The sequence below is a fragment of the Monodon monoceros genome, unplaced genomic scaffold, assembly GCF_005190385.1.
Source record: "Monodon monoceros isolate NGI ecotype Baffin Bay Population unplaced genomic scaffold, NGI_Narwhal_1 Super_Scaffold_18, whole genome shotgun sequence".
In the NCBI taxonomy this organism is placed as follows: domain Eukaryota; kingdom Metazoa; phylum Chordata; class Mammalia; order Artiodactyla; family Monodontidae; genus Monodon; species Monodon monoceros.
The window spans coordinates 56,327,348-56,462,193 of NW_021703774.1; the positions used below are offsets into that span (position 1 = coordinate 56,327,348).

At 38.4% G+C, this 134,846-nt stretch overlaps 2 protein-coding genes across 7 annotated transcripts; both read right to left on the minus strand.

The window, feature by feature from the left end:
- Positions 1-906: 906 nt before the first annotated feature.
- FMO2 (flavin containing dimethylaniline monoxygenase 2) lies at positions 907-59,646 on the minus strand. Its single transcript, XM_029229676.1, is given in 9 exon segments — positions 907-924; positions 926-1,259; positions 2,011-2,083; positions 4,183-4,538; positions 6,152-6,351; positions 10,414-10,556; positions 19,526-19,688; positions 21,708-21,896; positions 59,509-59,646. Coding segments are annotated over 9 exon segments (1,608 nt in total). The 5' UTR covers positions 59,641-59,646.
- A 17,992-nt stretch (positions 59,647-77,638) lies between these two features.
- Positions 77,639-100,440, minus strand: FMO3 (flavin containing dimethylaniline monoxygenase 3). Of its 6 annotated transcripts, none has more exons than XM_029228475.1 (10): positions 100,320-100,440; positions 98,847-98,984; positions 92,568-92,740; positions 89,619-89,807; positions 88,450-88,612; positions 88,057-88,199; positions 87,084-87,283; positions 82,477-82,832; positions 80,193-80,265; positions 77,639-79,492 (listed from the first exon to the last, which is right to left on the minus strand). In XM_029228475.1, exons 4-10 carry the CDS (start codon positions 89,742-89,744, stop codon positions 79,150-79,152), a joined length of 1,404 nt encoding a protein of 467 aa, XP_029084308.1. In that variant the 5' UTR covers positions 89,745-89,807; positions 92,568-92,740; positions 98,847-98,984; positions 100,320-100,440; the 3' UTR covers positions 77,639-79,149. The 6 variants fall into 6 exon arrangements, with proteins under 6 accessions (XP_029084308.1, XP_029084309.1, XP_029084307.1 ...); XM_029228476.1 differs by lacking the exon at positions 100,320-100,440 and adding an exon at positions 99,955-100,044; XM_029228474.1 differs by lacking the exon at positions 100,320-100,440 and adding an exon at positions 99,955-100,044 and having other exon boundaries at positions 98,847-99,080.
- Positions 100,441-134,846: the final 34,406 nt, after the last annotated feature.

Genomic DNA, 134,846 nt, shown 5'->3' on the forward strand with positions numbered 1-134,846 from the left:
ATTATGGGGCAAGTCTTCATTTCTAAAGTCAAGCAAACCTGAGCTCCAATTCCAGCTCCATTTCAAGATCAGCTCTCTGGTCCAGGGCATGTTACCTAACTCTCTGAGTCTCAGTTTCATCATCTGTAAAATGGGTATAAGAGCTGCACCCATCTCACAGAATTGTCATGAGAATTAAATGAAATAATACATGTAATGTGCAAATTGTCTGGTCTATGATAAGTACTCTATATATTATAAATACATATATCTATCTCCTATGGCATGTTCATTTTTATTTTCACAGCAGTGTTTCTGTCAAAATATAAGACAAATATAAGAAATGTGGCTACTTGCTCAGCTTTCGATGTGAGGCCCTAAAAGTCTGTCTGAGCATTGCCATGTTCTAAGTCTATCCTCTCATTTTTTTCTCCAGTATTTTTGAGTGAGTCTCCATGAAGCAAATGGCACATGACCTAACATCTGAGAACTTTGTTACCATATAGAGTTTGGCTAAGAAGACTATCAAAAACAACACACAGGAATTTTAATATTTTCCCACACTTAAAATTTTCCAGTGATTTAAACCATGGGTGCTTTTCGTTCTGTGTAATTCTACTATTTTCCCACATGACTCTTCTTTACCAGGGCTTGGCAGCACTGTTTAGCCAGTGTTATTTTATTGTCTTTTTTTGAGAGTCTAGTGAACTTGAGGGAAGGGTAGAAATGGCAAAGAAATTTCATGACACAATTTCAGTTTTACACATAGACCTAAGTCTGCTAACTCTCCACAGTTACCTCTCTCACTCTGTTTTCTTCAACTCTAAAATTTAGACTTTAGATTTAATATTTTTTCTTAGTCTTTTTTTTTTTTTCTCTTTAAGAGGTACTGAGTGACATGAAAGCCAAAAGCATTATGCTGACATATTAGAACCACTGAAGTTGGGGAAAAAAAGGCCACCACAACAGCAAGAAGCCCCAGGATTTTCAACAGGAAGGAAACTGGGAAATTAGATGAAGTTTTTAGAGCCCGTGTCTTTAAAGGCTTCAATATCCTTTGTTTCTGGGTGAAGATGGCACTCCTGGTTCCATTCCATTGCCCAGGTCCAACCAGGCGATACTGATAGGAGTTGCAGGGCCCAAGATAAAATTTCACAGTCAGGTTAGGCTCTTTTAGCAAGAGAGAGAGGAGGTCTGGCTTTGCACCTATCTCTAAGGCGAGCTCGTCCAAGTAGTCGATGTAACTGGTGTGCAGTATCTGGTTGTTGCTCTCTCCAAACCTTAATGAAGAAAGAATAAAGGACAGATTCACAAAATGTTCTAAGTTATATAAGAACATTAGGTATTCATTAGCTATTGAAAGAACGAAGTAATGAATGAATGAATAAATGAGTTTTGAATAACTCTCCAAGTCTCCTGGCAAGTAAAACTAGTCAGGATTGCTGCAAAGATTCACAAGATAACACAGATGAAAGCATAGCTCAGTGTTTTGCCCAGAAGAGACACAATATTTGCTTGTTAAATTATTAAAGTACCTTGCACTCTGACTAGCATATAGTAGATGAATTAGAATTTGAATGTGAGATAACCTCTACACTATAAGGCCCCCAAGTCTACTTTCCAATGTACTTGATCTCTATTGAACTCCATTCCACTTCATCACAAAATGTAAATCCTTGACCTTCACTTCACACCAACTCCTTTCTAATTTGCTTTGATGGGAGTTCCTCCAGCTAACTTTCCAGAGATACTTAGGCTACTGTCACCACCACTGCCCCCATCCCACTTCCTCTTTACCACAGAGTGTGAGAGGATACAGAATCTAACATGGGCAATATATAAAACAAATAAATTTAGGTCAAGGATAAATGTTCTTGTTTGGTGAAATTACTATTTTTAAGTAGTTGGATCTTAAAGTAGTATGTATAAGAATTTGCTTTTTTAGAAGCAGCTAGGTGGTTCTTGTGAGTAGTTAGATCACTATACTTGGAGAAACACTGTTCTATGTAAAGAATTTAAAAAAATTCTTACAAGTCAATTCTTTTTTTATTCCTCTTGATAATGTCTGCCATCATAGTTCTCTCCGAGGGCAAAGTACACAAGCCTAGAGAATAAAAGGTTGGTTGAGTAGTGGGTTTGATTCAATTTCATTGCTTTATCTAGATGATTGATTCCTACAATCAACTGATTCCTACAATCAGTTGATTCCTACAATTAAATTTTGGCCATTTACCCATGAGATATCGGTCAGCGCTGCTATGTTGTTGAACTCCAGGGTGCACCACCCGCATTGAGTTCTATGTAATGTTGCCCAGGGATCACCAGGCTACAGTGTGGACTCTGGGGTGGGAGTGGGGGGTTAGAGAAGAAGGTGGAGAGGGAAGGTGAGCCTGAGAAGTTGGGAAGCCGTGCCAGATGGCTTGAGCTCCATTCTGAAAGTGGTGGGAAGCCATGGGGGACAAGATGAGATTCGCCTTTTGGAAAGATTCTTTGAGGTGCTGAATTTTGGGAAATGGGCTCCCGGCAGGTCAGTTTAAAGGCAGCAAGACAAGTTAAGAGGCTGTTCAAGAAAACCAGGTGAGGGAAGGGGTGGCACAAACTGAGGTAGGGCAGTGGAGAGAGAGAAAGATTGATGTCAGTTATCACTGTGTGCTTGTGATTCCGTCCCCTGTCACAGGTGTCCCTGGAACTTCAGACATGCTGAAGAATGGTGAGCTTCCCTGGATATGGCTAGTCATCAGACATCTCAGATTCAATGAGTCCAAAACTGAGCTCATCACTGAAGTCCTACTGCTCAGACTTGCATCCTCTACCACACGCTCCCTCTAGCCCCAGCACTGCTCCCCACCCAGTTTCCACCACCTGAGGTCTGCCTTGATCAAGTCACCCTTGATTCTTTTCTTTTCCTAGAACTTTTCTACATGGAGCAAAGCATTACGTCCCGCTGGTTTGATTCTTAACTAGCTCTCTTCTCCACTTTGTCTCTTTGCCTGGCTGAGGTTGTATCACATTTTAGTATAGACGATTACAGTAGCCTTCTCACTGGTCTTTGAGACTCTATTCCTTTCGCCTTTCAAATCTGTCTTTCACACTAATGTTGAAATAATCTATCAAAAGTGAAAATCTGATAATGTCTGGTCCTTGCTAAACCTTTCATTGGGTCTTCTGGCAGAAGAGCTTTCTTAAATGGAGACACTAGGTCCTCAGGCCAGGGTCCCTAAGAGTCCCTCAGATGGTTTTTATGTGTAGCTAAATTTGGGAAGAGCTGATACACATTTTATATTCAAGCTCCTTAGCATGTCTTAAAAGGTTCCTGTGTCTTGGTCCCTTCCTCTCTAAGAATAATCTCTCACCCCTCTCTGCCTCACACCTCATGTTCTAGGAATGTCAAGTATCTTGTAATAATTCCTCATCTGCATCACACCTCTGTGCTGATTCCCTTTTCTGCACCTGGGAAACCCAGTTATCTAGGGAGTTTTCCTTGACCACATGCCCTTCCTTTATCCAAACTCTGCTGTCGCTAAGCACCCTTTCTCTTTTTCCAGACACTCCATGCAGTCCTCTGACAAAGCACATGTCTTATTATCTTAAAATGACCCATTTAGATTTCTCTGTATCCTACCAAGTTCCAGCACAGGGCTAAGTATTCAATAAGATTTTGTTGAGCTGAATTGAGCCCTGGATCAGGGAGATAGTAACAGCCTTCTGAGAAGTACAAAGTGCTACACAATGCTCAGAGAGAAATATTTTAATAATTTTATAGCTTTGTAGGGATCTGTGAGGTTGAGCTGCTTAGGTATTAAGAGTTAATTTGGAGTTAAGTATGGAGTAGGCCCTAGGTCTCTTGATTTGCACATATTCTGAGGAATTTATAAACATATTATAGGTAAAACTAGGAGTCATAGATGTCTTCCTTCCTTCTGTTCTCTCATTAGTCCAAGAAAAAATAATATTTACTTAACATTATGCCAACTGAAATTCTCTGAATTTTCTAATATTTTAAAGGAATGATTGCAGATATTTATTATTATCATATCCCAGTATTGGTTATTTTGTGAATTTTCTAACTTTTTAGGATGTCAGTTTTGTGAGAGCAGCCAAGGTTGGCAACCTTCTTGTTGGCAACCTCCTTTTCTAAACTTGTTATTTAGCAAAATCCACCAGGTGTGAAACACTCAGCCATTCACTTGCCCACTCACTTACCTTTGAAAACTCTTGTTACCCAACGAGCTTGAAGTTCAACAGTTGGGAAAATTGAACCTAGAGGCTGGATAAGACCAATGCATGCAAGGGTTGACTTCTCCAGGTGAGGAGGGAACATGTATTTGTACAGCAAGACCATATTATTCTCTACTTTAACAAGTGGATCTTCAAGGAAGGGAAAAGAGAAAGTATATCCTATTGCAAAGACAATGATGTCAATGTCCTCCTCCACTGTTCCATCCTCAAAGATGGCAGAAGTTTCTGTGAGCTCTTTCACTCTTGATTTCACCTTGATGGCTCCATAGAGTATATGACTTGGAAGATCATCACTTAGTATTGGCTATTTCATAAGGTATCTGAAACATGCAGAAGAAAACACTCAGAAAGAGTATTTCTTTTCTTTTTTCTTAATTTTTTATTTATTTTATTTTAATTTTAATTTTTGGCTGTGTTGGGTCTCCGTTGCTGTGCGCAGGCCTTCTCTAGTTGCGGTGAGCCGGGGCTTCTCTTCGTTGCAGTGTGTGGGCTTCTCATTGTTGTGGCTTCTCTTGTTGCAGAGCACGGGCTCTAGGCGCGCAGGCTTCAGTAGTTGTGGCACGTGGGCTCAGTAGTTGTGGCTTGCGGGCTCTAGAGCTCAGGCTCAGTAGTTGTGGCGCATGGGCTGAGTTGCTCCGCGGCATGTGGGATCTTCCCGGGCCAGGGCTTGAATCCGTGTCCCTTGCATTGGCAGGCAGATTCTTAACCACTGTGCCACCAGGGAAGCCCCAGAAAGAGTATTTAATGAGGGGTTTTGAACTCTCTTGATATGTTATGGGCTTGGGGAATAAAGAGGTTTTTCAAATATCCATAAAACTTTCTAACTTGACTAGTTGGGCTACCCCAAGCCTTACTCTCTGACTTTATTCTCATGTCACATATCTCTTCCCTCAACAAATAAGCAAAACATGTAGATGATGTGGGCAAAACACATTTCAAAAAAGGAGGCATTCCTAAGGGCTTAGACAAAATGCCAATGCCTGTGGTCAATTCCTGAGCATTCCAGTTGTTATTATCCCATTGATAATTTCTGTTGTTTTATGTTATCTACCTTTAATTATCTTGATGTTCCATTTAATTTCTATCTGATCATAAGTAAGTAAGGAAAACTTAGTTAAATTCCCATTAGTTTTGAAACTTATTAAGGGATTAGTGTGAAAATTAATGCATAGAATCAAGTTTGGGGATATTTCTTGATCCCAAATATACGTGGAGTCTCTGTATGTATGTGATAGCGTGAATAGTGGAGCAAAGTCTGGCTGTATTTCTGGAATTTCCTTTTTTGTAGATTTGAGAACCATTTTGTTAAAAAAATAAGGATACATGGTACATGTATCAGATCTCAGAAGATAGCAGCCACGTTGCATTTGTTGAAAGATTGCAAACCTTTTCTGTTTTTTTTTTTTTTTTTAAGGGAAGGAGCCTGTTATCAAATAAAGAAAAATAAACATCCATATTTTTTGCTTGTGTTTATAAGATCAGTGATGTATAACAGATTAACAGGCAGTGAGTATGTTCTCGAAAGCTACCCACAGGAAGAACCCTTGTGGTGTACAGAGTTAGCAAAGTATGAATTAACAGATGTAGAATTTGGATCAGTTTTCCCACCCACCCTCTGAAAGGACGGTCACAATCTCTTAAAACAGCCTTTTCCAATGTTGGACAGCTCTGGGTATTAGGAAGTCCTTCCCATGACCCTAGTTCTACTTTCTGGAGCAGCTCATAATATTTATACTTCATCTTCTTAAATATTTACTTTTTAAAAGGCATACAGAACAAATTTGGAATTCAAAATCCAGGAGCTACATGATACCCATATTGTTAGGTTGTAGTTTGAACTACCATGTTAGCAATTTAGCTCTTTGCAAAAAGAAACCCCTCTGACATCCTTGATTACCAATGAGTATACCATAAAAAAGCAAAGTAACTCTACTTGTTTTGAGGCATAAGTCCATAATTTTCATGGTTGAATCACCGATTCATCTGTTGTTCCATCACCCATTTTACAACTCTTCGTGGCAGGACATTTCGGAGCATGGAGCTAAAACGGGTGTGGAACACCATGTCCCAGGGATAGCCATCTTCAGAGATACGGCACATGACCCAGGAACCGTGTCTGGTGCTGATAAACACCTGGTGAGCAAAAAAGGATGCAGTTCAAACTAGGGCATCATCTCTTTTGGGAGGAACCCACTGTGTAGATAATACATCACACGTATGGCCCCAGAATTTGCTGAAATGCTTTGTTTTAAAGATGATTGACCTCAAAGTGAAGTGCCTTCCAGTTTTCACTGCTCTGGGGCAGCTTTATCATACATGTGGGAACCAGTAGTACTTATGCTGATAGAGGAAGACTACCATAGTCTTGAGAACTTCATGGAAATATGAGAAAATCTTTGGGCTAAACCAATCATAAAACCCACAAATTTTTGCCATGTTTGAAGTTGTGGTTCAATGCTCCTTCCCTCCTCTTACCTTTTCCATCCACCACAAGTTGTTTTTATAGGGAAGGTATACAATTATAATCCTAGGAAATGTATGATTACAGCCTAATGTCTAGATAGGCACAAATATATGGATCTGTATATCCCCAGAGAGGGAATAACAAGGGAAATCAGCTTCTTCCCATACTTGAAAGAACATTGTTATATATTTTAAAAGTTAAAAATTCTGCACTTATACTGTGATTTCCATTCTCTTCAAGTGCACTTCTGAATCCCCTCTCATATGTACTCTTTTTTTAAAAAAATGTAGCATTATTTTATTAACTACTGCATAAATTCTAAAAGCATATATGTTATGATTCCTTCCATCAGTTTCTAGATCTTGATTGAGTTACCAGATTTTTAACTTTGAATTTATTTTAAAAATTCAGAGTTTAAAAATCTAACATTTACTATTCATAGATACTACTTTACATGGAAGTTAATATAGGAGGTAATCAGTTATACATATATATATATATATATATATATATTCTTTTTCAGATTCTTTTTCCATATAGGTTATTACAGAGTATTGAGTGGAGTTAGTTCCCTGTGCTATACAGTAGTTCCTTGTTGATTACCTATTTTATATATACTAGTGTGTATATGTCAGATGTATTCTTTACCTTGTATACTTATATTTCCCTAGTTTTCAAGGTGTGCATTTATATCTCTTTTCAAATATATACTTTACTTTGTTTACTGTTACTCCGCCATTGACCAAATGCATATTTGACTTGCGTCTTAAAATTTTATATGCCAGTACTTTTACATGCCAGAACTCTATGAGTTCTGCTGTACAAGGCTGTCCTTGATAAACACATAAGATTCACTTACAAGGAAACTGATTCACTTAGGAGTTTAAGATCATGGATTCTAGATCTAGGACTCTGGATCCAGACTGCCTGGGTTTGACTCTCAGCCCCACTACTTACAAGCTGTGTTGCCTTGGGTGAGTTACTTCAACCTCTCTGTGCCTCCATTTCTCTCTCTCTTTAAAATAGTACCTGCTTCATAGAATTATTGTGCAAATTAAATGAGATAATATATGTAAAGTACTGAAAATATTGCCTGGCAAGTGATAAGTACTGATAGGTATTGTTATTTTGTAAAGTTAGCCTGGAGGAGAGGAGTTTCATACAGTGCCACATATCTGGAGTGAGCCAGAATTTGGAGACAAGTTTTGCTGGGGCCTCAACTCCTTAGCTTGTGAAGTAGCACTTACATAAAATGGTATAATGGTGTTGAATTGTTGGTCTGTGAGTGGTAATACCCTTATATCCTGATTTTCTCCTGCCGTTTCCCTTTTGTTGACTTGGCACTACTTTGGTTAGGTATTAGATAATATACTTCAAATATTTCCATGAATATCTCTTTCCATTACTTATTGTCTGCCCTTCTTCCTTAGGATCAATCCATGTTTCATACTGAAAGCTCTGCCTATTTTATTTATCCTCTTTCTGCTGTCACCATCTTTACAGCAGGGAGTCTAATCTGGCTAGCTGTACTAGCTGCAACAGTGTGATATGTCTTAGGATTTAGGATCAGGCTTCTTTCCCTGAGATGCATACTTCAGGCCAAGGGTCAGAGATCTGGTTTTTGGTGAGAAAGTGTGTGGATGGCTCAGCACCATCCCATAGTATTTTGAGTGGTGCTTTTGGACTGTGGTAGAGCATGCCATATACTTGTGAACATGAACCTCCTTTAACAGAAGCAGGGCACACTCAGGACTAAGGTGAGTTTAGGCTATAATTTTAAGCTTTGCAGATGCACCTGGTTCTATCCCTTACATACATAGCTCCTATGTATCTCTTCTCACAGAAGGGTTGAGAGTGCATTGCTCTGTGTAAGACATTTTATCATAACTATCAATTATGTTATTAATCCAATAAATATTGAAGAGACATCCTATTTAAAGATTAATGAGGTGAAAGGCACACAAATATAGCAAAGGTGGTTTCTTAATATTGAATCTGGCATGACTGACAGGCTTTTACATGGCAAGGCCCATATAAGGAAATAGACTCTTGCAATCTAAGATTTGATATCTTTGGATCATCTGTTCTAAGTCCAAATCACTGACCTGTAACATGTAGTGGTCTAGTACGGAGCTTTCCTTGGTTGACAGCTAAGTCAGCTCCTTTTATCATACTCTCTTCCTCAAGCTTGGCAGGCATTCCCAACAGGAAAGAGACTGGACCTTTTGCCTCCCTACCTGAGTTGGCTCTTCTAAGACTTTACAGTTACTGCCTCCTCACTTGTTCTTCACACTGAGGTCTTTTTTTTTTTTTTTTAACATCTTTATTGGAGTATAATTGCTTTACAATGTTGCGTTAGTTTCTGCTGTATAACAAAGTGAATCAGCTATACATATATCCCTGTATCTTCTCCCTCTTGTGTCTCCCTCTCACCCTCCCTAACCCACCACTCTAGGTGGTCACAAAGCACTGAGCTGATCTCCCTGTGCTATGCAGCTGCTTCCCACTAGCTATCTGTTTCATATTTGGTAGTGTATATATGTCCATGCCACTCTCTCACTTTGTCCCAGCTTACCCTTCCCACTCCCCGTGTCCTCAAGTCCATTCTCTACGTCTGCATCTTTATTCCTGTCTCCTGCCCCTAGGTTCTTCAGAACCACTTTTTTTTTTTTTTTAGATTCTATATATATGTGTTAGCATACGGTATTTGTTTTTCTCTTTCTGACTTACTTCACTCTGTATGACAACTCTAGGTCCAGCCACCTCACGCTGAGGTCTTAAAAGCTTTGAAAAGTGAAAAGTGGTTTCTTTTCACATAAAAGGTGAGGACCTCCTGGGTCTAGTAAATCTCTTTCTGGTGTTAGTGACCTGCTTATCCCCAGGGTGGTAATTCTGACAGGTCCCAGTGGAACCCCTTCATCAACCTGCTGGGGAGGCACTATGTTCTTTTATCACATTTGCTACTGGGCATCTTGAGCCCTGACAGTGTGAGTCTCAGGACTGGACAGTTTTGCTGGTTGTAGACATGGCTACTGCAACTCCTGTGTAGCCAGAAGATGCTGGGCTACATCAGAGTGATAGGGCCCTGTTGAGAGGGGATGCTTTGGGGAGAGGAACCTTAGCTATTTTCCCATCTTTGCCTAGCTCTGTCCTTGTAAAAGGGTTTTATTTTCTGCTATTCCCAACCGCCTCTGTCAGCATTATCTGTACCTTGTAATGTTTGACTCTGGAAGCTAAGCTGTGTCATTCCTGAGCAGGTGCAAAGATAACAGTGGTTGGAAGGGCTCAGGGAGCACCTAAATATCTGTGATTATGGTTGGGAGTCTGTCTGTTTAATCTTTCCTTTAATGATTCTTGGAAGCTAAGGATTATTTACATTTCAAATAGAATTCAAATATGCACTAAATTTCTAAAAGGCACTCCTCCAAAGATGAACAGGTCAACTCATAAAGCCCCCTGGGTAGAAACAAGGCCTCCTGTGCTGAAAGTCATCTGATCCAAACTTAAGTGAGGGAACCATAGCCCACAGAAGTAAAATGACTGCCTCTAGGTTATAAGGCTGATTAGTGGCAAAGGTGGGAGATAAACTCTGGCTTCTTGATTTCCAGATTTTCTATGATACCACACTGGGCAACCAAACAACAAATCAGTTTAATGAGTAATGGAGCCTTAGTTACATGGCTGGGATTTTCCTCTCCTCCACCGTACAAGGTAATCAGGGAACATCTTACCTGAGCAGCCTTCTTACTCAACTCAACTGCAATATCTGAGGCTGAGTTTCCTATTCCAATCACCAAAATGAGTTTTCTTTCAAATCCCTCTGGGTGCTTGTATTGGTGGCTATAGAAATACTGGCCTTTGAACTTCTGAATACCTTTAGGGGGAAGAAAAGAGAAATCCATGAACTATGTCAAGTTAAGTTCAATAAAACTGCACCATCAGCTTTTCCTTTCTGGGGAAAATCATTTGTTTTGTCTCTTCCCCTCTTAGGTATGTTACAGTATCAAGGCCAACTGGCAAACTCAAAGTATGAACCACATAAGAAATGTTAGGTGAAGCATATGGTACAGGACCAAAAGAGTTGATTTCAGAGGCTGCAGCTTAGATATTTATTAGAGAACAAACAATTTTTTTTTATTTTAGCAGCAAAGACATCTTTATAGTTTGTTTCTTTTTATCTTTATTAGAGTATAATTGCTTTACAATGGTGTGTTAGTTTCTGCTTTATAACAAAGTGAATCAGTTATACATATACATATGTTCCCATATCTCTTCACTCTTGCGTCTCCCTCCCTCCCACCCTCCCTATCCCACCCCTCCAGGCGGTCACAAAGCACCGAGCTGATCTCCCTGTGCTATGCGGCTGCTTCCCACGTGCTATCTACCTTACATTTGGTAGTGTATATATGTCCATGCCTCTCTCTCACTTTGTCACAGCTTACCCTTCCACCTCCCCATAGCCTCAAGTCCATTCTCTAGTAGGTCTGTGTCTTTATTTCTGTCTTACCCCTAGGTTCATCATGACTTTTTTTTTCTTAAATTCCATATATACGTGTTAGCATACAGTATTTGTCTTACTCTTTCTGACTTACTTCACTCTGTATGACAGACTCTAGGTCCATCCACCTCATTACAAATAGCTCAATTTTGTTTCTTTTTATGGCTGAGTAATATTCCATTGTATGTATGTGCCACATCTTCTTTATCCATTCATCTGATGATGGACACTTAGGTTGTTTCCATCTCCAGGCTATTGTAAATAGAGCTGCAATGAACATTTTGGTACATGACTGTTTTTGAATTATGGTTTTCTCAGGGTATATGCCAAGTAGTGGGATTGCTGGGTCATATGGTAGTTCTATTTGTAGTTTTTTAACGAACCTCCATACTGTTCTCCATAGTGGCTGTACCAATTTACATTCCCACCAGCAGTGCAAGAGTGTTCCCTTTTCTCCACACCCTCTCCAGCAATTATTGTTTCTAGATTTTTTGATGATGGCCATTCTGACTGGTGTGGGATGATATCTCGTTGTAGTTTTGATTTGCATTTCTCTAATGATTAATGATGTTGAGCATTCTTTCATGTGTTTGTTGGCAGTGTGTATATCTTCTTTGAAGAAATGTCTATTTAGGTCTTCTGCGCATTTTTGGATTGGGTTGTTTGTTTTTTTGTTATTGAGCTGCATGAGCTGCTTATAAATTTTGGAGATTAATCCTTTGTCAGTTGCTTCATTTGCAAATATTTTCTCCCATTCTGGGGTTGTCTTTTGGTCTTGTTTACGGTTTCCTTTGCTGTGCAAAAGCTTTGAAGTTTCATTAGGTCCCATTTGTTTATTATTTTTTTATTTCCATTTCTCTAGGAGGTGGGTCAAAAAGGATCTTGCTGTGATTTATGTCATAGAGTGTTCTGCATATGTTTTCCTCTAAGAGTTTGATAGTTTCTGGCCTTACATTTAGGTCTTTAATCCATTTTGAGCTTATTTTTGTGTATGGTGTTAGGGAGTGATCTAATCTCATACTTTTACATGTACCTGTCCAGTTTTCCCAGCACGACTTATTGAAGAGGCTGTCCTTTCTCCACTGTACATTCCTGCCTCCTTTATCAAAGATAAGGTGACCATATGTGCGTGGGTTTATCTCTGGGCTTTCTATCCTGTTCCATTGATGTATCTTTCTGTTTTTGTGCCAGTATCATTTTGTCTTGATTACTGTAGCTTTGTAGTATAGTCTGAAGTCAGGTGGCCTGATTCCTCCAGCTCCATTTTTCGTTCTCAAGATTGCTTTGGCTATTCGGGGTCTTTTGTGTTTCCATACAAATTGTGAAATTTTTTGTTCTAGTTCTGTGAAAAATGCCAGTGGTAGTTTGATAGGGATTGCATTGAATCTGTAGATGGCTTTGGGTAGTAGAGTCATTTTCACAATGTTGATTCTTCCAATCCAAGAACATGGTATATCTCTCCATCTATTTGTATCATCTTTAATTTCTTTCATCAGTGTCTTATAATTTTCTGCATACAGGTCTTTTGTCTCCTTAGGTAGGTTTATTCCTAGATATTTTATTCTTTTTGTTGCAATGGTAAATGGGAGTGTTTGCTTGAATTCACTTTCAGATTTTTCATCATTAGTGTATAGGAATGCCAGAGATTTCTGTGCATTAATTTTGTATCCTGCTACTTTACCAAATTCATTTATTAGCTCTAGTAGTTTTCTGGTGGCATCTTTAGGATTCTCTCTGTATAGTATCATGTCATCTGCAAACAGTGACAGCTTTACTTCTTCTTTTCCGATTTGGATTCCTTTTATTTCCTTTTCTTCTCTGATTGCTGTGGCTAAAACTTCCAAAACTATGTTGAATAAGAGTGGTGAGAGTGGGCAACCTTGTCTTGTTCCTGATCTTACTGGAAATGCTTTCAGTTTTTCATCATTGAGGACGATGTTGGCTGTGGGTTTGTCATATATGGCCTTTATTATGTTGAGGAAAGTTCCCTCTATGCCTACCTTCTGCAAGGTTTTTATCATAAATGGGTGTTGAATTTTGTCGAATGCTTTCTCTGCATCTATTGAAATGATCATATGGTTTTTCTCCTTCAATTTGTTAATATGGTGTATCACATGGATTGATTTGCGTATATTGAAGAATCCTTGCATTCCTGAAATAAACCCCACTTGATCATGGTGTATGATCCTTTCAATGTGCTGTTGGATTCTGTTTGCTAGTATTTTGTTGAGGATTTTTGCAGCTATGTTCATCAGTAATATTGGCCTGTAGTTTTCTTTCTTTGTGACATCCTTGTCTGGTTTTGGTATCAAGGTGATGGTGGCCTCGTAGAATGAGTTTGGGAGTGTTCCTCCCTCTGCTATATTTTGGAAGAGTTTGAGAAGGATATGTGTTAGCTCTTCTCTAAATGTTTGATAGAATTCACCTGTGAAGCCATCTGGTCCTGGGCTTTTGTTTGTTGGAAGATTTTTAATCAGAGTTTCAATTTCAGTGCTTGTGATTGGTCTGTTCATATTTTCTATTTCTTCCTGATTCAGTCTTGGCAGGTTGTGCATTTCTAAGAATGTGTCCATTTCTTCCAGGATGTCCATTTTATTGGCATAGAGTTGCTTGTAGTAATCTCTCATGATCTTTTGTATTTCTGCAGTGTCAGTTGTTACTTCCCCTTTTTCATTTCTAATTCTATTGATTTGAGTCTTCTCCCTTTTTTTCTTGATGAGTCTGGCTAATGGTTTATCAATTTTTTTATCTTCTCAAAGAACCATCTTTTAGTTTTATTGATCTTTGCTATCGTTTTCTTCATTTCTTTTTCATTTATTTGTGATCTGATTTTTATGATTTCTTTCCTTCTGCTAACTTCGGGGTTTTTTTGTTCTTCTTTCTCTAATTGCTTGAGGTGGAAGGTTAGGTTATTTATTGGAGATGTTTCCTGTTTCTTAAGGTAGGGTTGTATTGCTATAAACTTCCCTCTTAGAACTGCTTTTGCTGCATCCCATAGGTTTTAGGTCCTCGTGTTTTCATTGTCATTTGTTTGTAGGTATTTTTTGATTTCCTCTTTGCTTTCTTCAGTGATCACTTCGTTATTAAGTGGTGTATTGTTTAGCCTCCATGTGTTTGTATTTTTTACAGATTTTTTTCCTGTAATTGATATCTAGTCTCATAGCGTTGTGGTCAGAAAAGATACTTGATACAATTTCAATTTTCTTAAATTTACCAAGGCTTGATTTGTGACCCAAGATATGATCCTGGAGAATGTTCCATGAGCACTTGAGAAGGAAGTGTATTCTGTTGTTTTTGGATGGAATGTCCTATAAATATCAATTAAGTCCATCTTGTTTAATGTATCATTTAAAGCTTGTGTTTCCTTATTTATTTTCATTTTGGATGATCTGTCCATTGGTGAAAGTGGGGTGTTATAGTCCCCTACTATGAATGTGTTACTGTCAATTTCCCCTTTTATGGCTGTTAGTATTTGCTTTATGTATTGAGGTGCTCCTATGTTGGGTGCATAAATATTTACAATTGTTATGTCTTCTTCTTGGATCGATCCCTTGATCATTATGTAGTGTCCTTCTTTGTCTCTTCTAATAGTCTTTATTTTAAAGTTTATTTTGTCTGATATGAGAATTGCTATTTCAGCTTTCTTTTGATTTCCATTTGCATGGGATATCTTTTTCCATCCCCTCACTTTCAGTCTGTATGTGTCTCTAGGTCTGAAGTAGGTCTCTTGTAGACAGCAAATATATGGGTCTTGTTTTTGTATCCATTCAGCCCATCTGTGTCTTTTGGTGGGAGCATTTAGTCCATTTACATTTAAGGTAATTATCGATATGTACGTTCCTATTCCCATTTTCTCAATTGTTTTGTGTTTGTTATTGTAGGTGTTTTCCTTCTCTTGTGTTTCTTGCCTAGAGAAGTTCCTTTAGCATTTGTTGTAAAGCTGATTTGGTGGTGCTGAACTCTCTCAGCTTTTGCTTGTCTGTAAAGGTTTTAATTTCTCCATCAAATCTGAATGAAGTCCTTGCTGGGTAGGGTAGTCTTTGTGGCAGGTTTTTCTCCTTCATCACTTTAAATATGTCCTGCCAGTCCTTTCTGTCTTGCAGGGTTTCTGCTGAAAGATCAGCTTTTAGCCTTATGGGGAATCCCTTGTGTGTTATTTGTTGTTTTTCTTTTGTTGCTTTTAATATGTTTTCTTTGTGTTTAATTTTTGACAGTTTGATTAATATGTGTCTTGGCGTATTTCTCCTTGAATTTATCTGTATGGGACTCTCTGTGCTTCCTGGACTTGATTAACTGTTTCCTTTCCCATATTAGGGAAGTTTTCAACTATAATCTCTTCAAATATTTTCTCAGTCCCTTTCTTTTTCTCTTTTTCTTCTGGAACCCCTATAATTTGAATGTTGGTGCATTTAATGTTGTTCCAGAGGTCTCTGAGACTGTCCTCAGTTCTTTTCATTCTTTTTTTTTATTCTGCTCTGCAGTAGTTATTTCCACTATTTTATCTTCCAGGTCACTTATCCGTTCTTCTGCCTCAGTTATTCTGCTATTGATCCCTTCCAGAGTATTTTTAATTTCATTTATTGTGTTGTTCATTGTTGCTTGTTTCATCTTTAGTTCTTCTATGTCCTTATTAAATGTTTCTTGCATTTTGTCTATTCTATTTCCAAGATTTTGGATCATCTTTACTATCATTATTCTGAATTCTTTTTCAGGTAGACTGCCTATTTCCTCTTCATTTGTTAGGTCTGGTGGGTTTTTATCTTGCTCCTTCATCTGCTGTGTGTTTTTCTGTCTTCTCATTTTGCTTATCTTACTGTGTTTGGGGTCTGCTTTTTGCAGGCTGCAGGTTCGTAGTTCCCGTTGTTTTTGGTGTCTGTCCCCAGTTGCTAAGGTTGGTTCAGTGGGTTGTGTAGGCTTCCTGGTGGAGGGGACTAGTGCCTGTGTTCTGGTGGATGAGGCTGGATCTTGTCTTTCTGGTGGGCAGGTCCACATCTGGTGGTGTGTTTTGGGGTGTCTGTAGACATATTATGATTTTGGGCAGCCTCTCTGCTAATGGGTGGGGTTGTGTTCCTGTCTTGCTAGTTGTTTGGCACAGGGTGTCCAGCACTGTAGCTTGCTGGTCGTTGAGTGAAGCTGGGTGCTGGTGTTGAGATGGAGATCTCTGGGAGATTTTCGCCGTTTGATATTATGTGGAACTGGGAGGTCTCTTGTGGACCAGTGTCCTGAAGTTGGCTCTCCCACCTCGGAGGCACAGCACTGACTCCTGGCTGCAGCACCAAGAGCCTTTCATCCACACGACTCAGAATAAAAGGCAGAAAAAAAAGTAGAAAGAAAGAATTAGTAGAAGTAGAAAGAAAGAAAGAGAAAGAAAGAAAGAAAGAAAGGAAGAAGGAAGGAAAGAAAGGAGGGAGGGAGGGGGGAAGGAAGGAAGGAGGGAAGGAAGGAAGAAAAGAAAGAAGATAAGGTAAAATAAAATAAAGTAAGATAAAATATAATAAAGTTATTAAAATAAAAAATAATTATTATAAAAAAAAAACCAAAACGGATAGAACCGTAGGACCAATGGTGGAAGCAAAGCTATACAGACAAAATCTCACACAGAAGCATACACATACACACTCACAAAAAGAGGAAAAGGGGAAAAAATCATAAATCTTGCTCTCAAAGTCCACCTCCTCAATTTGGGATGATTCGTTGTCTATTCATGTATTCCACAGATGCAGGGTACATCAAGTTGGTTGTGGAGCCTTAATCCGCTGCTTCTGAGGCTGCTGGGAGAGATTTCCCTTTCTCTTGTTTATTCGCACAGCTCCCCGGGTTCAGCTTTGGATTTGGCCCCGCCTCTGCGTGTAAGTCTCCAGAGGGCGTCTGTTCTTCGCTCAGACAGGACTGGGTTAAAGGAGCAGCTGCTTCGGGGACTCTGGCTCACTCAGGCCGGTGGGGGGGGGGGGGGGGGGGGGGACGGGGGGCGGGGGGGGCCTGCGGCAGCAGAGGCCGACGTGACGTTGCAGCAGCCTGAGGCGCGCCGTGCGTCCTCCCGGGGAAGTTGTCCCTGGATCCCGGGAACCGGGCAGTGGCGGGCTGCACAGGCTCCCCGGAAGTGGGCTGTGGATAGTGACCTGTGCTTGCACACAGGCTTCTTCGTGGCGGCAGCAGCAGCCTTAGCGTCTCATGCCCGTCTCTGGGGTCCGCGCTTTTAGCCGTGGCTCACGCCTGTCTCTGGAGCTCCTTTAAGCAGCGCTCTTAGTCCCCTCTCCTCGTGCACCAGGAAACAAAGAGGGAAGAAAAAGTCTCTTGCCTCTTCGGCAGATCCAGACTTTTCTCCGGACTCCCTCCCGGCTATCCGTGGCGCACTAGCCCTCTGCAGGCTGTGTTCACGCCGCCAATCCCGGTCCTCTCCCGGCGCTCCGACCGAAGCCCGAGCCTCGGCTCCCAGCCCCGCCCGCCCCGGTGAGTGAGCAGACAAGCCTCTCGGTCTGGTGAGTGCCGCTCAGCACCAATCCTCTGTGCGGGAATTTCCCCGCTTTTCCCTCCGCACCCCTGTTGCTGTGCTCTCCTCCGCGGCTCCGAAGCCTTCCCCCCTCCGCCACCCGCAGTCTCCAACCGTGAAGGGGCTTCCTAGTGTGTGGAAACCGTTCATCCTCCATAGCTCCCTCCCAGACGTGCAGGTCCTGTCCCTATTCTTTTGTCTCTGTTTATTCTTTTCTCTTTTGCCCTACCCAGGTACGTGGGGGGGTTTCTTGCCTTTTGGGAGGTCTGAGGTCTTTTGCCAGCGTTCAGTAGGTATCCTGTAGGAGTTGTTCCACGTGTAGATGTATTTCTGGTGTATCTGTGGAGAGGAAGGTGATCTCCGCGGCTTACTCCTCCACCATCTTCCCCTCGTCCCAAAACAATTGGTTTTGATGAATAGAGCAGAGTCAGGTGTTGGTTTCCAGCTACCCATTATCCTATTTTGGACTGTACAATGATATTTTATTATCACATAGCATATATTCTTTTTTTTTTTTTTGCGGTATGCGGGCCTCTCACTGTTGTGGCCTCTCCCGTTGCGGAGCACAGGCTCCGGACGCGCAGGCTCAGCGGCCATGGCTCATGGGCCCAGCTGCTCCGCGGCATGTGGAATCTTCCCGGACCGGGGCACGAACCTGTGTCCCCTGCATCGGCAGGCGGACTCTCAACCACTGCCCCACCAGGGAAGCCCTAGCACATATTCTTTTAAATGTTTCTTAAGCATATTATGAAGTACTATTATCGCAGTTGTGTAATAATTAGCATAACATTCATCATTCTTATTTTGCAAAAGCAAACAAAAACCAAAATAAGCTAAAAACAAGGCACATTATAAGGTGAAGGATAGTTTCCACCTTGCAGTAAATCAGCAACTTACTGGACAAGCCCTTTTGAAGATAAGCATCTCTTTGTCTTTTCCCAGGAAACATGACTTTGTTAAAGTATTTGTGTTTGATGGTGGGTTGCTTGAAAGAGCCTTTAGATCATTAGTTCTCAAAGTGTGGTCCCTTGGCCAGCAGTTTCAGCATCACCTGGGAACTTGTTAGAGAGGCAAATTCTCAGCCTCATACTAGACCTAAAGAGTTGGAAATGCTAGGGGTGGAAACTAGCAAGTTGTGGTTTTAAAAGCCCTCCAGGTGATTCTGATTGAGATTTCCACTGCGTTAGGTCAGTAAGCCTCAATCCCAGCTGAATATTGAAATCACCTGAGTAGCCCTTAATTGACTGAGGCCTACCCTAGACCAATTGAATCTTTGAAGGTCATTAGAACTTTAAAAGCTCCTCAGATGGTTTGAATAATGTGGGGTTTGGACTGAATCACCGTATCAGATGTTTTCGTGAAGGCAGTGGGAAGGAGATATGCTCTCTGAGGGAAGGGCCTGGGAGGTACCATCTTCCCCTGTGCTCCCTGAAACATCACTGTCCTGTAGCAGCACTTATTTCCAGAAACTCTCCCCAGTAACCCTGGCTGTGGGCATGGCTCTGCAGAAGTCTCCAAAGATGTAGCAAAGTCACAGGTGTTTGGCAGGATAGAAAAAGGACAAGGTAAGCACATGGCTGAAAGGACCTCTCCAACAGAGAACCAATTTGGGTGAGAATTCTCTGAAATACTGAGTAATATTTAGTGACTTTGAGGGAGGCTGGCTGATAATGAAGACCCAAAGAGCTCAACAGAATCAGAGATGGTGTTTGGAGTCTCTCATCTTTCTAGTTTTATCCTGATCTTAATATTATCCCGAGTTGCAGTAGCTAGGTAATTTTGCCTGACAATCCAACCTGAATATAAAGTACCTGGACACCTACTCTGAAAAGCTGGGGATCTCCACAGGCCTCACCTGGAAATGACTCCAGTGGGAGGTGAGGGAGTGTGTGATGACCACTGCAGACCATGACTGCATCAAAGACAGCACTTTGCTCCTTGCCGTTGCTCTCGGTAACAACCACCCATTGGCCAGTGGTTGAGAAATCCGGGCGTTTTTTCACACTGAGGACGGTTGTCTTGAACCGAACACAGAGAAGGCATCATTGAGAATTACTCTGGCATAACAGGGGCCTTGTCCAGTGCCCTGGGAGTGGAGATGGGTAGAGTGCAATGTCTGATTCCATTTAGGTCCCGTCTGAATCCATTTCAAGCCACTTAAGGCAAAGACTGCTAAGTGCGCCCTGCTGCTTTTTCCTTGGCAGGTGCAGCCAAGGATGTGCTTTGTGCGAGAAGCCTGACTCAGCAGTGGTTACCAGTGTTAAGGACTGAATAAGGACTTGAGAGAGACCCAGAAAAAGCAAGACAATGTCTGGGCAAGATACAAAATACATGTTCATCATTCAGGTGATTACACAATCAGTATTTATCAAGAAGCTTTAAAAGTGTTGACCTCCGTGTAGACTGTCTATTAGAGAAGATATTCCATGTGAAGCAGTTTGCATAGCGCCTGGCACAGTGACATCACTCCATGAATGGTAAGTTCATATTTATTATTTTTAAAACATCATGCTAGCAATACACTTCATGATCTCATTTGGATGAAATAATTTATCAGTTCATGATTTTTTAGAATGCCGTTTTGCTCTCTGGAGGTTTATGAATTTCTAAAAGTGTACATAAATGTGTGTCTGCTGTATTTAAGAAGCAGTGTCAAAGGAAACAAAGCTTTTCACACTTCTAGAGGAATGGCATGCTTCTCTTGTTGGCAAGTGTTTGAGTCCCTTATACATGCATTTCAAATTTTCATATATTTTTCAAAATGCTGGGTTGGCAATGTTTGAAGCTGTTCCAATTTAAAAATGTATATGGAATATTAGTATAAAGCTTATGAAAAGGCTATAAAATGTCTGGGCATTTTCAGTTGAAAGATTCAGATTTGAAGTTCCGGGTAGTATATTCTCTAAAGTACTGTGGATTCTTGCTATTTAAAATGTGGTTTGAGGACCAACCTTCAGTATCACTGAGGAAGTTACTAGAAATGTGACTGACCTGAGCCAGTTCACCCCTCCTCAGGCAAACTGGTAGTTTTCCCCTCCTGGGAGGTCACCATATTAATACAGAACTCAGTGAGGACACCTCCTTTTATAGTTTGAGTTAGTTCCATCATCTTATGGCTGTAGTAACTCAGAGGCCAATAAACAGAAGTGAGTTTTCCTAAGCCCTCTCCAACCTCCAGAAAACAACCTCAGTAAAATCATAAACAAGAGAAATGGAAACTGGGAAAAACTACATTAGATAGAATGTGATATTTTAATGGTATTTACATATATTGATGTCTGTCAAATCAACGATTACAAATTAATATACTACAAATCTGGAACAAAACTAAAGTTACTGAGAAAATGAGCTGTGTTAAAAAAACTAAGTTCCACTAACAGTTATTTATTCAAGGCTATAATTTAAATTTTATTTCCTAGGCACAGTTACTAGTTTTCAGAGTGTAGGTTACTGATAAAAATTCAGGATGTTTAATGAGAATATTGTTTTTTTATCTCATTGATTATTTGTTTTCAAGGAAACACAGGAAAGGTAGTTATAATTGTATTTCAAAATGGTCTGGTTATTCTTTTGTTGCTAAAGAATGCATCAAAAAATTAGCCAAAATGGTTTCTACAGGCTTCTGAGATGAATGGAGAGCTGTGAGTTTATTTAGTACATTTTTCTAAGAAATTTCATTTTTATGGAGACGGTAAGAAAATGAAATAACAATGTGGTATTTTTTTTCATATATCCTTTCAAAGGAAATGAGGCTAGGAATCCTCAGTGGTTATAGGTATTAAATGCAGTTTCACCGTCAATGTAATCATTCAAGTCATTAATTTTAACAGATTTTTTTCTTCTGTTAATGTATATAATCTATAATATCAGGGGTAATGACACTACTTTTTGGGTTTTCTACTGTGCTGTTGTTTTTCAGAAAATAATTGAATTAGAATGTTTTGTTTTATTCCCAATTTCTTTCATTATCAGAGTAACTTCTCTATTTAAATGTGAGCTAATGTAGAGAAAACCATTCTTTCCCCAAAATACAATACCTGGAACTGAATATATTTTAGTAGATCAAACTTTTTGACAAAAATCCTGAAGTATTCCAGGAGCTTAGAATTGTGCAGGAAGTTTGGAAAATCTTCAGGCATTGGAAGGTCACTGAAACAGGACATTTCTTTGCTGGTGTTGGTGATGACAGATTGATAGATACTCGCTAGGCCATCTTCAGTATTTTCCTATTGAAATAAAAGAGCGATAATCTTGTATTAAAAAAAAAAATCCCTTGGTTTCCTACTCTTCTTCCAAATCTAACCCCTGCGTGACATGAACCTCTTTCATTGCTGTAGTGTGACTGAAATGTCTGCCTGATGAGGTGCAGCATATGTGCTTCATCATCCTATGTGATATGACCTGGCTGGGGCCTTCCAGTGTTGCTCACTGGAGGGGCTATTGCCGTTGGTGGGATCGGGAGTGGGGGCAGTCCTCCTTCTGACACATTGCAGGATATTTAGCATCCCAGATCTCTACCTGTTTAATGTCAATCATTGTGACAACCAGCCCTCTTCTGAAATTCCCCCTGGGGAGGCCGTACCCATCCTCCACCTCATTAGGAACCAATACACCTTGGGACACTGGTCAGAGACTACAATGGAGAATTTCAATTAAAATGAGTACTTTTGGGGGCAGGAAGTTTTTGCATCTTAATTTGAATCCTCCCCCGCCTTTATTTTATGCTTTATGTGAATCAACCTTCCTCAAGTGACACAGGTAAGTAGTATTAATGCCAGTCAAATCTTAAACTTGATTCTAAATGTTATCGAGTATGCTTTGGTAAATCAGGAGGCAGCACATGCCATGGTTGAGTTTATAATTCCCTCTGCAAAAGTGCTCTGTGTAATGATTTAATGTTAAATCATACAAGAGCCAAGTAGGGTGATTCAGTGTCTGTGAAATCAGCATGTTATCAAAGAAAGTTTTATAAGAAATCTACATAATGTCGCCCAAGAACTCCTCAATAGATGCTTCTGCATTTGCAGAGACTAAGCATAATCCAGGCACACAGTAGTTGCTGTTATGACTCAGTACTGGGGTAGGGTATAAAGAAATGTAAAGGCTGTAGGAACTCATAAATTAATTGAAATAAGTTCCTTAATCTTATATAAATGGCATTATGGCCTCTTTCACAGAATAGTAAGTAAAGGAAAGTAAATATTCAACTCTAATCCCACCACTGCAATAAATCAGTTGTATATGTTGCTTTCTCATCCTTATTCACAGAAAATCATTACTTTCCTGCCAAATCTTTAGATCAAGACTCCTTACATTTTTGCAACACTTGAAAGAGGCAGCCTGGACTAGCAGAAGGAGCCTGGTCTTTGAAGTTAGACACAGGTTTGAGTTCATCTCTTTCAGACTGTGTGAGCCTGGACCCGTCAGTACCCCTGAGCTTCAGTCCTCTCATCTGTAAACTAGGGAGGTGCTAGGTGCTCAAGAGTATTGTTTATTGTTACTGAGGAAGCGGTACGCTTCAGCAGAGCTGTCAGTTACACCTCACGGTTCACTACAGTAGAAGAAAGGCAACCAGGCAGCTGCTCTGACACCAAAGGAAGTGATACAAGTACACTCACTATCAAATCTGAGTTTTCTGATATTTCCTTTGCCAGAGGCTGTACTCAGTTTCAAAGAGTTAAAAAAGATTAAACTGTGGAATCTTGCTTCTGTTATCAGCAAAGCTCTTTATATGTATTGGGCTTCACTGTGTCCAAATTTCAGAGATTATCCGTACTAACATGAGTTACCACAGCTAAGATGATGCTTACTCTCAGATCATGCCATTTAAGAGCAATAAAAAGTCCAAGTTTGTAAAGATCCTTCCTCATACATTTCACACTCTCTCTTTCTTCCTCATTCATTCATCCATTCATTCCCTCGTGTCTACCGTAGGCCAGGAGTCAGATGCCTTTTTTCCATGAGCAAGGTGTTTAACCTTCCTAGTCCAGAATCAAGGCTTAGATGATAACTTTGTTACAGTTTTAAGTGGCTTGGTAAAAATTAGATTAGGGTACGCCAGCTTTCTGGGTGATTAATTTGGTGTGGTGTTATTATTAACTGTATGTACATATTCGAAGGCAAAGGGAGTTTGTATTCGAATCTGAAGTGCTTTCTGTCTCATATACAAGGATACAGTGATCTGAACTCTGGATGAATAAATCATGGTATTTTTATTTTCAAACACTAGCTTCAAATTGCATAATACAGTTGTCCCTTAATATTCACAGGGGATTAGTTCCAGGACCCCTTGTGGATACCCACATCCATGGATGCTCAAGTCCATTATATAAAATGGTGTAGTACTTGCACCTATGCAAGTTATGTAAGGCAGAATCCTCATTTTCTCCTGTAAAATGGGGTTCTTCAGTTGTTCCAACATTAAACAATCATTATGAGGCTTTGATGAGATTAAAGTGTTTAGCACAATGCCTGACTCTAAATAACTGTTCCATCCATGTTTGCCTCTATTGCCATTATTACCGGTCACTAGAGTTAGTCTTACTAAACCCGTCATAGTTTTAAAACAGCTAAACTAAGATCGACTGTTACACTAGAGCCAACATGTTAGTTTTTTCAAGTGCTTTAAATTGGCTTTAAAATGTGGTTGGCTCCTCTATCAGGTCAATCTTAAAGGGATTTCGAGTGAAGAGAACTGGTTTGATGTCTCAGCCCCTACGGTAATTTCAGAGCCAGGGCAAGGCTTTCCTTTGGGGATTTTACTTGTGTAATTTGACACAATTGATGATGACATCACAATTCTTCTTCTGAAGATCAAGTAATAATCTTTATCATTGGGTTGATTGGTATACAGCTGTGAAAAAAAAAAAAGCTTTGTGCTCATGTGTGCTTCTTCCTGTGTTGGCTGAAGTAGATGTCTATATGTTTAGACAAATCTGGGTAAAATTGAGTTTGCCCAGGGTTATAAAGGGAAGATGATTCTTATTAATAAACAAATGTATATCAACTATATCTCCTGTTCAGGCCCTGAGCTTGGAGTTAGGGGTAAGATGTAACCAGGACACACAGCTTCTATCTTTATGGAGCTTACTGTTATATTGAATTAAAATCAATTTGGACTTTGAAGATGGAAAGTGGAGACAGAATAAGATGAGAGGCTTTGCTCAACCAAGTCAAGGACAGGAGACAGTTTTCAAAACAAATAAATTTAACTCACATATTTACTTAAAATACAAGCACTGCCTAAAAATGATAGTTAAGCACAAATACAGATAAATAGCCTGAATTTCCTAGCAAATAGAATTTGCTACAATTTGCTTGTTTGAGATAAATGGTCATATGATAAGCATTTTCTTAATATAAATTTTTCTGAAGGTCAGAAGACTATATAGCAAAACCAAGTTAGTTCAGACAGTACTGATTTGGAATTTATGGTCTTTTGATTATAGGCTGGACTGAAGTTTATCTTTGACTGTATAAAAATAAAAAGCTGTAAAAACTAAATTAAGTTTAAGAAAGACTATAAGGCTAATATTTAATCTACTAGAGGGAGCAACTTACAAAGCAAAAATATATTCACTTATTATAAATGTAAATACAAAATCTTATAAACTAGTCTTTTTCATTATGAAACATAATTATATTGACCTCTACCAATCAGTAGTTTGTTCTCATGGCTAGTTACTCTAACCAGTTTGGAAATAAAATTTATTTCTTTGAAAATATTCTGTCATTCCATATTTTCACTCTTGCAGGTGGACTTTATAGCTCTCTGCTGCATTGTTTGTAATAAGTGTAACTGAAACTCTTTTTACTTCCTTGTCCTACAGTTAGAGGCAAAATTGTCATTCCCACATGCTAGTCCATGGACTAGTTGCATTAGAAGAATTCAGGGGAGATTTGAAAAATATAAAGTGTGAGTAGGTCTGGTTTGGGCCCAGGCATCTGTATTTTACAAGTGCTGCCCAGCTGATTCTTATGCACAATGAACATTGGGAAACACCATCTTCATTAGAGTGTCACTGCATTCTGCCATCTCTCCATTAGGCTGGTACTTCCCTGATCTCTGGCCTTGATCACTGACAGAGCCCCCTTATTAAACTCCCTGACTCAGATATTGTCCACTTTCTTCACTGACTTCAGGGTAAACAGTACACTCGTTGGCATGGGACACAAGGTCCTCACAATGAGACCCTGGCTATTCTCTCCAGCCTCATCAGTTATCACTCAGCCACTTTCATCCTTCTTTCCAGCCACATCACACGACTTTCTATTCTGTAAGTGTATCAGGTTTCACAAGCTTCCATACCTTTGCACATACCATTTGCTCTGCCTAGAACACTTTCTCCATATTCATGTACCTGATCTCTGAACATTGTCAAGACAAGTAAAAGCATCACATCCTTTAGGAAGCTTGCCCTATTCTCTGCTGAGTGAGATTCCGTGCTTTCCATAACATTTAGTGTATCAGCCCTTATACATTTGCACTCTGTAAATTTGCTTTAGTTCCACCCCACCAGCCCCCCACCGACACCCCACTGAAAAATGAGCCCATTGATGGCAGGGATGGTGCATTTGGGCCTTTTTAGTACCTAGTACATGCCTGGTGCGTAGTATGCAATCAGGTAATATGTTTGTTGAATGAGTGAAAGAAGTAATGTTAACTGGAAGCTTTTTTCCCTCATTGCAAACAGGACTTAATGATACTAAAATGGACGTTTAATAGTGTAATGGGAATAAGTAAATGGTTTTGCTGATAGTATGCCATAAACTTTGTTTTGTTTTATGCATGAAAATGTTATGATTTTGCTAATATTATGCTATAAACTTTATTGTGTTCATGCAAACATTACATCTTTAAAAATACTAGGGAAAACTAACCAAAGTATATCTTAAACAGCTGGAGAAGAGGCTTAAGAACCATGGTATTTTATACTTGATTGTCTGGAGAGTTACAAATATCTAACATGTTAAATTTAGTTCTGTTAAATGGGTAGCAGTGTACAAAAACTTATATTGAATTATGCTGTGATAGATTCTTTGGATAAATTTATCTAAGGGAACTTCTGAAAGTAAAACAAGGGTAAGGTGGTTATCTTTTCCGGGAAGGAAATGGCTCTTTGTTCTAAGCTAGTTCTATATGATGTTAAACTGAGCATGCCATTTGAAACAGAAGAAAGGCTGTGAGGCATAGAAAAAAATAGATGAACTATATGTTAAGTCAGTGTGGAAATGGCACCATATGGGAAATTCTATTTGGTGATATCCCACGTGCCTGCTTCACAGTCTTATCTTTCTATTATCAACATTTAAGTCAATGACTTTGATGGAGACAAATACAGGTGATCAAATTTGTATATACCCAAAGCATGGAGGCATAGAAACTTGACACAGGATTGAAACTTCAAATAAACGCTTAAAATAAAGTATAGTTGATTTGCAATATTATATTACTTTCTGGTGTACAACATAGTGATTGAATATTTTTATAGATTATACTCCATTTAAAGTTATTACAAAATAATGGCTATGTTTCCCTGTGCTGTACAGTATATCCTGTTGCTTATTTATTTTATACATGATAGTTTGTGTCTCTTAGTCCCATACCCGTATCCTGTCCTTCCCTGCTTCCTCTCCCCACTGGTAACAACTAGTTTGTTCTCTACATCTGTGAGTCTGTTTCTGTTTTGTTATATACATTTGTCTGTTTTATTTTTCAGAATCCACATATAAGTGATAACAGAGTATTTGTCTTTCTCTGATTTATTTCACTAAGCATAATACTACCCACGTCCATCCAGGTTGTTGCAAATGCCAGAATTTCATTCTTTTTAATGGCCAAATAGTATTCCATTATATATATATACCGCATCTTTATCCATTCATCTCTTGATGGGCACTTTGGTTGCTTCCATATTTTGGCTATTGTAAATAATGCTGCTATAGACATTGGGGTGCATGTATCTTTTAGAATTAGTGGTTTTGGTTTTTTTGAATATATACCCAGGAGTGTAATTGCTCAATCATATGGTAGTTTTATTTTTAATTTTTTGAGGAACCTCCATACTGTTTTCCACAGTGGCTGTACTAGTATACATTCCCACCAGCACTATACAAGGGTTCCCCTTTTTCCGCATCCTTGCCAACATTTGTTATTTGTGTTCTTTTTGATAATAGCCATTCTGACTGGTGTGAGGTAATATCTCACTGTGGTTTTAATTTGCACTTCTCTGTAGATGAGCAATGTTAAGCATCTTTTCATGTGCCTGTTGACCATCTGTGTGTCTCCTTTGGAAAAATATTTATTCAGGTCTTCTGCCCATTTTTTAATTGGGTTTTATTGAGTTGTATGAGCTGTTTATATATTTTGGATATTAACCCCTTATCAGTCATATCATTTGCAAGTATTTTCTCCCATTCAGTAGGTGTCTTTTTGTTTTGTTGATGGTTTCCTTTGCTGTGCAAAAGCTTTTACATTTTATTAGGTCCCATTTGTTTATTTTTGCTTTTGTTTCTTTTGCTTTAGGGGGCAGATCCAAAAAAAATATTGCTGTGATTCATGTCAAAGAGTGTTCTGCCTTATGTTCTTTTTCTAGGACTTTTATGGTTTCAGGTCTTACATCCATTTTGAGTTTATTTTTGTATATGGTGTAGGGAAGTTCTAATATTCTTTTACATAGCAAACTTGACAGAAGATTGAAACTTCAAATAACACTCTTTGACTAAAGATAAAACCAACTAAATAATGTTTAACATGCACAAATGTGAATTCCTACAAATAGGATTAAAGAATTAGTTTCACAAAGATAGTGACCCAAGTCATCAATGATTCAAATGAAAAACACCAAGGGGTTTTAAATGATCCCAAGCTTAGTATAAATCATTAGAATTATGTGAGACAAAGCGTGATGGTAAACCAACATAAGTTTAATCTCACTATTTTGGCTGGTTCTAAGACCTACCATCTACCACTTATTAGTCACTATAGGCAAACCACTTACCTTTGGCTTTCTCACTTTCAGTTGGAATTAATAATAACTAATGTAGGAGAGTATTGTGAGTATAGAATGAGATAATTCATATGAAAATAATTATATAAATGATAGCTTTAATTTTGTGGATTCTGAAAAAGCTGGTGCAACAGTAAACTGTTTTAGTAGAGGTGTAGCATTCAAACCAAGGGAAGCATAAGCTATAGTGGGAATGTGTCAAACGAATTGATTATAAAGTTTTTGAGAGCAGTGATTATGTCTGATTCACTCTCCATTGTCTAAAGCACTGCTAAACACTCTTTGGTTCTGAAAAAAGTATATGTTGTGGAGATAAACTGGCTTGGAACATTGGATCTTGGGGGAGTCACATTTTAAGACAGAAAGTGATATTTTAGATTGAATCTAGAGGAAGGAAACCAAGATGAAGAGACGTTTAGAGACTATTACACGAGGAGTAATTAAAATAATTGAATATATGTAGCTGGGATAAAGACATATTTATATCCAAATGTAAAAAGGAAAGAAAAAACAATGTATATCGGTAAGTTCTGTATGAGCATAGGTATCAGGAGCAGTAAAGGAGGCAGAGCAGGTTAGAGGCTGAAGGAAGAACATGCTTTCCTCTCTCAATACCTCAGTAAGGTTATTAATTGTGAGGGCTCAGGAATCCTACAGACCTTCACTTTTATTCTTTTTCCACTACCTATGTTCCCTTGTGCAAGTTGTTTATCCCAAACGTTAGTTTTGTCTTCATATGTAAGTGAGGATAATCATAACACCTATGTCCTAGGAGTATTGTGAAGAAAACTGAGATGAAGCATGGCAAGTGCTTCCCATTGCTGGAGAAAGTGCTAAAATATATGTTAATTACCCACCCTTCCCATGTTCCAAAGCGGCCACTAGGGGGTGCCAGAGAACTGGTAACCACTAGTTTGTTCTCTAAATCTGTGAGTCTTATTTCTTTTTTGTTATATCCACTAGTTTGTTTTGTTTTTTAGATTCCATGTATAAGTGATACAATACAGTATTTGTTTTTCTCTCTCTGACTAATTTCACTTAGCACAATACTCGCCAAGTCCATCCATATTTCTGCAAATGGCAAAATTTCATTCTATTTTTATGGCTGAATAGTATTCCATTGTATACATATACCACTTCTTTTTTATCCATTCATCTGTTGGTGGATACTTAGGTTGCTTCCATATCTTGGCAATTGTAAATAATGCTGCTATGAACATCGGGGTGCATGTATCTTTATTGAATTAGTGTTTTTGATTTTTTTCAGATAAATACCCGGGAATGGAATTGCTGGGTTATATGGTAGTTCTAGTTTTAGTTTCTTGAGAAACATTCCTACTGTTTTTCATAGTGGCTGCACCAATTTACATTCCCACTAACAGTGTACGAGGGTTCCCTTTTCTCCACATCCTCGCTAACATTTGTTATTTGTGCGTGTGTGTGCGTGTGTGTCTGTGTCTGTGTGTGTTTAATGATAAACATTCTGACAGATGTCTGTATCCTTCCCCAGGTTAGGGTAGTTTTCAGCCATTATTTCTTATTTATTTATATTATTATTTTTTAATATTAGGTTTTTTTTAACATCTTTATTGGAGTATAATTGCTTTACAATGGCGTGTTAGTTTCTGCTTTATAACAAAGTGAAACAGCTATACATATACATGTATCCCCTTATCTCTTCCCTCTTGCATCTCTCCCCTACCCTCCTTATCCCACCCCTCTAGGTGGACACAAAGCACCTAGCTAATCTCCCTGTGCTATGTGGCTGCTTCCCACTAGCTATCTATTTTATATTTGGTAGTGTATATATGTCCATGCCACTCTCTCACTTCATCCCAGCTTACTGTTCCTCCTCCCCCTGTCCTCAAGTCCATTCTCTGCGTCTGGGTCTTTATTCCTGTCTCCTGCCCCTAGGTTCTTCAGAAGAATTTTTTTCTTTTTTTTTTTCTTAGATTCCATATATATGTGTTAGCATATGGTATTTGTTTTTCTCTTTCTGACTTACTTCACTCTGTATGACAGTCTCTAGGTCTATCCACCTCACTAGAAATAACTCAATTTCATTTCTTTTTATGGCTGAGTAATATTCCATTGAATATATGTGCCACATCTTCTTTATGCATTCATCTGTCGATGGACACTTAGGTTGCTTCAGTGTCCTGGCTATTGTAAATAGAGCTGCAGTGAACATTGTGCTACATGACGCTTTTTGAATTATGGTTTTCTCAGGGAATATGCCCAGTAGTGGGATTGCTGGGTCATATGGTAGTTCTATTTTTAGTTTTTTAAGGAACCTCCATACTGTTCTCCATAGCGGCTGAATCAATTTACATTTCCACCAACAGTGCAAGAGGGTTCCCTTTTCTACTCACCCTCTCCAGCATGTATTGTTTGTAGATTTTTTGCTAATGGCCATTCTGACTGGTGTGAGGTGATAACTCATTGTAGTTCTGATTTGCATTTCTCTAATAATTAGTGATGTTGAGCATCCTTTCCTGTGTTTGTTGCCATCTGTATATCTTCTTTGGAGAAATGTCTATTTAGGTCTTCTGTGCATTTTTGGATTGGGTTGTTTATTTTTTTGATATTGAGCTGCATGAGCTGCTTGTATATTTTGGAGATTAATCCTTTGTCAGTTGCTTCATTTGCAAATATTTTCTCCCATTCTGAGGGTTGTCTTTTGGTCTTGTTTATGGTTTCCTTTGCTGTGCAAAAGCTTTGAAGTTTCATTAGGTCCCATTTGTTTATTTTTGTTTTTATTTCCATTTCTCTAGGAGGTGGGTCAAAAAGGATCTTGCTGTGATTTATGTCATGGAGTGTTCTTCCTATGTTTTCCTCTAACAGTTTTATAGTGTCTGGATTTCCATTTAGGTCTTTAATCCATTTTGAGCTTATTTTTGTGTATGGTGTTAGGGAGTGTTCTAATTTCATTCTTTTATGTGTAGCTGTCCAGTTTTCCCAGCACCACTTATTGAAGAGGCTGTCTTTTCTCCATTGTATATTCTTGCCTCCTTTATGAAAGGTAAGGTGACCATATGTGTGTGGGCTTATCTCTGGGTTTTCTAACTTGTTCCATTGATCTTTCTGTTTTTGTGCCAGTACCATACTGCCTTGACTACTGTAGCTTTGTAGTATAGTCTGAAGTCAGGGAGCCTCATGCCTCCAGCTCCGTTTTTCTTTCTCAAGACTTCTTTGGCTATTCAGGATCTTTGGTGTTTCCATACAAATTGTGAAATTTTTTATTCTAGTTCTGTGAAAAATACCATTGGTAGTTTGATAGGGATTGCATTGAATCTGTAGATTGTTTTGGGTACTATAGTCATTTTCACAATGCTGATTCTTCCAACCCAAGAACATGGTATATCTCTCCATCTGTTTGTATCATCTTTAATTTCTTTCATCAGTGTCTTATAATTTTCTGCATACAGGTCTTTTTGTCTCCCTAGGTAGGTATATTCCTAGGTATTTTATTCTTTTTGTTGCAATGGTAAATGGGAGTGTTTCCTTAATTTCTCTTGCAGATTTTTCATCATTAGTGTATAGGAATGCAAGAGATTCCTGTGCATTAATTTTGTATGCTGCTACTTTACCAAATTCATTGATTAGGTCTTGTAGTTTTCTGGTAGCATCTTTAGGTTTCTCTATGTATAGTATCATGTCATCTGAAAACAGTGACACTTTTACTTCTTTTCTAATTTAGATTCTTTTTACTTCTTTTTCTTCTCTGATTGCTGTGGCTAAAACTTCCAAAACTATGCTGAATAAGAGAGGTAAGAGTGGGCAACCTTGTCTTCTTCCTGATCTTAGTGGAAATGGTTTCAGTTTTTCACCATTGAGACCGATGTTGGCTGTGGGCTTGTCATATATGGCCTTTATTATGTTGAGGAAACATCCCTCTATGCATACTTTCTGGAGGGTTTTTATCATAAATGGGTGTTGAATTTTGTCGAAAGCTGTATCTATTGAGATGATCATATGGTTTTTCTCCTTCAGTTTGTTAATATGGTTTATCACATTGATTGATTTTTGTGTGTTGAAGAATCCTTGCATTCTTGGGATAAACCCCAGTTGATCATTGTTTATGATCCTTTTAATGCGTTGTTGGATTCTGTTTGCTAGTATTTTGTTAAGGATTTTTGCATGTATGTTCATCAGTGATATTGGCCTGTAGTTTTCTTTTTTTGTGACATCTTTGTCTGGTTTTGGTATCAGGGTGATGGTGGCCTTGTAGAATGAGTTTGGAAGTGTTCCTACCTCTGCTATATTTGGAAGAGTTTGAAAAGAATAGGTGTTAGCTCTTCTCTAAATGTTTCATTGAATTTGCCTGTGAAACCTTCTGGTCCTGGGCTTTTGTTTGTTGGAAGATTTTTAATCTCAGTCTGAATTTCAGTGCTTGTGATTGGTCTGTTTATACTTTCTATTTCTTCCTCATTCAGTCTGGGAAGGTTGTGCATTTCTAAGAAATTGTCCATTTCTTCCAGGTTGTCCATTTTATTGGCATATAGTTGCTTGTAGTAATCTCTCATGATCCTTTGTATTTCTGCAGTATCAGTTGTTAGTTCTTTTTCATTTCTAATTGTATTGATTTGAATCTTCTCCCTTTTTTTCCTGATGAGTCTGGGTAATGGTTTATCAATTTTGTTTATCTTCTCAAAGAACCAGCTTTTAGTTTTATTGATCTTTGCCATCGTTTCCTTCATTTCTTTTTTGTTTATTTTTGATCTGATCTTTATGATTTCTTTCCTTCTGCTAACTTCGGGGTTTTTTTGTTCTTCTTTCTCTAATTGCTTTAGGTGTAAGGTTAGGTTGTTTATTGGAGACAGTTCTTGTTTCTTGAGGTTGGATTGTACTGCTATAAACTTCTCTCCTGGAACTGCTTTTGCTGCCTCCCATGGGTTTTGGATAATCATGTTTTCATTGTCATTTGTTTGTAGGTATTTTTTTTTATTTCATCTTTGATTTCTTCAGTGATCCCTTGGTAATTTAACAGTGTATTGTTTAGCCTCCATGTGTTTGTATTTTTTTTACAGATTTTTCCTGTAACTGATATCTAGTCTCATAGCGTTGTGGTCAGAAAAGATAGTTGATATGATTTCAAATTTCAGATTTACCAAGGCTTGATTTATGACCCAAGATATGATCTGTCTTGGAGAATATTCCATGAACACTTGAGAAGGAAGTGTATTCTGTTGTTTTTGGATGGAATATCCTATAAATATCAATTAAGTCCATTTTGTTTAATGTATCATTTAAAGCTTTTGTTTCCTTATTTATTTTCATTTTGGATGATCTGTCCATTGGTGAATATTGGGTGTTAAAGTCCCCTACTGTGATTGTGTTACTGTCGTTTTCCCCTTTTAAGGCTGTTAGCATTTACCTTATGTATTGAGGTGCTCCTATGTTGGGTGCATAAATATTTACAATTGTTATATCTTCTTCTTGGATTGATCCCTTGATCATTATGTAGTGTCCTTCTTTGTCTCTTGTAATAGTCTTTAAAGTCTATTTTGTCTGATATGAGAATTGCTACTCCAGCTTTCTTTTGATTTCCATTTACATGGAATATCTTTTATCCATCTCCTCCCTTTCAGTCTGTAAGTGTCTCTAGGTCTGAAGTGGGTCTGTTGTAGACAGCATATATATGGGTCTTGTTTTTGTATTCATTTAACAAGCCTGTGTCTTTTGGTTGGAGCATTTAATCCAGTCACCTTTAAGGGAATTATCCATATGTATTTCCTATTACCATTTTCTTAATTGTTTTGGATTTGTTTTTGTAGGTTGTTTTCTTCTCTTGTGTTTCCCACTTAGAGAAATTCCTTTACTATCTTTGGTAGAGCTGGTTTGGTGGTGCTGAATTCACTTAGCTTTTGCTTGTTTGTAAAACTTTGATTTCTCTGTGAAGTCTGAATGAGATCCTTGCCAGGTAGAATAATCTTTGTTGTAGGTTCGTCTCTTTCATCACTTTTAATATATTGTGCCATTCCCTTCTGGCTTGTAGAGTTTCTGCTGAGAAATCAGCTGTTAACCTTATGGGAGTTCCATTGTATGTTATTTGTTGTTTTTCCCTTGTTGCTTTCAGTAATTTTTCTTTGTCTTTAATTTTTGTCAATTTGATTACTATGTGACTTGGCGTGTTTCTCCTTGGGTTTATCCTGCCTGGGAGTCTCTGCACTTCCTGGACTTGGGTGGTTATTTCCTTTCCCATGTTAGGGAAGTTTTTGACTATAATCTCTTCAAATATTTTCTCTGGTCGTTCCTTTCTCTCTTCTCTTTCTGGGACCGGTATAATGCGTATGTTGGTGCGTTTAATGTTGTCCCAGAGGTCTCTTAGGCTGTCTTCTTTTCTTTTCATTCTTTTCTCTTTATTCTGTTCTGCAGTGGTGAATTCCACCATTCTGTCTTCCAGGTCACTGATCTGTTCTTCTGCCTCAGTTATTCTGCTATTGATTCCTCCTAGTGTAGTTTTCATTTCAGTTATTGTATTGTTCATCTCTGTTAGTTTGTTCTTTAAGTCTTCTAGGTTCTTTAATTCTTCTAGGTCTTTGTTAAACATCTCTTGCATCTTCTCAATCTTTGCATCCATTCTTTTCCTGAGGTCCTGGATCATCTTCACTATCATTACTCTGAGTTCTTTTTCTGGAAGGTTGCCAATCTCCACTTCATTTATTTGTCTTTTGGGAGTTTTATCTTGTTCCTTCATCTGGTACACAGTCTTCTGCCTTTTCATTTTGTCTATCTTTCTGTGAATGTGGTTTTCGTTTCACTGGCTGCAGGATGGTAGTTCTTGTTTCTGCTATCTGCCCTCTGTTAAGCTGTCTAAGAGGCTTGTGCAAGCTTCCTGATGGGAGGGACTGGTGGTGGATTGACCTGGGTGTTGCTCTGGTGGGCAGAGCTCAGTAAAACTTTAATCCAGTTGTCTGCTGATGGTTGGGGCTGAGTTCCCTACTTGTTGGTTGTTTGCCTGAGGAGACCCAGCACTGGAGCCTACAGGTTCTTTGGTGGGACTAATGGCAGACTCTGGCAAGGCTCTCGCCAAGGAGAACTTCCCAGAACTTCTGCTGCCAGTGTCCTTGTCCCCACTATGAGCCACAGCCACCCTCCACCTCTGCAGGAGACCCTCCAACACTAGCAGGTAGGTCTGGTTCAGTCTCCTGTGGGGTCACTGCTCCTTCCCCCTGGGTCCTGGCGCACACACTAGTTTGTGCGTGTCCCCTCCAAGAGTGGAGTCTCTGTTTCCCGTAGTCCTGTCAAACTCCTGCAATCAAGTCTCACTAGCCTTCAAAGTCTGATTCTCTGGGAATACCTCTTTCCGTTGCTGGACCCCCAGGTTGGGAAGCCTGATGTGGGGGCTCAGAACCTTCACTCCAGTGGGTGGACTTCTGTGGTATAAGTCTTCTCCAGTTTGTGAGTCATCCACCCAGCAGTTATGGGATTTGATTTTATTGTGATTGTGCCTCTCCTACCATCTCATAGTGGCTTCACCTTTGTCTTTGGATGTGAGGTATTTTTTTGGTTAGTTCCAGTGTCTTCCTATTGATGATTGTTCAGCAGTTCAAGGGGGTATTTTTAAAGAGATAATGAATATGTGTATTTATGTAGTAAATATTTATTGAGCACATAGTATTTGCCAAATATTGCACATACTTGAACTACTGCACAAATTGTTGCCCAGTCAAAGTCTTTCAGGAACATACTTTCAAAAATAAATAATCATTTAAAACTAGCACATTAGTCATGAGGACATGATAGCTTCCAATGTATTTAAGATATTTTGTACTCTGTAATAGTTTAAGTTTTCTCTTACAATTTTGTTTATAGTATTAACTGTTCATGAAACTTCCCTTTCATAGATTAAATAAAGGGGTACTTTAGCCACATCATTATTGAAATTATCACATCTTCTGAATTATTGAAATAAATCCTGGATTATTACAGTGGGCTTCTAACCAGTCTTCTTGTTTCTACCCTTGCCCACTTACAATACATTCTCCACCCTGAAGCCAGATAAATTTCTTATATTGTTAATTTAATTTATGCTACTTCTCTGCTTAAAACCTCATTTGGTTTCCCATTTAAAAAATTTTTGAGTCTTAGTGTATGTTATAAATATTTTAGACCAGTTACATTTTGTTGTGTGTAACAAATGTACGAAACAAAAAATTGCAATATATATGAATGAAATGATGAATGTAATCAACACCGAACTCTGTCACAGCCAGTATTTTAAAAAATGCACAAACCTGTTAGTCAGAAAGAGATGTGGAGAAAATCCCCCAATTTTAGAACAAAATCCATAATCATAATCTTGGCTCTAAACTCCCGACAAAGCAAAGTCACTACCATTTTTCTTCTTTCTATACTATTCCTCTAGTTGTAGGATGCTTCTTTGTGTCTTCTTTAAGCTTTCAAGGCTGGCCTTGATTTTTCTGTGACTGGACAAACACTTATGACACATGGGAAAAAGCAGAAATGTAGTTGATATGGATAATTCTCAACATTTTCAAACGAGCATCCTTTGTTGACTGAGGTGATTGGAGAAGCCAGAGAGAATGGAATTGTTGTAATAAGAAAGGAGTGGAAGATTAGTGGGGAGAAGATAGAGGAGGCAGTTCATTTGGAACTGGAGGATGGAGCAGCAGTAGGGAGAAAGGGTTGAGAAGATTGTGGGGATGACATGATATCAAAGAGAAACTTTGAGAGAAATCAGAGATGTCTGATAAGGAGTTTTTCAATTAAGTTTTGCCTTATGGTGTCAGATGTATCCTTTGTCTTCCCACAGAAATATATGAATTGTTTGCTAACATTTCATAGAATTTGATTTATTTAAGGGAATAGTGAAAACAAGAACAGGTTGCCAACAGGATTAATTTATTTAAGGACAATGTACTCCACAATCCAATTTGTGTGTGTGTAGAGGGAGGAGTGCAGGAAGAATGTGGATATGTTGGGTTTTACCTTTTCTGTTCCCAGGGATGGCTCTATTTTCAGGACCTGATGACTTACTAGCTATAAATAGCAAAGGAGAGAGAGACAATAAAGATTATTTGTAAGATTTTGAGCCTTGTAGACCATCATATATTAGGAACAAGAGTCTTCCTGGTGTAGCCTATTTGGAATCAGTTTTAGAAGTGGTGCTAGGATGTCTAAGAGGTAGCAGAATATCTGGGCCTGAGCAATAGCTAGAGTGAGGGTTAAAGATAGACTTGGAGGTATAAGACCAGAGTTGGGAGAAAACTCACAGAAGAATGAGCATGTGAACACTCTAAGGTTGGAGTTAGGAGACAGCCCTTCTCTCAGGACTTGATTCAGGAGTGGTGGGAAGGCTCTGGTCAGCTAAGTGCCTCTCTATCTGCTGATTGATGCTTGAAGTCCCACTCTTGGGTCTTTATCCATTTCATTCAGAGGAAGCCTTTGATACTTCTGTTTGCTTCCCGCAGCATAAGCATAGCACCTTACCAAGTAGTTGCTAAATTGATAAAATTCAGATACCCTGGGGTTAGTGTTTCTAGGTGAAATACAAATAGTGCATAGGCTGCCCTTACAGTAAAACATTATTTGTTGTTTACCTGAAATTTAAAATTAACTGGGTGTTCTGTATTTTTATTTGCTAAATCTGGCAACCTTCTCTGGAAGGGCTCAACAATGTTAGCAGATGGTCAGTCATTGAAAACTGAGTGTAAGTTAATTTGTCAGATTTCTTTTTTTTAACTGAAAGAAGACTTTTTATGAGGAGAGGTAAGTCTAAGAACCAACTGGGGGCAAAAGAAGGGTCAGGACAATGGCCTGCAGGAACAGCCACTATGGAGAAAGAATAAATAACAAAAGAGCAGGAGCTATCCAAGGGGGCAGTGGTGGAGATGCGTGTGGGGTCATGGAGGGTAGCAAGGGGAACAGCATGAACTGAGGCAAAGGCGTGAGAGTTATTATGGCATGAGTTTAGGAAATATGACCAGTCCAATATCACCAGAGTATAACAAGGGAAGCAGGGAGAAGTAAGAACAAGGTAGACTAGGGCCAGATAATGGATCTTGTATGTTATCAACCTTGGATATTATCCAAAATGTGATGGGAAACTTTGGAAGGGTTTTGAGGATGGGCTTGCCATGCCATACTTGTTGCAGTGTGGAGGATGGATTGGAGTACCAGGGCATTATCAACACCTATTGTTTTTCAGCTCTCACCATTTGTCTGGATGATTTATTATGAAGCATCATTTATATCAGTTACCTGGAGACTTTAACAATGTCATTTTTCTTACCTCTCTCTTATTTACAGGGCAAAGTATATTGCTATTGGCCTGGGATCCTCTGACCCCAGAGTATTTATCCATAGGCTGGGCATTGTGAGTTTGTCCCCAGTCTTGCCTAACCTTTTGTTAACCCATCTATGACTGTTTACTTCAATGAAGTGCATTCCAATAGTGAGTACAAAATTCACTAATTACAGCCCTCTCAGGTAGAATTACAATAAACATTGTTATATAATGGATAAAACTCAGTCATCTGAACACAGGGAATGGTAATATGACACACAAGAGAAAGCAGTGTCACTGAGAAAGCAGGAAGATTAATTTGCAGTTGAGGCTGGAATTCATATATACAGAATCTTTCATTTCCTCTTGTCTTCATGAGGTTAACCAGACATCTTGTAGGTGCTTTCTAGGCTAAATGATACCTCTTAAAAATTTTATAAAAGCCATATACGAACATATTCTCATTGAAAACACATACATATATACATGTGCACTTACATAAATGAGAAAATATTGCATGTATTATTTTGTTACTAGCTTTTTTCATTAAGCAATATGTTTTGCAGAGAGTTCCATGTCAGTTGATTTCATATGTTTTACAGTACATTATTTTACACTGTGGTGGGTATTTGAGTGGTTTCTAGTTTTTCATGATTATAAACAAAGCTGAATTGAATGTCCTTGTTCATCCATCTTTGGGCATTTATACAAACGTTTGTATAGGACAGATTATGGGAAGTCCTGCCTTTTTCAATATTCAATTAAGTTATTAAAACCATAGTTTGGAATGAATTCAGTGCTTCATTTTTGGTTGTTAAGCAAGTAGAACATGACTCCTGCATTTGAATCTGGCACTTACAGACTTATCACAGGGCTAGTATCCACCACTGTGAGTGAATAGTGGTCACACTGGATATATGCCAGAGGCAGTCAGTGATCTGAAGTCTGCTCCAGAGGGTAACAAATGAACTATATGTCTAAATAGGTGTGAAAGAGGAGACTGGGTATTGTGGAGAAAACACAAACATCTATCGAGGGTTGAATTAGGAGATCTATAAAATCCTTTTGAACTTTAAAATGGTGATTATATGAAGACAATATCCATTGTTTCAAGGAAGGCAAGAAAGAGATCTTAAACTGGAAGTCCCTGAAAACTGTGCTCACTCAAGTTTTATCTGACCTGTCCAAGGCTTAAAAATCTTAATAAAAAAGTTGCTAAACATTAAAAATCCAGAAAATAACAGATATAGATATCAATACAAAGCTTTCTAAAAGTTTTAGAAAATCTGGTTGTGCTGGGCCTGCATTTTTTCCTCTTCAGTTTATTGGAATTTGGAATTATTGAGAAGGATCAGTGTTAACTCATTATATTTATTTATCTATTTGCCATGCCATACAGCTTGTGAAATCTCAGTTCCCCAATCAGCGATTGAACCCGGGCCATGGCAGTGAAAGTACTGAGTCCTAACCATCCTAACCACTGGACCACCAGGGAATTCGGTTGTTAACTCTTATTGAAATGTTTGGGAGAATTCAGCTGAAGCCACCTGGTGCTGGACTGTTGTTTGTTGGGAATTTTTAAATTACTGATTCAATTTCAAGACTGGCAACTGGTCTGTTTATATCTTCTATTTCTTCCTGATTTAGTCTTGGGAGATTGAACATTTCTAGGAATTTATTCATTTCTTCTAAGTTGTCCATTTTATTGGCGTAAATTGTTTGTAGTACTCTCTTAAGGATCTTTTGTATTTCTGTGGTGTCAGTTGTAACTCCTCCTCTTTCATTTTTTAAATTTGGGCCCTCTCTCTTTTTTTCTTGATGAATCTGGCTAAAGTTTTATCAATTTTGTTTATCTTTTCAAAGAACCAACTCTTAGTTTCACTGATCTTTTAAACTGTTTTTTTAGTCTCTATTTCATTTATTTCTGATCTGCTCTTTATCATTTCTTTCCTTCTATTATACTAACTTTGCGTTTTGTTTGTTCTTCTTTTTCTATTTCCTTTAGGTGTAAGGTTAGAGTGTTTATTTGAGATGTTTCTTGTTTCCTGAGGCCGACTTTTATCACTATAAACTTTCCTCTTAGAACTGTTGTTGCTGCATCACATAGATTTTGGATTGTTGTATTTTCTTTTTCATTTGTCTTCAGGTATTTTTTGATCTCCTCTTTGATTTCCTCAGTGACTCATTGATTGTGTAGTAGCATATTGTTTAACCTCTGTGTGTTTGTGGTTTTTGCAGTTTTTTTCTTGTAGTTGATTACTAATTTCATACTGGCGTAGTTGGAAAACATGCTTGATATTGTTTCAGTCTTCTTAAATTTCTTGAGACTTGTTTTGTGGCTTAACAAGTGATCTATCCCAGAGAATGTTTCATGTGTGCTTCAAAAGAATGTGTATTCTACTGCTTTTGGATCAGTGTTCTACATATATGTATTAACTCTGTATGGTTTAATGCGTCATTTCAGGCCAGTGATTCCTTACTGATTTTCTTTCTGGATGATCTGCCCGTTGATGTAAGTGAGGTGTTAAAGTCCACAACTGTTATTGTGTTGCTGTCAATTTTTCCCTTTATGTTTGTTAATATATGCTTTATGTGTTTATGTGCTCTTATCTTGGGTGCATATATATTTACAATTATTATATCTTCTTGTTGGACTTGTTGTCAAACCCAAGCTTATGTGCCCAATGCAGAGTGGGGCCAAACAAACAGAAGTGGGGTTTGAAGCAGAGGAAGTTTTATTTCAAGGGTCAAGCAAGGAAAACAGGTGGTTCATGCTCAAAAGACTTGTATTTCCAGATGGTTTTTGGGGGAGAGTTTTTAAAGGCAATATTTGGGGTGATGGCTGCATGATGTATGACTTTCTTCTGATTGATTGGTGGTGAGGTAACAGGGTGGTGTTCCTGGAATCTTGTGTTTAGCCTGAAGTTACCATCCTCCACCTCACTTCCCTAATTGGACAGTTTGAATCTGCCTTTTGGAACTCAGAGATGGTTTAGGAGGCTGAAACATTTTTCCTATAAACAGGAAATGGGGAAAACAAAGGATTTTGTAACCATGAGGGCCCCACAGGGTCCTGCTCTTTCAATCCCCCCTTTTCTTTGATACTCCTCAATCTTGAGGGTTAACAGGTGTGGGACTGTAAGCAGATAGGTTAGGGGGTCCCCAGAGAAAGAAAACCAGGAATGGCTTTCTTGACATAGAGAAGCCATTTTGGCCTAAGACATTTTGTGATCTAAGCCTGGCTGCAGTGCTTACCCTTGAACAGATCTCAGTATTTAATGATCTTAAGGGAAGTAAGGGAATGCAGAACAAAGGAAAAGCAGGCAAGAAACAATAGTTCAGCAATAAAACAGAGTCCTAGTTCCTCCTCAAAGGATATTCATGACAATCTGATCAGTCTTTCAGTACTGTAGGAACTAAGGCTCCCACTCAGGTGGAGTATGGAATCATGATGTTGACCCTCCTGACTTCAATCAACTAAAGCTTGGACTCTGTCTGCCTTTTCCCCAATTCTATGCTGAATTCTCCCCTACTCAAACCCCTTCATGAATATGCATGTACCCTTAGCTTAAAACTTCCCCAGTATTGCTGTTTGAGGAGACACTGCTTTGGGAAAGATCCCTGGTGTTTTCCTTACTTGCTGTAAGTAATAACAAGTCATTCCTTCTCCTGACCTTTGGCATGGTTGTGTCTTTTGGCTTGACACTTACCCCGAGGCAAATCCAGTTTTTGGGTAACAGGACAAGAAAGGGGATAAAGTTTTGAATAGGGAGGTTAATCATAAACTCAGTTTTAGGGGGAGTTGGTTTCAGTCCCCACTCCTGTTTCAACCTTCACTCAGTCTTTGAGGGAATGGGGTGCTGACTGTTCTGGCTACATCCTGCTGAAACAGGATGCAGTTCTGCCTCAATTTGTGGAATGGACACCAAGGAGTTGGAAATATTCATGAATTCCATGTCTTGGATCTGAGTCTTGTGATTAAGATCTCAGTCCCTTGGTCTGCCATTTTGTAGCTACAGAGCCAATTAGACATGGGAGGAGAGGTGACAACCTGAGCTTTAATAAACCTTGGAAAATAAATCTTATTCCCTGAGGGATTCAGGAAACTAACCCTGAAAACCATCTGGACTTGGCACTTTGAGGTAGACTTGTTGTAGCCAACAAAAATTTTCTCCTGAGAATTCATGTTTTCCTGGTCCATTTTTTCTGATCCATTAATCTGTGTATTCATTTGAAAAAATATATACTTATAATATTGTATCTTTATACTATATTTAAACACCTGCCAGAGCAATTTCCCTCCCAGATTTGTCTTCATCAAAATTTTCTAGACTGTTCTTTTGTATGAATTATTTCAGATTGATTTTGGAATTGTCACATTAATGAGCAATTTGTTGGGTTTACAAACATCTCAAAACTCCTTTCTTTGTATTTCAGCATGTTACTTGTTCCTGGTTTCCACTCCTGTCTTTCTAATTATTTCTTTTTAGTTTCCTTCTTTTACTTTGCCAACTAGGGCTGTCTTCTTATTTTCTTTTGATTCTACATCTTTTCCCTGGCTGATTTCACTCATGTCTTTGGCTTCAACAACTATTTTTACCCATGCTAATCTTTTTTTTTTTTTTTTGATTGGAGTATAGTTGCTTTACAATGTTGCATTAGTTTCTACTGTACAGCAAAGTGAATCAGCTCTATGTATACATATCCATGCTAATCTTAAGCCTCTTACTTTTGCCTTGTAGATCCATACTTCCAATTGCCTTTGGGACATTTTCACAAGCATTTCAAATTTAGCTCACCCTAGCTTATCATCACTGTTTTCTAATCCAGATCTGGTCCTTTGGGATTAATTTAGTTCAAGTGGAAGAGTTAATATCCCTTAGGTTCCCAATGGAAATTGTAATGTCATCTCTGACTGTAGCTTTCCATTTACTCAACACATATAGGTAGACACTAATTCCAACAGTTCCACTTTGAATTTAGCCTCTTATCTCCAATATCACCACCACTGCATCAGTTTAGGTTAGGGGATTACCATCTTTGGTTTGGACAACTGAACAGACTCCTGACTATGAGCCTTCCTACCAATATTTTCTTTGGTGAGGACATCCTCCATACTACTGCCAATGTTCTTTTCCTAAAAAATTCAGGTCATTGAAACCATAAAACTCTTAGAAGAAAACATAAGCAGTACTCTTTGACATTGGTCTTAGCAATATCTTTCTAGATATGTCTCTTCAGGCAAGGGAAACAAAAGCAAAAACAAACAAATGGGATTATATCAAGCTAAAAAGCTTCTGCACAGCAAAGGAAACCATTAATAAAGTGAAAAGACAACATACTGAATGGGAGAATATATTTGTAAATAACATATCTGATAAGGAGTTATATCTTTGTCATATATATAATATATAAAGAACCAATACAATTCAACAACAAACAAAGAATGCAATTAAAAAATGGGCAGAGTAATATTCCATTGTATATATGTGCCACATCTTCTGTATCCATTCATCTGTCAATGGACACTTAGGTCGCTTCTATGTTCTGGCTATTGTAAATAGAGCTGCAATGAACACTGTGGTACATGACTCTTTTTGAATTATGGTTTTCTCAGGGTATATGCCCAGTCATGGGATTGCTGGGTGTATGGTAGTTCTATTTTTAGTTTTTTAAGGAAGCTCCATATTATTCTCCATAGTGGCTGTATCAATTTACATTCCCACCAACAGTGCAAGAGGGTTCCCTTTTCTCTACACTCTCTCCAGCACTTATTGTTTGTAGATTTTTTGCTGATGGCCATTCTGACCGGTGTGAGATGATATCTCATTGTAGTTTTGATTTGCATTTCTCTAATGATTAATGATGTTGAGCATTCTTTCATGTGTTTGTTGGCAATCTGTATATCTTCTTTGGAGAAATGTCTGTTTAGGTCTTCTGCCCACTTTTGGATTGGGTTGTTTGTTTTTTTGATATTGAGCTGCATGAGCTGCTGGTAAATTTTGGAGGTTAATCCTTTGTCAGTTGCTTCATTTGCAAATATTTTCTCCCATTCTGAGGGTTGTCTTTTCGTCTTATTTATGGTTTCCTTTGCTGTGCAAAAGCATTTAAGTTTCAGAGTCTGTCATACAGAGTGAATTAAGTCAGAAAGAGAAAAACAAATACCGTATGCTAACACATATATATGGAATCTAAAAAAAAAAGGTCATTAGGAACCTAGGGGGAGGATGGGAATAAAGACGCAGACCTACTAGAGAATGGACTTGAGGACATGGGGAGGGGGAAGGGTAAGCTGGGACAAAGTGAGAGAGTGGCATGGACATATATACACTAACAAATGTAAAACCGATAGCTAGTGGGAAGCAGCTGCACAGCACAGGGAGATCAGCTCCGTGCTTTGTGACCACCTAGAGGGGTGGGATAGGAAGGGTGGGAGGGAGGGAGATGCAAGAGGGAAGAGATATGGGGATATATGTATATGTATAGCTGATTCACTTTGTTATAAAGCAGAAACTGACACACCATTGTAAACCAATTATACTCCAATAAAGATGTTTAAAATTAAATAAATAAATAATTAAATAATTAAATGGTAGACCTAAAAAAAGAAAAAATGGGCAGAGGAGCTGAAGAGGCATTTTTCCAAATAAGACATACAGATGGTCAACAGGCATGTGAAAAGATGTTCAAGATTACTAATTATTAGGGAAATGCAAGTCAAAAGCACAATGAGATATTCATGCTTGTTAGATTGGCTATTATCAAAAAGACAAGAAATAACAAGGGTTAGAGAAAAGGGAACAATCATACACTGTTGGTGGGAATGGAAATTGGTGCAGCCATTCTGAAAGACAGTATGTAGATTCCACAAAATATTAAGAACAGGACTATCATATGATCCAAGTATCCCACTTTTGGGTATTTATCCAAAGACTATAAAAAAGCACTAATTGAAAAGATATATCCACCCCTATATTCATTGCAGCATTATTTGCAGTAGCCAAGATATGGAAACAACTTAAGTGGCCATCAATGGATGGATGGATAAAGAAGATGTGGTATATATATATAATGTAATACTACTCAGCCATAAAAATATGAAATCTTGCTATTTGTGACAATACAGATTGACCTTGAAGCTGTTATGCTAAGTGAAATAAGTCAGACAGAGAAAGGCAAATACCATAGGATTTCACTCATATGTGAAATATAGCAAAATAAATGAACAAACCAAACAAAAAAGCCCCAACCATGTAGATACAGAGAACAGAGCAGTGGTTGTCAGAGGGGGAGGAATGCGGGGGGAGGACAAAATGGGTAAAAGGGATCAACTGTATGGTGATGCAAGGAAACTAAAGTTTTGGTGGTGGGCACGCTGTAGGGTATACAGAAGTAGAGATATAATGTACACATGAAAAAATAAATAAATTGAGGTTAATTTTGACCTCCTAATATCTCAAAAAATTCAGATCGTATCATCTGCCTTTTCCTCTATTGGCTCTCTGCAGTAGACATTATAGGGGAGGAAAATTAATTTTCCCTCTATCCTTCTGAGTTCCTGGCTAAGACCCTTGTAATAAAACACAGATTAACAAGAGAAAAAAACAGAAGTTTGTTAACATGTATACCTCATGTGTACATGGGAAATGCCCAGAGAAAAATGAGTAACTCCCCAAGGTGGGGTGGAATTCCAGTTCATATAGCATTTTCAACAAAGAATAATAAATTTGTGGAGAAAGGACAGGACAAAATAAAGCAGATTTATGCTTCCACGGGTGAAGGTAAACACTATTTAGTAAAGTTTGTTATGTAGATTCTTCTGGTGCCTTTTCCAGGCTGATAGGGTCTAAAGTTGTCTCCAGGTATTAACATTTGTTCTTCCTGGTAGAGAGAGGATGAGGGCTTTGTGAATTTATGTCCTGCTTTTAGGCAAATAGGAGGAGGTTTAGGTTTCTTGTGTCTGATTCTCAATTGGCTTCTTCTCAAGATAATCCTTATGCCATAGTGGCATATTTTGTGGTGGCATAATGTGCTACTCTTCAGTGTCATAAATTCTAAACTCCTTAGCACAAAATGTAAGACTGTATCTAATTTGGCCCTACCTTCCTGTTCATCCTTATTTTCTATCACTTGCCTTTTTATACCCTTTACTCCTATCACTTAACTTGAATTTGTTTTATTCATGGCTTCAATGATTCCATTCCTTCTTATTAGAATACTCTTTTCCATCTTCTCCTGCATATTATTCATAGTCCAGATCAAATGACACCTCCTTTGGGAAGCTTTTCTAGAGATGCCCAGGAAATATTTCTGTTTCCTACACTACTTCCTTCACATTGACTTTTTAATCTTGATCACATTTTTACTATGTAATATATATGTAAACACACACGTATAATATATTCTCATAATATTCATATATTCTTCAGAAATCTGATTAAATGCATTATGCCATATTTATACATACACATATACACACATGTATATATGTATACATATGAATTTATAGATACAAACATGTACACATGTATTATATAAACAAATACACACACATATATGTATATACATGTATATATGTAAAATGTACACAATGCATTTAATCATATTCCTGAAGAGTACTACCATATATGAAGAATATTACATGGGTGGTGATATAAATATGTCCTTTTTGTTCTCAATGCCCTCATGTACTATTTAGACAAAATGATAGGAACTAGTCAAATAGCTCTTGGAATGAACTCTGAAATAGGGAGCAAGAGGCTTAACTCCTTAGTTCTGCCCTCAATCCCCATGTTACCTCAAAGTTTATACATCCTCATTGTAAAATAGGGCAAGGTGATGATAATAGTTAGAGGCAATGCCATAAGATTAATGAAGTACTCTCAAACATGAAAGAGAATCAACATTAAAAAGTTCCTGTGATTGAAGCACTAAATATATTATCTCAATTTAGTTTATTACTTTATGCTAGAATTTTAGGGGTAAGGAGAACATTAAAAAATAGTTTGTTTTGTATCTGATGACACGAAACCAAGCAGTCTCTTAACTGTTAGCCTTTCTCCCTATCTGTTGTAAAAAATCAGTGATTATCATTGCTAATGAACTGATAAAAATGGTTTTGTTTTTTCAATTTGTTAATGAGCTTGCCTGCTATAGTCCTTACACTGGATTCAGTCACAAACATATCCACGTGCCTACATATACACATTTACATACACACAAACACAAATTTCACTGACAATCCAGCTAAGTACCCAGTCAGAAGAATAAAATGCCCTTGAGTTACCTTGTTCTCTAGACCTCTGTTGCTTCTCAGTGTTCCTTTGTTCTCACCTTATTTTGCATAACTGGTAAAGCTGTTGGGAAGATACATGCTTATGTCTATTTACTACACAGGACAAAGTACATAGAGGTTGTAAGTAGCATTCCATCAAATTTAGGTTGATGAAAATTAATCTTGTCCTTTTGATTGAATAAGATACCAACGACTCCAATTTCCCAACTAAATTTCCAGTTGGCTTAAATATTCTAAGTCTGAAGAGTCAACACTACAGTTAGCCACACTTCCACCAGAATCTTGGTGGGGGAAAACAACCCTCCAGTACTGGGTCTAGATGGGGAGGAGACTCTCACACCCTGAAACATGTTCCTGAAACATAGACACCTCCACTCAAAATATCACTTTTCTTGTTCTCCTCAAGTGTCTGTATAAGTTTCCACATCACTGTTTTTTCATATCGTGTAAATATCCAATTGTTCCAGTACCATTTGTTGAAAAGACTGCCTTGTAGCTATTGAATTACCTTAGATAAAGTGAACAAATTGCTTGAAATACATATACTGCCAAAGCTCTCTCAAGAAGAAACACATAACCTGAGTAACACTACATCTATTAAAGAACACAAATTTGTAGTTTAAAATTTTTCCTGCAAAGAACTTCAGGTTAAAGATGGCTTCATTAGTGAATTCTATCAAATATTTAAGAAAGCAGTAATTCCAATTATATACAACTCTGCCAGAAAATTAAAGAGGACAGAATACTCCCCAACCCATTCTATGAGGCCATCCTTACACTGTTACCAAAACCAGACAAAAATATTATAAAAATTAAAGACAGATTAATATTCCTCACAAATGTTACCAAATGTTAACAAATATAATTCTACTGCATAAAAAATGGATAATATATCATGATAAAGTGGGTTTTATTTCAGGAAAGCAAGATTGGTTTAATAGTCAGTGGAATTCACCATATTTATAAACTAAAAATTAAACATAAGATCATATCAATAGATGCAGAAAAAAGCAGCTGAAAAAAGACAACATCCATTCTGATGAAAATTGTCAGCAAACTAGGAATAGAAGGAATGTTATTCAACTTAATGAAGGGAATTTATGAAAAATCTAGAGCTAATATCATACTTAATGGTAAAAGACTGAACGCCTTAATCCTAAGATCAGGAAGGGATATCTGATCTCCCCATTTCTATCCAAAATACTGGAGTTTCTAGCCTGTGCAATAAGGCAAGAAAAAGAAATATAATACATTCAAATTTAATGGGAGAAGTAAACTATATTTTCAGACAACATGATTGTCTATATAGAAAATATGGAATCTACATAAAGTTCCTAGAACAAATAAGTGCACTTGTTAGCAAGAAACAATAAGAAATTAAACAAAATTAAACTACTATTTATAATATTCAAAAATATGTAATACTTAGGACAAATCTGACATAAGCTGGGTAAGACACTAAAAACTACAAAACACTGCTGAGAGAAAGGAGATCTAATCAAATGGAGAACTATACTGTGTCATGGGTTAGAAGACTCAACATTGTTGTGATGTAAATTCTCCCCATGACAAAACACACGTTAAAAAGTTGATTAAACTTTGTTCAGCCAGCAAATCTGTGCTCACTCCCGTTTATCGCCCCATCTTTACCCTTATCTTGAGTATCTCCAAACTTGCCAATTTAGATTCTTATCTAAAGAGAGATGCTATTATCCATTTTATTTAGACTTTAGTCAAATGGGCTAGGATTCATTTTAAGTCTGCAGGAAGGGAAAGAGCAGCTATGAAATTTAATATCTGTATATGCATATTTGCAATTGAACTTCTGGGCTGAACTCTGAAACCCAAAGAACTTTCCCATTAATAAAATGCAAGTAAAACAGCCAGAAGAAGCACTGGGAATAAAAGTGTTTTAAGCAAATTGTAAAACGGTTGGGGTCTCTTAGATTCACTGACAGCTCTTGTTCTGGTTGGCTTTACTGTCCTGTCTCATTGGGTCAGGATGGCATTTCTGGCTCCATCCCACTTTCCTGGTCCCATCAGTCGAAGCTGGTATGGGCTACAAGGATGAAAGTGCACCTCCAGGGCCAGCTGGGAATCAGTCAGGAAGAGCCATGGTATGTTAGGCTTGGCCCTTATGAAGGAGCCCAACTCATCCATGTATGTGATGTAATCTGTCTGCAAAGTCTGTCTCTGGCCAAACCTGGGGAGAGAAAAGAACACATTGGAATGAGTGCCACAGTTGTAAACAGAAGCACAAATTTCTTACTTTTTACTCTCAGAAAAGTAACATTTTAGTCAGCACCTCCAGTAATACCCCCACTCCTCCCTTTTTCCACAACATAGAATTTATCATTTGTTCTTTGACTGTAAGTGAGCTGTTTTTTTCCCTCTCCTTCCTAACCTCTATTCAAGTGTGATGTCATTTTGGGCTTTTGTCTCTAGCCATGAAACCTGGAGTGAACTGACCCTAGGGTCTCAAGGTGACTGATTAACTTAGTTTACTCTTTGATACATGATTATTCTTTATATGACATTGCTTAGGATCTCCCCTAATGTTAGATTTTTATATCAGTGTGTTTAAAATTGGGTTTATGTATAGTTTTAGTATTGTTGCAATTTACTAATATAAATTGTTTCATACGTTTAGTTGGAGTGTGATCTCATTTGCTTTTAGAAACCCTTATTTAAGCAATAAGATTGACATTGAGGCTGCTCTTTTTCCTCCTCATTATTCCTGTTGGCCTCTAACATAAAGGGTAATAAGTAGAAAATACAAGGGCAGGTGAACTCAATTTAATTCTTCATTTGGTTTTCTTGTTACATCACTGCCACTGCTCAGTTTCCAGCTAGCTAGTTTGCTGACAGAACCATGGCTGGTGGGAAAGGAGCTGTTGGGGAAAGAGTCAGAGTCATTTCTCATCCTCAGCACTATTGGCATTTTGAGATGGATAATTCTTTGTTTAGGTGGACTGTTCTCTGCACTGTAGGATATTTAGCAGCATCCCTGGTTTCGACCCAGTAGATGCTAGTAGCATGCCCTCTTCACTTGCAATGACCAAAAATGTTTCCAGATTTTGCCAGATATCCCCTGGGGGACAAAATCACCCATCTGAGAACCTGTGCTCTAGAGTTACACAGGAGAAGTGCAATGACAATTATTTTCCCATCGAATACTGCTTGATTATAGCAAGTGTTTAAAAAATGTGAACTTTGACTAGTGACAAGATTGTAGAATCTATTAATGTTTTCCTACACATATAGGCAAATTTTAGGATTTGTTTATTAGCAAGTACCATCTCTTACCATTTGAGTTTCCTCCCCATTTTCTCATCAATATCATCCATCATTTCATTTGTAGTTGGCAGGGTGCATGAGTCTAAAAAAGAAATGAAGACAGAAATATTGAGAAAGCCAAAAAAAATCAGAAATATGTAATTATACATGATTAATTTCATTCAGTGTTTATGAACTATGTCCCTAAAAGATTTTGTATCAAGAGGAGCTATCTTTAGTATGTTTAGCAGAATAACAATTCACAGAAACAAAGATCTGAGAAGCCAATGAACCTGCTCTGGGAATGGCAAAGCTGGCCTACAATGAAATAGTGACAGTGGAAAAGTTTTTAGCTTCAAGTCACCCTATCTTACATTTCTGATGACATTATGGAGGGTCAATCCTCAACATGCCTCATGCATGTAATACCTTACCAGTTTCATCATTTCTTTCTGCATCCTCTTACTAAGAATTCTCTCAAGAAATAATCTGGTAAAATAATTCAATCTAAGGTCTATGGCAATTAAAATGGGACAATGAAAGGAAACCTGGGTTTTCCAGCATCAGCCTGCAGCCAAGGAAGATGTTTTAAGGGGCAGCAGAAAATTTTTATTTTTTTAATAAATTTCACTATATTAGTGGAGGCCTCTTTTAATTGCTAACTGTAGCTCATTTGCCTTTGTAATAATGGCAGGAGAAGTTATGGCATTCCCATGAATACTTCCCAGTCATTATTAGCATCTCACCTCAGCCTGCTGGTACCCTGTGGTCAGATACTTGCTGTGCCCCTGCTAGAAAGTAAGGGACCAGAATTTTGGTCATTTTGTTTGATGTTGTATCTTAAGTGCCAAGACAGAGCCTGGCACATAGCAGGTGCTCAGTAAATATTTGCTGGATGAATAAATGATGCCCATTGTTTTATGTAAATTTCTTGGGTTTATGAACTATGTCTGATTTTTCCATAAAACCTCAGATGCTTGGCACTGTTTTGCTTTTCAAGAGAAAAAGACAATAGAATCATTTTATAAGTGAGCACCCTTACAAAAGATTTCATAATGGGTTTTTTATTTTTTATTTATTTATTTATTTTTTAACATCTTTATTGGGGTATAATTGCTTTACAATGGTGTGTTAGTTTCTGCTCTACAACAAAGCATAATGGGTTTTTAAAAATAACAGTCTTTCATGGTACATTTGAAATAGAAGCTTACTTATCCACAACATTTTAAGAAAACATACACATATACTCTATGATTTTAACTTTTTCTTCATTACTTGTAGTCTAAGTTTTTATAGATGGTATGTTAGGTAAGGTACACCTATATTGGCCAAGATTCTCAAACCGTTGAGTAAAAGGACACTTTCGATAATAGTGGTGATCAATATGATTGAAGTAAATTAAATTGATATTTGAGATATTGCCTTTCTCTCATATCCTTGATTTGCCCACACAAACATACTTGTAGTCCCTGAAGCCCATGGGGTCCAGGGGGAGGAAGGGGGAGAAGATTATCAACAGAGTAGGAGTGGCCCAACACTGTTATTCTGACACAGTTGACACCAGTAATGCCTCCAGCATGTCCTGACACCCACCGGGGTCCTTTCAACCTTTCCAATGTACCTTGACATTGCAGTGATCCACTGCTGTCCTTCTCTTGCCTTTATAGCCTTGCAAAGTCCTACCAATTCCCCTATGAGAAGTCTAAGCTCTTTAACACAGGTTATAAGGCCCTCCATGTTCTGGTTCCTTCCTCTATTTCTTGCTGCTGCCTGCCTCTGCTTTATATTTCCTTACACCAAAATGTTTCTGGTTCCTCACACACTCCATGCTGTACTTTACCTTTATATCTTTCCTCATGCTGTTCCATTTTTGTGGAATAACTCACTACCCAACTCCCCTCACCAGAACACTGTAGAACTTTCCCTATTGCAGCATTCCCCCCACCTTATTTTAAGCTCTGTGAGGTCAAGCATCATGTCTATCTTATTCCCTTTATATCCCTAGCACGTAGCACAGTGCTTGGTGTATAGTATGTGCTCAGTAAATATTTGTTGACTAAATGAATGAAAGACAGAATGGCCCACTTACTTGCAAACACTTTAACTGCAGTGGGTCTGCAGGTCAGCTGTGGGGATGGCAGCCCAAGGGACCGGGCAAGGTCAATCATAGCCAAGGTTGGCTTCTCCATCAGCAAGGGGAAGATGCCTTTAAACAAGGTGACCTCATTGTTTCTGCTTTTGATGATGGAGTCATCAAGGAAGGGGTAGGCATACCCATAACCTGTTGCAAAGGTGACAACGTCAATGGCCTCAAACATTGTCCCATCCTCAAACATGGCTGAGGTCTCTGTGAACTTCACACTGGGCTTGATGGACACAGTGCCACATAGCATGTGGGATGGTGGTTCGTCATTGAACACAGGCTCTTTCCTCAGGGTGCTATGGAGAAACAAGAGAAAAAGGCCCTTGCTCTAAAGTACCTCATTTCCAAAAAATATTTGCAACAGTCCATAGCACTGAACAAATTTCAGGGTAAGCAGTTAATCGTCAGCATGAAGACAACTAAACTTTCTTCTTTTGGGAAAGTCCTTTCCTGTTGCTAGTAACAATCCTTAGGAATATCTGTCTGACATACAGATGGCGAACAAGCACATGAAAAGATGTTCAGCATTGCTAATTATTAGAGAAATGCAAATCAAAACTACAATGAGGTACCCCCTCATATCAGTCAGAATGGCCATCATCAAAAAGTCTACAAATAATAATTTGGGACTAACAGATACACATTACTATATATAAAACAGATAAACAATAAAGGCCTACTGTGTAGCACAGGGAACTATATTCAGTATTTTGTAATAACCTATAATGTAAAAGAATCTGAAAAAGAATATGTATATATTTAACTGAATCACTTTGCTATATACCTGAAACATTGTAAATCAACTATACTTCAATAAAAAATTCTATAAATAATAAATGCTGGAGAGGGTGTGGAGAAAAGGGAATCCTTCTATACTGTTGCTGGGAGTATAAATTGGTACAGCCACTCTGGAAAACAGTATGGAGTTTCCTTAAAAAACTAAAAACAGAGTTACCATATGATCCAGCAATCCCACTCCTGGGCATATATCCAGAAAAGATGAAAATGCTAATTTGAAAAGATACATGCACCCCAATGTTCATTGTAGTGCTATTTACAATAGCCAAGACATGGACACAGTCTAAATGTCCATCGACAGATGAATGGATAAAGAAGGTTTGGTATGTATATACAACGGAATATTAGCCATAAAAAGAAACGAAATTGAGTTATTTGTAGTGACGTGGATGGACCTAGAGTCTGTCATAGAGAGCGAAGTAAGTCAGAAAGAGGAGAACAAATACGGTATGCTAATGCACATATATGGAATCTAAAAAAAAAAAAAAAAAGGTTCTTAAGAACCTAGGGGCAGGACAGGAATACAGTCGCAGATGTAGAGAATAGACTTGAGGACACAGGGAGGGGGAAGGGTAAGCTGGGATGAAGTGAAAGAGTGACATGGACAAATGTACAATAGATAGCTAGTGGGAAGCAGCTGCATAGCACAGGGAGATCAGCTTGGTGCTTTGTGACCACCTAGAGGGGTGGGACAGAGGGGATATGGGGATATATGTATACGTATAGCTGATTCACTTTGTGATACAGCAGAAACTAACACACCACTGTAAAGCAATTATACTCCAATAAAGATGCTAAAAAGAACCCAAAAACCTCTGTGTAACTGAAAAGTGGTTTCTTTTGAGGAGCAGTTGAAGGCTAACTTCAAAATAAACATTTCCTCTCTGTTTCAAGAACAGGATAAAAATTCACACAATGTGCTGCCTTGAAAGTACATCTGAAAGCTGGCAGCCTCTCTTTCCCCATATTCTGAAGGAACTTTCATGAAATGAAGGAAAAGTACGGAATGTTATATTGCTCCTGGATTCAAGACATCTATTTCCCTCCAGCCCAACAACCCCAAATGAAAGGATTGTGTCTCTGATGGGCTGCCTCAGGCCTCACTGTTTCCTCTTACATGACAAAAGCGTCCTCTACTCATGGTTGCTGTATTTCTCATAATGGTGAAGCTCAAGAGATTTAAAATTTTTTAAAACCTCACTTGGAAATTTCTGCTAAGGTCAGAAAAAGGGTGAAGGCTCACGCTTGGAAGGTTCTCATGTTTGAGTCTGTACCGTTCATGCGTAGCTGGTAACTTTTGTTGATGGTTGTGAGAAGGAGCTTTCTCAGCTGCCCACTGAAAGGAGGGCTGAGCTGTGGGTTGCGGACTGGTTAAAAAACATGTAAGATTCTGCTCCGGGAAACAAAGGTGATAAGACCTCACGTTATTTCCATCGTTAATGAATCCCTGCTCTTTCGTTCCTGGACTCCAGCCAATTGTAACATGAGGAGAGTAGAGTACGTGCCCTACAGCTCCTTGGAATTTTCCCTAAAAGGATGTTCTCCAAACAAAGGAAAACAGAAGTATTATATAACAACAGACAATTGCTCCAGAGAGCTCACATTTTCATTATTTCAATATGTGGGTGGTTTGAGCCAGTAAGGAGGAAATTAAGCTCAGACTCTGCCTCTGGATGAGAGAGCTTGTCCTAGACCTAGATGCCAAGCAGCTCTGGGGCACATTATCACTGTCTGTCTTGGGTTATAACTGTGTCCATCTCCCATCATCCCCACTAGAACATAAGGCACTTGAGGGCAAGGTCAGAGGCTAATTCAAGACTATTGTACATGCATTTTAGCAGTCTGCCTCGGTGGTCTTTGATATTCCATCTCTGCTTATCAAGTCCTATTTTTGCTTGTCTAGATATACCCTCAATGTCCAGCTTAAAAGCTGTCTCCCTTCTCATGTCTTTGCTTATCTTCCCTCCCACCAATTGGAAGTCATTCCACCAAGCTCTAATTGTCTTTACTGCCCTAATCATTTATATTATGATTATTCTAATACTTCTTTTCTCTCTGCTTTTAGAATACTGTCTGCCTGCTGTACTTCTTATATGCAGCTATGCCTAACATAGTACCCTATGCATAATGAACTCAAATATTTATTTTCTGAATGAATAAATGAATGAATGAGTGAAACAAAAGTTCAGATAGTTCTGGTTCTATTATTTTCCCCTTTGCAATCAAAGTGATACTGACCTATTGTACATGGCTTGTTGAGCAACCTCTTGTTACAGCAACAATAAAATCTTTAGAGGTCATGAGGTCCTATATTGGAGTACATTAAACCTAAGACATGCTCACATTCAGCGTGCTAATATTTAAACTCCATTTGGTTTTCATTTTACAGAAAAAGCACACTGTGAAGAGTTCAGAATTATCAGGTTTCTCTCTTCTGGATTACCTTCTGCCTAACAGGACTTGCAAGATGAAAGCTTATGTAACACATTTTTCAAAAATTCCTCTCTGATCATGCAGCGTACCAAACAACTTTTCTTAGAAAATAAGGAAGGGATGGGGTGTATGGAGAGGGCTAAAGTTTAGAATATTTGTATATGTTTACATCCCCACAGGGCTTTTGAGTATAATTCTGCTTATGCACAGTGACTTTATGGAAAAGAGACATTCCCCTCTTGTGGATAACCCAGAGTCTGACTTTGCATCTTATTGATCTATCATCTAATGCTTCTTCAAATAAATGTTCTGATCTGGCTGCACTGGTTGACTCACAGATTCCTGGATACACCATGTTCATTGCCTTCTTCTGTGGATTGCTGGTCACCCCTATCTAGAAGGGGGACCAGCAACCCCTTTTTCCCACCTGATACTGGCACACTGTTGTGTTCTGCACTGTTGAGAATGCCACTCTCTGGAGTTGTGTCACATAATGGTTCTCTACTTTTCTTGTCTGAGAACATCTTTCAAGTCTCAGCTAAGTGCTATCCCTGTAGGAAGTTTCTTTTGACTTGCTAATATTCTAGTAGTCCAGCCTCATCTAAATCTCAAGGCACTTGTTTATTTAGTTCACAGTCACCAAGGGCTGTCTTGTTGTAAAGTTCTATAATCTTTTTTTTTTTGGGGGGGGGGTCATAAAATTAAATTTTTATTTTTTTAGTTTTTTTTCGTTGTGGTTTCTGTATTTTAGATGAATATATTCTTACTTGAACATTTTTTGAAATACAGCATTCTTAAATATGGTACATAAGTTTATAGGTTGATACATTTTTCACAAATGAAACATGTCTATGTAATCAGCACCGAAATCAATGAACAAAGCATTACTAGTTCTCCTGCCCCTATTTCTGTGCCATTCCCTTTCAAGGATAACAACCATTATGGCTACTAAGAGCATAGATCAACTTCAATTTTGTACTTTGTTAGAGGTGAAATCTTAAAATATCTACTTTTTAATGTTTGACTTCTTTTGTTTGAACTGTTAGGACCAGATATGTTTTAGAATTTGTAGATATTTTGGGTTTTTTCTCCATAATAGTCCTAGTGAGATCTGGTGCAATTCAATCATGTTTCTTGACCATATGACTTCAGGACAGGTTTTGCTACTAAATGAGTTTTTGATTATTTTCTGTCAAGGATTGTGGACCTATATTAAGACTTGCTACACCAAATGAAGTAGAAATCATTTATGTATAGTGATTATGTCACATATTTGTCATCCCAGGACTTAGTACAAAACTCTGTCAAAATAGATGCTCAGGCAGCATTTAATTGTTGCTAATAAGATAATGAACAACGATTTCTTGATTTAGGTCGTATCTCCCTGAGCAATTGTGAATTAAAAAATTGAATTAATAAAAAATAACTCTTGATTATTCTAATGGAAAATACAAATTAATGATCTATATCTCATGTAATATTTTCAGAGTTTTATGACCCCCAGAGCAACCTGTTGTTGCAGGTTGGGCAGTGACAGATATGAGGACAGACTATGGTTACAATATAAATCATGCGGATATAATGTCTTCAAGCCAAATAGGTATCATCTACATCCAGTCCTAACTGCTGGGAACTTCAGGACAGAAAAGCTGGAAGTTTCCCCAAACCTGGCTTTTGAAATGTAAAAATTGTGTTTATAATGAATATTTCCTGATTATATTATTTCTCCAGCAATGAGCCTGAATGGCAGAGATAATCATTTTTCTCTCTGGATTTGGCCTGACAGAGTATTTACTAACCACACACACCACACGTACAATCATCATTTATAATAACATAATGTGTACCCAATAGACATGAGTTAATTACAAAATCATATCCTATTGGAATTGGGAGGCAGATTAGAGGTAACTTAATTTCCATCTTCTGCATTTGACTAATGAGCATTTGAAGTCCAGAAAGGAAAAAGTGACTTTCCTGAAATCTATTTTCTTAAAAATTCTGAGTTGAGACTTCTGACCGCAGTCTAGGTTTTTCTTTTTTACATCCCCCCGCCCCCAACCAGCACGCCTACGTTCTCAGGATTTAAGAGCAATAGGAATAGAATCTTTCAGTTACATGGGGAGGCAATGGTATGGTTTTTCTGTTAATTACTGACCCCTTCACCCCCTTTACTGCCTAGAGATTTGGGCTGTGCCACATAGGTGACAATGTTTAATGAGTTGGAGAAGTCCTCTCCAGGATAAGCCTTGCTGGTGTGAAACAGTTTTAAGTGATAGGACTTTAGTAGGATGGGAGAGATAAGATTTTATTTTCCAGATCTGAAAATGAGGTAGGTCATTTGTGACCTACCTCCCAAGTCTGAATTGGAACTGATCAAGATTGATTTGCAGTGTAACCCATCTACCTTCTATTTTTTTCTTCTCTTTAAAAAAAATTTTTACTTTATACTGTAGTACAGTTGATTAGCAATGTTGTGTTAGTTTCAGGTGTACAGCAAAGTGATTCAGTTATACATATACAACTATTTCTTCTTTTTCAAATTCTTTTTCCAGTTAGGTCAATACAGAATATTGAGCAGAGTTCCCTATGCTGTACAGTAGGTCCCATCTACCTTCTATGTCCTACTCACCAAGAATTGCCACAGGCCTCCAACATCATTGCTCCTTTGAAAGCAGGTGGGCTCCAGCTTCTCTTCCAGACAACACCATATGGAGGCCAAGCCACTGACACCAGCTGCGACGATGGCCACTCTCTTCACCATGGTCACCTGCAGGAGGATCTAGAGGAGCTTTTTCAGAAGAGTTTCCCTGGATGTTTAAAATTTTTGAGTAGAAATAACCAGGCTAGGCGTATATGTCAGGATCCTCACCTTAACACAAGAAGACATAGATGCATGTTAAGAGTTTATGCTCATTATGTTTACCACTTTTGCTCTAGTAAGACACTAAATCTGGTTTCTTCTGATTATTCAAAGTGCCAAAAATAGCAGAGCCAGTGAACCCCAGAGCAGGAAGGACCTTGGAAATCATCAATCTAATCCTCTTAATTGCAAGTGAAACAATTGTCACTCCAAGAAGTTTAGAAATTACTTCTTCAGGGTCTCAGAGCTAACAAGTAAAAGAGTTGGGACAAGAACTCAAGCCTTACATAAAATCCACTGTACCAAATCACCCCTACTTATTTTGAATGTTTGGCTTTAAGGGGACTTACTCTTAAACAACCACCTTCTTTCCCCAGAGAACTTGCAGTTCTCAGAACGTAGAAGAGAATGGCTTTTAACAACGTCTTTTGATGTAAACATTGGGAAAGGGGGAGAAGTTATTTTTCTTAAAGTAAAATGTTTTTTTCCTTGTATTTTTCATGATGTAGATAGAGCCCTGGTACAACCTGGAAGAGAAGGGCTAAGTGTGGTAGGGATAGGAGAATAGGGAGGGGGAGTGGGGAACAGAGGAAGAAAGGAACGGGGTAAGGGAAACAATGAGATCACTGGTCCTGGTTCCAAAAATTAAAACAATAACTGATATGGTCAGTAAAGCTGTAAAGTGAAGCCCCTGGGAGATCAGAGGAACAATGGTTCTTCTATTTCTTTTTGCTTTGGAAGTATAGACTATATAAACAAAGGCTATGCACCTGGACTATAATGAAAGGTTTTGTTGTGCCAACAGTGAAAAAAAACAGCGTAATTTTCTGGAAATTTAGGAGGGACTGATTTGAGGAGGTGAGCTAACTCTTGGAGATGATACGTTTGTAAAAGTAGTGAACTCAAAGGGCAGAATTGCAAAGTCACTTAATCTTGTCTCTGGCTCTCATTTCTGTACCCACCTTTCCTGCTTCTGTAGACCTTCTTCTTCCTGTTTTTCCCTCCCTCCCTTCCTTCCACTTCTCTGAGTACCTACCATAAATTATGCCTTATAGCAGTCTGTTGCGGGTTCAAAGATGAAAAAGCACAGTATTTCCATCTAGAAACATGCAGTCTAATGGAGAGACATGATCAAAATCACAATGTAAGTGTAATTCACTGGAGTGCTGGCACTCAGGCCAGAACATCTAGGTCCACCCGGGAGAAGAATGAGAGAGACTTCAAGAGGAAGTAAGAAGAGAGCTGAGTCTTGAAGGAAGAATAGATGCTTGCTGGGTAGACTATGGGCAAGGAACATACAACAGCCACAGAGAAAAATATATGCAAATAAACAAAAAAGTAAGAGAACATGGTAGAGTGAGCTGCAATTAGCTCAGTGTTGCTGAACCATAAGGTGTTGGGAATAGCAGATGAATTAAACAGGCAGGGCCCAGATTATGAAGGGTATTGAAGTGCCACACTCAAGCGTTTGGATACCTACCATCCTCTAGGTTATGGTGATCCATTCAAGAATTTTGAACAAGGAAGTGATAAGATCAGAAAAGATCTGATTCACATGGAAACTAGAATAAACAGTGACTACAATCAAGTAGTCAGGAGGTTATTTCAATAGTCTAGGCAGAGATATGGAGGACCTAAATTAGACCAATGTCAGGGGAAAGGAGCATAGAGACTGGACATACGAAATATTTAGGAAGTAGATGTTTGGGGATTTGCTGACTGATTATAGAGTTGATGCCTCAGAGAAGGTCCTTCCATCTTTAAGGTTTTATGTTTATGGCTTATATGCATATCACTCATGATTTAGTACAGGAAGCAGAAAACATTCTATTTCACAATGAAAGGGATATAGCACAGGGAATTAGGTGCTTGCAATAGATGGAATGGCCGGAGGAACAGAAACCAGGAGGCTGCCATGGGCCTTATAAGGTCAGACCACTAGAGCAACCACCCAAAGGGCAAGAAACTCCTGCTGCCACCACAGATGCCTCCACAGGGTGAGGTATGGAGTTTGGCTGATATAAACACATCTGTTGGAACATGTTTGCCCATAAATACATCACATAAATTTAGCCTCTGCTTCCATTTGCCTTCCAAACACAGATGTCTATCTTTTTTTTTTTTTTTTTTGTGGTACGCGGGCCTCTCACTGTTGTGGCCTCTCCCATTGTGGAGCACAGGCTCTGGAAGTGCAGGCTCAGCGGCCATGGCTCACAGGCCCAGCCGCTCCGCGGCATGTGGGATCTTCCCGGACCGGGGCACGAACCCGTGTCCCCTGCATCAGCAGGTGGACTCTCAACCACTGCGCCACCAGGGAAGCCCACAGATGTCTATCTTGATGGAAAAACCTAAATTGTATCCAAGCTCTAACTCCAAGGAAGTCTTAGAAATGCAGTTTTGAGCCTTCCAGTCCTTGGGATGCAGGAGGGAGCCCATTGGGGGAGGGTCAATATGCCAACTGTCACTAAGCAGTGTCTAGCACAGTGGGTTATGTGGTATGAAATGGGAGCCAGTCCTGCGTTCCTAGAACACCTAAACATATTCATATTCTTCTCTAATATCAATATAGTAAATGCTTAGTGATTAACCCCTTTGGTTGTATATTTTGTGATAATTCTTGCAAGACTTCAGATCTCCTCTCTGTAAAATGAGCAAATTGAACTATTACTAAAGTCCTTCTGACATTCTGTGAATCTCTTAATTTATCTGTGACTAAATCCTACTAAACCTTTTCAAAGATAGAAAATATAAGCTAAAGACAACACAAATATATTTAAACTGCTTAAGAGGATCTTCCTTAACCTATGTGCCCCTGATGTCCAAAAGTTGATTTAATTTGGCTGCTGAGAGCCAAGTTAAATTGGAAGTTTCAGCTGATGCAACTGAAAGTATAAGAGCATCAAGAAAGCAGAGCTTGATGGAGAGGGTGTGGAGAAAAGCGAACCCTCCTACACTGTTGGTGGGCATGTAAATTGGTGTAGGCTCTATGGAGAACAGTATGGAGGTTTCTTTAAAAAAGTAAAAATAGAGTTAACATATGATCCTGCAGTCCCCCTCCTGGGCATATATCTGGAGAAAAACTCTAATTTGAAGAGATACATGCACCCAAGTGTTCATAGCAGCACTATTTACAATAACCAGGACATGGAAGCAGCCTAAATGTCCATCAACACATGAATGGATAAAGAAGATGTGGTATATATATATATATATATATATATATATACACACACACACACACAATGGGATACTACTGAGCCTTAAATAAGAATGAAATAATGCCACTTGCAGTCACATGGATGGACCTAGAGTATATCATACTAAATGAAGGAAGTCAAACAGAGAAAGACAATATCATATGGTATCACTTATATGTGGAATCTGAAAAAGCGATACAAATGAACTTATTTACAAAACAGAAATAGACTTACAGACATACAAAACAAAATTATAGTTACCAAAGGGGATAACGGGGTAGGGGGAGAGATAAATTAGGAGTTTGGGGTTAACATATACACACTACTATATACAAAATAGGCAGAAAGCAGGGACCTCCTATGCAGCAAGGGGGAACCTGAAAGGGAATATATGTATGTGTGTATATGGCTGGGTCACTTTGCTGTACACTTGCAACTGACACAGCATTGTAAATTAAGTATACTTTAATAAAAATAAAAACAAAACAAACAAAGAAAGTGAAGCTTAAGATAGAATCTTGAAATGAATCTCTTTGGAAAGAGCTGTTGGTGTGCTGTGTGTCCCTTTCCCATCCCATGAAGAGACTGGATCAGAAGACTTGCTTCTTGCCACAAGCATAGGAGGGGCTCCATCCGACCACTTGGAGAGACATTGGAGGCTTGAGGGGACTTTGTCTACCTTCTTCCTACCTGGGAAATCTAGAGGATGAGATTCTGACTGGCTGTCTATGAAGGACAGTTGCTGCTGTGCTGGGTTTGGCCTGCACTCCCAGAGCTGTTGAGACAAAGCATGTGTAAGGGTTTCCTGAGGGCCAGATGTGAGCCACCCAAGATGAGCTAACATGAGGTCATATTAGATCCTGTCCAATAGGGCTGCCTAGAGGCACGATGGGACCCCAGTGTGAGGAGTGGCTGCTGAGGAAGTGTCTTCCAGAATAGGGTCCACTCTTCTGGGTCAAAGGAACTATTGGGGAGAGACCTCCATTGTTTTGGGGCCTCTGAAGTATAAGCCGAAACATCTGTATAAGTAAGAACTGGTTTTAAACCTTTAGAGACTTCAGTACTCCACTTTTTAAATTCCATAGGTGGTTCGTAGTTTGAATACCGAACAGAGCAGAAGTGGTTTGAACAGGCTGCCTGTTATCTGGCTTCTCTGGGCAGGAGACTAGAATGTTTGGAGGGTGGGGGGAATGAGAAAATTTACTGTCAATCTTGTATAGGATGTTAGAAGTGCTGATGCTTGACAGACAGGCCGATTATTGCAGAACATGTGAGGGTTTGGGGAGACGGTCTAGCTTACTTTACATCTTCAAATTCTCATTATTGTATTTTGCTGAACCTATGGGAGTCTTGAGGGACCCATAAATGTAGCCAGAGGCCTTGCTTTACTGTGATTCTAGATCCTTGGGATTCATTCCATCACATTTCTGGGTCTGCTCTGATCACAGAGATATTCCCTTACTCCCTTGTCTGGGCTGATGCCTAGCTCTGCTTGGCTTACCCCAGGGATAGAAGAGGAAGACAGGGAAAAAGTTTAAGCTTCTCTTTCCTGGAAGTTTTCTTCAATAACAGGATATTATGGTGCATCACCTTGAAGTTGACCCCTCAGGTTAGCCAAGAGGAGGCCCTGGGTCGCTCGGAGGAAAGGTGTTCAGTCAGGAAGGCTGAAGGGTCAGAATGGCAGGATCCCTGTTCCTTTCTTCAGTGACGACCTCATCTTGGCACCACCCTGCCCAGTTGAATGAACTTAGGCCCAACTCCATTCTTTTTGTGGAGCTCTTCTGCTGTTAGCAGTCTTTCTTTCCTCCCTCCCTCCCTCCCTCCCTCTCTCTCTCTTCTTTCTTTCTTTCCCTTTTTCTTTCTTTCTTTCTTTCTTTCTTTCTTTCTTTCTTTCTTTCTTTCTTTCTTTCTTTCAATTTCTTTTTTAATTGAAGTATAGTTGATTTACAATGTTGTGCCAATCTCTACAGCAAAGTGATTTCTTTTGCTCTTTCTCAGGGGCCATTCTTCTGAAGTTGGGACCTCAAATGACTTCAGGAAATTAATCATCCTAAACCACCCATTATGTCGTGTTCCTCCTTAGGAGTTGACGGTTACTTCCTGCTGGCACGCACGCTCTGCCTTGCTTTACTCATCCCACCATTTTCCTGCACATACCCTGTCTGCCAGGATGTCTGGCACCCTTATTGTCCATCACACACACCCCACTCCTTCTCATCTCTTTGCCTGTGATCATGCTCCTTCCTGGCACAGGCCTCTGAAATCGGGAGTGGGGGAACTCTTCCACTTCCATTTGGTCTGTACCAAGTCCTGTGCATCTCGAAACCCTGAACAAACTTCACTCTCCTCAAGAAGGCTTCCTAGCACCTGAACACTTTGCTGCTGAGTTCCTGTAAATCAAATACGATGTCCCACACTACGTAATGTTGTAGACTTCTGGGGTTGTGTGCTCATTGTCTCATGAGTGTTAATTCTTATCTCTGTTAGACAGATTTCATATTTCCTATCATGGACCATCATGTGTACTTTAAATTTTATTTTCCTCAACACCCAGTAGAGGGTTGGGTATTCAGTAGGAGATCTATAAGTAAATGTTGATTTAACTTGATGACCCCTTTCTAAGTGTTTTCTTATTAGTAACACAGAACAGTGATTAAATTCATCTGCCAGAAGTACTCTTTGGTATCATGGGATTTGGAACAGACTTCATCTCTTTCCACAGGAATGCTTGGAGCCATTCTTCTTTGGTTTTGAATGTAATATTCTATGCTTAACTTTTCAGACAAGTCTATGCCAGATGCGTTTGTTTGTTTGTTTTTTGTACTGGTTGCAAAATACATTCTCTCTATTTATTTTGTTGTATGAAATTGGCTTCAGGATTTGGATCCACTTAAGTCCATGAGATTTTGGCGTACATCTCCCTTCTGATATGGTCAGGGGGAGAAGTGGGGGAATGCAGTGAATTAGAAGCTGAGAAGTTTCCTAAGTTTGAAATTAGGCCAATCACTCCACAAAGAAGACATTTTCTTTTACTTCCTCAAGTGACATACCGTTTAACCAAGGTGTTCCTATATTCAAAAGCCCCTAGTGTTATCCAAGCCTGATTTGCCTAGACTGATATTCAGTTCAGTTAAATTCATTTACTAACTTACTTAGTCTTTCATTAAAATATGTATACCTACTATGTGCCAGGTCCAGTTGTAGGCACTGGGGATTCAGCAGTGAATAACCACAACTAGTTATTGAGAAGTCACAGGGGATGTGGAGAGAAATGGTTATTGTTCCAGCATTCACAGATCTCTAACATGTGTGTGTTTGTGTATGGAGGAGAAGGACGGTGGAGAGGGGAGAGATTAAGACAAGTGCAGGCATAACTCTAGTGCAGGGAAAAATATAAGTGACACCAAAAGGAAACCAAGTTACTATATGGATTCAAATGAGAGAGAACACACGTTTATATAGGGGCAAATTAAGAGAGCCTTTATGGAGGAAGTGGTATTTGAGATGGGTTTAAAGAATGCTGGCTGATTGATTACTATTTTCTCTTGACCTCAAACAGGTTCTTTTAAAAAAATTTTATTTTTTAAAATTTTTGTACAACTTTTAAATGTTACTTTCCATTTACAGTTACTAAAAAATATTGGCTGTATTCCCCATGTTGTACAATACATCCTTGAGCCTATCTTACATGCAAGTCTGTACCTCTCACTCCCCCACCACTATATTGCCCCTCCCCCCCACTGGTAACCACTAGTTTGTTCCCTGTATCTGTGAGTCTGCTTCTTTTATGTTATATTCACTAGTAGTTATACTTTTTAGATTCCACATATAAGCGATATCGTACAGTAATTATCGTTCCCTGTATGACTTGTTTCACTTAGCATAATGTCCTCTATCCATGTTGCTGCAAATGGTAAAATTTTGTCCTTTTTTATGACTGAGTAGTATTCCATTATATATGTATCACAGCTTCTTTATCCATTCATCTGTTGATGGACATTTAAGTTGCTTCCATGTCTTGGCAATTGTAAATAATTTGGCTATGAATATTGGGGTGCATGTATCTTTTTGAATTAGTGTTTTTGTTTTTTTGGGGTATATATCCAGGAGTGGAATTGCTAGGTCATATGGTAGTTCTATTTTTAGTTTTTTGAGAAGCCTCCATACTGTTTTTCACAGTGGTTGCAACAATGTACATTCCCACCAACAGTGTATGAGGGTTCCCTTTTCTCTGTATCCCCGTCAACATTTGCTATTTGTGTTCTTTTTGATGATAGCCATTCTGACAGATGTGAGGTGATATCTCATTGTGGTTTTCATTTGCATTTCCCTGATGATTAGCAATGTTGAGAATCTTTTCATGTGTCTGTTGGCCATCTGCATTTCCCCTTTGGAAAAATGTCTGTTCAGTTCTTCTGCCCATTTTTTAATCAGGTTGTTTGTTTTTTTGATGTTGAGTTGTATGAACTGTTTATATATGTTGGATATTAATCCCCTACTAGTCATATCATTTGCAAACATTTTTTCCCATTCAGTAGGTTGTCTTTTCCTCAAACCTGTTCTTTCATGCTCTGCTTTATGAAGCTGGGCCTGGGACTCTGCAAACATCATTCTCCTTTGCCAGCTGGCTCCTTGTTTGGGGGGGGGGTCTAGAACCTGGAAAAGAAGGGGCTTGCTCCTTTCTGTTTGCTTCCTGTTCCTGTCAGCACTGCTGCAGCATTATGTCTTCCCCCTGGCAGCAATGCTGGTGCCATAGCTAGGTCCGGGTTACAGTTGTTCTAACACTCCTAGAACCAGTTTATTTATGCTGCTTCAAAGAGACCTACACCAGCCAGCTGGCAGCCTCCTCAGAGGTACCATCTCAGCTCTGCAAGTTCCCTCTAAGCTTCTCAATTCCAATAATCCCAGCCTCTCCCCTTTGTCTCTTCAGGCCTGGAGGTGGTAGCTCCTTCGGCAGTTGCTACCTCTATGATATTCTGTGTTCTCTTTGTCCTTTACGGTTTCTGATATCTCACCAACAATTTTTTTTTTTTTTTTGCGGTACGCGGGCCTCTCACTGTTGTGGCCACTCCCGTTTGTGGAGCACAGGCTCCGGACGCGCAGGCCCAGCGGCCATGGCTCACGGGCCCAGCTGCTCCGCGGCATGTGGGATCTTCCCGGACTGGGACACGAACCCGCGTCCCCTGCATCGGCAGGCGGACTCTCAACCACTGCACCACCAGGGAAGCCCTCACCAACAATTTTTAATATTATATTCTTTATGTTAAAATAAGTGGTGATGTTTCTATTTCCTGACTGGATACTGACTGATACAAAAGTTGGTGCCAGGAATGGTCCAAGGAAGTGGACACTCAAAAATGAGATTTGGGAGTTGGTTTGGTCATCTCCCTGAACTTGAATGCGGTGCTGAGCCCCTTGACAATTGTGAATTGGGATGCAGTGATCCATGGAAAATGGTGGTATCACAACTAACCATATTATCACCTATGTTTGATTGTGGGGAAGTACGTACTAAAGCAAGTGCCTCGGAGGAACAAGTGGCTGTTGCACTTACCTGTGTGGCAACAAAGATGACTGAAAGGTCACGGGGAGGGATGGCTACTCTGAGCACACTGACGTGCTTAAGAAAGAAAATGACAGGCTCCAGTCTTCAGACTCTCAGCTCAATGCATGGTCAGAGAGGCAGAGCATCTGTGGTGACCCTAAAAGGATCTCTTATTCTTCGGGGCTAACTTTGTTGAAATTCAGAACAAATTTAACTTTTGCAGGCTTCAGAATTATAACATAAGTGGAATCCCCAGCCTTATCAAGTCTTTCAATAAACCTGAGAATCTTGAATTTTTGAGTCACTCTAAGCCTCTCTTACGGTGGAAGCAGCCTACCTCCCATATATGAGGATGCTTAAAGATGCTGTAATACCTTTGCAACAGGATGACTATTCTCTATTCTCTACCCCAATCTACCCTTTCTTTGTTGCCATTAGACACATAATCAGAGTTAACCTCAGCAGGTACAAAGTCTGACCCAGGAGGAAAGAGTTTAGATTTAAGACGGGTTTTCAAGATGCTTAGACTCCAAGCAGGAAAATAACTATAGCTATAGGCATCAAGATGGATCTATTCAGAGATCAAACTGTAAATAATCTAGTTAATTTGGAACGTGGTTGCAAGTAAGACTAGGAAAGCAGGTTGAGCTATATTGGGAGGCACCTGCATGTGATTAAAATGGAGGAAGGAAGAAGTGGTGAAGGATTTTGAGTAGGAGTAATGTGTTTAGGGGCTCATCCCAGAAACGTAACCTGGCAGTGGTGTACAGGGTATATACTGTGACAGGGAAACTAGTCTAGCTGGCCAGTTAGAGGTCCATTTCAATAGTTTAGGAAATAACAGTAGTTGGATCTAGCTTGTTGGCAGTAGGAGTTAAAAGGTGAGGAGAGGAATGCAACATGGTGTACCTACTTTGGAAAACAATTTGGCAGTTTCTGCCAAAGCTGAACATACTTAACATACGATCCAGCAGTCATGCTTCTTGGTATTTACCCAAAGGAATTGAAAACTTACGTCCACACATAAACATGCAAATGGATGTTTATAGCAGCTTTATTCATAATTGCCCAAATTTGGAGGCAACCAAGATGTTCTTCAGTAGGTGAATGTATAAATAAACAGTGGTACATCCAGATAATGGAATATTATTCAGTGCTCAAAAGAAATGAGCTGTCAAGCTATGAAAAGACGTGGAGGAATCTTAATGAAAGAAGCCAGTCTGAAAAGGTTACATACTATAAGATTCCAACTGTATGACACTCTGGAAAAGGCAAAACTATGTAGACAGTAAAAAGATCAGTGGTTGCTAAGGGTTATAGGGAGAGTGGGAGGAATAGGCAGAGCACAGAGGAATTTTAGGGCAGTGAAACTATTCTGTATGATACTATAATGGTGGATACATGTCATTATACATTTGTCCAAACCCACAGAATGTACATTACCAATTGGGTGATGATATGTCAGTGTAGGTCCATCGATTGTAATAAATGTACCACTCTGGTCAGGGATGTTGATAATGGGAAGGTTATGCATGTGTGGGGATAGGGAATATATTGGAAATTTCTGTGCATTTTTCTCCATTTTGCTGTGAGCCTACAAGTGCTCCACAATAAAGATACAGTTAAAAAGGTGGGGGCAGGTAAAAGACACATAGAAGGTGGACTTTATAAGATCTATTCTTACATTGCAGATGGGGATTCTAGGAAGAAGAGGAAAATGAGGTGAAATTTTGAGTCTATGTAACTGGTGGCGTGAATGTGAGTCCGCGCAAGGGGGGGGAGGGGCGAATATAAGAGAGGGAGTAAATGAGAAAATGAGTAGGTAAAGGCAAACGTGGGGTGGGAATAAGCAGTGAAGATGCCAAAAAAGGCGCATTCTGTTGAGTCAGACTGTGATTCTACTGGGAGAAAATAGATGTATTTGCAGCTGAGTTTCCACACTGGAATGAACCTCTACAGAGATATTACTGGGGAAACTGGGACTTTAGAGTACCAAAAAATTGACTAGAAATCCATCAGGTCTTGGGTGGATATGCTTGAAGAATATAGTTGCAGTAGCTAAGAAAAAGACACACCTGGGATTCAAATGGGGTTGGGGTTGGTAACCACCAACGTTCCATAATTTGGGGGTCACTTTGGTCTGAAGCTAGAGGACTGGACTAGATGACATTTTAGGCCTTTATTCTCTATTTTCTATTATTCTACGACATGAAATTTTTTTTGGATTTCTTCCTAGTCTTATTGGGATATAATTGACATACAGTACTGTATAAGTTTAAGATGTACAGCATAATGATTTGACTTACAAATATTGTGAAATGATTATCACAATAAGTTTAGTTAACATCCATCATCTCATATAGATACAAGATATTTTATTTTTATTAATTTGTATATTTGTTTATTGACTGTTTTCCTCCAGTAGAATGTAATCTTCTTAAGAGTAGAGATAATTTCTATCTAATTTACTATTGAGTCCCCAGGGCTTGGTATAGCCCTTGCACATTATAAGTACTCAATAATTATTGGTGGAAAGCATAATTCTATTTGTTCCTCACTATTATCATTTTTATTAAAACCTTTGGACTAGAAAATATAATTATTTTGGAGTTGAAAACACTGGCATTGGAATACTATTTACAGTAGAGTAACAGTCTGAGAAATAAGCAGATTATGTTGCTTCCACTATTAGTTGGGGCAACTAATAGTGTTGCAACTAATAGTATTTAGTGTTCTTCCAGAAGACTGCTGATTAAGAAGAGGTTGGGGATGGGCTTCCCTGGTGGTGCAGTGGTTGAGAATCTGCCTGCCAATGCAGTGGACACGGATTCAAGCCCTGGTCTGGGAAGATCCCACATGCCGCAGAGCAACTAAGCCTGTGTGCCACAACTACTGAGCCTGTGCTCTAAAGCCCGTGCACCTAGAGCTTGTGTTCCGCAACAAGAGAAGCCACCACAATGAGAGGCTCGTGCACCGCGACGAAAAGCAGACCCCACTCGCCACAACTAGAGAAAGCCTGCACGCAGCAACGAAGACCCAACACAGCCAAAAATAAATAAATAAAATAAATAAATTTTAAAAAAAGAGGAGAGGTTGGCGGAACCACATAAAACACTGGACAGGATTAGTGTTGGTAGGATGTAAGTGACACAGTGAAGTTTAGATAAGAGTTTACCATTATCTTGCTGGAAAAATTTCAAGTTATAATTTTCTTATTTGAAGTCTCTGGGTCTGGGTCAGCCTTTCCTCAATTTACATAAGCTTAGGAAAGGAGGATTAATAATTGCCAGTTGCGCCTTTACACAGAGGCACCTGTTTACCTACACAGAGAATTTTCAATCTGTTGGTTTTGCTGCCCCCAATCCCTGGGCCAATTCACTTCCAAGGTGGAAGGTGCACATGGCCACCTGCAGGGTCTAGAATGAGTCTTGGTTTACTAATATTGGTAAAGTCTTTACCTGGTCCCTCACCAAGACCTTCTGTAAATCCTACAGGGCTGACACCTTCTGGCAGACACAAGAATGAACAGATCTCCAACTATAGGAAGCATAACTGATCAAGGACTCAAGCTGATCACTGCCCACTGCCTTGGAACTGAGGCCATATTTATTGGGCTGCTCCCAGCCAATGACTGAGTGTGGCAGGGATACTCAGCAAGTCCATTCCTTGTAGACACAGGGCTCCTCTGATACCCAACTTTGAGTCTGTAATTCTCCTATGGCCTGGCCTTGCCAAACTTTTCTTAGGCTAATCTACAGCCTAGGATGCTTCACCCAACCCTCTTCCCCTCTTTCCTTTGCTTGGCCCAGACTTGCTTCCCTGTGTGACAGCTCTCCCTGTCTTCCCTCTTATCTTTCACAGTTTTCTCTTGATAAAATCCGTGTTCATTTAGTCCTGTCTTGCCATATGCTTCTTGAGAACCCTGGAATAACATACCCTTTCTGTATGACTGGACTTTTTCTCTTTGTTTTTAAAATCAAAAGTGAAGCCCTATTCTGATCTCCAGGCCACTTTATTGGGACTCTGATAGCCTGTCTGGTTCTTAGCAATATTCCCTCCTTTCCATTTAGGAGCTGGATCTTTTCATGTCATCTGCTTCTGGCTCAAGTCTTACTTGAATAGGTGGACACTATAGAATCACAGTGTCCTTTGGAACCATCTGTAAGACTTTGACTATTGCTACCACCTAGAAATTCACTGCCTTGTCTTCATTATTGCTATGACCAAGAAATCACCAACTTGTCCTCCTCTTGGATATCAACAGCTAGCTAAGGCAAGTTGGACTCTGGAATTTTTACCTCTGGCCACATATCTGTGGTGCTAGCCCTAGGATGAGCAGGTAAATTGCACAAGCCTGTAGCCTACATGATTTTGGGCTTTGTTGCCTTCCACACCAGCCTGCAGTTGAGGTCCTAGCGTCCCATACATCAAGAATTAAAGTACCACTCATCTAAATGAGATGTTGAAATATACACCCCAGTAGAGGTGATATTTTCAGCTGGTTCCAGTAATCCTTAATGAGAGTGAATTACAGATTCTTTATTGAGATTACTGTGAAAGCAGGAGAAATATGAGAGCAGTGGGTATTTGAATAACATGGCAAATATGCCAAGGAGCACAAAAGCAGAAAGGAAAACCTGGTACTTCAAAGCAAACCTCATTGCCTCCACAGTTTTCCCCAATGTCAGGGAGTGCCTTGGACTTTCTCTCTTGAGTTGAAATCTCTATTTGCCAGATATCCACACAGTTACACCACAAGCAGGAGGCTATACATTTCCATGTGGGGTATAGTATTACAACTAATCCTTCTGGCAAGAAGAAATGGACAATTATTCTGACCAACTTGTGTTTCTAAGTTTGTAAGCTGTATATTTTCAGGCCTTCCTCCATAGCTAAGCCTGGTAGCTGAGTCTTGTGAAAAGCAGTTGTGAATACAGTAGGTACAAAAGCCTATAAGAAAAGGTTTGAGCAATGTAGGTACCATCTCAAGATTAGAAAGGGTACTCAGAACTTTCTTTGTTAAATGGTATTCTCTTAACCCAAGAAAACAGTCAACTGAGAACTGGGTTTCTAGATTATAGTTGCTTTCCTCTTGTGCTTTGTCACAGAATTAACCTGCACCCTGCCAGGGGATTGGAAGACCCCTGGCTCTACCGCTACCTCTTTGCATGTTTATTTCCCCATCTGCAATATAGGCATGGAGAATGTCCTGGTAAGCTTACATGCTGTTTATGAAAAGAGGATGATAAAAGTAAATCTGAATGCACTTGGAGAACACTGTGATGCCCTAAAAATACAAGGTAATGCTATCTGGATAGGAATGGTAATAATAATGAACAAGGGCAACCATGTACCTCTGGAGTTTATGCAGCAAGTTGATTAGTCTCATGAATTAGTAACATGGGTTTCTTTCCATTAGTTGACTATTAACCCCCAAATAGTCAGCTTCAAAATAAATAATATCCTGGTTTGTTTTTAAGAATCTGATTCCTTTGTCCTTCAAGTATTCCCATTTGCTTCTATAAATGTGAATGTATCAAATACAGAGTACAAATTTGACTTAACCTGATTTATCACCTGGCCTATTTTAAACCTCTTTTCAAGAACAATAGATTGGATATTAGAAAGAATTGCTTAAAAAACATATTTCTTGATTTAATATTAATTGGTTTAACATTTAATATTGATATGATTTGTTATGATAGGTTAATTTTGATACTAGTCATCTTGATAAAAGGTAACTATAATACTTATTTAAGACCTATAAAAGTAAATTTTTATTGCACTACCCAAATGCCAATGGATGTATCATTTTATATAATGAATATATCACAATTTGAGAGTAATGAACAATACTATTTATTTTACAGAATAAAAATGACTTTGAAGGGAACATGTTAAAGAATTTTACTGAATAAATATATATTAAGAATGTATGAAAATGCATGTTTTTATGAAGTGTAGTGAATACACATGCAAATTTATTTACTAATTTAGAGTATCCACTAGTACCAGACACAGTGAAGGCACTGAGAATACAGTGGAGAATAAAACAGGTGGGATTTATGTTCATATTGTAGCTGGGAGTGAGAAAGAGGAAGATAGATAAGAAACAAGTAAAAAAAAAAAGAATAAGATGATTTCAGAAAAAAGAAGCGCCAAGGAGGAAATAAAACAGGATGGTTTGAAAGAGGGTTATGCTGATGTAAATTGGGTGGCCAGGAAAGGCGTTTTTTTTTTTTTTCCTGAGATTGTCCTATGTCAATTGAGATCTGAATACCATAAGAAAATGTCAGTATGCAGAGATCTTGAGACAAAGCATTTCAAGCAGAGTGACAGCAAATGTAACTGTTCTCAGTTGGGAATGAATTTAGTCTAAAAGAAAGCCAGTCTGGTGGGAATACAGAAGGGCGGAAAAATGTATCAGATGGGGTTGAAGGTAGAGCAGGATCTTGTAGGTCATGATGGGACTTTAATTTTATTCTAATTGCAATGGCTCACCATTGTAGGGATTTAATCTTGGGGGTGACAAGATTCTATTTGTGTTTGAGAAAGATCACCTTTGCTGCTACATAGAAATTGAAATGTTAGGCAGCCCTAGCAAACTAATACCTGAGACAAAGAAAGGAATCAAGGATCATGCCTGGGTTTTTGGCTTGAGAAACTGAATATTTAGACATCTTATTACCAGGATGAGTAAGGCTGAGGAAGAAACAATTTGGGGTATACATGGGTGTGTTGGTGGTGGGGAAAATGAAGAGTGAAATTTAGTAGTTAAAACTACATGTTTGAGATTCCTATCCACATGCAAGAAAATATATCAAGTAGGCAGTGGTATATGTAAACCTAGAAAATTTAGAAGTGGTTATACAAATGGTTCAAATAAAGGAATTTAGAACCATTCCTCATCACTTTTGGATGTCAACACAAAGAGCTTGTTATACAGAACTAATATCATTTATCAATGTTGGTAAGTTGGACTATGATTTGTATATTATTTGTACTGAAGGGAACTATGTGATGCATGATTTCTGGGTCTCAAAGATCAACAGATCTTGGACAGACTCAATAAGGTCAGATGTCACCTTGAAATCCATTCCAAATTAGGAGCAGTTGTGACATTCTGAAAAAAATGTACTGGATTAGATGTCATGAGATGTGGCTTTGGATTTGAACTGTGCCCTTTCTGGATGAGTGTGTAATCCTGGATTATAATCTCTAAGACTCAGATTTTTCAACCATTTTATAATGATTCTTATTAGGGGTGATTTCACTCCATTTAGGACATTTTTGAAATTTGCAGGGGCAGTTTCTGTTGTTGCATGATTGGGGAGTACTAGACATTAGATACCCTGTTAAGTCCTATACAATGATTTGTCCAACATTTCAAGCAACTTTTGAAACCCAGTGGTTGTGTATTTGTAGGTAAAAAACCCAAAGAGGTCCTAAACATTACAATGGGGCTACAGTGGTTAAGATATATTTTTTATATGTGTATGTAGGTTATATTGTCTATAAATTTCACTTCAGGACTGTAAATAGAGCATTGTAAAATACTATTAAAAGGGGGACATTGCATTGGATTGTGTTGAGGACTATTGACTTTTAAGATCTTGATCAGAAGGGCCATCAGAGAGACCACTTGGCCGAAGACTCATATTCATAAAGGACCTCACATTTATTCTTTTGATGTTGTCTCCAAATGAGATTCACAATGATAGAACTGAAAGACGTTTTCTATCTTAAAACATTGAATTTGCAGCTGTGTCTTAGGGTACAGCTAGGGTATTATGAATTCCTATTTTTGTAATAAAACCTATAATTATCTTGTGAATATATATGTAATATTATGTCATATCTTTTGCTTTAAAGTTTTAGTTTGTCCTATATAAACTTTTAAAATAAATTACAGTTTTTATAATATTTTTGACATTTCTTCATTTAAAAAATTGTTCTGATAGAAAAAAGTCTCAGGCTTCTCTTGACTTCTGAGAAGCCCTGGTGATAAGACCTGTGTTAAAGGGTTATTCTGAATATTAATTAAGCTTCAATACTTTAATTAAACTCTAACATAGCAGATGCTAGCAATTTCTGAAAATCTTGGGCAACTGAGAACACAGAGGCTGGATTTCAACAAAAAATTAGAAGTTTTTGCTTGCTCAAGGCAAAGTTAGATTTTTTTTTTTTTTTTCAGTTCTCTGTTACATACCAGGCTGTACCTGAATGAAGACAGGGACCATATCTAACTCAGCATCTTCATCACAGCATGTAGCATGGTTGTGTCTAGGGGAGCATGCTCACTTCTTGGAAGACAGTTTGTGGTTAGCATGTGGAACACCATCCCAGAAGATCCAAGAGTCCTTCAAAGTGAATACTCCTGCCTCCAATCGTTTCTGCTGAAGGAAAAGGAAAAAGGAAGAAGGAAGGGGAAGAGGGAAGATGAAGAAGTTAGAGAAAGAAAAAAAGAAGTAAGAACAGTAACAGAGAAGAAAGAAGAGGAAGATAAAGAGGAAGAAGACAGGAAGGAAAAGAGGAAGTGAAGAAGATTGGTAGGTAAATACACTGAAGACTGACTTTGGTCTCAGTATTTGGCTAAAAACTGCTACTTGGCTTCAGAAGCTGGAAACCTCTGAATGGCTGAATTGCCGAAATCCATTTCAAGGTCCTTCCTCCCGTTGCAGAAAGCGGGTGTGGCCAATAATCCTGTGATCCTGCAGGTCAGCTTCATATCTAATCAGCATAGCTATGACAGCTGTACAAAAAAAATTTTATTTGCTTTTATTTTTAATATCTGACTATGCACTTTTAAGAACTGGTAAGAATTTCTAGATGAAACTGAGAGTGAAAAAAATCTTTTGTGCTTCATATGTTCAAATTGTGTGTCAGTAGAAATACACACACACACACACACACACACACACATATTTAGTCTTATCAGAATAACTTGTGGAATTGAATGATTGAGAACTACTGTTATGTACCAAAGTAATTAAGACATTGATAATAGTTCAGTCTAGTATGGGAATAGATAGATGTTAATAGGACTATTAAGAGAGTATGTTGGCTACAATAGTTTAGGAAAACTATTAATGAGCCAATTAATGTTTACAAAAACTTAAAGAATCATATGAGGAAGAATAAAAGAAACTGTATCATATCAATTTTAATCGTCAATTTATTTTGCATACTAGCATTTATAACATGAAACAATAAATTTTATGTGCTGTATTTAATTTGTTTACTTGATTCCATGTGGGCCACAGGGTTTCAAGAAAAGTTCTGTTTCACTTGGGAATATTTGGGAATACTTCACATCTGTGAGAAGACCTTAAAAGCAGAATATTATTTTGCTACCTTAAACAATTAGGAGAAGGGAACGATTTAAAGTTGTCTACAACAACATCCATAATAAATCTTAGCTCCAAAGATTAAAATATCAAGAGAATTTTAAAAAAAAAGAAAAGAAGAAAGTGTTAGAGAAAAATGTGATCTCCTCCTTCTCTTGTTGCTCTAATGGCTTCAGTTAGAAATTTTGTAAGTATTTCGTAAGGAATATGGATTCCAGGATTTTGTAAGGAGTATTTCGTCTAAAGAAGCATAATAGAGAAAGGAATAATGAATAAGAAAGATAAAATGGTATTTCCCCCCAAATTTGTGACTGTCCCTTTATAACCAAGTATAGCACACAAGATTTTTTTTTTAAATAAAGTCTGTTTGGAAAAAAAAAAAGAAATGAAGGTGTAGTAAGAAATATGGAGTTTAACAACATGCAGAGCCCTCTGGTGGCTGGTGATGCTGACAGATTATTTTATCTGCTCCATAATGTCAAACTTGAAAATCTTTAGCTATCAAAATTTAACTGTAACATGTAATAATACTTTAAAAAATAAAATTTTAGATTTATTCTGGCACCCCATTCTATAAGGGTATATAATTTTATATGATCTGTATCACGTTTTATTAGGCTTGGGTCATAGCTTTGGCTAAATATTTAATTTTTTAAAAGACTGTCCGTTCAGTTAAAAGGTATATTTGGTGTTCTACTCATTATTATTGTTATTGTTGTCATTATTTTGCTGCTGCATGTTGGAAAGTTGGTTCCTTATTGAGAATCTAAATAAAATGAGTTACTTCTTGCTAACTTTCATTATAAATGGGGTCTCCATGCTATGTTTCTTGGCCAGGGGACAGGAGGAATCGCCTGGAGGACAGAAATAGAATATAATAGCCAAATTCTCCCCTTGATCCTGCAAAAAGTTTGTAGAAGTAGGCTGGGACTATCATATTGCAGCTACTCTGCTTAATCTGTTCTTTGTTTCGATTTGAAATACATATTTCAAACATTGTTTAAGGAGAAAAGGAATCATGTCAAATGTTTCAGGAGATGATTTAGGGTAGAGATAAAGAGGATATATCTAATTATGAAATGTTATGGAAATGTTATGGAATTATGAAATGTTAGTGGAACCTGAAGAGAACTGATTAATGTTCTTTAGATCATGACATGATTCTTACAGGGGCTTATTTAAAGGCCTAGAAATAGTACTGTCTTACTGACTAATGCCTGCTAAATAGGAAAGTAGGAGGTGTGCAATTCCTAATTTTTAAATAGCAAAGTTTCTTCCCAGGTAGCGTTAGTAACTTTCAGAATCCTAGATGGAATGATGATTAGAACAACACAAGGAAAGCAGCAATTGACAGAACAGAAATAAGAATGGGCCTGAACCAACTGCAAAATAAGCAAGGCTTCAGAGGACTCCCAACAATTCTTGTCGTCGTGGGTTTCAATGTCCGGTCCCACTGGGTCAGGATGGCATTTCTGGCTCCTGGCCACTTCCCCGGGCCCACCAGCCTAAACTGATACGAGCTGCAAGGGCCAAAGTAAACCTCCAAGGCCAACTTTGGATCTGTGAGAAACAGCCATGGGATGTTGGGCTTTGCCCCAATGAAGGAGGCAAGTTCATCCATATAAACGATATAATCCGTCTGTATGGTATTGCTTTTGCCAAACCTAGGGGCGGGAGAGGAAACAAGACTGTGGTCATCCACGCTTTGTATAGGAACAAGAACAGGGAAAATGCCTCACACCTTTTAATCCATGGGAATCAGCGTCTATCCTTTGTGTTGGAAAGGGGACTATTGCTCATTATCCTGTACTTCGTAGTTGTTACTAAAGGACTTTCATACTGATCTCATTTGGACATTGCACAACACGGCAAGGCAGCTGAGAAAGGCATTTTTATTCACATTTACAAGTAGGTAAATTGTCTCTTGCTCAAGTGAGGTTATTACTTCATGGCCACTGAGCTAATTAGTGACAGAGGTAGGACTGGAGCCCGGTTCTTCTGACTAGTTCTCATTTTATTAGAGCCATCTGTTGGAAGGCATCCTTTACATCTTAGAGGATTTATGGGCTAGAAAATTGAAGTCCACGTCCACATGTTCCCAAACTCCTCTAACTTCTAATCTTTCTGGGTTTCCTTTCTATGACATATTGCAGGAGCTATGGAGGGTTAAAACAGGATTTAGTGGGGTATCAGGTGCAAAATAGATCCTGGATATAAATATTTGTTGAATGGCTGAATTTAGCTCATAGCTGTCAACGTAATGACCTCACTCAGGGCCATTTAAAACTAAAACAGTCCCAAGTATTCACAAATTCTGCTTTTTCTATGAAAATTCTACATCCCCTTTACAATAGCTGCTCTTACCATTTGAGCTTTTTCCCCATTTTTTCATCAATGTCATTCATCATGTCCTTGACAGAAGGCAAAGTGCAAGTTCCTATAAAAAGGGAAAGACATGATAGTAGTTAAGTAAGTCTGGCACAGGACCAGCTTGCAATGTTTCCTTTTTAATAGTGAGTTATGAATCACATTAGTATTTCCAAATTTTTTGTCACTGTCTAGCAAAATAAAATTTTGAGACAAACATACAGGTCATTCCCAGTCTTCTCAGTGATGATACTCGTCACAATAATTAAAAGCCATTACCCAAATAATCTTTTATCTTTGTATCTTTGCACTTAAACCAGTTATCGGATTTAAAAAATCAGTTTCAAAATATTAGATTATATATTCTAATCTCTCAGCTTTATTTTTAAGTATGTTATCTAATAAATTGTAGCCAAAGGTAAATAGGCATCTCTTTTTTAAGATTTAAGAAAAAAAATCTTCATAGGAAGTTATCTTGCTTTGCCAGGAAAGGGAATTTCCAGCAGATAAGATAGAGAATTTAGTGAAGCCGCAGGGTTCTCTCTGAAAAGCCAAGAGCTCCTGAATGAGACTGAGGATATGTACTGTCCATAAGTCACCAAGGATATAGGGAAGTCCCAGGAGACCAAATCTGAGTTGGGGTTGCCCCAAGATTTCAGGCTCTTTCTGGCATCAATTTACAGAATTCTCTGAAATCTAGACCCAAACTTTTGTACCCAGATGCTTCAAATTAGTGTGGTTTCTTTGGCAATTCTGGGATCACCTGGAACCAGAATTCCCAGCCTAGCTCTGATTGCTCAAGACCTACAATGACTTGCCTAACTCCCTATTCCTGAAATCCTTATAGACAGGGTCATGTGAACAGTCTGTAGACATGGCCTTGTTTCAAACCTTGGAACTCATTCTGTCCTTGGGCAGGAGGAGAGGTGGAGAAGAGGCTATATCCTATAGCCCACCAGTTATTGCCATTGGGCTGCTTGTAGCTGACCCCTCTGTCCTGGTACCCTGGTTCCCCCAAATTGGATTGTTTGCCTTATCTTCCATTTCCCCCAAGACTGAGTCTTTGCCTTGTGCATCAGTTCTCTGTTGATTGGGTATCTGCTTTTCTCCTTTCTTCAGAGCCCAGGTTACAACTCTTGTCCACACAGAGAGTAAGTGTCCCACATTTTAATGCCAGTCTCTTTGAACCTGGACCCTGAGCCTAGCTCTTTCTAAGTAGAATTTCATGCCCTCACCTTCCTGGCTGCTGCCTCACTGGAGTAACATCATCCTGCAACACATCTCTGCTTGGGGACCGGGGAGTGAAGGAGATTCAGAGAGATCACTGATATAAAGGACTGTAATGATGTGGATAGTAGCCTGGTGGTGGGCAATGATGCAGGCTATGTAGTTGCAGGTTCCAACCACCAGTATAAAAGAACATTTAAACCCCAGCAAGTCAGGTAGGACTGGAAGCCTTAGATGTGGCTTCAAAGGAAGCAGACCAGCTAAGATTCCTTATCCATAATTTTCATACTTTAAGACCAACTAGACTTTGCACACTAAACTTTGACATCTCTATTTGTTCTTTAACAATGGCCCTGTTTGGTCTTATTATCTGAATTGGCCCACGACTGCATTTAAAGCTAGTGTGAATCTGATCCCAGTGCCTAGGGCTGGATGATGCTGCCTGCCTTCTTTACTTGGCCCCAATCAAGTTTGTTGTTTCCTTTTTCTTTTTAAAATACAGGAATTTAGTATTCCTTAGAGACGGACTGTCTACCACACCAAGTGCTTTCTGCTTCTAATGATCCGTGGCAGGGAAGAAAATAGAGCAGGAAATCCACTTCCTCTATAGCAATGATAATTTTTTTTCATGACTGTGGATGTTTAAAGTTGGCTGGATATTGGCTTTGAAACATCTTTTATTAACCTTTCAAGAAATGTCATTCTATTGAGTTTTGAAATCTTAATTTTATAAAGTTGTCATGCATTTAAGATGAGAGTCTCTGGTGTTCTCAAGTTTAATGAAAGGTCTTGGGTAATTAACAGTTCTAAGGAGTTATTAATCACAAACTACTCCTTGAATACTACCTTGTACTATTGTTTATGACAATCCAATGTAATATATTTTTAATTGTTTATAAAATATAATACTAAAAAATGTAGAGTTATAGATTCTGGAAACTGGATGGGACCTAGGATTTGTCCCTTGTTATTAGGATTATTGTTTTCACAAAGACTCAAAGCCATTCTCATTGGCTTCCATCTTTCCCATCAATGAGCTTCTTTGTCTACTGACCCTTTATTACTCGTACTGCCCAGCGAGACTGCAGGTCAGTTGTGGGGATGACAGCTCCAAGGGACTGGACAAGGCCAATCACTGCCATGGTTGGCTTCTCCAGTGAAGGTGGGAAGATGCCTTTAAATAAGGTGACCTCGTTGTCTCTGCTCTTAATGATGGAGTCATCAAGGAAGGGGTAGGCGTAACTATAGCCTGTTGCAAAGATGACACAGTCAATGGCCTCAAACACTGTCCCATCCTCAAAAATGGCTGAAGTCTCTGTAAACTCCTTCACATTTGGCTTAACGGTCACAGTGCCACATAGAATGCGAGCCGGGAGCTCATCATTGAACACGGGCTCTTTCCTCAGGGTGCTGTATGGAAAACAGAGATGACCATTAGAACAGTAACATTTCCTGTTTCTTTTATTGGTCCATAATAATTAATTAATGATTGTTAATAGTTAATTAGTAAGGAAGGAGAAAACGGCTCAAGATTTTTTAATGTGCCATGGAGTGTCACCAATATGGTTGAAGAACAAAACTGATGTATGGTAACATTGTGGAGTAAGAGAAATTGTTTTTTTGCTGATCCCTTCTCTATTTCCTGTGATCTTTCTCTTCTCTTCCACAGAGCTCTCTCTAAATCCCAGAATAAGCACCCAGGCCCTTCCCCCTGTTAAAACCTATATCAGGAAAAACTCTTAAAGTCAGAGTACCTGGGTCTTTAAATTTTTTTCTTTGCTACTTATCAACTGTGAACCTTGATCAAATTAAGTTTTCTTAATTTCTCTTGCCTCGTCTTTCTCATCTGGAGTGGCAATAAAGTTATACCTACCACAGGTCATTGGGAGACCTAAGTAATATAAAGAATTTGGCATAGTTTGTAGCACATACATAGTGCTCGAAATGTTAGACATTATTCTTAACATAGCATACTCCAAAGTGGTCATCGTGATGTAAAGAAGATCAAATAGGTGGAAGGAAGCTAAAGGTGGGAAGACTGCAGTCAGGTTCTATCATAAAATGTGAAGTGTGAGCCCCGTGCAGACAAAGGCACAAGTCAGGTGAGGGAGGGAGCATCTAGGAATTTAAATAAGGCCAGGAGCAGGAAGAGGCCACTGGAAATCTGGAAAGAGAGAACTTCTGATTACTTTTTATTCAGTAACATCTCTAGTGAGTACACATAAATCTGAAGTTAGGGGTGAACTGAATAGTGTTGAAGGAAAAGACTTTGTTCTTATAGGACGGCGAGAGCTGTGAGAGAGCTGTGAGAGAGCTGTGAGAGAGCCACAGACTCCACTGGGGAGGAAACTGAGCCAGACAATGAGATTGCTTGGAATGCTAATTGGAAAAAGGCTGGATTCAACTGCTCGAATTACCTGCCATTTATCTTAAACCCACTGCCGTGTTGAAACTTCTTTTGTCAAGGCCACCAGGATCTTCAAGCTGCCAGATCCCATGGTCTACTCTTACTCCTCACTTTACTCAACTTATTAGCAGCATTTGACACACTTGATGGTGTCCTCCTCCATGAAACACTGTCTTCATTTTGCTTTCAGGTCATCACTCACTCTTGATTCCTTTCTACCTACCTCGCTATTCTTTCTCAGTGTCTCCTGCTGAATTCTTCTCCTCTTCCTGACCTCTAAATGATGATGTGCCCCAGGACTCAGCCCTCATACCTTTTGTCTTCTCCATCTCCATTCATTCTTCAAGAGACGTCATCTAGTTTTCATTTCTTTAAGTACTATCTATATTCTGACCAGTCCACATTTTTGTTGTTGTTGTTTCAGTTCACATTTTAAACTTATGGTTTGAATGTCTCTTCTGTCTTGTGTATCCCACTGCGTTTCCACATTTTTCTGTGCGAATGTCAAATAGACATTCCAACTTTGATACGTTTAAAACTAAATTTCCGCTCCTCCCATGGTTTTCCACGTCTCAATAGATGTCACCTCCATCCTTGCCCTCTTGCTCAGATCGAAAGTCTGGAAGACATCCTTGACCCTTTTTTTGCTTCCGCATCTGTTATTCAATCTAACAGAAAATGCTGTTTGGGTTTACCTTCAAACTGTATCCAAAATCTGACCACTTCTGAGCACTGACGATCCTAGTTCAAGCCACCTAACCCCTCTCATCTGGATGTTTGACAATAGCCTCTTTTTTTAAATATGTATTTTTTATACAGCAGGTTCTTATTAGTTATCTGTTTTATACATATTAGTGTATACATGTCAATCCCAATCTCCCAATTCATTCCACCACCACCACCACCACCACCCCTGCTTCCATACATTTGTTCTCTACATCTGTGTCTCTATTTCTGCCTTGCAAACCGGTTCATCTGTACCATTTTTCTAGATTCCACATATATGTGTTCATATACGATATTTGTTTTTCTCTTTTCTGACTTTCACTCTGTATGACAGTCTCTAGGTCCATCCACGTCTCTGCAAATGACCCAGTTTCCTTCCTTTTTATGGCTGAGTAATATTCCATTGTATATATGTACCACATCTTCTTTATCCATTTGCCTGTCGATGGGCATTTAGGTTGCTTCTATCACCTGGCTATTGTAAATAGTGCTGCAACGAACATTGGGCTGCATGTGTCTTCTTGAATTATGGTTTTCTCTGGGTATATGCCCAGGTAGTGGGATTGCTGTGTCATATGGTAATTCTATTTTTAGTTTTTTAAGGAACCTCCATACTGTTCTCCATAGTGGTTGTATCAATTTACATTCCCACCAACAGTGTAAGAGGATTCCCTTTTCTCCACACCCTCTCCAGCATTTGTTGTTTGTAGATTTTCTGGTGATGCCCATTCTAACTGGTGTGAGGTGATACCTCATTGCAGTTTTGATTTGCATTTCTCTAATAATTAGTGACGTTGAGCATCTTTTCATGTGTCTCTTGGCCATCTGTATGTCTTCTTTGGAGAAACGACTATTTAGGTCTTCTGCCTATTTTTTGATTGGGTTGTTTGCTTTTTTAATACTGAGCTGCATGAACTGTTTATATATTTTGGAGATTAATCCTTTGTCCATTGATTCATTTGCAAATATTTTCTCACATTCTGAAGGTTGTCTTTTCATCTTGTTTATAGTTTCCTTTGCTGTGCAAAAGGTTTTAATTTTCATTAGGTCCCATTTATTTATTTTTGTTTTTATTTCCATTTCTTTAGGAGGTGGGTCAAAAAAGATCTTGTTGTGATTTATATCAGAGAATGTAAACTCTTAGAGGAAAACATAGGAATAACACTCTTTGACAATAGCCTCTTACCCAGTGTTTCCACTTCCTTCCTTGACCCACCCATCTATAATGAGTGATGACCATAAAAGCCAAAGTGGTCTCTTCAAATTAACTTAGATCTTGACTTCAGTTTACTCAGATGCCTGCAATTCCTTCCCACTGCAATTGCAGAGTAAAGGCCAGACTCCTTACAGTGGCCTACAGGACCCAACATCAACTGGCTATTTTGATGTCTCTGGTTTCATTTCCTGCTACTCTCCTGAGCCCTCTTCTCCAGGAAGAGAAGCTCATTGTAGTTTGTTGAACATACCAGTCATACCCCTGAAGAGGTGATGTCCTAGCTGTTCCCATTGTCCAGAATACTGTTCTCCAGATATCCTCGTGGCTCATTTTCTCATCTCTTTCAGGAATTTGCTTAAAAGTTTTCTCAGTGAGACCTCCCCTACGGAGTGTTTAAAATTGTCCTGATGGCACTCCCTGTTACCCTTGCTTGCTTTGTTTTTCCTCCCTGATACATGTCATCGTATGATTTTCTGCTATTTGTTTGTTGTCTGTTTCCCACTACTAGAATGTGGGACAGGGATTTTATGTGTTTGTTCACTGCTATATCCACAGGATTTAACACAGGTCCTGGCACATAATAAATGCTTAATAAATATTTGTTGAATTAATGAATTAACTTTGATGTAAACAGCTTATAACTTGGGTTTTTCACCCACGTCAAAGTAATTTCTTATCATGTGACTGGCTTGGGGGATGTTATAGGAGAGAGTGAGGAGGAGACTGAAGATGTAAACATTGTGGCCATAGTTCAGTGCGAGGGCTCCATTAAGGGGCAGGTGTTGAGAGTGAAGCACAGGGAAAGTTCTGCTTTGCTTAACTTTGTCATTAAGAAAGAGGCAGTAGAGCAAGGTGGCTAAGAGTGAGGGACTCTAGAGTCAGCAAATCTGGACATGGCTTTAACTTCCTGGCTGTGCGGCTTTGGTAAAGTTAACTACATTGAACCACAGTTTTCTCATCTCTGAAATGAAGATTATAACAGAGCCATCCTCATAGTTGTTGTGAGAATAAAGGGAGATAATGCGTGTCCGAGACTCTGACATGTATTAAGGGCTTAAAACATGTTGACTACTATTATCATAACTCTAGGGACTAATTCCTGAGGTATCGATATTATAAAACTTCGCAGCTGTGCAAATCTGGTAAGGAGGATTGTGAATAGGAAAATACCCCTAACTTTTGCAATTCTTTATCCTCTGAAAAGTGAGAGGTGATTACTTCACTTTGATTTGTTTGGGGGTTACAACACACATTAGGGTTGTTGACACTGAAATAAAAATTAGCAGGCATATCATGTTTAACTCTACTTTACCCATTTAAAGGCATCAAGCCATAGTTCTCATGCTTGAATCTTGCATTCATTTGCTTGACGTACCACCAGTCAGAGATGACTGTTGGTAAGTTGTTGCTGAGGAAGGTTTCAAATCGAGTGATGAACATCATGTCCCATGGATAGCCACCATGCCAGACCCGGCTCATCACCCAGGAGCCACTTCTGGAGCTGACGATGACCTTAAAAAACACCATTTCAACCATTAAAGTGGTGACCATTTGTACTGGATATTGTGATATATCCCCCAGATCTGCCTTTAGGAATGGAGTTATTATAACAGCTTCTGGGAGTGTTGCCAGAAGGCAACCCTGAGCTGTCAGCCCTCTTTGGCAGTTAGTTTGGTAACTTATACTCTTTTTGGATTCCCTGCATTCAGTGACTGGTTAATGGAAGGATATAAAGGCCCAGCCTCTCACTTCAACTAGAGACAATTCTAAAGGACTATCCTAGCTTCAGAGTAAGTAAAGGAAAACTTCTTTCCCTTCCCTCAGAGGTATTCATCCAGAGAGCTCTCCCAAATAAACTCCCTGCATTATAATCTACATCTTAGGGTCAACACTCTGTTATACTCCTCCAGGCAAATTTTCATACCTTAATCAAATCTTCTCTGGTGTTGATGACCAATAACTGAATTCTAGTCATATTTCTTCTAGTGCTTATCTGATGATCCCAAAATGATCCCATTAGTTTCGGAGGAATTTACTGGACACATGTTAGACACTAAATGTCCCAAAGAAGCAGATTGTTGAATGGCAACATCACTCCTTGCTGATGTTCTGCCTTTGCCATACAAGCTATTTAAAATTTCACAAGTTACCAGGGAAGTTGAGCTATATGAAACACTACTTAGTCTTCCGATCAAGCACCCTGCTCTTCTCCCGTTTCGTTATCACACCTTTCAAATGGTGTGTCTGTCCCTTTAAAGAACTCCCTTAGTATCTGGGAGGCGTACCTGTTCAGCTGTGTGGCTGAGTTCTGAGGCAATATCACAGCCCGAATTCCCCAGGCCAATCACCAGGACTCGCTTCCCCTTGAATATTCCTGGTTCTTTATAGTCCCAGCTGTGGAAGCATTTGCCTTTAAAAAGTTGTAGACCTGAGTGAAAAGTGGGAAACATATGAATCATTTGATTTTCATTTAAAAAACTGCTGTAACAGATCTTGTGGGTGAATATAGTTGCAGTAATCTGGAATTTTAGCACACCAGGTATGTTAGATACAGTGGAAGCATATTTTAATTTAATGTGTACTTTTATAAATTGTACTTTTATATATGTAAGAAAGACATTATCAAGGTTATTCATTCATGTCAGATTTGTACATGGCACCCTAAATTTTGGCCTTACCTTGAAAGGACTCTTTTGGTAGGTTGGGGTACACATGATGTCCAGAACAAATCATTACAGCATCAAAGACTGCTGATTCTTTTTTACCATCCTTTTCAGTGATAACGTCCCATTGGCCAGTGACTGAGAAATCAGGACATTTATTTACACTGGATACAAGTGTCTAAGAGAAACACAGAAAGATAGCCTTCTTCTTTTCTATGCTAACAGGTAGGTTTGGCACCAACTTGATCAAATAGGATGAAAAAAGTCTTTAATAGTGTCTTAGGAAAAATAATTCATTATGAAGGTACATATTACAAATTCAAAATTCCTTCAGAATAATTCAAAACATTAAATGGTCTATATGTTTTTTATCCCCACATGGTTCCTTGTGTATGACCAGTATTTTCTGCAGTAGAAGAGTGATTCCTTTCGGAGCTATGACAGTGAATTGAATCATAGTTTACAAGAGGCATGTAGCACATGTAGTAAATAATCTGGTGGCCAATAATTTTTGCAGTAACAACATTTCCTAACGTATTTCATTAGCCATTTTATTTTTAACATTATTGTCTTAAAATGAAAGATGTTGTCTGTATTCACAGCATAAGTTCTTCTCAAATTTTAGTGTGTGTAAGGATTACCTGAAAAACCTTAGGAATCAGGATCGTGCCTGCAGCCCGGGGAGGGAGCTGTGAAGGAGGAAAGGTTCCCACACCTTGGGAAGGCTCCTCACCAGTGGAGAAATTAGACTGGACGGAGGGGGAGTTTCAGAGCCTAAAAGGAGAAAGCAGCCCCAGCCCCAGCTTATTTTCTAATATAAGTATTTAAGCTTATAATTTTCATGAAAGTTTTGCTCTCTCTGCTTCCCACAAATACCGATATGTAGAATTTAAATTGTCGTTCAGCTCTAAATATTTTAAAACTTCCATTGCATTTTCTTTTTTGACCCATAAATTGTTTAGGAAAAAAGAGTTCTTAAGTTAATGGAATGTGGTCAAGTTTTGTAAATCTCCTACATATTCTTGAGAAGAATGTGTATTCTCTAAATCTACGGTCAGAGAAGCCACATTGTTAAAAACGTTGACAAGTAAGAAAGAGACACTGAAAGAACTAATGGGAATCTACTGATAAAAAGAAAATTCCTCACAGCAATGCCCCGAATTAATTTCTTGATAACATCTTACCTTAAGTTGAATGTATCTCAGGAGGTTCTTTTCTTTGGCAAACGCAGTGATGTATTCCTGGAGCTTACTGTTATGCATAAAGTTGGGAAAGTCATCAGGAAAAGGGAAGTCCGGAAAACATGTCATCTCTTTGGAAGAGTTGGTAAAGACTGACCGATAAATGCTGGCCCTGCCTTCCTCGGCATGGTCCTGTGAAAGTATGGTTTTAAATGGAAGAGAGTTTGTGAATGAGTATACTTATCACAGTCAGGGCCAGTTCCAAATAATTAGCACTCATTTTCAGTCGGCCTTTACCCACAAGTAAGTGAAATAAGATGAGGCATAAATTAACTTCACTTAAACAATTTGATGATCATCAAAGGAACTTAGAATGTGGAAAAATACATCTTTCTTAACATCTTTGCTTTTCTAAGGGAAACAAATTCTGAATTTCATCATGTCCTTTAAAGAACATGTAACTGGAATAATTTTATTCCTTTTAGCCTTTAAATACAGTGATAGATATTTTCCAAAATTCACCCATGCATGATTTCAGTGTGGACAGCATGTGAAAGCATGGACAAACAAAATGTGATATATACATACAATGGAGTATTATTCAGCCTTAAAAAGAAAGGAAATTCTGACATATGCTGTGATAGGCATTGACTTTGAGGACATATGCTAAATGAAATAAGCCAGTCACAAAAAGATAAATACTGTATAATTCCACTTAGCTGAGGTACCCTGAGTGATCACATTTATAGAGACTGAGAGAGCAGTGGTTGCCTGGGACCAGGGAGAGGAGGGAATCGAGAGTTATTGTTTAATTTCTGTATTATTTTACTTTGGGAAGATTAAAAATGTTCTGGAGAGGGATGGTGGTGTGATTGCACAGTAATGTGAATTAACTTAATGCCACAGAACTATATGCACTTTAAAATGGTTAAACAGCAGATCTTTATTGTGGTTTATTTACCACAATGAAAAAAATTTCCTTTAGCATGTCATGAGGTAGTTCTGGTGGATTAGATCATGATATTTTCTTATGTACCTAGGGCAGAGAGAAGTTTGGTTATGTTTAGAACAGTGTTTTTCAAATGTTTTTGCCCATACCCTATAGTTAGTAATATATTTTATATTGCAACCCAGTGCGTGCACACACACAAACACACACACAGTGGGGACAAAAGTTTTATGACATAAATCATTTTCAACAAGTTGAGTTGCACACATACTTTCTATACATTCCATTTAAACATGCAGATTGATTCATTAATTTATATCATAGTACATTAATGAGTCATAATCTCCAGTTTGAAAAACATTGGTTTAAAGGAACTGGGTAAGGAGAAAGGGGAATAGAGGCAGAAAAGGGGTAATGGTGGATTACTTAAGTCCTAAGCTTTATTCTGGAATTCTGAAATTAACACTGAGGGGAACACTGAGGGGAGAGGGGCTTTTGTTTTCACATTTGAAATTCTGGTAAGATATCAGAATACATATCAAAGCCTCCACCTGAACCAGCCTGGGTAGGGGGAGGTTGACACAGGAAAGTCAAGTAGCAATGATTAGGAAGAGATAGAACTTTAGTTTAGTTTAGTTCTCTTGAACCCATTCAGTTTGAACAAAACATAGGAGTTCCTGCTTGCTCCCAGCAGGGATGCAGAAATTATCTGAGAATCTTAGTACGTAGTTTACCAGAGAGTTGCCATGGAGGAAGCTAAGCGACATTTTAGGAGAGATGCAGAGTGGACCACTTGAGTCAGGGACTCAGTGAGAAAACTGGACCTGGCAAGTGAGGTCTATTCAGCAAGGAGATTCAGTGGCTCCTGATTAAGTTAAGAGAGGACAGTCTCCAGGTTCATCAACTGCTGTCTTATCCTCTTGAAGGATGAGTGTGAATGGTAACCAAATAGAATAGAAACATCAGGAGACCAGAGCGGCCAGAGGACAGTCCCAAGACCTGTGTTTGAATCTGGGAAACTTTGGCTTCCCTTTACCCCAAGGTCATTTAAGTTCTCCTTCTCCATAAGCCCAGATACAATTTTGGAAAGAGCTGAGGGGCAAGGAGGGGACCTGAAAGACTGAGCATTGATCCAAAAGAGACCTAGAGATTAAGCTGTGCCAACTGGGGGTACTCCTTGTGTCTTAGAATGCTTTTATGCTTCTCTCTATGTAATTCTGGACATTTGTCTGTTGTCCTATTTATGCTAGACATAAACGAGTGACCTGAACACTTAGTAGTCTAGTATTACTTACTGACGAAACATTGCAACATATCAAGAACTCATAGGAGAAAATGGGAGAGGATCTCCCAGGACAGAGTGAGAGTTTTAGGGTTCGCTGGCATGCTTCATGACTTTCCCTCAACTTAGAGCATGAGGCATTTGGTAGACAGAATTTTAAGAGTGACCCTTAGTGCTCCTCAGCCTTGTACAGTCATTTGCCCTCTGAGTCTAGGTGAAACCTGTAAATATCATATTACTCAAAGTATGAGGAGGATTCAGCCTGTTGTTCGTGGCATTGAAGATGGAGGGTGCCATATGCCAAGGGATACTAGCAGCCTTTAGGAGCTGAGAGGAATCCCAACTTACAGCCAGCAAGGTAACGAAGACCTTAATCTTACCACAGCAAGGAACTGAATTCAGTCACCACCCTGTATGAACTTGGGTGCAGATTCTTCCCTTGTGCCTCCAGATAAGGGCCCTGCCCAGCTAGCAGCTTATTTTTGACCTCGTGAAACCCTAAGCAAAGAACCTAGCTGAACTATGCTGTACTTCTGATCTGTACACCTGAGAGTAATAAATAAGTGTTGTTCTGAGCTGCTAAAGTTTGCAGTAATTTGCTACGCAGAAATAGAAAACTAATACAAGGCCAAAGGTAAGGTTTTGGAGCAAGCCAAAGTCGGGGAAAATTATGTAATGTAACAACAAGGGAGGTGTTTCATATAATAAAAATGATGCAAACCTTTGAGACAGGTTTGAGGTGCTTTTGCAACTTTGGTTGCTTCAGGATAATATTCAGTAAATCCCCCTAGCAATGCTGAGCTGATTGGTCTTCAGTTTTTCTTGGATTCCGAAAAGGCCATGATTAATGAGAGAGGAGTTGCAGCATCAACTAACCACATCATTTGTGACTTGCTTAAAAAAGAAAAAAAAAAACACAAAAATATGTCATGAACATCTTACTGTTCCTATTTGGTATTATAGTATATCTCAGAGCCCATGTTTATAGACTGATTCTTTTAAGTTGATGATATAAGAAGTTCATAAGAGAATGACTATAGAGTCATAAATTGCATTTTCAAATATAAATTTTTTGTGGGGCAAGTGTTCAACAAAGAACCAAACCTTGGTTATTTATGGAAGTAGCTTTATTTATTTATTTTTGATTACTGAAGTAACCCAGACTTCTGATTAAACATGAAAGATTATGTAGACGCATTTAACTCTTTTCCCACTAAAATTACTGTAAAGATACCAGAGGTATGAACCCACAAGGAAAAAAAAAAAAAAAAAAGTGAAAGCAAACAGGAAATAGCAACAATATTTTGAAAGTAGAACATAGATGCATGAGTGATAACTGACTTAACAGACCAAAGAAAGGTGAAAGCTAAGACTAGATCTAATCAACTGGGAATGTGGATCAAATAATGATACTCTAAGACATTCAAAGTCTACAGTCTTTTACTTCACATATATAACTTTTCAGAAAACTACTGAGGATGTACTCTCATATAGTCTACTAAAATGAGAGAATAAAAACAATAGTAGAAAGATAAGGTTTCCAGAAAATAGGGTTACCCAGGGTAAAGCAGTGTAGCTAGCCTAGGGAAAAGAAGGAAGACAATCTGAAAGAGTATCTTTAAGAGATAGTTGAGAGAAGAATTAAGCTGGTGAAACACCTTGTGTGTTTAAACATGTTGAGAGAATTCTGTGGGATGGCCTGGGGTTTGAATTAGAGATAGCATTTATAAAATTAACCCAACAAAGGACACAAGGCAGTTATTAGCTCCAGTGAAAACAAAAAGTTATTTAAGAAAGAAAATATAGCAATGAACAGTATTTACATGGTTATAATAATATAAACATGAAGGTTTACTTAAACAAAAAGAACGGTGTAACTATATGAACAAGAGAAGATAGAAAATCTTGTAAATGGGTGTGCCTTTTGTTTGAAATATTCTAAGGGATTGTTGTTTGTACATAGCACCAATCAAAAAAATTCTATAAATACAGAGGAAGTTACAAGAAATGGGTCAAAAATGAATATGGTGAAACAGAGAATTCAAATTTAGCCTAAAAGAGGCCAGGTATTAGAGTAAGAGGAGACACAGTGTTGCCTGATTTTCTGTTTTTCAAAAGAAGATATATCCCTAGATTTTTATGTGAAATATCATGATTTTAAAATAATGGATCAAAAAATTTTAAAAATGTATAGATCAAATAAAACAGAACAGCTTTAGTATAAAAAGAGCCAGTTTGCTAACTCTAAAACATGTATAAACTATTGATTTTTGTCTGGTAATTCCAACCTCATTGTATTATCTTATTTTTTGCAACCATTTTCCAATTGATGTCCTTCATGGTATAAAATCAGATAGACAGTAACTGATAATTTTTCTTCCTTTCCAGTTTCTCTTTTTTATTATCAATCGCTTGTCTTATTGAATTGGCTCAAACTTCTAAAAGAACATTAATCAATAGATCTTTAAGAGAGAACTTAAAAATTTCCTGGAGGCAGTATTTTCCATCATTTTGGTATAAATTTTTATTTTATTGTATTGGCAACAGAGAATTTCATTTTATTTATACATTTTTTCAAAAATTTTGAGGCTTTTTGGTTGAGTCAGTTTTAGAAATGTTCCATGGGCACTTGAAAATAAGGCATATTTCATCTTTTTATAGTGTTGTATATCAACTAGTGACAGACCAAAGTACAAGATGCAGTAGTTGTTAAGCTACTATTTGACCAAAACTATGATCCTTAAAAATAAAACAACAAAGTAAACATTAGTCTAATTCTTCAGATTGCACTTCCAAATTTAAAGAGCCAATTAAAAAACCCCAAAATAGGGGCTCCCCAGGTGGCACAGTGGTTAAGAATCTGCCTGCTAATGCAGGGGACACGGGTTTGAGCCCTGGTCCGGGAAGATCCCATGTGCCATGGAGCAAATAAGCCCATGCACCACAACTACTGAGCCTGTGTGCCACAACTACTGAAACCCATGTGCCTAAATCCCGTGCTCCACAACAAGAGAAGCCACCGCAATGAGAAGCCCGCGCACTGCGACAAAGACCCAATGCTGCCAAAAATAATAAATAAATAAAGTTAAAAAATTTTTAAAAATACCCAAAAGGGGCTCCAAAGAAAAACATTTCTTTCCTTAAAAAAATTAACATTGTTTTCTATCTGAAATGGTTTTCCCTCTGATGAAAGATCAAACTGTAGATCTCTATGTAGAGTTGCCAGTTCATAATGAAAAGCACTGAGCACTAGAAATTTAGAATTAGGGCTCATATAACTCAAAGTTTTCAGGCCCGTAGAATATAAATTTTTAGTATAATACTAGAATATTCCAATCACATCAAAAGCCAATGTGGCTGTGGCCTTGTTCTTGACAAGTAATTCAGTGGTAGATTAATTGCCAAGTTTGCATCAGAAAGCAATGTGATCTTGAAATACGGCGTGAGTTTTCTGCTGCTCCCTTGGGTTGTTGACTCTGCTAGTGTGCATTTGGGATGCAGAGGTGGAGGAATTCATAGCTTTGGGTGAGTTTAGGAAGCTTGATAGTGATTATAATTAACACAAGGAGAGACTAAATATTAAAGATCAAATAGATACATAGACTAGAAAAAAATCAGGGGAAGTGAACAATGGGTTGTATGACCAGAAAAAAACAGACTTTATTCATGACACTTCAGGCCAAAATCCAGTTTACTCACATATTGTTTGGGGGACTCCTGAGAAAGAAAAACCTTTCCCCTAGACCTGCATCCTAGTCACAACGTACTTTATTTTCTCAGCGATCAGAGCAGGTGAGGGAAATACATCATCTTGCCTTTAGATCGGGGTTAGAAGAAAGAACTAGAAGGGCTATAGGAAAGTGCTATAGGAAACAGCTACAAAAGTTTGAATTATCTGCACTTTACCCTTTTTACACAGAGCTAATATTTGGATCTCTCTGAAAGAAAAAAAAGTTGAGAGAATGTAAAGTGCTGTCTTTAGAAACTAAAGATAATGAAAATACAAAATTTAACCTGATTTTATAATATAATCCCATGATGTGAATTCTAGGTATACTGCTACAGACTCCAGATGTATTTGAGAAACACCGCAAGTCACAATATCATTTGCAATCTTTTAAGTCCTCTCACAGAGGTGAAATAGTTTGGAAACGCCGAATAACCAAGTATATTAGTTTCTATTAGCTTCGTGAGGCTATTGTAATAAATTACCACAAACTTGACAGCTTGAAACAACAGGAATTTATTCCCTCATGATCCCAGAGACCAGGAGTTGGAAACCAGTATCACTGGGCCTAAATCAAAGTGCTGGCAGGACCATGTTCATTCCAGAGGCTCTAGGGGAGAATCATTGTCTCTTCCAGCTTCGGGTGGATGCCAGCGTTCCTCGGCTCTTTTAGCATCTTGAGGCCACCTGTATTCCTTGGCTAATGTCCCCTTTCTCCATCTTCAAGGTCACAACATAGCATCTTCAAATCTCTCTTTCTGATGAGGTCGCATTTTCTTTTCTATCTTTGTGTGTCAAATCTCTCTCTGCCTCTCTATTTTAGGGGTTTATGTTATGGCATCTTGAGCCCACCCAGATGATCCAGGATAATCTCATCATCTCAAAATTCTTAATTTAGTCATGTCTGTAAATATCCTTTGTCTTTATTAGGAACATTTACAGGTGCTAGAATCAGGACCTGATATCCTTGAGTGTGCCATTGTTTGAAAAGCCTACCACAGTCCACTGTCAGGCCCCTAAGGATTCACATTTATCCCACATGCCAAATACATTCACTTCAGCCCAACATCCCCACAGTCCTAATCCACTGCAGCATCAAATCAAGTCCCAAATCTCACTTATATATCATCAGCTTAAAAGTCCTAAATCTCATCATCTAAATCAGGTATGAATGAGATTGAGTATGATTCACGCTGGGATAAAATTTTCCATTTCTGGACCTACCAAACAAGGAAACATGTTGTCTTCCTCTAAAATACAGTGATGGGACAGGCACAGGGTACCAGTTACAAATGTTCCCATTCCAAAAGGAAGAAAATGGAAGCAAAAAAGGAGTCACCAGTCCCAAGCAATTTTGGAATCCAGCAGGGCAAGTTTCATTAGGTTTCAAGACCTGGTAATAAGCATTTGTGTCTCAAGGCTTCAGCTTCTGTGTTTGAGGTTCCAGCCTCTGGGGTAAATTTTCTTTTTCTTGAAGAGTAGCACATATTTGCAGCTGCGTAGTTTTATCACTCTGTGATGCTAGGTTCAAATTTTTAAAGCCTTCCTTGAATAACAAGAGAGGCAGCTGCTCTCAAAAGCTATATCAGCAGTGTCTTTCTTCAGCAATGCTTTGCAAAGTAAGTTTTTATTTATTTATTTATATTTATTTATTTTTGGCTGTGTTGGGTCTTCGTTGCTGTGCGTGGGCTTTCTCTACTTGCAGCAAGTGGGGGCTACTCTTTGCTTCGGTGCGCAGGCTTCTCATTGCAGTGGCTTCTCTTGTTGCGGAGCACGGGCTCTAGACTCACGGACTTCAGTAGTTGTGGCACATGGGCTCAGTAGTTGTTCGCAGGCTCTAGAGCGCAGGCTCAGTAGTTGTGGCACATGGGCTTTGTTGTTCTGTGGCATGTGGGATCTTCCCGGACCAGGGCTGGAACCTGTGTCCCCTGCATTGGCAGGTAGATTCTTAACCACTGAGCCATCAGGGAAGTCCGCAAAGTAAGTTTGAATATGAGGATTTGGTTAAGATCACTGTGTAGAAGACTTGCCTGCTCAATAAGCCACTTGAAATGTCACCCAGTAGTTTAAAAAGAGGTTAAGAATTCAGGCTGGAGAGACAAGTCAGATTGAATTGAGGTCTTGTCTTTACCATTTACCAGCCATTTATCATTTTTTCTTTTCTTTTTAAGCTTCAGATTCATTTGTAAAAGGGAAAAACTCATACCTAGCTTATAGGATTATTATAAAGACTGAATTAAATGGGAAAGGTGTTTGGCATATAGAAAGTTCTCAATAAAATAGCCCTAAGATTCATCAGTGTGCTAATCTGAAGATCTGTCAGCACATTCCAGTGACATGCTGGGCTCCACAATGTTATAAAAGATACTGCATGGTTTGAAGAGTTCTTTACAGCCTAGAAAATATCTACATTAATAAGAATAATTTTCATATCTTTATAATATTTAAAGAGCTGTCACAAACACTGTCTCCTTAAATACAACCTTTTATTAAGTTATAAAGTTTAATACTAATTTTGCATTTGAGAAGGAAATGGTGGCTTAAAAAGGGTTAATGATCTTCCTATGTTTGCATATGTGTTAATGGTTTATCAGAAGAAGAAGAAGAAAACAGGAGTAGGCTTAGCCAGACAGCATTCCTAAGGTTGGAGACACTGAGGGAGTTGGGGGCACAAGGCAGCCCGCACACCCGATGATATGCTTGTCAGACAACCTAGGAAGTGATTTAACCTCAGCTTACAAGCATGTCTGCTGACGGAGTCCTTAATGTAAATGCATAGAAGTAAAAAGTAATTGAAGAACTTCAAATCAGTGTGTCCTATTCTTGGTTCCTCTCGTAGCTATCTCATGAATTATGTGTTTTTGGCAAGACCAAAGTCAGCACCTGAAATCTTAAAATCTGTGGTCTGAATCACTAAGAGGATGTTCCAGAACCCCAACAAAAGAATGGAAAGAGCCGTTGCTTTTTAAATGAATAACTCATGTAATTCCATTACATAAACCTAACCAATATTTGACCATGTATTTTATCCCCAAGTGGCTCACTTATTAATGATTTATTGGAGTTGAGCTCTGTACACAGAGACTAACCAGCCCACTACCTCATTTACTTTTGAAGTAAGTAAGGGACTTACTTTCCAACCTGCTTCTGATGTTGTGTTTCATAGAGTGAGTGTAACTGCCACGACAGCTTGTTTGGAAGGCTGTGTTCAAGCAATGTGCTCTCACACTTCCCATTTCACTCCCCAGTCTATTGCAGTGGCGTCCCACTCACCGAGAATTTCCACAGGCCCCCGACGTCTTCGCCCTTCTCAAAGCAGGTGGGCTCCAGCCCCTCTTCCAGGCAGCTCCTGATGGAGGCCAAGCCACTGATGCCAGCTCCAATGATGGCCACTTTCTTCACCATGGTTGCCTGTGCAAGGGCCCAGGGAACATTTCCAGCAACAGTATTGCTGAAGACTCATTTTTGGATTTTTTTTTTGGTATCACTTTTTGGCTTAATAAGCAACTTTGTTTTTGCACCAAGAAAAGCAATATTAAAAGAAAATAGATCAGAACTTTTTTTTAGTTATCTAACTATACTTTGCATTTCTCTTTAATTTCTAAAGAGAATATTTTTTCCTCCCAAAAGAAACACTTTGTTTTCAGTCAACTCTCCAAAATTAAGAGGCTGGTGATCTGGCAAAATATTTGTCTTCTTTGCCTTTGGCCTTTTGTCAGTTACTCTGTACTAGAGACAGTAAATGGGAGAAAGAGGAGATTCACCACTAAAGCACATATACACACACTTATACCCACAAACATTTATGTATGTATGAAGGAAGAAAAAAAAATATATGTGTATGTATATAAATGCCTATACATACACACATATAAATACACACATATTTATTTCTTCTCTCTACTTTAACATAAGCCTTGAGGAATAAGGTCTGGCTATATCTGTGTTTTGGTATGCCAGGAAGTCACCCTCTTTTCTCCCCTAATAATATTCTTCACCTTCTCAATTAAAAAGAAAAGTCAAGTCTCTTTATCTAAAAACAACTTCTTCCCACTAGCTGCTACCCTCAACCTCCATTCTCTTCTAAAAAAATTATGTTTCCTAATCTTTTCCTACTCCTGACAATATCTTTAGACCTGACTATTACTTTTCTCTGTTTTTTTCTTTTTAGACAAAATCACATAGATATGCAGAGAAGTAGATTTGGATGACAAAAGTCATAATCCTTAATTCTCAGAAAATAAAAAATATCTACTTGAATTATACGTCATTCTCATTTTGGCCATATTTGGTATAAATATAGCATGCGCCTTCTCCATTTACCAATCCCACTCTCCTCCCTCTCACATCATTAAGTATCATCCTTTTTTTCTTTTTCTACCTTTTCTTTATCTTCTGTTCTTCTGAAGGTTTAAGTCTTGTCCAAGATATTTGGGCAGTTTGAAAGAAAAAATGCTTCCCTGAACCAACACTCCAGGGGGGATTATTGCAAAATGGGAGGAGCTGCTCTTAAAGAGGAACTCATTTCCCAGTCCTCCAGCAAGTGAGGACACCATCGGCTCCCTGCCAAGGGTGGGGCTCTGCTCTAGTCTCTTGGCTGCCCAATCCCTGCTTTCCCTTTAGTCCTAGTAAACCCAATCTACTGCTTACACTCTTGGGCTCTTGGCCTGGGACTCCGGCATTTGTCCCAGATAGATGACTCTGCAGTTTTCTGCTCCATTTTATGATGTGTTATTCAAAATTTACCTTATTTTTCTCATTTCTTATTCTTCTCTGGGTATCTCATAGTAGCCCCCCAATACTGTTGAAAACTAGCTGTTTAACTGAGATATCCCAGCAGTGAAGATGGGTTTTCTCTCTTTCCTCTTATCCTCTCTTTGGACCTTTGTGGTCAAAGGCCTAGATTTCTCAAATTTGTATTTCTTTGATTCTGGTCAGTGTGTAGTCATGGAAAAGATCAAATTCCATAAATTGATCCATTAGCACCAGGTAAAATTATGTTGGTGATGAGACTAAATAAACTGCACTTAACTCCCGGTCATGAAGTATATTGAAGTTTCTAAAAATTGTTTCCCTACCAACCATATTCCTCTATCACTTAAAATGATGATACCTCAATTATTTGACTCAGTGAGTCCCCTCATTAAGCAGGTAATACTTAGCATAAACTGGCATATATTTAATTCTGGAGGAATTGCCTTTTTATGTTTCTTGGAGGTGGTGATGCTCATCTATAAAGTAAATGTGGTGAAGTGGAGAGTCAGAGACACTTCAAATCTTAGTTCAGTCACTTAGAGCTGTGTGGCCTTGGGTAAGTCATTGAACCTCTCCAATTCTTGTTTTCTTCATTAATAAAATGAGGATACTATCTATCTTGCTCAATTGTTACAAGGCTTAGAGGATATACATATATACATGTATTTATATCTATACACTTATATATATGCATATGTAAACCTGGCATGTAGTTAGCAATTACCAAATGGCAAAGGTATGTTGTGGGTAAAATTTTTTTTTTTTTAATCACAGGCTCACTAAATTTTCTAAGCTGCAATTCGGATCACATGTTTCTATCTCCTCTCATTTTACATAGAGCTCTTTTTAGTTTTTAATGCTACTCAAACTATAGTGATTATGGATACCTTCCTTAGGAAGCAGTACCATTCCTATAGCTTTATTCATCTAAGGATGAGCAGGACACACCCAATTCTAGCTTGACCTCTAATGCTATTGTCTCTCTCCACAAGGTAAAAAAGGCCACTCTTCCCAATTCTTCCCTTTGCAGGAGTATATTTCATCTGTAACAGACCCATTTATTAACCCCAGTCCCTCTCCTGGACACCTCTGCCTAGTTTTTACTTGCTGCATCTTTCTGCAAAGACCTCTTTCATCTTCAGAATGCCAAATGCCCAGGACCTGGCTGGGGGAGTGGCCACTACCTGCTTCATTGCCCCTCTTTTCCACACTCTTTTACATGGTTTCCTTCATGTTCTCTGGAGTAGGGCTGGGTGAGAGAGAACATTAGGAAGAACGATTTAACTTAGAGCATGTGGCACCCAAAGGAGGCATCCCTCGTTGGTCATAAGATTACGCTTGATTCCTGGCCACATTCCCTACACACTGTATTCGATTATTCTTCTCCCAGATCCTGTAGTTTCAAGGTTCTAGGAGGTAGTTTAAAAGTGGGTGCATCAGTGAGAGGAGTGACAACTGATTTCCTGAAGGAATGTTGGGACTAAGCACCTCGACCCTACTAGCTCACTCTCTTCTCTATTCCTTGTCTTGTACAATCCCCATAACTGCATACAAAGATGCCCTTACAAGCTTGTAAAGAGATGCTCATTTTGTACATACCCAGGGGGATTCGGTGCCTCCTTTCTTCACATGAGCTCTAGAGCTGAGGTTGACAAACTTTTTCTGCAAAGGGCCAAATAGCAGATATTTTGCTTTTGTGGTCCATAAAGTCTCTGTTGCAACTATTCCACACCATGCTATAGTGTGAAAACAGCCATAGAAAATTGATGGGCATGGGTGTAATCCCATAACACTTATCTCTAGACACTGAAATGTGAATTTTGTATAATTTTCATGTGTTATGAAATATTCTTTGTCTTTTGATTTTCTTCCAGCCATTTCAAAATGTAAAACAATTCTTGGCTTGCAAGTTGTGCAAAACAAATGGGACCAGATTTGGTTACAGCTCTACCCCTGCTTTAGAGAAACAACATTGTTGAAGTGAACCGTTGTTCAGGGTGTTACCGGTCTTCTGTGAGGTGATCTTACTAAAAAGCTTCAAAGTGTGAGGATGTCGTTGTGTTTTTAAGAAATTTCCTAGGGAAGAGAATTTCTAAGTGGATATGCCTCTTGCGAATTCGATGTACCTATGTTGATGTATTCCTCTATAGTAGGTGTTCTCACACTCCTGCCTGCTTCCTAAATGAGAAGAAGCAGAATTACCCTTCAATTAGCGGAGGTATGGCTGGGAACTTCACCCATTCTCTGGGACTATAATTAAGTTATCAGTTCCATCTATTTACTTATCTGCTTATACACAGAGATCATGAATCCCAACAGGCTGTGACAACGGCCAAGGATGATGTAAAATGAAAGTTTAAAAAGTCCAACAAAATAAAGACAAATCCAAGTCAAATGTGTCCTTAATTAACATGTTCCACTGTTTATACATTCCCTTCAAGATTAGTTGAATCCCAGAAAACTCTTTGAATCCTACTTTATAAGAGATCACTGATTTCTAACATGGCAGTTCCCCCACTGAGTACACATGGACTGCATAGGAATGCTTCCACACAGGCACTCCTTCAAGACTGGGACAGGTAACTTTTTCACCTAATTCGTAGAGATAGAGAATGTTAAACAAAATGAGAAGACGGAAGAACATGTTTCAAGGGAGAGAATAAGAAAAAAACCCTAAAAGAAAACTTAATGGAACAGAGATAAATAATTTATTAGATAAAGAGTTCAAGGCATTAGTAATAAGAATGCTAATTGAACTTGGGAAAAGAAGAGATGAACACAGTGAGAATTTTAACAAGGAACTAGAAAATATAGAAAGGAAAAAGTCAGAGCTAAAGAATACAATTACTGAAATGAAAAACACACTAGAAGGAATTAATAACAGACTAAGTGACACAGAAGAACATGTAAGGGATCTGGAAGATAGAATAATGAAAAACACACAATCAGAACGGTAAAAAGAAAAAAAAAATGAGGATAGTTTACGGGACCTCTAAGACATCAAGCTTACTAACACTTGCATAATAGGGGTACTAGAAGGAGAAGAGAGAGAAAGGAGAAAATATAGTTGATGAAATTATGGCTGAAAATTTACCCATGCTGAAGAAGGAGACAGATTTCCAGGTACATGAATCAGAGAGTCTCAAACAAAATGAACTCGAAGGGACCAACACCAAGACATATCAAAATTAAAATGACAAAAGATACATAGAGAATTTTAAAGGGTGCAAGAGAAAAACAACGGGCCATGTACAAGTGAACCCTAATAAGACTATCAGCTGACTCTTCTGCAGAAACTTTGCAGCCAGAAGGGAGTGGCATGATATATTTAAAGTGCTGAAAGGGAAAAACCTACAACTTAGGATACTCTACCCAGCAAGGTTATTATTCAATATTGAAGGAAAGATACATAATACAGTAATATCAGCTGGTAGCATTGGGAGTGAAAGTAATAATAGTACAGCTATAATTAGAATGGATCAAACAAATAGTGGTGTTTGATACTGAGATATGGCTGGTAGTTTTATATTGATAATTCTAGTAATAAAACTGATTGCACCTAAAATTGATGGGACACCTGCTAAAGGTAATGAAAAGTTAGTCAAATCTATAGAAGGTCCATTGTGAGCTAAATTACCAGTTCAGGGCAGTCATACTGTTCATCCTGTTCCAACATCTGCTTCAGTTATAGATGAGGCAAGAGCAAGTAAGAGTGATGATGGGAGAGGACTTCCCTGGTGGCACAGTGGATAAGACTCCGTGTTCCCACCTAAGTGTCCATTGACAGATGAATGGATGAAGAAGATGTGGCACACACATACAATGGAATATTACTCAGCCATAAAAGGAAATGAAGTTGAGTTATTTGTAGTGAGGTGGATGGACATAAAGACTGTCATACAGAGTGAAGTAAGTCAGAAAGAGAAAAACAAGTACCGTATGCTAACATATATATGGAAGCTAAAAAAAGAGAGATTCTGAAGAACCTAGGGGCAGGACAGGAATAAAGACACACATAGAGAATGGACTTGAGGACATGGGGAGAGGGAAGGGTAAGCAGGGACAAAGTGAGAGAGTGGCGTGGACTTATATATACTACCAAATGTAGAATAGATAGCTGGTGGGAAGCAGCTGCATAGCACAAGGAGATCAGCTCGGGGCTTTGTGATCACCTAGAGTGATGGTATAGGGAGGGTGGGAGGGAGACGCAAGAAGGAGGAGATATGGGGATATGTGTATATGTATAGCTGATTCACTTTGTTATACAACAGCAACTAATACACCATTGTAAAGCAATTATACTCCAATAAAGATGTTAAAAAAAAAAAAAAAAGACTCCATGCTCCCAATGCAGGGGGCCTGGGTTCGATCCCTGGTTAGGAAACTAGATCCCACATGCATGCCGAAGTTCACATGCCACAACTAAGGAGCCCATGTGCTGCAACTAAGGAGCCTGGCTGTTACAACTAAGACCTGGTGCAACCAAAAAAGAAAGTGATGATATGAGATATAAAAGCTTACATTGTTTATTCAAGGAGTTACTATATCAGGGGCTTCAATGACTAATGTTACTAATCAACTGCCAAAGCTCCTGATCATAATAGATATTACTATAAAAAAAGGTTATTAGAATGTGTAAGCAATAACATTATAAATTTTACCATTTCCTAATAAAGCTGTCATTTAACCTAATTCAGTATGGATTGAAGGCTTGGGAAGGTTCCTACTATTCTGGTTCAAGCACCAAATAGTAAATATGATATGCCAATATCTTTATGGTTTGTTGAGAATAATAAGAGGTTTATCAACATAGGTAAAATGGCTGAGTAAGGATTAGACTGAATCTAAAGACAGAGGTTGAATCCTCTTTTTACCAAGCCCTATAGTGAATAACAGATTGAATTGCAAGTTCAAAGAGGCAGCTTTAATTCTGTCAGGCTTCTCCTACCTTTCTCCCCTAAGCAGCTGGAGAAGACTGAAGCCAGCTGACTAGAGTATTTCACTGTTAGCTAAAATTTCACGGGATGGAAGCATACCCATCTAGTGAGGATTTAACTTAATGGAAGTGTTTGATCTGCATGCAGCTGATGCAAGGTAGAGTCTTGCAATCCATGTCTCAGAAACAAAGTAAGATAACACTTGCTTAGGGCTTTGAAGGGACTTGGTCTATGTTAACCTAAATCCCTAGGCCAGTACTGATAATATTGGCGTTAGGGGCAATATTGATGCTGATACAGTAATGGATAGAGATTAAAAAAAATTTGCTTTATATTTTCAAATTGTCATTTTATTTTTATTTTATTTACTGATAGGAATAACGTTAGATAGAATAAATTAATCATATGTAGATTAAGTAATGCTACAATAGGTATTAATGTTGGTATAATAATGCTGCTATTTTTGGTGGGAGGCCTCCTGGGGATAATATAATTAGAAGAACTATGGTAGTAATTAAAGGTATTCTGTTTCATATGTGTAGAAGTGTTGTGATGGATGAACTGTAAATAATACAAATGTAGTAAATGTTAACATAATATAAATGAATAGATTAAGAGCTATAAAAGTTGGGTTATAATCATGATAGCTGCTATTCAGCCTAAATGGCCAATTGATAAATAGGCCAACATTTTTTGCAGTTGTGTTTAGTTGAGCCTTCCTCAGTATCCTAACTGTAATTGATACTATAGCAATAATGAATATATCTAGATTAATTGATGATGAAATTTGATATAAAACTGACATGAGTGCAGGTTTTTGTCATGTTGATAAGATTAAGCTTCATATTAATGGAATGAATACCTTGTGTAACTTCTGGTACTCAAAAATGGAATGGGGAAAGTCAAAGTTTTATAATAAGGGCCACTGTAATAATAGAAGATGCTGTTGGATTAAAAATTTTAGTAGTTGTTCATTGACTAGAATATATTATTTTAATAATGATAGCTATTATGAGAAGTATAGAAGTAGTGGCTTGTGTTAGGAAATATTTGGTGGATGCGTCATGGATTTAATGTTACTAATTATAATTTTTGATTAGGATTGGAATATTAATTATATTTATCTTGAAGCCAATTCAGATTATTAATCAATGTGAGCTTAATATAATATGGTATCTGTAGTAATGGTAAATGAAATAGTAATAAAGATAAGAGGATTAATTAGTATGAGGAAGATACAAACCAACATTTTGGGGGTATTGGCTCGAAGATTTATTTTACTATAGAGTGTGATGTAATATGGTAACACGGAGATTTTTGATTTCTTAGGACTAGGTTCAGTTCCTAAAAGTCTAGAAATAAGAGGGTTTAAGCCTGTATTATTTACTCTATCAAAGTAACTTTTTTATCAGGCATATTTCTTTGTGGTGGAATACTTGCTATAGTAACGGCATTTGACATATGCCATGTACATGAGGCTAGTGTTAGAGTAAACATTTCTTCATAAGAGACGCATAAACTAGTCATATCTGAACTGTGGGTAAGATGCCTGAGTTCATAAAAATAAAATAGAAGGTTTTTTTTTTTTCGGTACGCGGGCCTCTCACTGTTGTGGCCTCTCTTGTTGCGGAGCACAGGCTCCGGACGCGCGGGCTCAGCGGCCATGGCTTACGGGCCCAGCCGCTCCGCGGCATGTGGGATCCTCCCGAACCGGGGCACGAACCCGCGTCCCCTGCATCGGTAGGCGGACTCTCAACCACTGCGCCAGCAGGGAAGCCCAATAGAAGGGTTTTGATAATAAAGATAATTGTATAATTTTCTGGTATATAGGGATTGCAGAATGTTCCTCAGAAAACAGTTTTTGGTAAATTTTTTTTTAATAGTTTTAAAAATTTATTTATCAGACAACCCATACATTGTTAGTATAGACATTGTGCAAGGTTAAAACATATTCAAACATCAAGATCCACATTCAGGGCTTCCCTGGTGGCGCAGTGGTTGAGAGTCCGCCTGCCAATGCAGGGGACGCGGATTCGTGCCCCGGTCCGGGAGGGTCCCACATGCCGCGGAGCGGGTGGGCCTGCGAGCCATGGCTGCTGGGCCTGCGCGTCCAGAGCCTGTGCTCCGCAGCGGGAGAGGCCACGCCAGTGAGAGTCCCGCGTAAGTTCTAGAGGCTGGAAGTCTGGGGTCAAGGTGCCAGCGTGGTTGGGCTCTGGTGAGAGCTGTCTTCTTGGCTTGCAGATGGTTGCTTTCTTGTTGTGTCCTCACATAGCAGAGAAAGAGAAAGAGGGAGAGGAAGAGGAGTAAGAGAGAAAAAGAGAGAGAGGGAGAGAGAGGTAAAATTTTTATTATGATAATGTTGGCATATCCTGCTGGAAAAGATAGGGAAAGGGGCCTGCTGCATATTTGACGTTAAAACCGGAGACAAATTCTGATTCTCCCTCTGTTAATAACAAAGGGGCTCGGTTGGTTTCTGCTAGGGTAGAAATAAATCATATTATGGCTGGTGGTCACGATGGAAAAATTAGTCATAAGTATTACTGAGTAATAATTGGGTTGATAGTGGAAATGATCCATTTATAAGTAGTACAGTTAATTGAATAATCGCTAGTGCAACAACTTCATATGACATCGTTTGTGATATGGCTCAGAGTGTACCAATTAAGGGCTATTTTGAACTTGAAGCTCATCCTGATCAGAGAATAAATAGCTAAACTTGTTACAGATAATAAGAATAATACACCTAAATTTGTTGAATAGTGGATATGGTATGCATAGTGAAATTCATATTGATGATGTTAATGGTCATAAAATTTCTTTGACTAAACTGATTTCCATCTTTCCCATTTTTTAAAATTGAAGTATAGTTGATGCACAATATTATGTTACTTTCAGGTGTACAACATAATGATTTGACAATCAAATACATTATGAAACAACCACCACAGTAAGTCTAGTAACCATCTGTCACCATACAAAATTATTACAATATTATTGACTATATTCCTTATGCTGTATATTACATCCCCATGACATGTTTTTACAACCGAAAATTTGTACCTCTTTTTTTGCTATGTAGCTGTTTTTATTTATAAACACGTTTCATGTCACCTTTACAAATTTAAAAATGACAAAACTCCTCTATAATCAACATTATATGAATTCATTTACACACCTGCTGATCCCTAGCCATTTAAAAATGTATAAGAGCTAATTTTAGTGACCAGTTTTATAACAAAAATATCCAAATATTCTTTTTTAATTTCACTTTAGCATAATACCCTATAGGTCCATTTATTTTGTAGCAAATGGCAGTTGTTTACTGTAAATAATGCTACAATGAACATAGGGGTGTGTATATCTTTTTAAATTAGTGTTTTTGTTTTCTTCCAGTAAATAGCCAGAAGTGGACTTGCTGGATCATATGGTAGTTCTATTTTAATGTTTTGAGGAACCTACATACTGTTTTTAATAGTGGCTGCACCAATTGAATTCCCACCAACAGTGTACAAGTGTTTCCTTTTCTTTACATCATTGCCAACACTGGTTATTGTCTTTTTGATGATAGCCATTCTGACGTGTGTGAGGTTATATCTTTGATAAATAATTTGAAAACATTGACAGTGGGTTGAAGCAGACCATGAAGACCAACAATATTTGGTCCTTTATGAAGTTATATATAACCCAGTGCTTTTGGTTTGATTAATAAAGGAATGCTATGGCAAGTAAGATAGGAACAATTAACAGAAGATTAATTCTGAACATACTGTTAAGAAGAGGAATTAAACCTCTAGTTATAAAGGTTTAAGTTTTATGCTGTTACTGAACTCTTCCACTTTAACAAGCCCTGTTCTTGGTCAGGGTTGATAGAAATTACTTAGATTATATCATTTATTATGTTGAAGGCACTTTTGTCAAGTTGGCCTTATTTCTCTTGTCTTTTCATACTGGAAGAAATATTAAATAGATAGAAACTGACCTGGATCACTCCAGCCTGACCTAAGGTCATGTGGGATACTAATCTTTTGAGCAAAAGAACCATTAATAGGGGTTACACCTTTGGGATGTCCTAATCCAACATTGAGGTCATAAACCCTGCTGTCAATATGAACTCTTGAACAGGATTGCAGTTATCCCTGGAGTAACTTGTTCTGTTGATCAATTTTTGGATCAATAAGGGACAAAATGTATTTTGACTACTTTGGTCCAAATTTAAACCACTCTGAAATTATTTTTATACTCTGTGGTCACCCCAAACAAAATTATTAATCCATTTAAATTTTTATTATTCCTCAGTTTGGTTAAAACGTTTGTATTTGGATGATTAATTAATTAAAGCTCCATAGGTTCTTCTTATCTTATTTTGTTATTCCTTTGTTTTTACAGGAATGTCAATTTCACTGATTGAAAGTAAGAGACAGTAAAACTCTTGCGTGGCCTTTCATACAAGTCTTTAGAGAACAAATGATTGTGTTACCTTTGCATGGTCAGGATACTGCAGCGTTAAACATATTTCATTGGGCAGGAAATGCCTGTAATACTAGAAATGCTAGAGGTAGTGTTTTTGGTCAACAGACAGGGTTTATGTTAGCAGAGTTTCTTTTATGTTTAAAAATCTTCTTAGGCACATGCTGTGTTGAATTTTAACACTTGATTTAATAGTTAATTATTAGGTTAAATTTATTGTTAGGTATCAGTAGTTATCTAAGCTTATTACAAAAAAATAATTCTTGTTACTGTTATTAACAGTTTTCTTCTATTAGTTGATTAATTCAGTATTGAGTCAATTTTTATTACTGATATTAAAATTGTTGCATTTGAATGCTTTCTTAACCGAAGACTGCTTTTAAGCCAACTATGGATTTATTAATACTTACTCTCTAAGGAAGGTTATTTCTTATGTCTAAAGAGCTGTACCTTTTTGGATAACATTTAACTTTACATAGGACTTACTTTTTTTTTTTTAGGTAAATTTAAAGTTGAACTGGAATTCTATTGTGGATAGCCAGCTATCACCAGGCCTCAGTAGGCTTTTCATTTGTACTAATATATCGTCTCACTATTTTGCCACGTAGTTGAGTGTGTTCTTTAAACTGCCTGCTAGGTAGCTCATGTGGTTTTGGGGTGTTTGACTTAAGTCTTCCTTCTGAGATTGTTCTATTTAATTCATTATGCAAAGGGTAAAGGGGTAAACTTTACTCTTTAATGCTTTAAATGCTTATCTCATCATTTTCTTATAGTACTTTAGAGCACCCATTAAGATTTCTATTGCCTATACTTTTATTTGTAAAAAAATGTTTAATTTAAATACAATTGTTAAGTTTAGTTAAGTTTGGACTAGCTTTAGTTCAAAGTGGTCATTTGAAGATGCAACCTCCTGGGTGTAAACTATGTGCTTGACTTAAGCTGCACGTTGATTTGTCCAAGCACGCTTTCCAGTATGTTATCTTGTGCATTGACTTGTCTCATGTGTTAATTATAAATATGAAATTAATATTTGAGGAGGGTGACGGATGGTGTGTGCATGCTTCATGGCCATGATTCATTTAAGCTCTCTATTCTTAATTTACTACTAACTCCTCCTTTAGTCTTTGGCTTCATAAAGCCTTTCATATAATTTTTAATGTTCTGAAAGTAGAAAAAGTAGCCCATTTCTTTTCACCCATCAGCTACACCTTGACCTTGTGTTTTTATGCTGATAGTTGTGCTTACTGTATTTCACTGAGGATGGTCGTATGTAGGCTGTATCAGCAAGGAGTGGTGAGGCTTTTCTGGGTTTATCACTTATAGAACAGGCTCCTCTAGAGGAACGTAAAAGGCATTGTGAAGTCCTTTGAGTTTTAGGCTATTGCTAGTAGTACTGTGGCAAGAAATTTGTTATATTAATTACTTGAGTTTAGGTCTAAGCATAATGGGGTATCTAATCCTAGCTTGAATCTTAGCTATTGTGTAACCAGAAATATTAAAGTCACTTTTGTAGGTTGTTTTTTTTTTTTTTGTGGTTCGCGGGCCTCTCACTGTTGTGGCCCCTCCCGTTGCAGAGCACAGGCTCCGGATGCGCAGGCTCAGCGGCCATGGCTTATGGGCCCAGCCGCTCCGCGGCATGTGGGATCCTCCCGGACCCGGGCACGAATCCGTGTCCCCTGCATCGGCAGGCGGACTCTCAACCACTGCGCCACCAGGGAAGCCCCTGTAGGTTGTTTTAATTTTAGTTGGAGCGTTTTAATTAAAACTTAACTAGCATTAAATTATCTTAAACATGCTTTATGACAAATTTTTAAAAATTTGGGTTAATTGCATGACTGTGGTAGCGAGCACGAAATTTACAAACCCTGACATTAAGTTAATATAACAGTCAAACTTTCCGTTATAGCTTAATTTTGATTACAGACGTCTGCCGTGGGGGCGTGGTTAGGCAAGGCGTTATGAACTGTTTATTATTGTGCTTGATTCCTGCTCCTTTTAATTTTTACTGATCTGGAGAGCATTCTCAAGGGGATACAGATACTTGCATGTGTAATTTTATTAAAAATTAATAGAAAGACTAGGGCCAGTCCTGTGTGTTAATGAAGTTTTATAAACTCATCTAGGCATTTTTCGGTGCCTTGTTTTAATTGTTAAGCTACATTAACTAAATCAGATCTAAAGAAATTCCTTTCCATAAAAATATTGAAATTTTAAATGCTGTGTCAGTATTGGGAGGGGTCATGTTAAACCTATTAGAGAATAAAAAAAATTCTAGCCCTTTAAATTTAACTTTTAGAAATATTTTAGCATTTTAAAATTTCATTTAATTAGGAGTTAGGCTAGAATATGTTTGGTTGAGATTATAACTGGAGAAAATATGTTATAAATTATGGAATAATTAACATTATTTAGGCTTTGTATGAGTTGTTATAGAGTTTTGTTTTGGGGGTTTGGCAAGATAAACTTATACAGGTCCCCTTATTCAGAAATAGAGCATTCCTATGAAATCTTTCATAAGCCAATGGCTTAAAGGGAAGAAGCAATTACCTTGCTAATGGATGCACAAAATAAATAGAGATGAAGCACAGATGCTCACAGACACAGTTCAGAGCTATGGTGGCTTGATGCTGAGATGCTGAGTATAGTTCCCAGGGAAGGAGCTTGCCAGTGCCACTCTCCCTGCTTGGGGTGTGTGCTGCCTCTCTAAGGGCTCCTGCAAAACAAATGCTGAACGCTATTTTCACTTCCTGTCTTTTTTTATAAAAGTGAAAATCTTCTTTGTATTTCTTTTGGTTAGTGACAACAGGTACTTTTGTAGGTGTTTCGTAAAGGCAAAGTGGCATAAAACAAACTTTGGAGAAGCAGGGTGGATACCTGTACAATATGTACAGCTAAAGGTTAAGAGGGCTTGCTAAGATAATTTTGTTTGATGATAATATGTGTGCAAGTTTATAATTACATTTTTTACATACTACAAGAATTGACTAATTAACCCCTTATGGTTATGCTGTTGGTAATTAACGTTCAATTTAAGCTCAGCTACAAATTGCTTGACTGTGTTAAGGCCTTTGATGGTCATAGCTGAGTCACAGCATCCCCTCAAATTAAAAAAGATACCAAATGCATGACACCACAGTTACATGGGAGCCTGGGATGATTAGTCATTAGTCCATTGAGATGTCTTATCTAAGGGAATGGATGGACAATTTTAAGTGGAATGATCCTGAAGTAAGAACCATATGCTGGCTATAGTTTCCCGTTAGAACCTTCACATATTTTGGGCCCGGAGCGAGAAGAGGGGTATAACCCAAACGACTTATTGGTTTCTCAGAACTTGGTAATTAAGGAAAGATAATGGCTATGAGAAACGTGGTGATAAGGATTGATATAATCTGTAATAGATTTTAATTTGGGAGAAAAATGTGAATGGATATATACCAAGTTGTATACATATTTTACCTTGGGGGGTAATTATACGTGAATGGATGAAAGAGCTAAGACTAAGTAAATGAATGAATGAATATATAAATAAATAAAATTTTAAAAAATAAAGCTGAGCTAAAATTTTTGATCAGGAAAATAATAAAACCAAAATGTTCTAGAACTTAGGTAATAAAAGATTACATTTCATCTGGGAGCTAAGAAATAGGTAAAAATTAGAACAGGAGTCCATGACAAAGTTTGGCTGTGATTTGCACAGATTTTTGACCCTTGGATGCACTGTTGAGAAACATAGGCTTGAAAGTTGGATCTAACCACAGGCACTGAGTCATTCCTCTACCTGGTGTTCTTTTACAAAAGGGCAAGGTTGCTGTTACTCACACTGTTAATATTACCCCAGGAGCAGGAAAATCAAAGGGTTGTTATGAAAGAAACTAAATAAAAAAGAGCTTATCGTGCATCTCTTGAGTTTCCATCTGTTGCACAAGTTACAAATAACCGTAAGTCACCAGGAAAATGGCAGCAATTACCACCAGCCTTCCATCTAGAGCAGGAGGCTTGAGGAATAAGGATCATCACTTCTATGACTCATTAGAGGGAGATTCCTTGTCTTGGTGGCTTTGATAAATTTTGGGGGGGTTGGGAGAATAAGAGAGCCTTTTGGCCCTGTTCCATTTCCCAGATTCTCTCAGCTGGAACTGGGTTGATGTACAAGGGCCAAAAAGATTTCCCAGGCTGGTTTTTGATCCGTGAGGAACAAGGACGTGAGTTTGAGGTTCTCACCAGAAAAGCTGGCCATTTCACTCATAGAGTCCATATACTGTACTTGAGAGAAATACGCCAGCTAGGAACATACCTAAAGGCAAATAGGAAGCAAAACAGGAACCTTATTAGCTGATGTTACCTTGATACTCATGCCTGCATTTTAAAACAATAATTTTCAAAATTTACTTTCTACTTAGAATTATAGAATTTTAGAGTTTGAAAGGACATTAAGGATTAAAATTCTGAATGGCCTCCCTATGACATTTTGGGCAGGGCAATTCTTCAATGCGTGGGACTATCTTAGTGATTGCAGTGTATTTAGCTTGCCTGGTACTCAGTCAATAAATGCCAGTGATACATCTCTGGCATTAGGAAAACAAAAAATCTGTCTCCATACATTACCAGGTGATCCTATGTAGAAGTACTGCTGCCACTGAGAATCACCTATTGATCAACCCATTTATTTTATTTTGAGACAAAAAATGTGAAAGATGTTAATTGATTTATTCAAATCTTAGCTGATGAGTTCAACAAATATTTCATAATTCTTACCACATGTCAGGAACTGAGCTAGATGCTGATGATATAAAGATTTATAAGACAGAGTGCAGAGCCTAGCAGAGGAGGCAGACACATAAATAGTTAACTTCACTATAATACATACACACATACACACACATGCACACACACACACAGCACACACATACACATACACACATGGCAAACACATACACACACATGCACACACATACACACACATTGCCAGTGTGCCGAGTTGGATGACATATTAAATAGGCAAAATAGCAAATAGATAAGGTTCATGGATCTGGTTGGAATTTATAACCATGGGGAATGCACATGATATCTTTCATCTGCATCTTAAACTATATTAATATGTACTTTTCATTCATTAATCTAGTAAACGAGTGCCTACTGTGAGCCCAGTAATGTTCTAAGCATTAGAGATACATTCCCTCATGTAGCTTACATATGAGTGAGCTCCTTTGTTGCAACTTTTCCAGTTCTACTCCTAAATGACTGACAACAGTGGTACATCTGTAAAATTTAGGATATTTCCAGTAAGTTTTAAAATAAGTATTCTTTAATTTCACTATCTCTTGCAACCCCAGAATATCATCAAGAGGAGGAGACCCATCACTTATTGGTCCATAAGTAATACAGAAGCAATTAGGAAGAAGTTATAATAAAAAGTTTTGAAATTGCTTTAGAAAGTATAAGTTTATGAAAATGTTACATATAATAAGAAAAATGGTATAGTTATGATTACTGTGGATTTTATCTATAGATTAATTAAATTGGTCTGAAGATTAGCTCCATTTGTTTATATGAAACTTTGTGAACTAGTTTTGTTGGCTTGACTTCTGAAGGTGCTGGGGGATCAAATGTTCTTTGATCTCTCATCAGAGAACAAAATGAACCCCTTTAAAGCACAAAACTTAGCATTTTCTGGTGTGATAAAAGTTAAAGTTAATCAACTATGTCTCAATTGAAAAACATTTTAAAAAGTTAAAGTTGTTGTATGATCCCTGTTTTATAGTAAAGTGATTTTTTCTTTCTTTCCAAGGAATTACTTAGTCTCAAAGACACACCCATTTATTTTGACATCTGAATTATCACTGTACCCATTATCTACTGTTGAAATAAAATTCAGAGAGCTTTGCTTGATGTTAATACTTTATTGTGTGAGAAGCAAACTTTTCTTGAACAGGGAGACTTCAAACTCAACAGTGGTATGAAGCTCAGAGGAAGGATGTTACAGGATGACTTATAAAGTGAAGACGAGGAAGGTGTTTAATCTTTACAATGATGATGATGATGATGGTTACAATAGGGGTTTCCAGGTGGCAGGGGATTGGTTAAAAGTGATTATCTTATACTATTTTAGGAAGATGACAGTTTTGCTTATTATTATCAGAGGCATTTACTATGATGTCTTAGTTATTACTACCATTGAATAATAATATTTCATTTATAAAAATAGATTGCATATTATTACACATGTCAGAATTGGTCTCAGAAGCATACTATTAGATAAGCATGAAATGAATGAATAAGGATTAGACAATATTTATGCATAATCTCTATAACGAAACTTGAGGTTACCAAACAACAATCTTGTTGGTCTTTTTAGTATGCATTAAATCAATAAATTATTCCAAACACTCATATATGAGCAGAAAGTCTGTTTAGAAATCTACCTAACACCAAGGTTGACAACGTCTTCAGTCCTATGCTTGTGGTTAATATTATGGGGTTCAAGACTTGGACAGGGAATAGGGCAGGAGAGAAAATGAAGACAAAGAGGGAAGAATCCAAGGAGAATGATTTAGAGTCAGACAGAGCTGTTTTGAAACTCAGCTCCAGCATATATAAACTCAGCAGAATGACCTTAAGAAAGTGATTTCATTTGTATATTTCTTAATCAGCAAAGTATGGAATATGATGACTGTAAAATGTGGCCACAGGGACAAATAAGCTGATATATATGGAACATAAGCATAAGCTTCGTGTCAGAGAGTATTTTTGCACACATACTCATTTAGCAGCAAAACTTGATCTTCCTGGAAGAAAGCACAGCTGGGGAGAAAAATTTAGGCACAAAAGTATACTTTTCTGTTTAAGAGAACCTTTCTTAGGTTAAGGCAGTGCACCTTGTAGCTCTTGGTAGAAGTAAGCAAACAGCCCTAGAAATCAAGTGATAAATCACTGTAAGTCATCTTTATTGAGTCACTTAAGCCAAAGCCAAACCTAATCTGTTTTGCCCTGAAACATGCATTAGAGCAACTGTTCTTAAACAGCAGTGAACATCAAGATAACTTGAATGGATTACAAATCAAAATAAAACAGATTACCATGATTAGGTTTCATTTCTGATCACTAGATCAAAAATGAAGGGTGAAGCCCAGGAATTAATCACTTTCCCCATAGTACCTGACCTCACCCACTAGCCCTGAAAGAAAAAAAACCTTCCCTGGATGTGAGAACTGCTGAGTTTAAGGATCAGGGAAAGTACATAAACTTGACCAGACCACACTAGATTTGGTTCCCTTGTTCACACAGGCTAGGAGTTATGGCTTCCTTGGCCAGTATCTTAGTAAGGAGTACTGCACATTCATATCATCATTCTGCTTCACGTCTTTTAGCGTGATGCTACTTATATTTATGCTTATCTTAGCTACAGGGAGAGTCATCTGGTTCCTATTCCAGAGTGTGGGTTTGAGATACTCTTAAATTTTTGTGTGACTTACATAAAGTCTAGAATTTAAAAAATTGCTTTTTCTACCTATTGGATATTTGACCTTGGCCAAATTACTTAGTATTTCCAAGCTTCAATTTTCTCTTTCATAAAATGAGGATATTAATAGTAGCAGCTAGATAGGAACGTATTATAATAGTAAATTCCTACATTAAATTACTATTTTCAATTACAATCAGTACTTTGAAGTCTCAAATAGGTAAAACTCAAGGAAGCAGCATTAGTTATGTAATGCTGATTAACAAAATTTGTTTGCCAATTAGAGATGCTTTAAATTATAAAACTACCCAGTACAGAGCCCACCATAAAGCAGGTTCTCAGAAGTCCCAGTTCTCTCTATGACTCCCTTTCCCTAACTCATGACAACTTTTTATGTTCTGCCTTGCTTGTTATTTTGCACTGAGTTATTATTATCTCTTGTATTGTTTAATTTCTTATTTGTCTTGTCTTTTAAATTACCCTTTAAACTCTTTGGAGGAAGGGAATACATACTGCACTCATGGTGATATCCCCAGTGCCTAGCACAGGACCTTGAAACGGAAAGTGCTCAATAAAAGTGTCAATTGATGTGGGATAAAAATAGTAAAAAAGAATAATAGAAAGGAAAGACAGGAGTTTGTGGTAAGCAGAGTTAAGTATGTCAGATACAGAGTAGCCTAACGCTAGGGATGTTTAATTTCTCCCAACAGCTAGGCTTTGGCTTCTGCAAAGTCCTATCATAATTACCCAAACTTTATGTAATCACCTAATTTAAATACATATTTGAAAAGCATTTAAATAGTGTAAATATTTTCAAAAGATACATATTAGAAGCTAAAATTATGATAAATAATTTTAAATTAAATATAGCTAACATTACTAAATATGGCTAAATATGATAGATTGGACCTGGGGCGTGTAGACAGGCAGATACACCTATACTTGATATACCGCCAGCAATTGAGTGGCATGAAAGTATTGTATAAGTTGAGTTGAATCAAATGTCTTATTTCAAAGAAGGGGAAGAACATGACTCAGATAAAATTTGTTTATGAAGCTGGGTTATAAAAGTAGGTAGGCTCACTACTAAGAATTTTAATTTCTGAAACATTCTTTCATTTTTAGTCAGATTAGCAGAACAGAGGAAAGTTGAAAAATGTCTTTGAAAGAAAAAAATATCATTTATTCAGTTACATTGAAGGTACCACTCTCATCTCCATTTGAAGAAAAAAAAAATCATCTCTTCCATTAAAGTGCCTTTGTGTCAGTGCAAATCAGGGTGGTGGGAGATCCTTCTAGGACTATACAAATATAGAAAAGACCAACAGGGATAGTGCCAACAAAATCTTCCCATAGATAGGGAATATGGTGAAAGGCTGTCAACAGGAGGATAATTGAACAAGGAGGATCAAGGCTTGCTGGATTTCAAAGGCAGGAACTGGATGAAGAGTTCAGACTGATGAAATTCAGACTGTCATGGATGCAGTTGGTGAGAATGATCAGCCCAAACTGAGGGTATGGGGTTGTAGAAATGGGATCCTGAGGAGTGGAATAACTCTTTGTCAGCTGTATATAGCAGGCAAATAGTATAATTGGACATAGGAGAGGATTTAGACTAGATGACGCTTTACCTGAGAAGGGATCACCAGTGGCAAAGATGACAGCATCAGTGTTTTCCGTATTTGTGCCACTTTCAAAGGTGTTACTGTTTCTGTAAAGGCCTTTGTATTTGACTTCGTGATAGCCTGAGAGAATAGCATTGGGATGATTATTACTACTATGGGAAATTTCTGGGCAGCTTGTTTGTTGAAATTAAAGAGAGAAGGTGTCTGGGGTTCCAGATGTATGGGCTCTTCATTCAGGTGTAAATTGTGCCTTACTCGTCTAGTCAGTAGGTACAACTCTTTTACACACTGTTTAAAACATATGTTCTCCTTCATGAAAAGATTAAGGCACAACTCCAAAAGAGGGCAGGCATTTGGGTGATTTTTCCTGTAGTCCTATGAGTGGGTCACATAGACACAATTGCCTGTGCTGTTATGTCAGATTATAGGCATTGGTGGCAGTCAGTGGCATTGTGGTAATGGTGAGGCAGTGCCAGAATTGAAGTTATAAGGAAGTAGAAGAGTTGCACTTTAACCTAGCCCAGGCAGTGAGAGTGAGAGATGCAGTCCCAGTAGCATTTGGGGTAAAGAACTGAGCCTGCTGGGTTTAGCCCCTTGAACTCTCTCTTTCAGAGCCATTCTGCCTGCAGGAAGGTCACCGTCTCTGTTCCTTCATGTAGAAAAACCCTGGACTAAAATGCCAAGTCTCTAGTGCTTTTATTGCTGTAAATGAAACTAATATAATTTCACTGTAAATGGAAGAGTCCTTAATCAAGTATATTATGATTTATTATTATTATTTTTATTAATAAATTCTTCCTTGTCTTCCCTTAAGTTGAATATATGTCAGTAGGCCACTGTGCTTGGCATATGTGTGGAAATCCCTCATGACTCGTCTATTAGGCATGTAACTAGGATAATATTCTGAAATGATGACCTATAATGGTTTCCTAGAAGTCATCATCTCCTTAGAGGTGATAATAGAGATTTATGAATGGCAGCCCTCTGGCTCTGTCCTTGGTATCACTCTCGTGTAGGAAGTAATAAAATGTCAGATAGTTTGTGTTAATTTATGGGAAACAGGAGCTGGGAAAAGTGAAAGCGTCTGATAAGTATACATAAGACTTGGTTGGTACTGTTTCTACTTTCTGACATTCTCTGGTTCTAGGATCTTTAGTTCTAACCCATTTCTGGCTGCTTTATATATGCTGAAGGTTGAGTTGCAGGTACTTAATATACTTCTGTCCTCCATTAGAGCTGCTCTAGGAGACTAAGGATAGCAAAATAAAGTTTTTCTTCAACACATAATTGTCGACTTTCTAGCTTTCAAGAAAAGGTGAAAGACTATCCAGATATCCTATTGGATGTTTAGAGTCTCAGACAATGCCTCTTTATCAGTTAACGGTCTGACAGGTAAAGGCATCACCACAATTTAAAATAATAATTATAATAAAGTTCAAATTGGAAACATGAATTTAGTAGATTGAACCTTGGAAATTGGAGTTAAAAGATTTAACTCTCTTCACCAGCTATCTACCTCATCATGCACAACTCATTTAGATTCTCTAGACTTCAGATTCCTCATTCATTAGAATGTATCTCATGCTGTTAGTGTAACAGTAAAATGAGATATTACACATAAGGCCTTTGAAAATAGAAAGGCACTAGGGACAGTGCAGTGGTATTAACATGAGGAATCTGTGTATGGAGTTTGGGGATCTCTCCTTGACCAGGTGTGGAAGGACAATCAGAAACATTACTTCTGAGTTTGTTTTTTTTTTAAGGCTCTCCTTACAAGGATGTAGCCTTAAAAATAAGCACAGAATGTGTACATATTGAAGGGAAATTAACAGATGGAAAGAAGTTTTGGAATAAAAAACAAAGTCAGTAAAAAATGTGGTGGATATTGAAATTGACTTTAGAAAAGACTGCCAGATTTTTCATATGTTAGTGATATGTAGATCTGCAATAATGCATGGTGAATGTTTGGAAAAGAATCATTTTTCTTGGTTGAGAAGATAAATTTTGCATTACAAAAAATATGTGATTGATAAAATATCATGTATGCAATCTAAAAACTCCTCCAAGTTTGCAGCTAAGCTTCTTTTCAGATTTTTTTTTCATTTCTAACATAATAATTGAGTTAAATTATTTCATGTTTATACCTTTAAGCTGATGGCTATACTGGAGATAAAAAGTGATTTATGTGTGATCATCTCTAAGAAAACTGAGTACAAGGAGCTATTAAATATTAGAATGGAAGTTTCTGTTGTGTTTTTTTAAAAATAAGTTTAAGAAAAGCAAAGAGTGGGGAAAGAGCTGAAAAGGAAGGAGAGGCCTGGAGGGATGGGCCAGGGACACCTGGAATCCTCATCCAACTGCTACACAATTGATACCTGGTCTAATAGGCTTAGATGTTAGACCTATAAGTAGTTCCAGGGCCCAGTAGATACCTGTTTCAAGTGCATATCATACACATATGCAAACATTGCTCAACTTCCTAAGTGTTGTTTTTCAAATTTGACTTGTAACTTTTATAAGACCTTCTGATAGCTTCTTAAGAAAGAAGAAACCTACATATTTTAATCCTGATAGGATATGATTTTATATCAAAGCTCCTAAAACAGAATGAATAAAATACAAAACTGTGCATTAAAACATGAACACAATATTTTATTTTATTTTTATGCTTGACTTCAGATTAGAAATAATCTTGCTAACTCCTTTCTCCCTCTCTCCTACCACCTCTGCTACCCCCTCCCTCCAATAGAAATAGAATGCATGAATTTTGGAATAAAATTGATTCCAAGTCAAGTAGATTGGTGGTTAAGAATGGGAATAGGAACAAATGTTCACGGATCAGGAGCATGGAGTTGAGTGGTTTCCTGGGTGATGGCTCCTATTTTTTCTTCAATGCAGAGAGCAAAGTCATCTGTTGAGAATGAGTGGCAAGTGGTAGAAGAGTAGACTTCAGGAGAGTGCAAAATGTAGGAAATAGCTGTAAGGAGTGCCTGGGGCCCCAGGGTCTAGTTGGGGTGGAGGAGCATGAATTTCTAACAGAACATGACTTGTTCATGCACAGTAGCACCATTTTGGATGTGCTTGTGTGATTTTTCTCCAGGAGCAATGTCAATCTGGAAGCAGAGAAGGGAGGTACAACAGATGAATTGATCCATGGTATGTGTTTCTTAGATGGGTTCAATGGAAGAGGGATGGTGGAACTGTGGCTTTTGTTAGCAGGGTGGCTGAAATGAAAGACAAGAGTCCTACCCATGCAAAGAAGAAAATGAAGATGTGAGAGGATGGGCTCGAGTTTGAATGTCCTACTAAAGTGAAAGACCAAGTGTAGTAGGAATGAAGGTTATGGGCTGAATTGTGTCCCCCCAAATTCGGCTGCTGAAGTCCTAACTCCCAGTATCTCAGAATGCGATTTTATCTGGAGACAGGATCTTTAAAGAGGTAATTAAAGTTAAATGAGGTCATTAGTACAGGCCCTAGTGCAATATGATAGATGCCCTTATAAGAAGAGGAGACAGGACACAGAAACACACAAAAGAAAGACTATGTGAAGACACAGAGAGAAAACAACTGTGATGGTTAATTTATTTAGTTATTTATTTCTGGCTGTGTTGGGTCTTCGTTGCTGCGTGCGGACTTTCTCTAGTTGTGGTCAGCGGGGGCTACTCTTCGTTGCGGTGTGCGGGCTTCTCATTGCGGTGGCTTCTCTTGTTGCGAAGCACGGGCCCTAGGTGCACAGGCTTCAGTGGTTGTGGCACGTGGGCTCAGTAGTTGTGGCGCATGGGCTTAGTTGCTCCGTGGCATGTGGGATCTTCCCGGACCAGGGCTCGAACCCGTGTTTCTTGCATTGGCAGGCGGATTCTTAACTACTGCACCACCAGGGAAGCCCCTGTGATGGTTAATTTTAGGTATCAACTTTTCTGGGCTAAGTTATGCACAGATAGCTGGTAAAGCATGATTTCTGGGGGTGTCTGTGAGAGTGTTTTTGAGAGATTACTATCGAATCAATAAAGTGAGTAAAGAGGACCTGTCCTCACTAATGCCTGTGGGCATCATTCAGTCCATTTAGGGCTGAATAGAACAAAAAGGTAGAGGAAGGGTGAATTTTCCTCTTTTTTTTTTTTTTGTGGTACGCAGGCCTCTCACTGTAATGGCCTCTCCCCTTGCGGAGCACAGGCTCCGGACGCGCAGGCTCAGTGGCCATGGCTCACGGGCCCAGCTGCTCCGCGGCATGTGGGATCCTCCCGGACCGGGGCACGAACCCGTGTCCCCTGCATCGGCAGGCGGACTCGCAACCACTGCGCCACCAGGGAAGCCCTCGCTCTCTCTTTTTGAGCTGAGACATCCATTTCCTCCTGCCCTCCAACGCTGGAGCTCCTGGTTCTCAGGCCTTTGGGCTCAGACCTAATTATCCCACCAGCTGTCTTGTTTCTTCAGCCTGCAGGGAGCAGACAGTGAGACTTCTTGGCCTTTACAACCATGTGAACCAATTCCTACAATAAATCTCCTGTTGTACAGATCTACATATATCCTATTGGCTCTGTTTCTCTGAAGAACCCTGACTAATCCAGTGGAGAGATACCTTAGAAGAAATCAAAACTTCCAGCACCTTCCTCTGGGACTTGTAGCCTCCAGAAGTGTGAGAAAATAAGTTTCTGTTGTTTAAGGCACTCATTCTGCGGTACTTTGTTATGGCAGCTTTTAACAGCTAATACAGAAGGTGTCAGGGTTTTGGAAAGATAAGAGGTTGAGGTCCCAAAGCAGGATTGCTTGTGTTTATACGAGTGGTGGGGTAATTCCTGGTGATAACAACATCCAGGGTGTTGCTGTGGGACTGGGGACTGAAGTCATAAGGAGGTGAAAGTCACTGGCTGCAGAGAGAGCAAAGCAGACAGTATAAAGGTAAATAATTCAAAACCAGTATTATGAGGTAAGAAACTGAAAGTTAATTGATGGCAATTGAGGGATCAGTTTACAATGTGCTTTGTAAATATCTTTTATAACAAAAATGGTCATGAGATAATAAATGTGAAAGTGCCTTTTTATTTCAAATCATAAAATAAAATCTCTGAATCCTGGTATGCACCAGTATAGCATGAACTGATTTATTTGCCTTATAAAGTACTCTCTTCCTTCGACTTCTCCTTCCCTTTAAATTGTTTGATAGGGCAACTAAATTATATGGGTAGAGAGTTCCCAGGGACAGCACAGAGCCTGGCATGGAGCATGGTGTGTTTGTTGAACTGGTAGGTGACTCTGCAAGGAGAGTGCCCTCAAATTGTCCCTTCCAGTAGTATGCTTGCCAAGTTATCTGGGCCACCTAAAGTAAACAACATTAGCAATAACAGAAAGTTACCAACCCACGTAAGCAAAGCCTCCATCCTGAATGTCCACAGTCGCCTGATGCCACTGTATTTCTCAAGCAGGTAGGCTCAAATTCTTCATCCAGGCAACTCCAAGAAGAGTAGCTCTCTTAGCCATAATCTTCTGTGGTAGGGAAAAAGCAAATGAGCCCTGCTCTGATACATCCAGTACTGAGATGTCCTTTTCTGGTTTTACACCCTAGGCACGTGCAGAGTAAAAGAGGCTGCTGGAACAGCTCACTCTCATTCACATTTCTCCCCCTTCCCTACTTTTATTTTTTTTCCTTACAATACACCCCGTCAGCCAGCATTGTCTATCTTTTATTTATTTATTTTGTTTACTGTCTATTTTCCTATTTTCTGCTACAATATAAACTTCATCAAGGCGAGGATTCCTTTTGGGTTTTTTTTGCTGCTGTATCCCCAGCACTTAGAACAGTGCTGGACATACAGTAAACACTCAATGGTAATGTGAGCTGAAAACCCTAAGAAAATATATCCCTTTGCCCCCAACTCCAAGAGTCCATTTTGACCCATTCACCAGGAGGTTGATTTGGGAGCTAGTTTTTGGGTCTCTCTAGGGTCTGAGGAAGAGTTAAGCCAAGTGAGGCATTCTGAAGTTTTTAGAGGACTAATGCTGTGCTTGCACTGGAGCCACAATGCTACTTGGAACTGTTTCATTTATGTAGCAAGTATGTTTCCCTGCAGTGACCTGTGAGCATATCAGAGCATATAAGGGTCTGTAACAATTCACTCTGAGTCTTAGTCTCCTCCAATGCAAAACCATGATAACCTACATTACAATGATGCCCTGGGGATTAAATGAGGTATATGTGGCATTACCCAGTACCCTACAAGCATTCAGAGTAGAACACAATTCTTGAGTCCCTACCATGTGCCGAACACCATATTAAGAGATGTACATGCATTGCTTCTAATCCTCACTATAGTCCTGCAAAATAGATGTTATCTCTTCCATTTTACAAACAAGCAGTATAGCTCAGAGCAGTTTAAATGACTTCACAAGTCACAGTGATTTTTCTAAAAATTTATTTACCTATAGTTGATTTACAGTGTTGTGTTAGTTTCAGGTGTACAGCTTCAGATTCTTTTCTATTATAGGTTATTACAAGATACTGAATATAGCTCCATGTGCTATATAATAAATTCTTTTTGTTTATCTATTTTATATATACTGGTATGTATCTATTAATCTCATACTCCTAATTTATCCCTCCCCTTCCTTTTCCCCTTTGGTAACCATAAGTTTGTTTTCTATGTCTGTGAGTCTGTTTCTGTTTTATAAATAAGTTGATTTGTATTATTGTTTTAGATTCCACATATAAGTGATATAATATTGTCTTTCTCTGTCTGACTTACTTTACTTAGTATGATAATCTGTAAGTCCATCCATGTTGCTGCAGATGGCAATATTTCATTCTTCTTTTTCACATTGTTAATGTTAAATCTCAGCACTTTGGGCACAGATATTTTACATTAACTAGACTGGCCCTGTGGTATACTAAATATTACTAAGCCACAGCTAGCTTAACATTTCAAATGGATCACAAGCTATGCCAGAATTTGTGTAATGAATCTGGAAATCTGTCTTCTTTTCAAATCTGATCGTTTTAAGAATAGTACTCCTTCATCCTCCCCGGTAGAGCATGGCTGGATTTGACAAATTTTTCTCTGTTGTCTGGTCACTGGTGTCAAGATTATGGAAAAATTATAGAATTTCTTAGAGAAAGAGCAGAGAATGAACCTTATTGTTTTAGCATAGACTTAGTATCATTTTGGTCACCTGGAACTGTGAACCATGAACAAAGGCTGGAAAGCTGTCAGGGCTGTTTTTTCTTTCTCAGTTTATTTATGTTTGTCTTCCTCCAGGAGATTGTGAGAACCATGAAATCTAAACTCTGCCTCCTGTTTCTAGTGCAGTGGCTAGTGCTAGTAAACATATACTTAATTGAATAAAAATAGAACAAATAAATGATGAGGAGGAGTCTTTTCAAGCTGTATTTAGTTAAATAGTTTAAATATATGCTTCATATCTGATTTAATGCTGGTAAGAACAGAGATTTTAGTCCCATCTTATGGATTCATATACCATATTTCTTTGGGGAGTGACACAGTGGTTTGTTTTCTCCCAATAGTTATAGAACCAATTCCCATATGTTCAGTGAATCTGTGCCAGGTGTTAGAAGAGCATGACAAGCTTAATAGTCATAGTAGCAAACACTTTTACTGCATTTACTATGCGCACGGTTCTGACCACTTTACCTTTGTTATATCATTCAACACGCAAAACAACACTGGGAGGAAGGTACCATGATCATCTCGATGACAAATAAGGAAATCGAGGCACTAAAAACATAGTCAATCACCCAAAGAAATAATTAGCTGTGGAGCTAGGATTTGAACCCAAGCGATTTGGCTCCAGAGCCTAAGTGCTTATTCACAACTTTATAAACCCTCCTTAAATCAACGAATTCACAGTAAATATGAACAATGATAATAACTATATAACGGGATAATATTTTGATAATTAACCAATTTTTTTGTTCTCAATATCCCCCAAACTTTATGATCTTTTCCCTCCTTCCAATAGCAGCTACAACTTAGTGCCCTCAGGAAAGGCATAACAGACTAGAACACAATAAACAAAAATTAAATTGTGAGCTCCGGACATAAAAGATATGAAAGGACATAATTTTGTCTCATCCATCAGGCCAGGTGAGCTTGTCTTCTCAGTGGAGGAGAGAGAACTGGAACCTCTGGTTCTAGCCACCCGTCCCTTAAGTTCCCTCCATGGGAGAGAGGGAGAAATGCAGATCTGTGACAGAGAACCTGAGCCTCGCACCCATCCTTATAGACCCAGGAAAGTACACGGAAGCTGGTAAGACCCCAGACCTTCCCTGGCCCAACATGGAGTGGGAACAGTAGAGCATAAAGGGCAAAACGCCTTAGGCAGCCCTACCTAATTTCTCACAGTGGTGGTTAGCAGCAGGAACTGATTCTTTATCATATGTCAAAGAGGCATGAGTGGCAGAGAGAGCTGAGTGTCATGAGATCTTGGCATGGGAATGAACAGGGCGCAGTGGTGACCTAATGGATTGATGGGGTTCAGGGCAGGCCACCCCCAAATATATCACTTTGGCATATTGATTATTGTTAATTGAAGTTACTTGAGAAACAGCTGGTGCAGAAAGGACATTCCGACCCTCCTCTCTGTCCCCCTGAAAGCAGAAAATAAATCTCTCATGTGAAAGTTACCCTTCCTGCATTAGGAGGTAGAGAGACCTCCTTTTGCCAGAGACAGGGAATTCAGGGCTGTGAAGTTATGTATCTCTGCTTAGTTTCTTCAATAATTAGTACCCAAGCCTAAGTTTCTTTGTCTTGTCAGTTCTTCACAAATTTATTGTTTCTTTGTCCAAAACTTATTAAAGCTGCCTGCTTTGATCATTTCTTTGAGTTTCACATTTCTATGAACTCCTGTACATATGAAATTAACATTTTATTTTCTCCTCTTAATTTGTCTAATGTCATTTTAATTATTAGACCAGGCAAAAAAACCTAGAAGGATAGAGGAAGCAGTTTTTCCTCCCCATCAGGAGGAATGACTGAACACCTAACAGACATGAGGCAGTCTCAGAGATGTCATTGTGGAGATGCTGGCTCAGGACCAGCTGCATCACTCTTCTGTGCCCCCTGCCCAAGCACCTGATGGCTTGGTGCCACATGAGCCCCTAAAGATCAGACCCACAGGATGAAGCTGGGGTAGCAACCTGAATTAACTGAGAAGACGTTTCTGTTACCAGGCAGAAAAGGGAGGGCTTGTGATAAAAATTAAGTTGTTATAGACAAAAATGCAGGTAACATATTAAACTAAATGTCTTGCATATTAGAATTTGTGCTTGTGAATATTCTTCAGTACAGTAAGTATCATTTACTGTTGGATGTATGCTAAGAACTGTGCCAAGTACTTTATAATAGTTTTTTCATTTAGTCCTCATAATGAATTTAGGACAGGGGTTCTATTTGTGTTCCCCCATTTCACATTTATGGGAATTGAGGCTTGTCATAGGCAAGTAACTTTCCCAAAATTACGACTGGGTCACAGGGTAAGGAGTCAGTTTCTGTCTCACCAGATCCAAAGCATCTGCTCTTAAATATTATATCAGTTCCTCAGATTTATTTTCTTAGAGTTGAAATAGCAGAAATTTGGGACTGATCTTTATCACCTTGCTTCTCTTACCCTTATGTTCGATTTCAAGACCTATGGAGTCTATGTCTAAGATACACATTGACTCCATCCACTTCTTTCTGTTTTCCCTGATAGCACACAGCCCACGTTACTGTCAAAGCTGCCACATACCAGAGGGAAGCCTGCAGACCATGGAAAGCTGGTCTGCCTTCACAGAGTTTCACAATGTCTTAAAAGGGGGGAATTGCGAAAGGTACTTACACATTTCAGGTGCTGGAATTATCAAAGGGAGGTTTTAAGACAGAAGAAGAAAGCAAGGTCTTGGTCAGAATTTGTGAACTTGGCAGGAGATGCTGGTCTTAGGAAAGCATGAGTCTATGCAGTTACTGCTAGAACAGCTAATCAGTGGCCTTCTCCCGGAGCATGTGGGTCGCAATGAGCTGGTAACTATTTGACCTTGGTTTGTGGTACACATCCTAGTTGGGATGCTTTATCTATCTCGTGAGTCGCAGCATAGTTCACTACCTCCACCTCTTTCTTGGCCTTGTGTAACAGCCCGATTAGTCTCCCTGATTTCACACTTTCTCACCTCCAATGCTGTCTTGACAAAGCAGCCAAAGCGATCTTTCTTAAAACCTCAGATTGGATGTCATTTCCCTGCCTAAAACTCTTCAATGGCTTCTCATTAAACTTGAAATAAAACACCAAATTCTTGGCACAGACTTCACCCCTGTCAATAATTCCAGTATCATCCTGTGCTATTCCTCCTGCACACACTGTGCTCCATCAACCCTGGCCGTCTTTGTTTCTTTTTTTATTTTTTTTTAATTTTTATTGGAGTGCAGTTGATTTATTTTGTGTCTTAAATGTGCCAACTCATTGCTGCCTCCATCCCTTCACACATGTTCCAGCTGCCTGAGTGATCTCCAGTTCTTCCACTGCTACATTCCTTATAACCCCCATATCTCAACTTAAAGAAACCTCTCAAATCCACCTTTCATAGTAGGTCCCTTTAGATCACAGAGTGCAATGTATTTCCTTTCATAGCATATGTTAACAATTTATAATTGTATACTTGAAACCGTGCAACTCAGATTGGGACTTGAACCCAGCCAAAACCCAGATTGGGACTTGAACCCACGGTCTTTTAACTGAGATCACACACCTGGTCTCAGGACGTAATGAAGCTCAGGTTCTTGATGTTCTCGTTGCAGAAAGAATTCAGTGAGAGACAAAGTGATAGTTAAGAAGTAGATTTATTTAGAGAGAAACACTCCACAGACACAGTGTGGGCCATTTCAGAAGGTGAGAGGCACCAGGGTATAGGGTTTTCAGGGTATAGGGGTGGGTAATTTCACAGGCTGATGAGTGGGAGAAGTATTCCAGCTATTTGGGGGAAGGGGTGGGGACTTCCAGGAATTGGGCTGCTACCCACTTTTTGACTTTTTATGGTCAGCCTTGGAACTGTCATGGTGACTGTGGGTGTGTCATTTAGCATGCTGATGTGTTACAATGAGCGTATACTGAGGCTCAATGTCTAGTGGAAGTCAAAATGTCCACCATCTTGGACCTGTTGGTTCTAACCAGTTTATGTCATCTCCTTGGGCTATGTCAGTCTGTGACCAGCTCTTAAATAGGAAAGGTAACAAACCTAAAGTTTATTTTTAAAACCATCTTAAAAAGGGATATATCCTATCTACAATGAATAAAGTTGTTGTGAAGATAAGAGATGTAAAATGTTTTTGATAATCAGGATCTTTGTATGAATAAGATACTGTAACCACAAAGTGTGATGACCTTATATAATAAGCCTCATAAGATTAGAAGCAACAGAGCTTATCAGTCAAGAGTTGGGTGGGTTAGAGTCAGGAAATCTGGGTTTGAACCCTTGAACTTCATGTACTAGTCGTGTATCCTTGGGCAAATTAATCTCTGTCTTTGTGCTTTCATTCCTTTGTCTATAAAAAGAGAACAAAAAAATTACCTTCAGAGGTTGGGGATGAAATCATATAATACATATAAAGTGCTTGGCTCTTGGGAAGAGTTTACTCAAAGAGTTCAATAAAAGTTCCTTATGCTCAGCTTTAGATATAGAAACATAATTTGGGGAAGGGAGTGGGAAACCAATAGAACCTACAAAGACAAGCAGGTATCTGTTACTTTGTAATCGTGGCAAATTAAAAAAATTGCGGAGAAATTTTGGAAGTCAATGTTAATGCTTTGAGAGAATAGTATTAAAAATATATTTCTTCATTTAGTAAAAACAAGTGTTTGAAATACCTGTAATATCCTCTGAATGTGTGGATTCTGCTTATTTTAAACTTTTCTGAAGTAGTTAGATAATATTTCACTGTTGGGGTTATTTTATGATTTTCAGTAAACACATCTGTAAAGTGTAGAACAGTTTAAGAGCAAGGAATGACCTAATATACTCCCAAACTCCAAGATGTTTTGTAACGATTTATGCAATTAATATTGCATGCATATCAGGCCTTATTGATTTATATCCTCAGTATCTTCCTGAAGAACGCTGTGAATTACCAAACTCATTTATTGTAGTGGTTGTCATGTTCATTTTAGCCACTGTTGGCCCAGAAGACTATTACTTGTGGGTTTTCCTCCATTCATCCCTTCTCTTCAATTAAAAAGTCATTTTTGGGGGGGTTACACTTGGCCACAGTTACACCCCTTAATGGAATACTTTCCTCTGTAGCTGATAGTTTGTGAACATATTTGGGACAAATTTCATATATGCTGGTGGTAAAAAGGGAGAATAAAAGGAATGGAGAAAGGCATTAACTGAAATCAAGCTGTAAAGAAATAGGACTCCAAAATATCAGCAATTAAATTCCCTGACATTGTGGGACAGCTTGGTGTTTCTGGCCTCATGAATATATTTCTAAGTGGTGATCCAGTTGCAATCAATATATTATTATAAAATTGCAGTTCCCATGTCCTCTGACAAAGGACCTCCAAGAAGAATATTTCCTACCATTCTCCTTTCTATAGATTCATAGTTCCACTAGATTTTCTATGTCTTGGTGAAGTGGTGAAGGAAGAGGGCAGGAAGGGAGGTTTCCTTGAAGAGGAATCAGCAGAGTCTAGTGAAACTAGAGCATTAAAAGCAAAAGCAAAACAAAAAAAAAAGGATCAAAATACAACTTTACTCTTGTCAGTCCAGTGGAAGAATTTTTCCATTGTATATTGAGCCAGACCATGGGAAACCACACTTGACTAAGGAGTGGGGGTATCATGTCACTCAGAGGTCACAGAATTGGAGCTAAGAGCAGTAACTGGATGAGGCCATTGTCTTCCTCAGGGAAGGGGTATGTTTTGGTTGAATAGAAGAGTTGTGTTATGTTTTACATTCTCCTCCAGAAAGGATCCTTTAGACTCATTTATTTGTAGACACAATTGAATGCTACCTCATTATGCTACTGCTTCTTGAGATACAGTGTTTGCATTTTAACAGAGTTGTTTTTATGGCAAAGGGTAAAGATTTAAAAGTGTAATTTCAGGCTTTAGGGACCTGGGGGTTTGGAGAGGGGCTGTATTAATTAGAGTGAAGACTAAATCACTGCAATAGAGAGATCTATAAATGCAAAGACTAAAATAGGTAGTCATTTATTTCCCTTTAATGTAAAAGTCCAGCATGGGTAGGACCTGCTCTGAGAAGCCATCCAGATATCCAGGCTGTTAGGGGCTTTTCCATATTCCAAAGGGCATAGTATATTATTATTTTCTGCAAGTTTGAAGCTGAGTTCCACATCCACATTCAACCATCAGGAAGGAATAAGGCAGATTTCCTTCTTAAGCAAGTGATTAAAGTCTTATACTTTGCTTCTGCTCACCTTCTATTGGTGAGAACTTTGGCCACCCAGAGACCAAAGGGGACTGGTCTCTGGTTGATTAGCCATGTGCCTATGCTGGGTAATTAGCTGACTCAGCTATGGAGGGCTTTCCTTTGCCTTGAATTATTTCCTGAGACCTGCCTTATATATTCCACCACCACTTGACTCCATATTCAGAAGTTATATTTTTTATTCTTTGAAAAAAATGAAGATATCTCAGTTGCTATGATAGTCATAGACATAATAGCTGAAAACTTCCCTAACCTGGGAAAAGAAATAGACATCCAAGTCCAGGAGGTGCAGAGAGCTCCATACAGGATTAACCCAAAGAGGAATACAACACGACACATTGTAATTAAAATGACAAAAATTAGAGAAGGAGAAAGAGCAGAGAGAACCAGGAGATGATGGAGGAGGTTACTGTACTAGGTTGAAAGTGAGGAAGAAATCCTTGGTCACCAGCGTAAAGGACTTTGAAGAACATGTAAATATCACAGAATATCTGACCTTTTACAAAACCCTCAACATTTGTATAAGGTCCACTATACTTGTTGCTATGTCTGTTTCTTTGGGAGGGTGGGGGTTGGAGAAGGGTGAGGAGTTATGAATTGGTTTGGTTTGCTTTGTTTTGTAGAAATCTAGGTAGGTATATTAGTTTCCTATTGCTGCTTTAACAAATTACCACAGATTAATGCCTAAAAATAATAGCAATTTAATATCTTATAGTTTTGGGGTTCAGATGTCCAAACTGGCTTTCACTGGGCTGAAACCAAGGTGTCGGTAGGACTATGCTCATTCTGGGAGCACTAGGGGAGAATCCATTTCCTTGCTTTTTTCAGCTTCTAGGTTTGCATTCCTTGAATTCCTTGGCTCATGTTCCTCATCTCCCTCTTCAAAGCCAGCATCATTGCATCTTCAAAAATCTTTCCTCTCTAACTTCCACCTTCCTCTTATAAAGACCCTTCTGATTACATGGGGCCAGCCCAGATAATACAGTTTCCTCTCCCTGTCTCAAGATTCTTTATTTAATCATATATGTAAACTTCCTTTTCCATGCAAGGTAACATACTCGTAGATTCTGGGGATTAGGAATTGGAGGATCCTGTGGAGGATGGAAGAAGATATTCCATGCAAATGGAAGTCAAAAGAAAGCTGGAGTAGCAATACGCATATCAGATAAAATAGACTTTAAAATAAAGACTGTTACAAGAGACAAGGAAGGACACTACATAATGGTCAAGGGATCAATCCAAGAAGAAGATATAACAATTGTAAATATTTATGCACCCAATATAGGAGCACCTCAATACATAAGGAAAATGCTAACAGCCATGAAAGGGGAAATTGACAGTAAAAGAATAATAGTGGGAAACTTTAACACTCCACTTACACCACTGGACAGATCATCCAGGCAGAATATTAATAAGGAAACATAAGCTTTAATGACACAATAGGCCAGATAGACGTAATTGATATTTATAGGACATTCTGTCCAAAAGCAGCAGAATACACTTTCTTTTCAAGCACACATGAACATTCTCCAGGATAGATCACATCGTGGGTCACAAATCAATCCTCAGTAAATTTAAGACAATTCAAATTGTATCAAGTATCTTTTCCGACCACAGTGCTATGAGATTAGAAATCAATTACAGGAAAAAAAACCTGTAAAAACCACAAACACATGGAGGCTAAATGATACACTACTAAATAACTAAGAGCACTGAAGAAATCAAAGAGGAAATAAAACCATACATAGAAACAAATGACAATGAAACGTGATGACCCGAAACCTATGGGATGCAGCAAAAGCAGTCCTAAGATGGAAGTTTATAGCAATTCAATCCTACCTCAAGAAATAAGAAAAATCTCAAATAACCTAACCTTACACCTAGAGCAACTAGAGAAAGAAAAACAAAACCCAAAGTTAGCAGAAGGAAAGAAATCATAAAATTCAGAGCAGAAATAAATGAAATAGAAATGAAGAAAACAATAGCAAAAATCAATGAAACTAAAAGCTGGTTCTTTGAGAAGAAAAATAAAATAGATAAACCTTTGCCAGACCCATCAAGAAAAAAAGGGAGAGGATTCAAATCATAAAATTAGAAATGAAAAAGGAGAAATTACAACTGACACCTCAGAAATACAAAAGATCATAAGAGACTACTGTAAGCAACTATATGCCAATAAAGTGGACATCCTGGAAGAAATGGACAAATTCTTAGAAAGGTACAACCTTCCAAGACTGAACCAGGAAGACATAGAAAATATAAACAGACCAATCACAAGTAATGAAATTGAAACTGCAATTAAAAATCTTCCAACAAACAAAAAGTCCAGGAACAGATGGCTTCACAGGCAAATTCTACCAAATATTTAGAGAAGAGCTAACACCCATCCTTCTCAAACTCTTCCAAAAAATTGCAGAGGAACGAACACTCCCAAGCTGATTCTCTGAGGGCACCATTACCCTGATACTAAAAAGCAGACAAAGATATCACTGAAAAGGAAAATAACAGACCAATATCACTGATGAACATAGATGCAAAAATTCTCAGCAAAATACTAGCAAAAAGAATCCAGGACTTCCCTGGTGGCACAGTGGTTAA

What these genes read in the sequence shown, in the direction of transcription:
- FMO3 (XM_029228473.1), bottom strand. Translation starts at nt 98,978, where the DNA reads ATGGTGAAGAAAGTGGCCATCATTGGAGCTGGCATCAGTGGCTTGGCC. An exon ending in ACCAAAAGAGTCCTTTCAAG is followed by an intron (nt 88,200 to 88,449) that starts GTAAGGCCAAAA and finishes CTTTTCACTCAG; the next exon opens with GTCTACAACTTTTTAAAGGC. An exon ending in TCAGCCACACAGCTGAACAG is followed by an intron (nt 87,284 to 88,056) that starts GTACGCCTCCCA and finishes GTGTTTTTTAAG; the next exon opens with GTCATCGTCAGCTCCAGAAG.